Source organism: Paramormyrops kingsleyae, chromosome 1 (assembly GCF_048594095.1).
Source record: "Paramormyrops kingsleyae isolate MSU_618 chromosome 1, PKINGS_0.4, whole genome shotgun sequence".
In the NCBI taxonomy this organism is placed as follows: Eukaryota; Metazoa; Chordata; class Actinopteri; order Osteoglossiformes; family Mormyridae; genus Paramormyrops; species Paramormyrops kingsleyae.
This window is the reverse complement of record NC_132797.1, coordinates 22,511,921-22,656,099: the sequence shown is the minus strand read 5'-3', so window position 1 is coordinate 22,656,099 and position 144,179 is coordinate 22,511,921. Positions and strand designations below refer to the sequence as shown.

General features: G+C 42.9%; 3 protein-coding genes and 5 long non-coding RNA genes across 21 annotated transcripts in view; 3 read left to right on the top strand and 5 right to left on the bottom strand.

The window, feature by feature from the left end:
• lztfl1 (leucine zipper transcription factor-like 1) overlaps nt 1–6,956 on the bottom strand; it is an 18,703-nt gene extending 11,747 nt beyond the window's left edge. Inside the window, exons 1-3 of one of the 5 annotated variants that reach the window (XM_023800170.2) lie at nt 6,914–6,956; nt 5,608–5,732; nt 4,736–4,930 (exon numbers count right to left, since the gene is read on the bottom strand). In XM_023800170.2, the coding sequence (XP_023655938.1) occupies nt 4,736–4,930; nt 5,608–5,732; nt 6,914–6,916 (323 nt within the window). In that variant the 5' untranslated portion in view covers nt 6,917–6,956. Of the gene's footprint in view, nt 1–4,735; nt 4,931–5,607; nt 5,733–6,357; nt 6,447–6,493; nt 6,866–6,913 lie in introns of those variants that run through there. The other 4 variants (XM_023800169.2, XM_023800172.2, XM_023800171.2 and 1 more) reach the window with 4 other exon arrangements.
• Nucleotides 6,957–7,468: 512 nt separating this feature from the next.
• Nucleotides 7,469–17,835, bottom strand: LOC111837822 (uncharacterized). Of its 3 annotated transcripts, none has more exons than XR_011991541.1 (5): nt 13,769–17,835; nt 12,878–13,606; nt 12,430–12,629; nt 11,937–12,078; nt 7,469–11,509 (listed from the first exon to the last, which is right to left on the bottom strand). It is a non-coding gene; the product is annotated as an uncharacterized lncRNA (long non-coding RNA). The 3 variants fall into 3 exon arrangements; XR_011991547.1 differs by having other exon boundaries at nt 12,430–13,092; nt 13,199–13,606; XR_011991535.1 differs by having other exon boundaries at nt 12,430–13,606.
• Nucleotides 17,836–17,846: 11 nt separating this feature from the next.
• LOC140590666 (uncharacterized) lies at nt 17,847–26,725 on the top strand. 3 transcript variants are annotated; one of them, XR_011991513.1, is made up of 7 exons: nt 17,847–17,978; nt 18,205–18,314; nt 18,953–18,993; nt 20,776–20,838; nt 21,039–23,815; nt 24,585–24,673; nt 26,449–26,725. It is a non-coding gene; the product is annotated as an uncharacterized lncRNA (long non-coding RNA). The 3 variants fall into 3 exon arrangements; XR_011991507.1 differs by lacking the exon at nt 26,449–26,725 and having other exon boundaries at nt 21,039–21,152; nt 21,350–23,815; nt 24,585–25,448; XR_011991501.1 differs by lacking the exon at nt 26,449–26,725 and having other exon boundaries at nt 24,585–25,448.
• A 201-nt stretch (nt 26,726–26,926) lies between these two features.
• LOC111853834 (uncharacterized) lies at nt 26,927–33,748 on the top strand. The gene is made up of 5 exons (XR_011991524.1): nt 26,927–29,737; nt 30,419–30,459; nt 32,242–32,304; nt 32,406–32,558; nt 32,738–33,748. It is a non-coding gene; the product is annotated as an uncharacterized lncRNA (long non-coding RNA).
• Nucleotides 33,749–39,650: 5,902 nt separating this feature from the next.
• On the bottom strand, nt 39,651–42,433 carry LOC140590655 (uncharacterized). Its single transcript, XR_011991490.1, has 2 exons — nt 40,823–42,433; nt 39,651–40,539 (listed from the first exon to the last, which is right to left on the bottom strand). It is a non-coding gene; the product is annotated as an uncharacterized lncRNA (long non-coding RNA).
• An 8,092-nt stretch (nt 42,434–50,525) lies between these two features.
• LOC111854638 (uncharacterized) lies at nt 50,526–55,771 on the bottom strand. Its single transcript, XR_002840722.2, has 3 exons — nt 52,718–55,771; nt 52,069–52,351; nt 50,526–50,710 (listed from the first exon to the last, which is right to left on the bottom strand). It is a non-coding gene; the product is annotated as an uncharacterized lncRNA (long non-coding RNA).
• An 11,336-nt stretch (nt 55,772–67,107) lies between these two features.
• Nucleotides 67,108–123,549, bottom strand: LOC111854625 (alpha-2-macroglobulin-like). Of its 4 annotated transcripts, none has more exons than XM_072711756.1 (37): nt 123,438–123,549; nt 122,803–122,902; nt 112,390–112,570; nt 110,990–111,146; nt 110,704–110,756; nt 110,483–110,503; nt 109,030–109,198; nt 108,590–108,674; nt 108,350–108,443; nt 108,099–108,213; nt 106,570–106,691; nt 104,704–104,871; nt 96,376–96,582; nt 94,184–94,247; nt 93,899–94,044; nt 93,655–93,804; nt 86,062–86,169; nt 82,301–82,370; nt 81,967–82,174; nt 80,768–80,993; nt 80,391–80,517; nt 80,010–80,131; nt 79,082–79,133; nt 78,893–78,976; nt 78,514–78,690; nt 77,987–78,068; nt 76,870–77,026; nt 76,121–76,195; nt 71,982–72,144; nt 71,353–71,549; nt 71,004–71,219; nt 70,672–70,790; nt 69,135–69,225; nt 68,953–69,021; nt 68,266–68,371; nt 68,021–68,062; nt 67,108–67,635 (listed from the first exon to the last, which is right to left on the bottom strand). In XM_072711756.1, exons 2-37 carry the CDS (start codon nt 122,865–122,867, stop codon nt 67,607–67,609), a joined length of 4,317 nt encoding a protein of 1,438 aa, XP_072567857.1. In that variant the 5' UTR covers nt 122,868–122,902; nt 123,438–123,549; the 3' UTR covers nt 67,108–67,606. The 4 variants fall into 4 exon arrangements, with proteins under 4 accessions (XP_072567857.1, XP_072567854.1, XP_072567856.1 ...); XM_072711753.1 differs by lacking the exon at nt 123,438–123,549 and adding an exon at nt 122,993–123,084; XM_072711755.1 differs by lacking the exon at nt 123,438–123,549 and adding an exon at nt 122,993–123,083 and having other exon boundaries at nt 81,967–82,141.
• Nucleotides 123,550–144,078: 20,529 nt separating this feature from the next.
• Nucleotides 144,079–144,179, top strand: part of LOC111854628 (dnaJ homolog subfamily C member 13) — a 55,609-nt gene continuing 55,508 nt past the window's right edge. For all 3 annotated transcript variants that reach the window (XM_023832788.2, XM_023832787.2, XM_023832789.2), the window contains exon 1: nt 144,079–144,179. This exon is cut by the window's right edge and continues 79 nt beyond it. The gene's annotated coding sequence lies outside the window, so the exon portion shown is untranslated.

The following is a 144,179-nucleotide window of genomic DNA, read 5'->3' as shown; positions in this document are numbered from 1 at the left end:
CTTGGTTAAGTCGAGGTTTCTGCGTAAACCAGCCCTATATGAGCACCGCCCCTCCAACTACAATTTCTCCGAAGACAGTGCCGGCGTACCTGGATGATCCGTACGACATTAGCACGTGAATTGTGAGGGGTTCTCTCTGTCAATATGTATGAAATGGAGCAATGGCATATAATATGCATACAATGTATTAATTAATAACTGTTAGAAAGTTATTCTGATAACCCAAGGGGTGTGCATTGTTCCCTGTTGTCCACTGATCAAAGCACTCTCCACTAGATGTGCCTGTCTTGTCTAGTTTTTAAAGTTATTAACCCATTCATGTATTGTCCCATTGCACATTATACGGATACATTCGAACATTCAAAAATTAATTTAAATTCGTAGGTAAAGCATTCTGGGAAACAAAGGGGTGTGCAACAGTCGCCATGAGCCCAAAATGCTAAACCACCATGTCATTTCAGCTGACAGGACCTCGATTTGGCACAAATCACGAAATGGTTTGAAGCGCAAAAATAATCAGTGCATCGATGTCTGTGTACTGGACATCATAATTCTGTCATTAAAAACACACCACCTTACTTCCATTAAATGTTATTAAAGCCAGAAAACTGGATATGGAATATGAGGCTAACTTAACCGTGGTGACAGGTTCCTAGTCGTTTTCTCAGTACACATATGCTTCTGCTTTGTCCTGTTGTAAATCATTTGTTTGTTAAACAATGGCTCACCTTCTATGAAGTGTAATATGAACAGACACCTTTTTCTTATTAGCTGTAAAACATAGAAACACGCTATTAAGTGGAGGCTAGACACAACAAATCTTTCATAATGAGAAATATAAATACGTACATAGCCCTACCACTTGACATGATGTTTTTATATTTCATCATGACTTGCTGCCACGTACGCTTTCCACTACTATTGCATTTGAAATCGGATCAGTTACGTTATCGTTGACATTAGGTTTACATTATGAGTAACATTGCAGTAATGGAACTTTAGGGAGCATTACATTACTTAACAGGAAATAATAAGTGACTTCAGAATTGTGTCGCATCTGTGAGCCTCTGTATTTATTAACAGTATTTCAATTCTTTTCAGAAAAAACTTCATAGTCTAATACTCGGTCGTGAGATATTTTATACCACGTTTTATGACCATGAAAATGTACTTATGCATTTACTCGGTCGGCAATACGATGCCAACAAGCCTGCCTGCTTTTGTTGGCTGCAGTGGTATTGGACTTTCTTTACAGCGTTGATTTAAACTTCTCATAACCCTGCATAATTAGCATGCAGTCCTCCTCTGTGAAATATGGAGATCGGGCTATGAGTCAAACGGTGACTTGTGCTGCCGAACGTGCTCCATTGATGTGAATGCGCACAAACTCCAATGCAGTTAACACCGACGTAACAAATCAACTTCTTAACTGGCGTTGTAGTACTGATTAGCACCATTTGAGACAACCTGATTTTTTCAACCCTGCGTTCGCAAATTAACTCCGGGTTAAATCTGATTTGGTTAAACCCCCTTCGTAGTACAGGCCACTGGGCACAAGTTGGCTACCTTGATCCTACTCTTTCATTCAACTCATCCCAAACCAGCTCTGAAGGATTTAGCTCAGGGGACTGCGGTGGCCAAGTCATCTGTCGCAGCATTCCATCTCTTTCCTTGTTCACAAGATAATACTTACTACATGACCTCAAGGTGTACTTAGGCTCATTATCTTGTTGAAAAACAAATAATTTTCAGTAGGTGTGTACAGAATTTTGACTGGTACTATATGTTTATGTGCATGCTTGCTAAATAGATACAAGTAAAAAAGAAAAATAATAATAATTGTGTGAAAATCACAAGCAGAAATGTGTGACACGCTAAGAGTGTTACACACTAAGAGGGTGAGTGCATGAGTTCCATACGTGTGGTTCTGACATGGCACGCTAAGAGTGTTACACACTAAGAGGGTGAGTGCATGAGTTCCATACGTGTGGTTCTGACATGGCACGCTTCAAATGCATGTGTCTCCTGCAAGATTAAACTTGACTGGGCAGTGCTTCATTCTTTACCCAGATAATGACCCAAAACACACGCCACAACTGTGCAAGAACTATCGGGCAAAGAATGAAATCTATCTATTTTCCGCAAAAGTCTTATGGGAAAAATGAAATTGCATGTAGGCATTAGTCTGTGATTAGCAAGATCATCTCTGGCTGTGTTTGTGAGAGGTTTGCATATTCATGTTGACTTCCTCCAAGCATTCTGGTTTGCTCCCACAGCCTAAGAAAGATTAAGTAAACTGGTGACTGACCATAGCAAATGCATATGTATGTGTGTGTGCCCTGTTATGCACTGGCATCCTGTCCAGGGTGACCCCAGCCTCTTGCTCTGTGCATCCTAATATATGTTCCATGGAACCCTGCACTGGATAAGTGGGTACCACAGATGACTGGAGGGATTAGTATAATATTTCGCATGACCAAAGAGATCCAATCCCAAGAGTTAGACTAAGCTTCACTGGAACCAAAAATCTGGAAATGATATAAATGGGACAAATATGTTTAAAGCTGAATAAATATCACAATGAGATAATACTTTTTGATTTTAAAAGTAGCATAAAGTTTTAGTATCATCATGGTGGTGTTGGTTTCCTTTGCACTTAAAGCAAGAGATTGAAATTCGGAATGACTTTGTACTGTAATAACCATCCATCCATCACAGGAAGCCAGTCCATTGAAGGGTACAAACATAATACTCTATGAACTACTTAGAGACAGCAATTCCATGCAAAGGTCCATTTGATGTCACATCTATAACACTGATAAAATGCTACTTATTTCTAACATGTAAATTAATAGATGAATTTTCAGCATTTGTTTATATTCAAACCAAGAGTTTACATGTAAGGATATGCAAATTGACCCATTGATACTAAGTTTGTCCATGCTGAGAGTCACTTTGTTTGGCAATCTAGATGCCACATCCATAATGTTGGAATTGCTCTTATTTGCTAATTGAATGATACTTGTGTGTACCAGTAATATTCCGACCTTATTTCATCTAGATAAAAAACAATAAAACGGCTCAATTTGCCTGACATTCCCCTCGTTTCTGTCTGCGACTATAGGAACCCTGAGAAGCTGAAACATGCTCATACCGTGACCACCAACCAGAACGCAGCTGTGCGGATTCACGTCACACGAGCAGCTCTCTTCCGTTTCTGTCTGCTACTCGTGCAGAGAGGTCGCAGGCACGAAAAGGAGCGCCGAGATGAGAGAAGAAAAAAAACTCCCTCTCTCTAAAAAATGTGAATTCTGTGTTAACAGCAGGCTGTTCTCTTGAGAACGCTGTGGTCTGCCTCTCACCTGGCAGATGAACCTGCAGCCCTCAATCAACATCAGAAGAGGAAGTGGCACTCATGGGAACTGTAACGATCTGCCTGCCGAAGTGGATGGTAACGTCTGGGGCCGCCGCTAACCTGGGTATGAACTCTACAATCACGTGACCGTTCCAAACAACTTAAGGTACTGAAGTCTTTAAAGGCTAATGACATCTAATGACATCACTTACACAAAATACTTTCACTTCTCCATGATCCAAACTACAGACTCCTGCAATTTATGCTACAAAACCAGATAGTGTATCCGAAATCACATTCTTGGCTGCTATGTAGTAGATACAGCATGCGGAAAATAGTACGCGACATGAGCTGTACGTCCATATCATCAGCATAGATGAGACAGTAAGTGAGCGGTACCTGGTTGGCATACCAAACTTTGGGGAAATTACGAAGTGTGCAACCGATGGATGCTATGTTACCCCACGAAGCCATTGGAGCTGTAGCCAGAGACAAAAAAAACGCCGCAGATGTGCAGATATTTTTGTCAAGATGGAGGAGCAAGATCCATCTCTGTACAAATTTAAAGAGAAAACAAGACCCGGTAACCGAAAATACATATTCAAGTCAACTTATTTGTTGAGTGTTTTTAAGAGCTTTTAACTTTCATGGGGGTCATGCTACATTATTGCTAATCATCCAGGTCAGGTCATTTGGAAGCTGGCATCCGCAGTATGTCCAAGTGCATGCATACTGTTCTCATGGATACACACAGTACATACTACAGTAGTAGTTGAGTAGTAGGCTTCTAAATAAATTCAGTATGTACTGTTTAAGTATGAGATTTCGGACGCACCCAGAGTGTCCCTTTGAGACGGAGCTCATCCCAACAAGACAGAACAGCCTAGACAAAATGCCAGTTTATGACTGTGCACATGCTTCCAAGAGAGGCACTATGTCTCAGAAAGACAACACAATAGCTGGAGGAAAGCCCATATATGGAGTATGTTGGGAAGAAATACACATAGAACCTCAACACTAATCAAATACATGGTCAACCTGGATGGGTTGCCAGTCCACCAGATAACGGAGTGACATCAGTATAGCTAATCCAGAGGCTGGCAAACATTTTATACTGTGCACTACCTTAGAAAATAGCAGACTCTCTGCCTATTACCATTATGACCTATGTCATAAAAGGAATTACCTCTGTCTACCACTAGAGGGCGCTCATGTACCATTGTTTGAGAACCACTGACCTAACCCATGTCTTTGGATGGGAGGAAACCAAATACCTGAAGTGATCACATTACTCCAACAAGAGAGCCAGGCCAGGAGTCAACCCTGCAGCTATGGAGGTGTGAGTACTACCCACCAAGCCATCTCTGCACCCTTGCATACCTGTTCTCCAGCTCTGAGATGTCCGTCTGGAGCCTGAGGTAGAACTTCTCTGCCTGCGAGAAGAGCTGACGCAGGAGGAGCACGTTGGTGTGGGCCGTGTTGATGAGCTCCGTCTCCACCTCCCCCCGCACCACCACCCGCAGCCCCTCCAGCATTTCCGTCACCTCGTCTGCCGTGAACGTCTCCTCCACCAGCCTGTCAGGAGAAACACAGGGCAGCAGACACTCAGTGCGGACCCAGTGAGCCCAGTTCTCAAACTCTGGTCCCAATACTGATTACTGCCAATAAACATGACAAAAATAACTAACTCCAGTGCTCATCTTTACAAATGACTTTTTTGTTTTTACATATGTACTTAATGGTTTCTATGCTGTACAGCACTTCAAGGTTCAAGGTGTGCTGCTTAAAAAATGCTTTACAAATAAAATTGACTCCGACTAATTGATATTTTGGTTGTCTTATCATTATTTATATGTCCACATGTTGTTTATTTTTTGCACATTATTATTTGTACGTCTATATTCATTTTTAATCTATTTACTGTCTTTTGCATTTCTGCCATGATTGTATGTATAACTTTATAACTCATGCCACTACCTGCACCAAAAGAAATTCTAAATAAAAAATCAATATCCACCACATTCTCATCTCAGCTGACAAAGATAAAACAATTGTAATTGATTGATTATAGGTGAAGTTCAAGGGATAGTATGTAAAGATAATGGATCATATTACTTTTATGAGCCCAGATATTCTGCTCTAAAGATGCCAAGGTTAATGCAGAAATACCTGATGAACCATCAGTCTTAGGAAGGCTTTATTTAATAGTACAAAAATGCAAAGCTACTTTCAGGTACAAAAGGTGAGCTCACCTGCTCTCTTTGAGGTCCTGAAAGCAAGAGTCTATTGTCTTGAGCCTCAATGCCCTCTTAGAGCGTGCAAATCTCATGTAGTTGATGACTTCATTCTGGTGATGCTCATTAAAGCCAAACTCAGCCTGCATGGCAGAAAAAAACATTATCTGTCAACTTAATATTATTGGTTTTGAGTAGACAGACTATGTTCGTCAGTGACATGTAGCTAAATAATCAACAAAAAATGTCCCCACATTACCTCTCAAGTTAGGCTCTAGGCTACAGCGCCCTTCACTAGGTAATGCTGCAAACTACACCACACAAATTCATTTATTTACTTACCAACGTAGCAAAATACAGCAGAATTTATGTTAAACGATTATTCAAATTCATATGAAAACCATGCACATATTACATGTAATATTTGAATAACATAAACACACGTTTTCAAACTAAAGAATTTATGTGTGGATTTTCCCCGTTGACATTGTACAGCTACGAATAAAAACATAATGAATACAATGCGCTGGTGGGGAAGCCGGAAACAGCATGCAACAGATAAGTGAGAAGGCCTGGGTAGGTGTACATGCATGTCGTATAAGAGCGTTTGTTGTGCCGGCTCCAGATTGAAGGTTTATTAATGCGATTACTGAGCGCCCTCTGCTGCATATCCGTCTTTATCTGCAGCGTTTCTGTACACCACGTAACGTCTTTCGGTTTTAAATATGCATGTATTTACGTTGTGGCCTGCATGTTTGTTTAGCCCACCTCAGCCAAAGTTTTTGCCCACCACAGCTAAACTAACGGCTAAGCAATAATGCGGGCAGGCGCTCAGCTCAGGTACGGTTCCACTTTCCTAAATGGTGTCCGCCCACAATGGCGAATCGTTTCTTGCTGGATATACCTCTAATAGACAACTGGATGGGTACTTTTTGTAAGCTTCTCCCCGCCTTAATTCTCACAGCAGCTCAGAGCGATCTAACGGTGCCCAGATAGCTAGCCAGGCTAGCTACTCACCATTTCTTGATCGCTACTATATAAGATGCAGTGAAATAGATAGTTTCTTACGGCACATTAACTAACTATCGCCGTCGGAGTAGTTGGGCCGAGCCACGATTCCAGGCACAAGCAAAACACAGTTGAAACGATTCAAACAACTAGTTTAATTCCGAAGCGATAGGTGCGCTGGAGCTTGTTTTCTCGAGGTGCTTAGAGACTAAGCTACGTCGTTGCGTTGGCAACCGGCTTCCGTGCAGCTGGTACTCCTGTGTGCGTAGCGGTCTACGTACGCAAAGGCTAAAGGCATATTTAAAGGCGTACGTACCATGCATTCCAGGAAGACCGGCTGAAGGTCCAAGACTGAAGTCATTTGTCGTCATATATACGTCATGAAATTCTTAGTTTTAACTACACCAGATAAGGTAGGTAAGCATATGAATCATACATATCTACCAAAGATAAGAAATAAAAAATAAAAGTATCTAACACTGTAAACTTTACCCCTATATAGCAAAAATATATTTTAAAATATGGACATTTCAATATATTTTTGTCAAGTGTCTGCTCCAGTAAATTAAAAATATAATGCAAAACGTATTTTTAAAAATATATTGTAATATATTGAATAGTACACTATTATTGAATTCCCACTTGTATATTGTAAAATATCAATCACATATCAATATAGATAATTCACATTTATATGGGAACATGTATGCTCATTCATGCGCAATGCATGAACACAATTAAAAGGAATATATTACCATATAGCTACTATATATTACCACAGAGTAATGACAATTGATCAAGAAAAATCTTTAATTCTGTTTTGAAACATACTGAATTTTCCATTTATTTATTTGGTTATAAAATACAGCATCTCAAAACCATGTTGTCAAACTTATTACTGATTTGGCCTTCAGTTGTCAAACTTTAAACATGAGCTAGAGGTCCAAAACACGAAAAGAAAAGGAAAAAAGGCCCCAAAAGAACAGTCCGTTACCCTTGTTTCTTCACTGGATAAAACAAGCCGTAGAACCCGTGAGGACAATGAAGAACAGTCTTATTCGATTTAACTTTGTCCATGCTGCTGTTTTGCTTCACGTGATGCCTCAACTCACAAGTTCTTGTGCTGATTGATTTTACGTCTGATTTTTTTGGAACCTGGATGGTGATGTACAACAGCATCTGTGAAACAGAACGATAACAAATAAATAGACATTCACAAAAGACAGCAGGGATTTTAACAATATCCATAATATCTATATGAAACCTGATATTAATGGATGCTAACACTGAAAAAACATTTTACTGCCATGGGAAGATTTTTGAAGCCAGTCAGTCGGGTTCTAAATCAGGGATAGTTTGGATTTTTGGAAGTGGGGTTGTTAGGGTTAATGCTGGACAATAGGGCAAAATATTTTATCATGATGCTGTTCTTTCATGATTATTGCAATATAATTCATGTAATTATTTCTTTACTTCAGTGCTCCATTTTTGCTTACAGTTCCCATAGCATTGCCCATGAACAGGAACAGGGAAGAGGTGGCAAATTGTGTACAATCAAGAAATATCAAGAATTTTTTTTGCATATTAAGACATTTTCGACAATCCTATGCGTCCATCTTTGTGGGAACAGTTTGGAGAAGGTCCTTTTCTCTTCCAGCATGACTGTGCCCCAGTGTACAAAGCAAGGTCCATAAAGACCTGGTTGGGTGAGTTTCACATCCACAATCAGTGCCTGACCTCACAAATGCTCTTCTGGATGAAATAACAAGAGTGGTGCAGTAGTTAGCATACTCACCTCTAGGACTTGGGTTCAAATCCCTACAAGGATTCCATTTATGTTGAGTTTGCATGTTCTCCCTATGTCATCATGAGGTTTTCTTCAGGTTTCCCCCCTCCCAGTCTAAAAACATACTGACTCTAATTGGAGTAACCAAATTGCCTTTCTTGAATGTAGGACAGGGAGGAAGTGAGACTGACTAGAAAAGGATTATAAACCAATTATGTACTTAGTATACAATCGGCAATTCCTCTAGAAGCTTGAAAAATGATTTACGGGGCTGGGAAAAAGTTTTATCTTTACCTCTAGGGTTTAAGGTCCTCCACACATCAAATAGCTCTAAATCCTTTAAAAAATTGTAAGAGTTTGGTGCTTTTCAGTCTGCCACTTTCAAGAGTCTATAGTCATGGCCAAAAGTATTGAGAATTACACAAGTATTGGATTTCACAAAATTTGCTTTTTCACTGTTTGTATATCTTTTTTGTTTTGGTTTACTGAAGTATAATTACAAGCATTTCAAGTGTCAAAGGTTTTTATTGACAATTAAGTTTATGCAAAGAGTCAATATTTGCAGTGGTGGCCCTTCTTTTTCAAGACTTTTTCAATTCACCCTGGCATGCTGACAATCAACTTCTGGGCCAAATGACTGATGGCAGAATATTCTTGCATAACCAATGCTAGGAGTTTGTTTTGTTCCTCTGGCCACTTAGTTATCACTTTTGCTTTATGGCACGGTGCTCCATCATGCTGGAAAATGTATTGTTAGTCACCAAACTGCTCTTGGATGGTTGGGAGAAGTTGGTCTCAGAGAATGTTTTGATACCATTCTTTATTCATGGCTGTGTTCTTAGGCAAAATTGTGAGTGAGCCCATTCCCTTGGCTGAGAAACAACTCCACACATGAATGGTCTCAGGATGCTTTACTGTTGGCATTACACAGGACTGATGGTAGCGCTCACCTTTTCTACTCAGGACAATATTTTTTCTGGATGCCCCAAACAATTGGAAAGGGGATTCATCAAAGAAAATTACTTTACCCCAGTCCTCAGTGGTCCAATCCCTGTACCTTTTGCAGAATATCAGTCTGTTCCTGATGTTGTTCTTGGACAGAAGTGGCTTCTTCATAAAACCTGAGGCAGCAGACTTTGTGAAAATGAATATTTATGTCATTCTTAAAACTTTTGACCACGGCTGTAGAACACAATTAAAGTTGCCATCAAGAATTACATTATGAAAACGGTAAAGCAGAGAGATCAGCTAGAAGCCTAAAGAAGAAGGATGAGTGAAACATCATGGGGGCAATTCACAACCTATAACAATATGCTACCCCTTTGCCTACCCCTCACCCCTTGCCCCTTGAAATGAAGTGGAAAGGGGTAGGGTTAAAAAATTTCCCCTAAGAAATGGGACACCACTACTACACTGTTATACGTCATCATCCATTGTCACTACCTCCTAACGTTACGTCAGAGGACAGGCGCCGATGTTTATCACAAATTCCAAGATGTCGCCGTCAGCATCGTAGCATGTAAAGATTACTCACTCCCAAAGTTTTTTTGCGCCGTATTTGGACTTTAAAAACAAATGTTCGTTTTCACCTCGAAAACGTATGAGCTAGGGGTGGAGCCGAACCCGAATACGGTATTCGGAAAGGCACAAATAATGTGTTTTTTACGAATACTTATTTCGAACAAATACTTTTAAAAATATTTGTATTCGGGAACAAGAAAAACTTTATATCAAAAAGCTGCGTTTCCTCTTCAGACCGCAGTGCATGCCCGGATGAGTGAGTGAGTTCAGGAGTCGGGGGGGGGTATAAGAGGTGACTGACACAGGCTGCTCCACACAGCAACAGAGAAGGCTCGGCTGAGCGAAAAAAGACTTAATTATCACTATTTTTGTTGAATAGATTTTTGTACCTTAACTGGGTTCCGGAGGCAGTTTATAACTTTCGGGAAGCGGAGTTTGATCGGGAGATTATTCCATTACGCTGCATTATTGACGTCTGCAGTCAGGTGCTCTCATGTTCGCTCTGTTTACGTACTGTAGCTCTGTTAGCTCGGTAATTTACACAATAGGCTGTTGACAGAGTAACGTTAACGTTTGGTTAAAAAGGTTAAAACAATGCTTGTGTAGTTGTGTCGAATTGTATGCACTTGTAGGAGTTATATGGTACGTTTAAGTTACTCTGTCTACTGCATATCCATAATTATTATAATGGATATAATTAAAGAATACTTACACTATAACGTGAATTAGAAGTGCAACGCAAAAAACTGGATTTTTACGCCTATTTTGAATTTTACTCGAATACAAATACAAATACTTTTCCCCCCTCAACAAATACAAATACAGATACAAATACCGGCTGCTTTGCACACCCCTAGTATGAGCCTTCGGGTTTCCTCAGCTGTCCCTATACAGAATATAATTTACAAAAATGTTGTCATGTTGCAATAAGTACGAATAGTGTAAGCACCGTTCATTTACATGTACACATATGGCCGTAAGCAAAACAAAACAACGCGTTACCACATGCAGTCAGTTACCGGGTAACGTTATATGACATAAAAAATATATTTCCTAATATTGTGCAATCAGTGCTATCCGCAAGCAAACTTTAGCGATTTTTTTTCAAACGTTTCTTTACAGAACATCACCGTAAACACAAACACAAGATTGATGGTAATATACATGTAATGAAAAAATGTCATAAAAATCCTTATTAATGGCAAAAATTACTTAACATTTATGGGTCTGCTTGCTCGAGTGGGCAGCCATGTTGTAAATTTCTCTTAGCCCTTCGTTTGAAGTGAGGTCCCGAAAAATCTTCGTTTCGAGGGCTATCTAGCCCTTCCCCTTAACCCTACCCCTCCAATCAAAAGAGAATTGAGACACCCAAACGGAGGGGTAGGGGAAAGTGTAGGGGTAAGGGGTAGAATTGGGATTGGGCCTAAATAAGAGAACATAGCATCCCTCCAAATCTTTATTTTCTCCATCTGATTTAAACGGAAGAGGTTGTCATATGAGAACAGTCACTCCACAGCTGCATGTGTTGAGAGGAGAAGACCTGGCCCACCCAGGTTCTTCATTTAATATGCTCAAGGTCAGACAAATGGGTCTCCTGTAGAATACCTGCAAGGCAATTCTCCGTCTTAAAGGAAATTGTCTTTTGCCTCTTAATCACATGATGATTTATTCCTGTAAAATTAAGACTAACAATGTTTACATTGGACATTGTATATTAACCTGGTCATGAAACATGAAACATGCAAAGTAGTTGGTGTGGGACGCAAAGCAATAAATTGGGCAATGGAAAAAAAAACAAAGCACATGCTCCCCAAAACCCTCACCCCACCCACAACTCTGATATGCAAAGATGGCACATGAAACTGTGAGGAGCCAAACCACCAGTGGGAGGGGAGAAGACTCAACCCAGCAACCAACACCTCACCAGCTGCCTAGTGATGAAATGCAATAAAAATACATCACTTCAATTCATGGATAACAGTCTCTTCGCCTGTCCGTTCACCTGGGGGTGATAAGCAGTTGTGAGACTTACCCTGATGTTCATTTAGGTACACAGAGCCCGGAATGCTTGTGAGGTGAACTGGGGTCCTCATTCTGACATGTCCTCGGGCAAGCTGTCGTAGCGGAATACCCACTTGGAAGAGCAGCTCACCGAGCTCTAGCGAGATGGTAACCTGGAGAGGGGAATGAGATGATACATCTTAAAGAAGCGGTCAACCACAGTTAAGATGGTAGTATTTCCCTGAGAGGGGGGAAGATCTGTTATGAAGTCCACAGCCAAGTGAGACTAGGGTCGTGTGGGAACCAGTAGAGGGTGAAGCAGTCCAGACGGGGGCTGAGTCGGTGATTTATTTTGAGCACAAATGGGGCAAGATAAAACATAGAGGGACGTCTCATGTCTCCAGCTGGGCCACCAGTAGCGTTTTACTACGAGTCGAGTAGTGGCATCCACCCCGGGATGTCCTAAACCCAGGGAGGTGTGGACCCATTGGAGGATTGAGTTTCTCAGCTGGGATGGTACATACGTGTGTCCCGGTGGGCAGTCAGATGGTGGGGCATGTCCCATGTTGTGCTGTTGGAGTTGACGCTCCATTTCCCACTGAATAGGGCCGACGAAGCAGGTGGGAAACAGGATTGGAGTCGGATCTTCGGATACCCTTTGATGAGGAAAGCAATGGGAGAGCGCATCCGCCTTCACGTTCTTTGTTCCAGGGATAAAGGACACCTGAAAATTAAACCGGGTAAAAAACAGAGCCCATCTGGCTTGACGGGGATTAAGATGCTTAGTGGATTGCAGATATTGTAGGTTACGATGGTTCGTGAGCACCTGGAATGGGTGTTTAGCTCCCTCTAGCCAATGTCTCCACTCCTCTAAGGCATCTTTTATGGCTAACAATTCACGATTTCCAACATCATAATTACACTCGGCAGGGGAATGTTTCTTGGACAGAAATGCACAGGGGTGAATTTTACCTGACTTAGCATCTTTCTGTGAAAGCACAGCTCCGATTCCGACTTCGGAGGTGTCCACTTCGATAATGAAGGGCTCTTCTGGATCGTGCTGTCATAATACTGGAGCTGTGCAGAATCTCCCTTTTAATTCGGTGAAGGCATGCGACACTGCCTCGGACCAGATAAGTTTCTTTATTCCTCCTCTAAGAAGGTTAGTTAGAGGCCCTGCTACTGCACTAAAACCCCGAATGAAGCGACGATAGAAATGGGTGAACAAAAGGAATCTCTGAATCTCTTTTACAGTACTAGGTCGAGGACACTCAAGGACAGCCCTGATCTTACCTGGGTCCATAGCCACCTCTCCTGGCCGGATGTGGTAACCCAAAAATTGAATAGACGTACGATGAAACTCACACTTCTCTCCCTTGATGTAAAGGTGGTGATCGGCTAATCATTGAAGAACTTGCTGAATGTGTTCCACGTGTTGAGTGGAACTGTCAGAGTAAATTAGGATGTTGTCTATGTAGGTGATGACAAACCTATTCAGCATGTCATGGAAGATGCTGTTGATGAAAGCCTGGAAGATAGACGGACTGTTAGCCAAACCATATGGCATAACGAGATATTCATACTGACCAGTAGTTAGGAAAGATGTCTTCCATTCATCTCCCTCTCCGATTCGAATGAGATTGTAGGTGCTTCGCAAATCGAGTTTGGAAAAGATTTTGGCTTGTCGAAGCTGCTCCAATGCTGAGGGGATAAGAGGGAGAGGCTCCCGTTTTTTCTTTGCGATTGCATTGAGAGCGCGGTAGTCTATACACGGGCGATCATAGTCTATACACAGACCTCCATCCTTCTTTTCCATGAAGAAAAATCACGCTGCTAAAGGAGAGGTGGAGGGGCGAATAATACCTTGCTCCAGTGCCTCAGAGATGGAGGTCCGCATTGCCTCCTCTTCTGATCGGGACAGGGCATAGAGCCGGCTTCGGGGTAGAGTGGCTCCTTCCAGGAGCTCGATAGCACAGTCAGATGGTCGGTGTGGTGGAAGGCCATAGACTTCCGCTTTACTGAAGACCTTTTGAAAGCGGTGATATTCTTCAGGGATCACTGTGAGGTCCTCCGGAAGTGGCCTTTCTAAGGAGGATACTCGACATGGGAGAGACAGGCAGGAATTGAAAAGGTTCGGGGACCACGTTAGGATTTCTCTGGTTTTCCACCCTATCCTAGGATCATGTTCCCTTAACCAGGGGAACCCTAAAATGATCGGATCCCTCAGAGACGAAATTGACTAAAAATCTAATGGTTTCCTGATGACACATCCCGACTTTCAACGTAACCGGACCTGTGTGAGACGTAACTGGACCGGACATCAGGGAGTTACTGTTACGACAGAACACCCGGGTGAGCTCAGAAGTCTTTTATTGGGACGAGGCAGGATCGGATCCAGAAGACAAGCGGGGTCGAAACCAGAGATCAGTCCGATACAGTTCACCGAAGCCGAAGGAGCGTCCAGAGGGGATGTCTTGAAGCCGGGCGTAGGGGAGTCGGGAAGCCGGGAAATCCGTCCGATGACGTGGACAAGACACACGAGGAGGAACCACGTGGGACGATCAGGGCTGGCCGGGAGGGAGGTGGGGAGGAGAAGGAGGCGCGGGCAAAGGGAGTAGGGAGAATCGGGCGGAACGGAGCTGAAACAGAGACAGGGATTAGGTTCGCTTGGAAGTGTCATAACTAACAATACCTCGCACGGAGCGATCTCCGTGCGGGGTTTAAATAGTCGGGTAGGCGTGACGTCAATTCCCGGGGGTGGTGTCCCTTGTCATGACAGTTACCATCTATGCCTCACACACATAAGGGTTGTTGAAGGGATTCTATCGGGAGTTAGTTTATACAGGCAAATTCTCTATCAGTGAAATTTTCGGCAGCTGCCAAATCCACCAAGGCGGGGCATTGAACCCTGCAGTTCCCCCAAATAAGTTCGCCTGAGACAGTCATCTGGGTCTGGGTCATGGAGAGTTCTTACCCGAGTGTCTTCGAACTGCGTCTCAGTGGTCAGATGGGGCAGTTTCGGAGGATATGTCCCGCCTCCCCGCAATAAACACACAAGCCTTTCTTCATCCGGCATTCGCATTCCTCTGCTGATAGGTGTGTTCGCCCTACGATCATTGGCTCTGGATCCTCTGGACGTGGTGGTAGGGCTGTTAGAGTTTTGACGGGAGGTTGAGACGATGGACGTTGTTCCCAGATGACATTGTCTAGGGTGATGGAAAGCTTCACATACTTGTCAAAGGATCGTGTGGTTCCTCAGCATGCTAGCTCAGCCCATAGCTGTGGTTGTATGGCGCAACGGTAAATGGTCTGGAGGCAGTCGGTAGGCCAACTCAACCCGGCGGCTACAGTGTGGAATTCCAGGGAGAAGTCTAAGGTTGAGCGATTTCCTTGCCGTAGGTCGAAAAGTTGATTGCTCAGATTTCGTCCGACCGCGGGGTGATCAAAGACCTCGCAAAAAGCCTCCTGGAAAGCACAAGAAGATTGTAGGAGAGGACTTTGCTCAGCTCATAGCGCTGTGGCCCATATCAAGGCTCACCCTCCAAGGAGGGATATCACAAAGTGCACGTGATCCTCATCCGACAGGAACTGATCTGAGTGGTGGGTGATGTATAATCCACACTGCATCAAAAAGGCTTGGCAGGAGTCGGGATCACTATCGTAGAGATGAGAAGCGGCTATGGGAACAGCCAACTGGGTAGGTGAACTTGGAAGAGGAACGAGAGAGGCTCGTGCCTGAAGAATTTGACCGACTAGTTCCGTCATAGACTGAACCTGCTCCTGCATGTCCATTGTGTCGGTGAGGTATTCTGTAATAACAGAACACTTGGGAAAGGTCCAAAAGGCCTTTATTGGGGATAACCAAAACAGAGTCCAAGTAACAAGCAGGGTCAGAGCCAAAATGATGTAATTATGATGTCATTGCACTTTTTATTCATCAACATTGAATCCATTGCATGTTATAAACTGTAGAAATCTATAATTGCTTCTTCTTACATTTCAAACTGACATTCCAAAGTGATGAGTGTGGGAGCAGTAACAATGACATTACATTGACAGTACACAAAATCATTACAGGTGTGTTGATACCTATCTCATCAATATTCATTGTGTAGGCCACTGACTTTGAAAAAATAGTGTCACTCCAAAGTTCTAGAACTTTACTAATCAAACCACCTGAAATTTCAGAATGCTTCAATCACATACAGTATGTGTAGTCAACCTATATGTCTATAAGCTCCAGAGCTCAAAAATCTTGGTTAGAAATGTTTCTAACGTGTTTTTCTTTACAATTTCTCAGCACCTCTGAAAATAGGTTTTTGAAAAGTGTATACTTACTGTAAAGTTGATTTAAACAAAAACAGAATGATATTCTAAATGGTCTCAGATTATTGGTGCTGAGATTGTGCTGGATAAAAGCATTTGTAGCACTTTGGAATAAATGTTTTTTTGATACGTGAAGTATTTATTGCCGTCTTGCTGCTAGAATACAGTATATTGATTGATTCCCTTTATTGCTGTTGCAATTCACCATGTCACTAGTCACAAGTACCAGCGAAAAGCAGGCCATCAACCCGACCATACATACACAAACATTATAGGGGGGCAGACAGGTCAGGAAGACAGGGGACTGTAGGAAAACTCAGAGAAACAGATTACGTGAGGAGAGTGGAGGTGAATAAAAAAAAACAGCCCCCAGACTGTACTCCAGTAGGAAGTACAATATAGGAACAGAAAAAAACACCTCAGCAATAAGCACATAGTCACCACAGCTCACAACACTAAGTCGAGACTTGCAACAGGGGAGGGGAATGGGGAGGTGGAGGTAGTCCAGCATAGACAAACAGCCGTCCGTTCCTGCAGCCAATCCGCGCTGTACAAGGACCCGCTCGTTCACGCTGGGGGTAATACTGCATCTGCATTAATACTGTTTATTCAAATATCCATTCATACCAGCCCGGTTACTACTTTGTTGACTGCACTGTATGTTGTTTTGTTCTGTAAATTGCACTTGTGTAGTCTTGTGTTGTTTCGGTCCTTTTGTTCTTTGTGCACCTTGGCCCTGGCGGGAAATGTTTAGTTTCACTGTATACCGTGTATATGGCTGAAATGACAAATAGGCCTACCGTACTTAACTTTCATCTCAGACTACCTCTAAAGTGGCTGAGATGCCTCAGACCCCAGAGGGTTATTCTTGTGTTCCTTTGGGGTTTTAAAAACTGGAAACCACTTACAGTTATCATTTCTGAGTAAAGTTAATCACTGTAAGCAGATGATCATTATAATTAATCGATTTCTTTCTTTTTCTTTATGTCTCAGGCAGATTGCCATCTATTTGTCATTTGTATATTTATTAAATGAATATAAGGTATTGGAACAGACAGTGTCATTATTATCAAAATTTTTATTGACCCTTAAAATACAGTATAGTTGTTTCAAATGCTTCTCACACACAGAAACACAGACAAACAGACAAGCAAGTAAGCCAAGGGAAAAAAGACACATTGCTTTTAATTGGCTTTTGTTTTTCTGCCATGAAAAATCAGTCATTTTAAGATTCTTCAGTATCCTCAGGACACTCATTCATACACCCTGCCCCTCTCATTGTACATTCCAGGTCTCCATCAGATCTATGCAATATAATATTCATAAGTCCACTGAAAATCCACAGGTTATCAACTAACACCGTCAACCTGATGCAGTAGCGGAATTCTTTATCCAAAAAGTTTTAAGGCTCTGGACCTCCAGGCACATTGCTGACCTTGCAACAGTACCAGAGCAACACACACAGCCTTGAATGCTCTCGCTCGATCAGGCCCCCCCATAGCCAGCACCATCACCGACATACACTCCCTTTTGATGTGGTCCAGACAGGCACTCTGGAAAGCAGCAAACGCACTTTCTGACACCTACACCACTCGTTGGAGACTTTTCTTTGTCATGGATGATCTACATACCCACCACTGGAGAATCATGATCCAGCATCGGCATAACGGTCTGCATCTTCACGCCAGTCGCATAGGCTCCACATCGACTGTTGTACCACAAAACCCAGCTGTATTCTTAGGTGCAGGTGAGTGCAGCCATTTCCTGATTTTTCTTATTCTGTTTACTAAATGACATTTCTCTGTCTTAGTTTCTCTCTTCTGCTCTCTTTCTCTATAATACCACATTTTCTTTACTGCTACTTTTAAGCCAAATTGTTTTTGAAAGAAACAGAAGATATATACCCTCTGAGGAAAGTGCTTCCTGTATTTGAATATTCATAAGAGCATGTGACGTTACGTATTTCCTGTAAGGAAGAACAAGTCGAAGCTTCTCGATCAATTCATCTGGATTCATCTGGATCTTCCTGGATTGTCTATGTGACTACGAAAACTAGTCAGAAAGTCTTTCAACGCCTGAGACGGTAATATATTATTTAAAAATAGATTAAATCAAATGTGCTTGTATTTAAGTATTTTTATAAGGATGCCAGAGTGTTTGTACTAATTTTGTTTGTTTAATGGATATTCTGTGCCGTATTCTTGGTAATCACAGGTATTCTAGAATGATCTAGCTTCAGTATTCAAGTTTCAAGCCTATATACTTTTGCTAAATATTTGCTTTTCATTATCTGTCCTAACTTGAGTGTTTTGGCTTATGCCATTAGCATCATACTTACAGACTACGTGGGCGAACTAGTTTGGTTGCGTGCGGTGGAAAAATACACAGTAATGCGGTGTATGAGTGAGGGAGTTGGCGTCCCCCAGTACACTTACCTACGCCATTTCGGACTGTTAAAAGCACAAGTGTTCCTTTTGTGAAGAGGAAAGCCATCATGATGGAAGTGAAATTACACATTGTAAAGAGATCAGAACAAGGGTGTGTTTTGACTTACACCAAAATTAGGGTTACATCACTGTCATAGGAACGGAACTGTGTCGTAACCCGAGGACTCCCCGTATTGACATTTTAAGTTATACTTGTCTGAATGCTTTTAAATATTGTTCTATCTGCATTGTAATTTTCCTTTTCTTAATATAATTTAGACTTTTTTTGTCACAGATAACAACACAATGGTCTCCAATCAGAATTTCCTCAGGGAGGTAAGCCTTTAATTAACATCTGTTAATATGTTTTGGTTGGTGCCACTTTAGCATGTGCTTTACCAGATCAGCCCACATAATAACAATGTGACTTCAACCTCTGCTTTGGCTTTATTCTCAGTGTATCCCTTTATTAAAGAATAAAGTGATTGAAAACGTAACACAATAAAATGCATTCGTCATCGGAACTCATTTAAGCACGAAAGCCGGTAAAGCTCACGCTAAAGGAGCACCCTTTGGTTTGCCTTTCCTGCTGAGAAAACATACACTATATGGACAATAGTATTGGGACAAACCTCTTATTCATCAAATTCAGATGTATCATTCAGACCCATTGCCACAGGTGTATAAAATCAAGCACCTTGGCAAGCTGTCAGGTTTACAAACATTTCTGAAAAAACTGGTCGTTCTGAAGAGCTCAGTGAATTCAAGCATGGTACCGTCATAGGATGCCACCTTTGCAATAAATCAGTTAGTGAAATTTCTTCCCTGTTAGATATTTCGTAGTCAACTGTAATTGGTATTGTTGCAAAGTGGAAGCATTTTGGAGCAACAGTAACTCAGCCACAAAGTGGCCGACTATGTGAAGTAACAGAGTGGGGTCGCTGAGTGCTGAGCTGCATAGTGCATGAAAGTTGCCAAAGCTCTATTGACTCAACTAGAGAGTTCCAAACTTCCTCTGGCATTAACCCCAACACAGAAACTGTGCCTGGGAGCTTCATGGAATGGGCTTCCATGGCCGAGCAGCTGCATGCAAGGCTCAGATCACCAAGTGCAATGCCAAGTGTCAGATGGAGTGGTACAAAGCACACTGCCACTGGACGCTGGAGCAGTGGAAACGTGTTCTGTGGAGTGACAAATCATGCTTCTCTCTCTGGCAGTCTGATGGATAAGTCTGGGTTTGGCGGATGCCAGGAGAACGTTACCTGCCTGACTGCATTATGCCAACTGTAAAGTATGTTGGAGGAGGGATAATGGTATGGGGTTGTTTTTTAGGGATTGGGCTAGGGTCCTTAGTTCCAGTGAAGGGAACTCTTAATGCTTCAGCATACCACAACATTTTAGTCAATTTTATGCTTCCAACTTTGTGAGAACAGTTTGGGAATTGTGCCGCAGTGCACAAAGCAAGGTCTATAACAACATGGTTGGGTGAGTTTGGTGTGGAAGCCCTGACCTCAACCCCACCAACCAACCCAAACCTTTGGGGTGAACTAGAATGGAGATTGTGAGCCAGGCCTCCACATCCAACATCAGTGCCTGACCTCACAAATGCTCTTCTGGATGAATGGGCAAAAATTCCCACAGACACATTTCAAAATCTTGTGGACAGCCTTCCCAGAAGAGTGGCAGCTGTTATAGCAGCAAAGAGGGGACCAACTCCATATTGATGCCTGGGGGTTTCAATAGAATGTCATAAAAGTTCCTGTAGGTGTGATGGCCAGGTGTCCCAGTACTTTGTCCATATAGTGTATGTTGATGAATGAAGAACATGCTGCTAAAAATAATCTGGTTAATGCAAATCATGGTCTGTGAAATGTATATTAAAACTTGCTACTTGCCTAAATTAGAATATCATATGAATAAATAAAGCCTAACACATACATAAGGTAAAATTAATAGCAGATAAATATCTTAAAATAAGTATTTTAAAATAATTATAAATCTATGAATCATTTTATGTAAAGTATATACAGCAAATTTGCATATTATGTAAAAATCCTTAAGTTTTGTAGTTATAGATGAGTTATAGTTGTTTGTCATCATTTCCATTGTAATTTACAGTCTCAACATCGAGGCCGTCTGATGAAGAAAATAAAAAAAAAGAAGAAAGAAGAAAGATCTCAGGTACGAGCACCAATGCACATTTATAAGATTGTTTATCAAGGGGAAATGGCATAGAATAAGTATTTATAAAGAATTATAAATCTATAAATTATTTTATGTAAACTATATACAGCAAATTTGCACATTATGTAAAAACCCTTAAGTTTGGTAGTTAAAAATGAATTATAGTTGTTTGTCATCATTTCCATTATAATTTACAGTCTCAAAATCGAGTCCGTCTGATGAAGAAAATAAATAAAAAGAAGAAAGTAAAAGACCTGGTACGCTTACTGACCGGCTTCACTGACGAGATGGAAGCATATGCAAGATCTCAGGTACGAGCATCGATGCACATTTATAAGACTTTTTATCAAGGGGAAATGGCGTAGAATAAGTATTTATAAAGAATTATAATGAATATCATTTTATGTAACGTAAGTCTGAATTCTTTACCTAGTCATCATTGCTAATAAGTATGTTAGGTATAGGTAACCATGTAGTTGTTTATCATCATTTCCATTTTAATGTACAGTTTCAAAATCGAGTTCAGCTGATGAAGAAAAGGAAAAAGAAGATCAAAGTAACAGGCTTCTCTGACAAGAGGATGCCAGCAAATGACGTTTATTTTATCGAAAAAGGAATTTTGCAGCAGGATTCTGTCAAATTTATGAAGGGTAGAACATACTCCAAACAAAAGGTTGTTCCTTACGTGTGTAATGTGGAAAATTGGCAATTGGAGATGAATTTTGCTTTGCTGGAGCTGAATCCGCGAGACCAAGAGGCTCAGATACTACCTTCTGCTATTCTAAGTACATATGGACCTCCCTCAGAGATGAGAGAGATCGACAGTATAGGTTACTCTGATGGGGGCGGTGTTGATCCAAGTTTCATTACTGAAGAAAGAAAGTGCCTCGTTATATATCCCAATAATCTCCTGTTGTTGAATCGAGAATTGAGGTACAATACTATACCATGTTCCTTTACTAGGCCTTTGGGCTGCATAATCTTTGAGGAAATTTTCCGGTTCGTAAACAGAGCATCACACTCTGCTGGCGCCCATTATTTTGAATCTCACGGAAATATACGCAGGGTGACTGAATATAACGGCTCCACAATCGTAGAGTCTTTGATCAAAGAGAGGATTGAAAAGACACGTGAACTAGCAATAAAATGCAAATATACAGTCTCTGTCACTGAAGAACGTTCTGTGTTAGAGAACTGGCAAGGCTTTCGGCACTGGGCTGCGGTTTGTTGCATTTGTGTTAACGGGCTCCCAGAAGGTACAGGCTTCTTGCTGTTTGATCGTTATATTCTAACAAATGTACATGTCATTATCGGCACTATCAAAGAAGGAATTTTACAGGAGGTTTGCGTCAAATTCATGAGGGGTGGAACATACTCCCCCCCTTTAACCGTAAAACCAAAGGTTGTTGCTTACATGTGCAATGGGGAAACTTGGCAATGTGAGATGGATTTTGCTTTACTGGAGCTGGATCTGCAGGAGCATGAGGTTCAGATACTACCTCCTGCTATTCTAAGTACATATGGACCTCCCTCAGAGACGGGAGGGATCTACATCATTGGTCACCCTGGTGGTGGGGGAAAAAGGATTGATGAAAGTTTCATCATTGATGAAAAGTACCTTGTTAAACATACCAAATATGTACAGGGTACATTATTGCATTATAACACAACTATGCTTCATGGGTCTTCGGGTTCCCCAATCATTGGGGATAATTCACATTTGCTAGGCATGCACACTGGTGGCCACACATTTCCTGATGGAAGCACGATTGAGTTTGGCATTCCCATGAAGTTTATATTGCAGAATTTGCTCCTGCAGATGATAGAACAAAATAAACGTGAACCTCTGTTAAAATTTATCTGTGAAGCAATGAAGGGAGGACACACCATTGTTGTCATTGCCGAATTTATCTGGCATATGTTAGGGAGGCAAGATGTTGAGGGTGTTTTATCAACCGTCAATACTATTGCAAAGATGTGTAGCGGATTCCAAAATCTGTTTACTCTTCTTTATAATATGGGGCAAACAGATTCCCAGAAACTGATGATCTTGCAACAGTATTTTCCGAGTCTCATTCAGATTCACAGGAAGGATGACAGAATGATGGAAGTTGACGAGTAGACTGTGGGAAGGAGCTAAGGAACATGTACTCATCGCAGCTCGTTGACAAACCACGCCAGGGATAAGAACCGCGATTATACTATGAAGCACAATCTTTGTTATGTTATATTTTTTTACATCAGCGCCACACTTGTCCGAATGGACCTGCGCAACTTTTTTTCCCATTGCTGTGGGCAGCCTTTATGATATCACCAACGCTGACTCACTAACGATGACTCTCGAACGATGACTCTTGAACGATGACTCTTGAACGATGATTGTAACTAACCTAACTCACAATAATCATTAAATGACTTTTCTAACTCATATCTCGGGCTCCAGTGTCCTCCTTATTTTCACCCAGCCAGCTCATCATCATTTTATACCTGAACGACTGCCGCCCTATCGGTGTCGGATGCCGGCGGGCGGAGGCTTTAGTTGGAATCCGGTATCCAGCCGTGAGTATATGTATAGTAGCGACAAGCTAGTGAACCAGACCTCCAGAAACAGACAACTGACAGTCGGAAGATAGGGATAGGGAGCAGCGTGGTTCCAAAGTGGAGCCAGTGGGGCAGTTATGAAGGGGTCTGTACAGTTGGCGGGATTTCCTGGAGGGGCATAGCTGTTGAGACGTAAACAGGGCATGTCTGGGGAGGTTCCTGATACTCAGAGCTCTTGGTCTGCTGAACTCCTGATGCTGGTGGTGCTGTATGTGCCATTTTGGTCTACTGTGCTTCTCTATTAATGTGTCTGTGCATGTTTTAACCACCAATGTTCTCTGCCTTTCTTCCCACATGACTGGATGGTGCCAGGGGAGTCTTCAATCTACCACCCCATTAGGGATGAAACGGTTATGTTTCATGGTTAACCACGGTAAATTTTCCAATATTTAGTATAACCGTTTAAGATTTGACCTACCCTTAACCTTGTGGTTGATCAGTGTGCTTTGAAAAGCTTACTATGGTGTGTGGCAGACTGAGGCAGCGCAGCAAGGATGAGAAACGAGGGGACTTGTTTTTAAGTGGAAACATCACTCTTTTATTACGCATTTGAAAGGACTAACCCAGGGATCAAAGAACCACCGAACAGACAGAATGGGGAAACAGAGGGAGGCCTGACGCTGGAGTGAAAGGCACACACACGCTTGGTGGTTTACACAATCGGGCACCCACTACAATCGGAATCCCAGAAAGTATTAACAATAACACAAACAAGATTTCAAGAATAAAGTCATAATTTTCTGCTACGTGTTATTGTAGAGGGGAGATATTAGAATAGTTAGTTTCAGGACTGAAATATAGAAACAAGAACAAACCAGAATCAATGATAGCGGAATACACAGTGTTTGTTTTATTATGAGGATAATGAAGTTCTTTTAAAAAAAAAAAAACATTGGATTGATTTTTTATTTCCTAAATTATCATTATTATTATTTATGTTTAAAGGGTATGATGCAGCTAATTGTATTTGTGGTTTTTAATATAAAATTTGATGGAATGATTTCAGTTTGTATATCAATACTTTTTGAACATTTTCAGCCCATTTTAACAACACCGCGATGATACTGATAACCGTGATAATTTTGGTCACGATAATCATGATATTAAATTTTCATACCGTTTCATCTCTACACCCCACACAGGCCTGCATGGAGAAGTGACTCTTCCATGGACTTCGACATAATTTTATGAGTAGAACTCTTAAGCAGTTGTATGATCTTTTAGGCATTAGGTGAGTCAGAACCACTCCTTACCACCCATAGACTGATGGACTTGTGGAGCGTTTCAATCAAACCCTACTGAATATGCTCCGGAAGTTTGTGGATGACACTGGAAAGGACTGGGATCAGTGGCTTCCTTACCTGTTATTTGCATACCGGGAGGTCCCGCAGGCGTCAACGGGATTCTCACCGTTCGAGCGCATCAGGTATTGGGCCCACTGGATGTTCTGAAGGAGACCTGGGAGGGAGAATCTTCAAGTAAGACAGACATCATCTCCTACGTCCTGAAGATGAGGGAGATGCTGGCGGCTACATCTGCCATGGCACGAGAGAATCTCCAGAAAGCTCAAGATCGCCAGAAGGCGTGGTACAACCAGTCAGCCCGTACGCACTCTTTCCAGTCTGGTGATCGGGTCCTGCTTTTGTTGCCCAGCTCAGACAACAAGCTCTTGGTGAAATGGCAGGGGCCCTACACTGTGGCCCGCAAGATGGGACAGGTGACGTACGAGGTTCATATGCCAGACTATCACAAGAAACACCAGGTCTTCCATGTCAACATGCTGAAGAAGTGGAGTGATAGACCGGAGCCAGAGCCAATCCGCAACCAGAGGTGACAGCGATGCTGATCCGGGCAGTCGAGAAGAAAGAGGAGTATAGTGAGCAGTACTTGTTAGGCCGTGGGGGAGACAGTCAGCTGGACCTGAGTCACTTGCCAGAGAACCGGCAGCAACAACTCTGCAGCATCCTGCCAGCAGGTCTCTTCGTAGAGTGACCAGGATGAGCACGTGGATGATGGGGCGGTGTGGGGGCGGCAGTGAGGGGACATGGGAGAGGGAGGATGCGGGGGCTGGGGAGGGAGGGTTGGGATCTGGGCTTGGGGGAGGGGGGGTCAGGGGCGGGTGTGCTTGGTGGCTCTCGGGGTGTCCCCCTGGTCCCCCAGGTGGGGGTCTTGGGGGGGGCGGGTCTCCCCGGGGCTAGTGGGGCCCCGGCAGGGTGTGCGGGTGGTCCGGGGTCCGGGCTCTGTCCGTGCCTGCGTGGCCGGCCTCCCGGGGGGGGGCGGCGCGCTGCCGCCTGTGGCCGTGGGGTTCCTGCCTCGTGCTCGCCGGTGGGGGGCGCCCGGTGCCTCCTTCCCTGCCTTCCTTGGGTGGGCGCGCAGCCGTCCGGTGGCGGGGGCCCGGGTACCTGGCCGCTGTGGGGCGGCTGGGTCCGTGACCCGTCGGGGCTCTCCCGGCCGTCTGGGGGCCCCAGGGCGGTGTTGTTGTGGCCTCGCACACTCACTGGGAATCATTCCATGTTAACCTGCACACTCATACATACACTCACAACACACAAACATACACACATACACATATGCGTACACACACACACATACACGTACATATGCACACGCACACACATACACACACTTTCATATCAACACACATACACTTAGAATGCACACACACACAGACATGCGCGCACACACACACACAAGAGAGCCTAGGGCTCTCTTCCCCTATTTTATCCCTCTTTCCCCTTGTCTGGGTGTGTGTGTGTGTGAGAGTGTGTGTGAAAGTTGGTGTGTGGCTTCCACTCCCTCCTCTCAGATGCAGATACGGGTACGACGATATTTAGACAGTGTTCCTGGTGGTCTGCTTATGCATATATATTTATTTTCTTTCGTTGGTATTAACGTATTTAATTCCAGAAGCAGATACTGGCACAAGCACATTCCCATGTCATAATGGTACCACTGGTTTCTTTGTGTGTATACTGTTTGAGTGTGTCCCTGGATCTTATCTTTCAGATACAGCAGCTGGTGTGATGATACGGTGTAAAGCAGCAAGATGCAGAAGCTGTCCTCTTATTACTCTTTCCTTTTTGTTCTACTGTTTGTTATGTATTATTTCTCTTCCCTGTCTCTCGCTCTCTCTGACCCCCCTCCTTATTTTATTTTTATTTTTATTATGTATTTATTTTTCTACTTCCTCTGTCTCTCACCCCTTTCTCACTTTCTCTCTCTATCTCTTTCCCACTAACCCCCCCTGTCAGCTCCGGCTTTGTGGCGCATTGACATAAAAATGATTAATAAAGAGTATACCTCAAGTAACAAGAGGAGCTTAAATCCAAAGCTCCACTTGTTAAAATAAAAGTGTTGGCACAATAAGGCACCCAGACTAACATCCTGCTTGCTAAACTGCCGGACACGACAAAGGGAAAAAAAAGAAAAAAAAAAAAAAAAAAAAAAAAAAAAGAGTGACCAGGATGGACGGAGCTGGTGGAGCACCGGATTGTGCTGAAGGATGAGCAGCCGGTGAGACAACCATCCTACAGGGTGCCTGAACGCCTGCTGCCTGTCCTGAAGGAGGAGCTGGATATGATGCTTCAGCTGGGGGTGATTGAGCCATCTTTCAGTGAGTGGAGCAGCTCGATCATCTTGGTCCCCAAGAAGGATGGAAGCCTACGCTTTTGCCTTGACTTCCACTTGACTTCAACACTCAGGCGAAGTTTGACCCATATCCCATGCCAAGGGTCGATGATCTGGTGAAGCGTCTGGGCAAAGCCAAGTTCCTGAGCACACTTAACCTGTGTAAAGGTTATTGGCAGGTGCAACTGGCAGAGGCCAGCAAAGAGCTGACTGCCTTCAGAACACCACTTGGGCACTTTCAGTTCACCGTGCTACCCTTTGGCCTACATGGGGCGCCAGCGACTTTCCAGAGGCTGATGGACAGAGTCCTCAGGGGGACAGAGGGTTTTGCTGTCGCCTACCTTGATGACATTGTCATCTACAGTGCCACCTGGGAGCAGCATTTGGAACATCTGCAGCAAGTCCTCTCCTTGGTGAAGGAGGCAGGCTTCACCATTCACCCAGACAAGTGTGCCTTGGCCAAGGAGGAGACCTCATACCTTGGCTTTGTCCTGGGTCATAGTGTGATCCGCCCTCAGGTGGGGAAAGTGGAAGCCATCATGGCTGCAGAGCGCATAGGCAGCCAGTTGCTGGCAAACTTAAATACCTCAGCTGACCTATCGCTTGTGAGCCGCTAATCCCATTATCTTCACTGTTAATGCTGTTTTATATTACTGGTTTCATAAGTCATGCATGTCATTTACCACTGTTTGCCATAACTTAACCATCGGACAAATTTGTTAGTTGAGATGCAGGGAAAGGCCTACCAGCATTTTAACTTAGCAATGTTTGTGCATTCAGCTTTGGCTAAAATACTAATTTCATATTCATTGTCATTGTTCCTCTCATCTGTGTTATTTCTATCTAGTATCAATAATTGCAAACAAACACACTGGCTGTTAAAATAATTTTTATTTATTGATAAAACTTGTAATTGCATCTCCGAATATTACCACCATTCAAACTTCCGGGTTTACGTGAGAAAACCAAGGGACTGAACCACGTGGGTAAAATAGAGGGGTTTTGTGGGAGGTTGGTGGATGAAGCCATTTAGAAAGGGGTGTTTTAATTGTTATTACCTAAAATAGGGTGACCAGATAATCCATGTCAGGGAGGACACTCTGAGCTAGGACAGGAATTGTAAATTACCATTTCAATTAAACGGACCTGGATTTCACTTGAGCACTGAGTTCTTGCTGTGTGCTGATTGGTCAGTCTCCTATAATCATGCATGTGTCACTAATGTTAATGTGAAACAGCTGGATGAGTCTTTCAGTCAAGGAAATAAACCAGTCAAAGCACAAGAAGAGCTGAACTAATTAGCCGAGCACAGGAGCCTTTCAATTTGAAAGTAGTTTGTAAAACCTGAAGTAGTTCAAAGTGTCCTCCCTGACATGGATTATCTGGTCACCCTACCTAAAATGTATTTTTAGGTGCATATGGGGCATTTGGGTGATCAAAGTTGGTTTTGTGTTATTTGTTTATTTTGTATTTGTTTATTTGATTTACTATTTTGGAATAACAGTGTTGTTGTTTAATTAATTGATTTCTGATTCTTAGTTGTTTTAATGGTTCCTCTGGTGGGCGGGGCTGCAGCTTGCCTTAGGCTGTTTTAGACTCCAAGGCTCCATTAGAGGGGGGTTTTTGGTGATTGAGGTAATGTGTGGTTGCTGGTGTGCAATGGCTAGTTTAAACATGGTCGAGTAGGACTTAAAATAAAGTACAGTTGTTTCAAACGCTTCTCACACACAGATAAACAGACAAGCAAGTAAGCCAAGGGAAAAAAAAACCACATGGCTTTTAACTGGCTTTTGTTTTTCTGCCATGAAAAATCAGTCATTTTAAGATTCTTCAGTATCCTCAGGACACTCATTCATACACCCTGCCCCTCTCATTGTACATTCCAGGTCTCCATCAGATCTATGCAATATAATATTCATAAGTCCACTGAAAATCCACAGGTTATCAACTAACACCGTCAACCTGATGCAGTAGCGGAATTCTTTATCCAAAAAGTTTTAAGGCTCTGGACCTCCAGGCACATTGCTGACCTTGCAACAGTACCAGAGCAACACACACAGCCTTGAATGCTCTCGCTCGATCAGGCCCCCCCATAGCCAGCACCATCACCGACATACACCGCCCTTTTGATGTGGTCCAGACAGGCACTCCGGAAAGCAGCAAACGCACTTTCTGACACCTACAGCATAGACAGCGGCTCCCCACTCGTTGGAGACTTTTCTTTGTCATGGATGATCTACATACCCACCACTGGAGAATCATGATCCAGCATCAGCATAACGGTCTGCATCTTCACGCCAGTCGCATAGGCTCCACATCGACTGTTGTATGACAAAACCCAGCTGTATTCTTAGGTGCAGCCATTTCCTGATTTTTCTTATTCTATTTACTAAATGACATTTCTCTGTCTTAGTTTCTCTCTTCTGCTCTCTTTCTCTATAATACCACATTTTCTTTACTGCTACTTTTAAGCCAAATTGATTTTGAAAGAAATAGAAGTTATATACCCTCTGGGGAAAGTACGTCTTATATATTGAGCATGTGACTTTACGTATTTCCTGTGACGAAAAACAAGTACTGTAGAAGCTTCTCGATCAGCTCATCTGCCATTTTCTGGACTGTCTACGTCACGTCGAAAACCAGTCCAAGTCTTTCAACGCCTGAGACGGTAATATATTATTTAAAAATAGATTAAATCAAATGTGCTTGTATTTAAGTATTTTTATAAGGATGCCAGAGTGTTTGTACTAATTTTGTTTGTTTAATGGATATTCTGTGCCGTATTCTTGGTAATCACAGGAATTTTACAATGATCTAGATTCAGTATTCAAGTTTCTAGCCTATAGTCAGACACTTTTGCTAACTATTTGCTTTTCATTATCTGTCCTAACTTGAGTGTTTTGGCTTATGCCGTTAGCATAATACTTACAGACTACGTAGGCGAACTAGTTTGGTTGCGTGCGGTGGAAAAATACACAGTAATGCGGTGTATGAGTGAGGGAGTTGGCGTCCCCCAGTACACTTACCTATGCCATTTCGGACTGTTAAAAGCACAAGTGTTCCTTTTGTGAAGAGGAAAGCCATCATGATGGAAGTGAAATTACACATTGTAAAGAGATCAGAACAAGGGTGTGTTTTGACTTACACCAAAATTAGGGTTACATCACTGTCATAGGAACGGAACTGTGTTGTAACCCGAGGACCCCCTGTACTGACATTTTAAGTTATACTTGTATCACCATCCCACTAAATGTACCATTGTGAAACATGTCTGAATGCTTTTAAATATTGTTCTATCTGCATTGTAATTTTCCTTTTCTTAATATAATTTAGACTTCTTTTGTCACAGATAACAACACAATGGCCTTCAATCAGAATTTCCACAGGGAGGTAAGCCTTTAATTAACATCTGTTAATATGTTTTGGTTGGTGCCACTTTAGCATGTGCTCTACCAGCTCAGCCCACATAATAACAATGTGACTTCAACCTCTGCTTTGGCTTTATTCTCAGTGTATCCCTTTATTAAAGAATAAAGTGATTGAAAACGTAACACAATAAAATGCATTCGTCATCGGAACTCATTTAAGCACGAAAGCCGGTAAAGCTCACGCTAAAGGAGCACCCTTTGGTTTGCCTTTCCTGCTGAGAAAACATACACTATATGGACAATAGTATTGGGACAAACCTCTTATTCATCAAATTCAGATGTATCATTCAGACCCATTGCCACAGGTGTATAAAATCAAGCACCTTGGCAAGCTGTCAGATTTACAAACATTTCTGAAAAAACTGGTCGTTCTGAAGAGCTCAGTGAATTCAAGCATGATACCGTCATAGGATGCCACCTTTGCAATAAATCAGTTAGTGAAATTTCTTCCCTGTTAGATATTTCGTAGTCAACTGTAATTGGTATTGTTGCAAAGTGGAAGCATTTTGGAGCAACAGTAACTCAGCCACAAAGTGGCAGACCATGTGAAGTAACAGAGTGGGGTTGCTGAGTGCTGAGCTGCATAGTGCATGAAAGTTGCCAAAGCTCTATTGACTCAACTAGAGAGTTCCAAACTTCCTGTGGCATTAACCACAACACAGAAACTGTGCCTGGGAGCTTCATGGAATGGGCTTCCATGGCCGAGCAGCTGCATGCAAGGCTCAGATCACCAAGTGCAATGCCAAGTGTCAGATGGAGTGGTACAAAGCACACTGCCACTGAACTCTGGAGCAGTGGAAACGTGTTCTGTGGAGTGACAAATCATGCTTCCCTCTCTGGCAGTCTGATGGATAAGTCTGGGTTTGGCGGATGCCAGGAGAACGTTACCTGCCTGACTGCATTATGCCAACTGTAAAGTATGTTGGAGGAGGGATAATGGTATGGGGTTGTTTTTTAGGGATTGGGCTAGGGTCCTTAGTTCCAGTGAAGGGAACTCTTAATGCTTCAGCATACCGCAACATTTTAGTCAATTTTATGCTTCCAACTTTGTGAGAACAGTTTGGGAATTGTGCCGCAGTGCACAAAGCAAGGTCTATAACAACATGGTTGGGTGAGTTTGGTGTGGAAGCCCTGACCTCAACCTCACCAACCAACCCAAACCTTTGGGGTGAACTAGAATGGAGATTGTGAGCCAGGCCTCCACATCCAACATCAGTGCCTGACCTCACAAATGCTCTTCTGGATGAATGGGCAAAAATTCCCACAGACACATTTCAAAATCTTGTGGACAGCCTTCCCAGAAGAGTGGCAGCTGTTATAGCAGCAAAGAGGGGACCAACTCCATATTGATGCCTATGGGTTTCAATAGAATGTCATAAAAGTTCCTGTAGGTGTGATGGCCAGGTGTCCCAGTACTTTGTCCATATAGTGTATGTTGATGAATGAAGAACATGCTGCTAAAAATAATCTGGTTAATGCAAATCATGGTCTGTGGAATGTACATTAAAACTTGCTACTTGCCTAAATTAGAATATCATATCAATAAATAAAGCCTAACACATACATAAGGTAAAATTAATAGCAGATAAATATCTTAAAATAAGTATTTTAAAATAATTATAAATCTATGAATAATTTTATGTAAAGTATATACAGCAAATTTGCATATTATGTAAAAATCCTTAAGTTTTGTAGTTATACATGAGTTATAGTTGTTTGTCATCATTTCCATTGTAATTTACAGTCTCAACATCGAGGCCGTCTGATGAAGAAAATTAAAAAAAAGAAGAAAGAAGAAAGATCTCAGGTACGAGCACCAATGCACATTTATAAGATTGTTTATCAAGGGGAAATGACGAAGAATAAGTATTTATAAAGAATTATAATGAATATCATTTTATGTAAAAGTATGCTGAGGAACCAAGTGGCTGGACAAGGCCAAAGGGACTCCCATGTAACACCAGGCTGCAGCAGATGGATGGCCATTTCCGGAGGGTGGGACTGGACCGTGTGTCTGCCTGGGGGGTCACAACCCAGGATCCAGAGAAGTTTCGCCCTGTGGTGGGTGTTGCAACGCACAGCATCAACGCATACTCCCCAACCTGACCTGACCTGACCTATGTACAACAAATTCGCACATTATGTAAAAATGGACACACACAGTCGTGTAAACATATCTTTGTGGGGACCATTCATTCATTTCTATAATTGTTTGCCATCATTTCTGTTGTAATTTACAGCTTCAAAATCAAGTCCAACTGATGGAGAAAAGGAAAAAGAACATCAAAGTAATGGACTTCATTGAGAAGAGGATGAAATCATATGACGTTAATCCTCAGGGTATTTCGAAATATACAGACTTCTTGCTGTTTGATTGTTATAGGCTAAGAAATGTACATTCCATTAAGGATTTTACTATCGAAGGAATTTTACAGCAGGAGGTTTTTACCTTTGAAGACATGAAGCTTGTTGCTGATGTCTGTCTTATGGGTAATTGGAAATACGAGAAGGATTTTGCTTTACTGCCGCTGGATATGCGCACACAATGTGCTAAGATACTTCCTTCTGCTATTTTAAGTAAATATGGACCTCCCTCCAAAATGGGAGGGATCTACAGTATTTGTCATCCTGATGGGGGGGGTGTTGATCCAAGTTCTCGGTTCATAAACAGAGCATCGCACTCTGCTGGCATCCTTTATTATGAATCTCATGGAAATATACTCAGGGTGACTGAATATAACATTTCCACATACTCATTATTAGAATTATTGTTCAAAGAGAGGATTGAAATGAAACGTGAAAGCAAATATACAGTCTCTGTCGCTAAAGAAGATTGGCAAGGCTTTCTGCACCGTGCTGCAGTTTGTTACATTTATGTTAAGGACCACTCGACAGCTACAGGCTTCTTGCTGTTTGATCGTTATATCCTAACAAATGCACATGTCATTAAGAATATTATTAACAAAGGAATTTTAAAGCGGGTGGTTTCTGTCATGTTTACCATTGAAGACATGAAGGGTGGAACATACTTCCTCTCTTTAAACGTAAAACAAAAGGTTGTTGCTTATGTGTGTAATGCGAAAGTTTGGCAATGGGAGATGGATTTTGCTTTACTGGAGCTAGATCTGCAGGAGCATGAGGTTCAGATACTACCTCCTGCTCTTCTAAGTACATATGGACCTCCCTCAGAGATGGGAGGGATCTCCATTTGTGGTCACCCTGGTGGTGGGGGAAAAAGGATTGATGAAAGTTCCATCATTGAAAAAAATTACCTTGTTAAAGATCCCAAATATGTACAGGGTACATTATTGCATTATCACACAACTATGCGTCATGGGTCCTCGGGCTCCCCCATCTTTGGGGATAATTCACATTTGCTAGGCATGCACACTGGTTACCTCAATTTAATTAATGAAAGTGTGACTGAGTTTGGCATTCCCATGAACTTTATATTAGAGAATTTGCTCCTAAAGATGATAAAACAAAATAAAGATGAACCTCTGTTAAAATTTATCCTTGAAGCAATGAAGGGTGAGCATTCAATTGTTGTCATTGCCAAAGTTATCTGGGATAAGTTGAGGGTGTTTTATCAGCTGCCATCACTACTGCAGACGTGTTATGAATTCCAAGAGCTGTGTACCCTTCTTTATAATATGGGGCAAACTGATTTCAAGAAACAGTTGATCTTGCAACATTATTTTCCGAGTTTCATTGAGATTCCCAGGGAGGACAACACAGTGATGGAGGGTGACAGTGGGAAACCAGAGAACCCTCAGCAGAATTATTGAATCCTCTGCCTAGGCCACTGTATCCATCTGTTTCAGGACCACTACGATTGTCCTGGTACTTGTCTTTCCCAACTGCATTTTTTATGATTGAGTTTCTTGATGTTTGTTTTAATAAAGTCAATGAAAAAAACTGACATCTGTTACGTGCCGTAAGTTTCGGGTTCGTGCCGAGTAGGTTCGTCGGACGCCCTGCCCACTCGCCATTCGTCTGCCGCCTCCCAGCTGCGCCGACTTCCGGTTCCGGGAGCTGAAAAGCCGACAGGAAGACACCTCAGGAGCTCTGCTCGTTTTGGTTTTCTGCTATTGGTTTGCTTGTTGGATTTGATTATATGTGTATGACTGGTTTTGGTTTCTGGACTACGACTTTCGCTTCTTCCCTCCCTGGTACTGTTGCTTTGATATGTTTGATTTTCTGTCTTTTTTTAACTCTTGCTTAGCTCCTGACTACTCTCTTGGCCTCGCCCTTTTGGATACTGTGTTTCGGCCTGTGTGTTTTCTGTACATGTCTGTTAGGTGCGTAAGGAGTGACTGCCTTGTTGTTTTTGCGAACGTGGTTTATTGTGTGTTTTGGATAGGAAGTCAGGTGTAGACTTTGTCGTTTTGTTTGTTGGTTTTTCACTTAGAGTTAGCTTAGTTTGGGACGGGTTCGTTAGCTGTTTTGGTTGTTGTTTTGGCCTGGGTCACTCCCGAAGTTTGTTGCACCTTGTGTTTGTAACCGTGTCTGTGAATAAATATAAAAAAATACAAAAAAAGATTGTGTTGTCGCAGTCCTGCGTTGGAAATGTGAACAGATCCTGTACCCAGCCATTGATGAAATGTCCGTGGGCTTCAAGAGATTTATAGTTCTTGAACTGTTCATATGTGTAAGCGCTGATACCATAGACAAGGTAGTTTGTTATATCCAGAGATGAAGTTAGAGGCAACAATGTCGCGTTGGAATTCCATTTTTTTATGTGAGATCATACGGATCTATATTGTTGATTGTTGACAATTTAGCCAAATACCGATCCCTGGCGTCATTCGTAAGTTTTTCTCTGTAAGGAATTTTCTCGTTCTGCTTTTTCTTCTCCATTTTTCATAGTGTTTGCGTCCGCGAATACCTTCAAAATGGCGAATGGGGGCGTGCCAGACAGTGCAGACACGTGACTGACAAAGACCGATTGCTTTATTACATTAACGTTAATAATGCAAATAAAAACTTAATGTGTAATATTAGTATATATTAATGTATAAACATTACAACAAAAATCGGCAACAAGTGATTTAAAAATCTGAAGTCTAATTTCAATCAATTAAAATTTACTTTAAACAGAACCGAAGTACATTAGGAACTCTACATGTCCTACAGTTCATAAAAGGATCCAAAAAATAAAAGTTGTAATTCACTCAAACCTAGTAGACACATTAAGCAATAGTTTAGTGGTTCACACTGAAATTAAATAAATAAATGAAGGACTATCTATTAGGGGTGGCACGGTTCACAAAACCCACGGTTCGGTTTGTATCACGGTTTTAGGGTCACGGTTTTCGGTTCTGTACGGTTCTTGTTATTTTTTCTTTTAATCTTTAACACTCCAGAAATGTACTTCAGCATATGATATATAGCTTAATTATCCACAATTTAGGATACAGTATTTAAAAAGTTATATCATGTAATCATGCATAAACTGAATTTGACTTGACTTACTGTAAAGCACATTATTAAAATTATTTAACATTATTAATCCCAGAACAGTAATAAAATAAGTCTTGCCTTAACATAAATGCTAAAAGAATAGATCGCTTTAATCCCTATTACAGTTGGGTATGGGCACGCGGTCTTATTTAGAAAACATACAAAAAGAGACGCATATAATGTTTAATCATTCGTTTTGTATTTGTCCGGGTTAATTTAATTGGGGATCGTTAAAATGATAGATCACCTATCTTGATTAAGCCTGATTCGGTTCGTTATATATATATATATATATATATATATATATATATATATATATATATATATAATGTGTGTGTGAAAAAAAAATGGTATTAATTATATTGAATGCTCTTGAGTAATCGATCAAATCAGTTTCTGTGTATGTACAAGACATCAATCTGTAATAGTGCAAAATATGTCCAGTTGATATGTCTAGTATGATCATCTGTCAATAGCCTGTAGGTCTGTGTGGTCAGACACTGTGCAATAAACAGAATTTTTAGGAACATGGCAAATGTTCACATTGCAGCATGGAAGCAGGCTCACTATTACAATGCTGACCGGGGAAGCAGAGGCGAGGAGACCTAGGATCGGGGGAATGCGGGGTTTAATGAGCAAAAGGAACACAGACGAGCGGTAAAGCAGAATTACAATATAATGACCGGACTGGAGAAAGAAACGGAAACGCGGACTAAATACAATGGAGTAATGACAAATTTGACAACAATCAGGAACAGCTGGTAAACACGGGGAATCCACACAGGGTTAGCGAGGGGGCGTGGCACACGGAAAGAACGGACGATCGAGGCATGACACTCACTGGAGTGCTTTGTCACAGATAACTTAATTTTCTTTAACAAAGTGCCTAACCGCACATTAAATAAAGTCACACAACAAAGGTGCACAACATTGTTCAGATGGTGTGCTATCGGTTGGCTGAAATTTAAACGTTTTCTTCAGAGACAGGGTGGTAACGCCGAAAACACGAGCTAAACGCAGCAAACGAAAGGCTATCGGAAATTACTTACTTTACCGGAACTACGTCACACCATTCTGTGCATATAGCCTATTCTTTCGCGCGAAAGGGAAACACACTGACGTCACATACGGGGCACGAGGCTACATTGCGCATGTCATGAACCGTCGAACCGTGCGACGCATGCATGCTCCGAACCGAGACAAGCGAACCGAACGGTTCGGTTTTTTTTTATGAACCGTGCCATCCCTACTATCTATATTGCATGTAGGGTATTTCAAGTCTATTATATAGTATTTATTGTTATGGTAACTGTGACGTCTAGATATATTTGGATATAGTCAGGAATGACTGAATGAATTAATGAGACATGCAACTCTGGATGACTAATCTTGCTTTAGTAATCCTAAAAATACCTATAAAGCTGCATACGATAAAAAAGCATGGAGCATTTTGCAACTGTAATCGCATTATATGGTGTTTGGTGGATCACAAACACACAACTGTCCATTGTGTCAACACACACAGAAACACTGAGCAGCAAATCAACATTCACAATTTCTAGAGCAGGGTTATTCAAATCATGGTCTTCGAGGTACGAGCACTGCTGATTTTCCAGCCTTCCTTTACCTGTCAATCAGGTGTGAACTGTGTAGATACTACCTGGTTTAAAGGAATTAGTATAGCAAATATCTTTGTTGTACATTCAGAATTCCCCTGATGGACTTCAATTTTCTAAGTCGTAAAACATTTATTCATCCATCCATCCTTATTCTGCCGCTTATCCAGTGTCGGGTCGCGGGGGGCGCAGTCTAAGCAGGGATGCCCAGACCTCCCTCTCACCAACCACCTCCTCCAGCTCCACCAGGGGAATACCAAGGCGTTCCCAGGCCATCCAAGAGATATAATCTCTCCAGCACATCCTGGGTCTGCCCCTGATGTCCCCGACATCCACGCAATTTTGAAGAGGCATGTCATCAAGAGCTTTCAAGAACTCAGGACCAATCTCATCCACCCCCAGAGCCCTACTGCTGAAGAGTTGTTTGACTACGTCAGTGACCTCAGCCCCAGAGATGGCCAAGTCTGAGTCTTCCAGCTCTACTTCCTCCGAGGAAGGCGTATCAGTGGGATTTAAGAGATCCTCGATATATTCCTTCCACTGCCTGACTATATCTCCAGTTGAGGTAAACAGTTTTCCATCCCTGCTGTAAATAGCATTAGTGAAGCCCTGCTTCCCCCTCCTGAGTCACCTGACAGTTTGCCACAACCTTTTTGACGCCAGTTTCCTTGCTTTAGGGGACTTCAGTCCTGCTTCTAGGAGCCTAATATGAACTATCCTCGCAGTGCACTTCACCTGCACTTGATGTTTCCTATTCCACAGCAGGACCACAGCAGGGGCTGACCCTGACATGTACTGTAGCATATCAAGTCTATAAAGTAAATTAAAGTATAAAAACCTATAAAGTAAATATTGGTAATCAAATAAATTAGTTTTGTCATTCAAAATAGGTCTAATAGGATTTTTTAAATTTCACGTAACGCTGTCCGTGAAATTCTATTTTATAGAGACGCAGCAGTAGCATCAACAGAAAAAATTGAGGAATTTAAAACGTGAATGGCTTAGCTTTTATATTCTTTAGGCTATTAAGCTCACTGATTCCTTTATTTTTAAGCTTGTTTTTGTGTGGAATGCCATTGCCAAACCTGTCCGTTGTTGCCTATATGTTGCTGAAAAATAGATATTTTCTGTTCTGAGTGGCAATGTTGCCTTTGCTCATATTTGTAAATTTGTAAAGTGTAGCAGGATGCAACCCAAGAAATCGCAACAAGTTGATTAACTGCATAGTAATAGTACAGTAGAAGACTGTAGCTGGAGAGGGGAGGACGCTGGCGTGTTTTGTCGCCGCTTCCCTTTTATGCTTTTATGCTTTATGCTTTATGTTTTATGCTTTACGCTCTCCCCTAGGTAGTTTGACTACTACCTAGTTGTTTTATGGTTTGTAATCTACAAACTACAAGCCATTATTTATTGAACTGAACTGGCTCTGTCGAGCTCCATGTAGCCCCCGATCTTCACCGCAGTCGATTCCCGTACCTCGTAAGCCGACTTCCACTCACCATCTGGCGTCTTCAGCATCTGTCTGCCTGACTCTTGGCCACTCGATGACGGGAAAGAAGCTGCTGGGCTGTGGCTACAAGTTTTTCTGCTGCGGGTTTGTCCTGGTCTCCATTACCTTTCTGGCTTTCTCATCCAGTCGCCGGCGGACCTCTTCAGCGGCTGGTGGCATGACGCTCACGTACACCGCCGCACAGCTACTTAGCCTCGATACATACACTCGCCCAGTGTGTATGTCCACCGACCTCGTTACATCCATAGAAGCTCCCGGAGAAAATTCATCTATCATCGTCACTCCAACCACTGTGCTCCATATCCACGCTTCGCTTCAAAAATCCCGGCTCTCTGGTCAGTAACCGGCGCACATTGGCGACGTCATCAGAACACTGTCGCGCTTGATACTAGGGCTGTGTATTGGCAAGGGCCTCACGATACGATACGTATCACGATACATGGGTCACGATACGATATATCGCGATATATTGCGATACAATACATATTGTGATATATTGCAATAGTTTGTATTAGTATATGTGTGTCACATTATATTGACAACTTGATAAAGTAGGCAGACGAATTAAAATTCCAATTCCAATTTATTTTCCATCCATTCCAATTCCAAGTTAGAACGGCACAGTGTGATTGAAGTCCATATTGTTATTAAACACTTAACTTAACACTTAAACATTCAACTAAAATGTATATGCCACTAAAGTTACATATAAATTAAATAAACAATTTATAAAACTAAAATAGTAAGTGGCAAAAAAATTAAAGTGCATCAAGTAAACATAAAACTGGAACAAAATGCTCTAATATGAGGTATTCATTGTCACCAAACTGTTAGACCAAAAACGATCTTTTGCCTCCAAACTATTAGAAACTTAAGTGTCTAAAATATTTTGATAACTAATAAATGATTACATATTAACATTGAATGTAAGTAAATGTACCATTCCTGAGTGACTGTAGAACCATCTGAAGTTAACAACAACAAGCAGGATACAATAGCAGGCCTACTTTAGATTTTTGCTCAGGAACAGAATTTGATCAACATGTTTTGGGCTAAGTGCACTCCTCTGTGCTGTGATTATGTCCCCTGCGGTAGAGAAAACTCTCTCTGAGGAGACACTCGTGCCCGGGATACATAGGTATCTTTTTGCAAGGTGTGACAAGAGTGGATACTCGTTTTGGTGCTGCTTCCACCAGTCCAGTGGATTGGCTCCAGTAAGTGACAGGGGTGCTGCTTCCTTGTATTTTTTCATCTCCTCCTCTGCCAGTTCATGTGTGGTTTTTCTCAGTGAGGGTCTCACTGCACCATATGTTTGTCCAAGTAGATCAGCTAAAGTAAAAGAATCTCTGGGTCTCTTGGATGGGATGTCCTCTTGCACAGGACCTTGAACATCCACCACCTCTGGCACCACATCTGCATTAGTCTCTCTTGCCTCCACTCCAGTCTCTCTCTGCTGGAAAAAAACAACAAAAAACCCCACCAAAATTAGCTTTGATTTTATGGAAATTAAGGAAACAAAAAATAGTCCCAAATAAGAACAGTGACAATTCTAGGTCATTAAGTTTCCATGTAATATATATATATATTTATGTTGTTGTTAACTAATTTATCTTACATTTAAAAATAAATATCTTACATTTTAATATATCATGTTTTTTAATGTGAAAATGTGAACAGATATATATTTTTGCTTGTCTAACTGACAATGAATTCTAATGTTTATTGGCAAAGCTTACCTGGCACCTTGCAGCTTCTGCAATGACTCTCACATAGATGTCCTGGCGTTTGTCATCAGACAGGAAGGGCAAAGCCTTAAATCTGGGATCCATAGCTGAGGCCACATAAAGAATATCTTTCTGCTCATCATCCAAGTATCTCTTGTTTAGATCCAGGCATATAGCAGATTTAATTTCTTTTATCATGGTGGACTCACTGGGGCTCTCTTGTAGATCATGGATCATCTGGGCATGGAGTGGTGCCACAAGTGATAGGGTTGCGGTGCTCTCCTCTGACAAGACAAGCGTAGCTACCTTCATAGGTTTCAGAGCGCTGACAATTTCTTCTGCAGATGTTATGTCCGAATCATTGAGTGTGCAGAGGTCCTTCTCAGTCTTCCTCACTTCACCTGAGAGGAGGGCTGCACAAATGGCTGGCTGCTGCTCCAGAAACCGCTGCAGCATGTCAAAAGCACTATTCCACCTCGTAACTACGTCAGTCATAAGTTTGTGTTCAGGCAGCTGTAGTAGCTTTTGTTTTTGCTGCAGTACGTGGCTGGCTGTAGTGCTGCGTCTAAAAAAACTGGTTATGCGTCTCACTCTTCCAAGTAGACGCGCGACTGATGGGAGCTTCAGTGCACGCTGTGAAGCTAAATTGATGGCATGCGCGAAACATTTTACATGCAACATGCCGGCCAGCTGTGCTGCTACAGTCATGTTTGACGCGTTGTCTGTTACGACGACAGGGTCCTTCCATTTTATGTCCCATTCCTCCAATGCAGTTTTCAGTAACTCTGCAATGTTACTGCCAGTATGGCTCTCATGCATTGCTCGTGTCTGCAAAACATGTGAAACGAGTTCCCACTCATCTGAAATGTAATGTGACGTAATCGTAACGTACGACTCAGTTGCTCTGGAGGTCCATGCATCGCACGTCAGAGCCACTCTTTCTGCCGAGGCAAGCGATGTTTTGACATGTAGCTTTACCTCTTCGTAAATTGTGGGCACTGCTACGTCCGTTATGTGTCTGCGAGTGGGGATCATGTAGCGCGGCTCCATAGTATTCACCATATGCCTGAAGCCGGCATTTTCAACCACACTATACGGCCGCAAATCCTTACAAATGAAATGCACAACTGATTCCGTTATCTTCTTTGCGCGAGCTGAGGTAGACGGAAGTTTGTTAGTGATGTTATCCAGTGTAGTTTGCCTTAAATCAAGAGGTTTCGGCTGAGGTCGCAGTGCCGCTAATTCATCTGCGTGGTGTCTTGTTAAGTGATAACGCAAGTTCGTAGTGTTTCCTGAATATTTTAAGATAGATTTGCAAAGCTTACAAATGACATTTGTTTTGTCTAATTCGGTACTCCCTGGTATCGTATTGAAACCGAAATGCAGCCACACGTCAGCTCTAAAAGCTGGAGGCGTTTTTAAATTGTCCGCCATGCTCACTCATGTCTTGCTTACTTCTGATATCGTACTGCTTAGTGTTTTGTTGATAGCGAGTTAGCGACATCTATTGGAGCGGAGGAGGAGTTTTTTTGGCACAACTTGGATCGATACTTGAGGTTTGACTATCGATACACTATCGTAAAAGAAATTATCACGATAGTTAGATGTATCGATATTTTTGCACAGCCCTACTTGATACATGTAACACGGCGGAGTGTGGGTTTCGCGGAGCGGACTGGACTGTACTGCACCCCCTACAGAGACATGTTGTTCCTCCAATGGTCAAAATTGAACTCTTCAATACACAGTCCATGTCAAAAAAGGCATCCTTTTTACAGGAGCATATCCTTGAAAATGGATTAGATCTCCTGTGCCTTACTGAAACATGGCATGAGCCAGAAGTGTTTTCTACCTTAAATGAATCCTGCCCCCCTGGCTACTCTTACCTTGAGAAGGCACGCAGCACTGGCCGTGGTGGTGGCCTTGCTGCAATACATAGTCAGGACTTGGAGCTATCTTCCATTCCACTACCTGTACTCTCAACATTTGAATGCCTTGCATTCAAATGCAAGCCTCCTTTATCATTAACATTTCTTCTTGTTTATCGCCCTCCTAAACCCAACTCAGCTTTCCTCCTGGAGTTTCAGGACCTTCTCAGCACACTCTGCACAACCTCTGCCAACATTATGATACTCGGTGATTTTAACATTCATGTTGACACCCCCTCCTGCCACTCTGCTGCTGAGTTCCTCCATCTACTCGACTGTTTAAATCTGCAGCAACATGTTGATGCCCCCACTCACTCCAAGGGACACACTCTTGACCTGGTAATATCAAGCTATGTTCCCATTAAAAATTTACAGGTACGTGATCTAGGGCTGTCAGACCACAAAGCCATCTTCATGGAGCTGCCTTTCTCCTACTCATCTCACTGTAAACCGGAGCGGCAAATCAACTTTAGGTCTATTAAAAACATTGACCCTGACGCCCTAGCTCTAGACCTGTAACACATATCCTCTGACCCTACCACTTTTTCCTCAGTTACTGAAACAGTGGATTTTTACAATCATTCTCTGTCCAGCCTCCTAGACCACCATGCCCCCATCAGAACCTGCACGGTGACCTTCTCACGTTCAGCCCCCTGGTACACCAGTGAGCTGCGGAGGATGAAATCTGCTGGACGTATCCTTGAACGGCGCTTCAAGGCTTCTGGACTCACCGTACATATGCAGGCCTATAGGGAACATCAAAAGGCCTATGCCAAATCCCTCAAAGATGCACGGTCCCGGTTTTATTCCAATATCATCAACAACAACCCTAGGAACTCGAGACAGGTTTTTTCCACCATTAATCACCTTCTCCAGCCACAAACGACCTCTCCCTCGGATGCCACTGTGGAAAATTGCAATAACTTCATGAACTTCTTCAGATATAAAATAATAACCATCCGCTCCCTTCTCTCCAGTCCTCCTAGCCCATCAGCCACTTTCACCACTCTATCTGACTCACTGCCGGGACCTTCCAGACCTCTCAGCCACTTCTCCACCGTTACTCTGCAAGAGGTTGAGGCAATCATCACTAAAATGAAACCATCCACTTGCGTGTTGGACCCCCTCCCCACAGTTCTGGTAAAATCCAATCTTGCAATCCTCAACCCCCTCATTACCCAAGTGATAAACCTTTCCCTTCAAGCTGGTCAAGTTCCACCTGCACTCAAAAATGCTGTCATTAGGCCACTTCTTAAAAAACACACACTAGATCCTGATCAATTTTTTAACTACAGACCCATATCTAACCTCCCATTTCTCTCAAAGGTGCTGGAAAAAGTAGTGGCTTCCCAACTTCATAACCATCTTAAACTAAATAGTTTATATGAAACATTTCAGTCTGGTTTCCGTCAAGGCCACAGCACGGAAACAGCGCTGGTTAGAGTGACCAATGACCTGCTCATGACAGCTGATGCTGGTTCCCCATCCCTTCTCATTCTTCTGGATCTGTCCGCTGCTTTTGACACCGTCGACCACAATATCCTATTGCACCGCCTTCATACCACCTTCGGCCTCTCCAACTCCGTCTACGACTGGTTCTCTTCCTTTCTCTCGGGAAGAACTGAGCACGTTGCCCTGGGGAAAGCCAGATCAGATACCCACATTGTCACCTGTGGGGTTCCCCAGGGCTCGGTACTAGTACCAACTCTTTTCACCCTTTATCTGCTCCCTCTTGGTCGTGTTATCAGCACACATGGACTATCATTCCACTGCTACACTGACGACACACAGCTTTACTTAAAAATGGATTTTAACCACCCCAACCACTCTGCACTTTCGCATTCTGCCGCTCTCACCACCTGCCTGGAGGACATAAAGGCGTGGATGAAGCTCAACTTTTTGCAGCTAAACAGCTCCAAAACTGAGGCCATCCTAGTCGGCACTCCACACCAAGTTTCCACTTCCACCATCACTAGTATCTCTTTTTCAGATCAGGACATTCCATTATCTTCAGTTGTCACCAACCTCGGTGTAAAAATGGACCCACATCTCACCTACGATACTCACATCCAACAGCTTTGCAAAACCTCTTTTTACCACCTCAGGAACATCGCGAAACTCCGCCCATTATTCACCCTGGCAGATGCAGAAAAGCTGGTCCACGCCTTTGTCACCTCCAGGCTGGACTATTGCAATGCGCTCCTCATCGGGATCCCTAGCAAGAGCATTCAAAAACTTCAATACGTGCAGAACAGCGCTGCTAGGATCCTGATGAGGGTGCGAAAATTCAACCACATCACTCCTATTCTAAAAACACTTCATTGGCTCCCGGTTTCACTCCGCATTGAGTATAAGGTCTCCCTCCTCACCCACCGATGTCTCCACGGAACTGCCCCTACATACCTCAAAGATCTCCTCACTCCTCAGACATCCGTGCGTTCCCTCCGCTCCTCCTCCACCTACCTACTTAAAACTCAAAGGACAAAACTTTGTAGCACTTTGAGATTTGTTTTAATGAAAAGTGCATTAGAAATAAAATTTATTATTATTATTATTATTATTTCTTTATGATATAAGGTTTCGGTTTAAGGTGACATTTGTTAGGCATGCAGATTATTTGTCCCTCTTTTAAATTGGAGCAAGCGTGAAGCGATTTGACTGGAGCGGGAGGAAATTTTAGTGGAGCGAGGAGCGGTGTTGAGCGGAGCGGCTTAGTTTGAATTAGAGTGGAGGAGCAGGCGGAGCCAACAGCCTCGTGAGCGAGGAGCGGAAATACTCACCGCTCCACTCCGCTCACATGCTCGGGTTTGAACACACTATCATTACTCAAATGTGCGTAGGAATGGTCTTGAGTGTGCGTAGATTCTGTTCTTAGCTAAGAACAAATTCAGATAAGAAAACATTGGTGAATGTCAGAATCTTCGTTAAAAAAAAATGCGTACATGGGGTTTAAGAAGAAATTTGTTTGTAAGAACGGTTGGTGAATGAGGCCCATTGACGATAATGATGACAAAAAATTTTCGTTAACAAAATTAACACTGAGATGGAGTTCTGTTAAAAGGCACAAAAATTGTCATACCTCCTTGACATCACAAATCCATGACATCAGATTAGTGCATGAAGGACATTTGGGTGTAGAAAAGTGCAAAAGACATGCACGGGATGTGTTATACTGGCCAGGCATGCACAAGGACATTGAGGCTTATGTACAACTCTGTGAGACCTGCCAGAAATGCCCATGAACCCGGAAGCTAAGAACCAGACTTCTATCAGCAAAACATCAGATGGAAAGGAGTGCGTTAAGCATACCTGATGAGAGACAGACTGAACTGTACAACAGAACAGCTAAGCCTCTCAGACCACTCGCACAGGAGGATATAGTGCAGGTGAGATGTGATGGGCAGTGGGGGCAGCTGGTTAAAGTGGTCAAAGAGACAACGCCAAAATCATATGAAGTCGTCACAGAGTATGGGAACACAATGAGGCGAAACAGACGACGCTTACTGAAAGTGCCTCAAAAATAAATCAAGGTCATGGAAAGTAACGCGAATGACATGACAATCCCAAATCAGACAGAACAACCAGAAATGGAAGTCAAACAGAAGAGCCCTGAGACAGACGACGACACACAGGGTCAAGGTTCAAAAAGACAAATTGTGAAATCTAAGACTGATTGAAGAAATGTAAGGTGCAATGTAAATATAACTAATGTAAGAAAGCAAAGAAAAAAAATTGTAAGGGTGAATTTTGTGTTTTGTTAAAGTAGTGTCCAAAACATACAGACAGATGTCACAAAATGTCACAAAAGTTCTTAACAGCTTTGTAACTTTTGTATGCCTTTGCGAATGATATAGTTTGCGATAGTAAAATATACAATTATAATTATGCCAAATACATTGAGAGATGTGCTCCGTTGGACATGGGTTAGTCTCATTTAAAAGTCATTTAGTAGCTCTATTGCATAAACTCTCCCCAGACACGGTACAGAATTTCTGTAAGCCTTGTTCTGTTGTTTCTTGAGCCTAGTAGCATATTCATAATAACTTTCTGGTATCATCTTAAGGAGTGAAGGTAATGACTGTATGTCATTTATTGCAGTCATGATTTGTAATCAATGTACTGGGTCACATGGAAAAGCTTGCACAATGTAACATTTGCCAGAGATGGAGATTCGAGTTTGAGAGTTGGATTCCAGTCGCACTCGAGTCTCTCTTAAATTGACTTCCGACTTTACTTGCAACTACAGTACCTCAGAACTCGAAATTAATCCATTCAGAACTCCAGACCGAATCCTAAAAAGGTCGAGTTCTGATCGAATTTCCCCCATAAGAAATAATGGAAAACCAATTAATTGGTTCCCGGCCCCAAAAAATTACACCGAAATATGTTTGTTTTTTTTTAACATTTTTAAACGCAAAATGAACCGGACAAAACAAGAAAAGCATATACTGTACTTGTTACGATCCCCTGTCTAGGGTCAGGGACCGCCAGAAAGGTAGAGGAGAGGGAGATGGGAAGACAAGACAACCAGGGAATAAGGGACACAGGAGGGATCTTTTTTTACGGTTTTTTTATTTTTCACAACACGTTCACAAACAGGAGGTGCAACGAACTTCGGGAGTGACCCACGCCAAAAATAACAATCAAAACAACTAACGAGCACGTCCCAAACTGAGCTAATCCCTAAGTGAAAATAAGCAAACAAAACGACAAACACTAAACCTGGCTCCCTATCCAAAACACACAGTAAACACCACGGTCGCAAAACAAAATGGCAGTCACTCCTTACGCACCAAAAAGACATGTACAAACAACACACAGTCCGAAACACGGTATCCAATGGGGCGAGCAAAAGAATAGTCAGAAGACAGGCGGGAGATCAGAAAACCAGCAAAGAAGTCAAACCAAAGCAAAAGTACCAAGGGGGCGAGCAAGAAATCAAAATCCGAAAACCAAAACAGTCATACACAAGTAACCAACCAAATAAGCAAAACCAATAATCCAGAAATGACCAGAGCTCCTGAGGTGTCTTCCTGTCGGCTTTTCAGCTCCCGGAACCAGGAAGTGACGCGCGACGCATTGGAGGAGCCGTGGGCGGGGTCTGGTCAGCAAGGCGGAGCCAAGATGTATACGGCGAATGATGACAGAGGCGGAGAGGCGGGAGGTCCGGATAGTCGGCAGGGCACCTCCTAGAACTTACGGCACGTAACAGTACTAAACACATCTAAGCCCATTTATCAAAACAGTAAATTTATCAAAAGTAAGAAAATAAATGTATCCAAACAACGTGTAAAGTTAAAAAAAAAAATGTGTCATGCCCCGATCGTCCGCTCCTTCCGTGTGCCACACCCCCTCGTTAACCCCGTGTGGAATCCCCGAGTGATCAGCTTTTTCTGGTTGTCATTAGTCCTCTGTATTTCTTCCGCGATTCAGTTTGTTTCCCCAGTCCGGTCATTGTATTGTCCGTCTGCGTTTTGCCTGCCTTACCTTTAATTAAACCCAGTATTCCTCGATACCTTGACGTCTGCGCCTTTGTCTCTGTTCCGTCCCTGCTGGGCACGACAATATTATTATAATTAAATGTATTAATGGTTTATTATTAGTATTAAAATAATTAATAAGAAATCTTTATTTTTAAATGTATTTTATTATACAATAATAATTACTGTTACTGTCTATCATTGTCTAAATGTATTTTTACTGTCTAAATATATGTATTCAGCTAGTGTAAACGTGCACGATGCTATCACAGCGAATGCGAGGCTGAGACTGAAGTTTTATTTGTTTCCGCTGAGAGACGTGCTGCGTGACTCATTTCCCCGCGTGTACAAGTTATCTTAGGTCGGTGTTCACGGGTTTGACTTCTGAGATTCAGATTGAGTTCTAGGTAATTTTTTTTTTCGAATTGGTTGGTTCGACTTTTAAGAAATTCGAGTTCTAATGGGTTTGAGAACTGAGGTACCACTGTATTTTACCTCAATCAGGTTCCAACATTCTTGTAGAGCAGTTGATAGATCAGCTTTGCAGGAAGGAGCCTTGTCATGTACCTTTTTTTTTTTTCAATTTCCACCATAAATTTTAAATTGGATTGAGATCCCATTTGAATTGTTGGGAATGGACCTAATAGGGCCATTGACAGTCACCAAAAGGGGGTATAAATTAACCTCAAAGCAGGCAGAAGTAGCAGCAGAGTGCATCCTCCGTTGCTTCCATCAGTTTGAGGCTCCAAAAAGAATCCTCACTGATCAAGGGAAAGAATTTGTTAATTCGGGTAGTATACAGTATATATGTAAATAATAGAAAATTACCAACTCATTACATTTCTGTCTTATTTGTTATTTTGCATCACACAGGTAAACTTAGTCAGTTTTTGTCATCATATTGATATTTCCATGTATTTCTGGTATACAGTTTTTTTGCATTGTGTGTCCAGGGACTAACGTGCCTTTCCATATTTTCATTCAAAGTTAAATAATGGTTTGTGTGCCAGACTTGGCATAAGATGAAGCCTGTGCTTCCCTTATCATCCCCAAAACAAATGGCTTAGTGGAAAGAGTGAATCTATCCAAAGGTAAGGAACATGTGTCATGAGTGGTGGCACCAAATTTCAATATTGTGCATCAACATTTATTTAGTCTTTGTAGACGGCATTTACATATTATATATTAACATAAGATCACATATGTTATATTCATATCATATGCTATTATTAATATAATACATTGTTAATATAAATGTAAAATACATAATATTTGTTCTTTAGAGCACTTGAAAGCTTGTTAGGGAAAGACTGGACCCCTAGGATGTGTACTTGGATGCAGTGATGTTTGGGCTTCAAACCAAAACCCAGGTTACCACCAAGTACTCCCCTTATTTTTTAATGTTTTGGAGAGAAGCTCGGTATCCCTCAGAAATGCCACAGGATTACTTGGTTAGTAAATTCTGTCTGTCCGTCCGTCCATCTGTGTGTGTATGTGTGTGTGTGTTTGAGTGCGTTTTCAAATTTGTGTATATCTTACACATTTAGGGCAATCACTCTTCTGTTCACAGGTTGACGGCAGTGTGAAGGCCATCATGGCAGAGGAAGCGGTCTGTGAGAGATGTGATTCCATCAGGGAAATCATGAAGGAAAATGTGAAGAAACGACAGGAGCACTCAAGTTTGGTGCTCCCAAAGCAGACTTTAAAGTTGGGGACCAGGTATGGAGGCAGAACAAAAGAAGTGAACACAGGAAGTATTTGTTCCCACTGACCCAAATGACCAATCAAGTGCCTGGATTTGAAAATCTAGTCTAGAATGTACCGACATGTATGTAAAATGTAGACTTTATTTTTTAGCTAATTATAGTGATCTAACATATATTAGTCTTTTAAAATGAAAATATATATATTTTTTTTTATTAAAAAGTTCAATTAGGGCTTATTTTAACAGAGGGGCAGCATTATCCCTCTGAGGGGGCGACACCCCCTTACACTCCCCCATGGCGCCGGGCCTGATGAGATGTAAGACTTAGCGAGCAACAGGCTTGACTTTAACGGGCTAAACCAGGGAGGAGACGAGAGGATTAGGCAGACAAGGTGGGCAGGACCTGATACTGGGTCAATAAATGGTGCATTTTCCACTGGATTCATGATACCGGGAATATTTACCAGGCTCCCCTTGCAAACACTCTAGTTCCCAGCAGGTCAGTGGGATTAACCACATAAAAACTAGGAATTAGGTTTTTACTCCCAGTCAATAATCAGCTCAATCTCCCTTCTATTTGAATGAAAGTTTCATCCACTTCATTTGATTCCACAATGTTTTATTGTGATAGACAAAATGTTTCTTTACAGTCTATCTTGATCTTCCACTCTCTTCTTTCTTTCTTTCCTTCCTGCACCCTTCTTAGTTCTTTCTCCTCTCCTGTCCTTCCTCATTGCCGTAAGATTCAGGTAACAATTACTGCTAATTCTTGCACTGTCAGTAGTACCTGTGGATCAAAGTGAACTGATATATAATAGTTCTTAAATGGTTTAATTGATAATCACTATGAAGAAAGAAATCATTCATTTTGACTGATTGCTAATCCCTCTGTTGTCATTATTAAACATTCTACCCAAATACCCCCTCCCTAAGTATTTTCTGCAAAAAATAAAATGAAAATAAGATGAAAATACAATCTACACTTTGCCATTTAGCTTTCAAAGTCTATGCACAAAAATCCTGCAAAAATTAAAATTAAATAAGTACCATTTGCATTTCAATTTTCCACTCATGTATGAGTCAGATGTGAAAAATTAAATAAAATATCCTTTTTGTCTTTTCATTGTCCAATTTGTGATTTTTCATTTCCTACTTTGCTTTTTCATTTTCAAGTTCCCCAACATGGAAATATATATGTTAACTAAAGCGGGCAGTGGGCGGAGCTATAGCTCACAACTGCGTTTTTTGCATAGCATATGGCAGGCACGTACGCCACTGTAAGGACACTGAAATGATCCTGGGCTAGATAGGTGTTATAGGCTACCTAGCTGGAAACATGGCAGTATGGGCCATTTGAATTCTAGTGTTTCATTACAATGGCATACCTGTATAAATATGTGTGCTACTTCTTAAAAATTCTATTCGTATTTTATTTCGTATTTTCAAAATGTCTTAAATATAAACTGTATAGCATGTGCCGCTGCGAACAGTCCCCTCTAGGGAACCTTGGAATAACTTAAAACATTAACATCGCTACGAATAAGAAGCTAAATGAATCGGAAGCTGCAAATGAGTAGCTAAGTTAAGCCACGTGTGACTTTGCCATTAGTTTGGGTGACATGGGCGACCGTGCGCAAGGAACACAATGACAACGGAATCCGTAAACGCACTGAGAAAACGCATGGCTCTGCCCAATGACCGCTCCAATTAACATATATTTGCATGTTGGGAACTTGCAAATGAAAAAGCAAAGTAGGAAATGAAAAGTCAAATTGCAAAATTAAAAGACAGAATGGTTATTAAATTTATTTATTTTTATTTTCCAAATGTGACTCGTACGTGAGTGGAAAATTAAAATGCAAATGGTGCTATTTCATTTTAATTTTTGCAGGATTTTTGCGCATACACTTTGAATGAAAACTAAATGGCAAAGTGGAGATTGTATTTTCATTTTATCACTTGCATTTTTGCAGAAAATACCTCCCACACTCCCCATCTTCTGCGATTCAGTAGCTGCGTCGGCGAGCCCCCTTAATTCTTTAGCCAAGGTAATTAACATCTCCCAGCATGCTCAGCGCGAATGTAAATAGCCTTTGTCATTGTAAATGGCTGTACTGTATACCCGGTTGTCGAGTGAGCCCTTACCTGTACATGTGTTTGTGCAGGATCCTTGCCTTATCCTGGCGTTTCTCTGTGGCAACGTGCAAATCCTCACCTTGCGTGCAACATGCAATTTGCAATGGGACCTCTCCACGCTTCCCCGCTCTCTTAATGGTGAGAATATTTGTGCACAACACAGCTTAGTTTCTTTTGTCGTATGGATTCCTCGCGAGGGCTGATCACAAGGAACCCGATATTTAATCATATGCTGCTTCCGTTCTTGTTTGCAGTTCGGGAGTCTGGGTCTGCTGAGTTTGCTGTGGGAGGACTGCACAATAATATGGAAGTAAGGAAACCAAGTGACATGCGATTTCAGCAACTATAAATACATCGTTTAGTTTTTGTTGGTCCATGCTAGCAAGGCTACATATGAATTACAGACGACATATGTGTTTGCTGGTTCACTGAGTTACTTCGCGTTCGCGCCTTATTCACAACCAGTATGATATTTTGCTGTGCTGGTTGTTGTTGACACAGGAATTCACACAATAATATACAAGCACATTAAAAGACATTTATAAGTGTGTCAAACGATAAATCGATCAACGGGGTGATTACTCTGCATTAACGTGATCTGGAATAAGACAAGCCGTCTGGGAGTCCGCGAACACCGGTTTGGGAAACACTGTCTTACATCTTTAATCTGGCATCCAAATGGACACCGGCTGTGCCTCGATCGTTTCCACATCATGCACTTCATCCTCCTCAACAATCAGCTGCTCCTCAGACTCATCATCTGATGAGCCACTGGACCAAAAGAAGGGGAAACACCAGAAGCACATTTTTGCTGAGATACTCTTCCACAAGTGCGAACTGAAAATGAGTTGTGTTTCTGCTCACACCAAACTTTATAAGCTTGAGGTTCTCGAACCACAGTGGCGATTTTTACGTCAGTTTTCACGTGACGTCACATGCGCATAGGACCGCCCACCCGGCGCGCAAAATAAGGCTTTATTACGCTGCCTGCTGCTTATTTTTACCACATTTGTTTAGCCAAAATGCCGGATAGTTGTTATTCAATTAGATGCACTAACCGGCAAGGATACAACCCTAGTTGACCTCTTACAGAACCTCATCCGAGAGACAAAGGAGATTATGGATTCCTTCTGTTTATTAGACGTGCCTCCTCCCATATGGAGGGAAATATAGAATGGCAACCACTGAAGATTAGTAGCAGTTTAAAATACATTGATAATAAACATGCGTTATAGCAAACATTATAATTGTATAATCATATAATCTTTGTTATTAAAGTATATTAATAAAGCTGTTAAACTATGTTAGAATGTTAAGGCAGTGATTCTCAACCCATGGGTCAAGCTCTGAAAGGGTCGTGAGGTAGAGCTGGAAATCTAAGCATTTTAAAAACCAGCAAGCTCCTATTCTGATCAACAATCAGATTTCCTTGCCCCAATCCTTGCATTATCCTATATAAATGGGTCTTGGTTAGTGCAAAACTCAACTAATCAAAGACAAACCACAGATGCTTCATTTAAAATTCACTGGCACATCCAATCAGATGTATGCAATAGGTATTGATTGACGCAAATTGCAGAGTGCCTTGCATGCTCAATCGTAGCGTTACAACTCAGCCAGCATGGTAAAAAGTGGGTTGCGGTGCAATAAAGGTTGAGAACAACTGAATTAAGCCTACATATGTTCACGAGTGAGGGAAGGATGGAGCAGGAGATTGACAGGCGGACTGGTGCAGTGTCAGCAGTGATGTGAGCGCTACATCGGTCTGACATGGTTAAGAAGGAGCTGAGGCAAAAGGCAAAGCTCTCGATTTACCAGTCGATCTACGTTCCTACCCTCACCTATGGTCATGAGCTGCGGGTAATGACCAAAAGAATGAGGTCACGAATACAAGCGGGCGAAATGGGTTTCCTCCGCAGGGTGGCTGGGAGGGACTCAGAGTAGAGCCACTGCTCCTCCACATCGAGAGGAGCCAGATGAGGTGACTTGGGCATCTGATTAGGATGCCTCCTGGACACCTCCCTGGTGAGGTGTTCCAGGCCTGTCCCACTGGGAGGAGGCCCCGGGGAAGATCCAGGACATGCTGGAGAGACTGTGTCTCCCGGCTGGCCTGGGAACGCCTCGGGATTCCTCCAGAGGAGCTGGACGAAGTGGCCAGGGAGAGGGAAGTCTGGGTTTTTCTGCTTAAACTGCTGCCCCCGTGACCTGACCCGGAAAAGTGGTAGATGAGGGATGGATGGATTGATGGATGGGAATAACGGCGTTAAAATCACGGCATTACTGACGCCATTCTTTTCTTTGGAGAGGGGCGAGGGCAGGGGCGAGACAACCGCATAAGTGATCATGATTGGCTAAGATAGAGCAAAATTTCATGGTTATCCAACCAGAGGCAGAGGTGGGCAGGTGTTTACACAAACACACACGCACAGGAGGAACACAGCAATGGCGAGTTCAAAAGTAGCATTTTTACGGTGGAAATACAGACATTAATTTTCCCTTGTTGAAGTTAAAGGGAAGAATGTATACGTTAAATGTACTGTACATTATGTCCTGCGCATAATAAAAGCAAAAAAATCTTAGCCTAACTGCACATTGGATAAATCTACTAGAGCCCGACCGATTTATCGGCAGGCCGATATTATCGGCCGATATTAGGCATTTTCCAAACTATCGGTATCGGCATTTATAATGGCCGATAAATGAATATTTCAAAAATAAAATAAAAACGGACGAAACACCCTTCAACCATGTCATGAGTGTTGGCGTTGTATAGTTTGTCCACCAGAGGGCACTCTACACCGTCCCTGTTGGCAACACTCGTGTATAACGCGCCACACATCCTGCAACCTGCAGATCCAGCCAGAGTCGGGCAGAGAGAACCAGTTATCCGCGAGTGAGATCATCGGTGAAGTGTGTTCATGGTGATTTGGTCACGAGACATACATTGCTTGAATAACAATTAAAAGAACATCCCCATCAGTTCTCTTAACTCAAATAAGCATGACAAAATTCGTGACTATCATGTCCAGTTTTGCTGCTGTTAAATAAGCAGAGAGTGAAGCGGAATTAGCTAGTAATTACGTTACGTTGTTACAGTGTACAGTAGTTGACTGACTGTCCTTTTAACTTTTGACAATGAGACTGAAGTATTTCTTTAATAGCGTGGCAGTTATAGCAGTGAGACGTATCATCTCTCCTTGGCCTGTTATATTGAAAATGTATGTTTTACAATTTGCAGTATGACTTTATCCATTGCTAAATTATGGCTCATCATAGACTAGCTAACCACAAAGCTAGCTAATGCCACTATCAGTGGAAGACCGCTAACGTTAACATTAATGAGCTTGGAAACCACAACGAACTTATTCTGCCTAAATAAAGTAATGATTACTGTATTTATAACTAGCATATCTCTAGTTACAGTCCCTGCATTGTAAAATGTAAATTTGCGAGGAGTGAACATTTAGACATAGAGAAAAAGTATCAAACGTAGCTTGTGCATAAAAGTTCTATTGCTTGTGCTATTCAAAGTTATATTTATGAAGCTTACCAAGTCTTTTAAAACTGGTAACTTTGATTTGGTTGTTGTTGTTTTTGTGTTTTTGTTCAAAGGACTTTACGTTTCATATCTTAAGTTTGTATTTTTATTTTTTATACATTTTATTTATCAGAACTTAATCAAAAATTATATTTTGATGTTCCTCTGTTCTGTTGTGACAATAAAAGAAACAAGTTTCTTTTTAAAATGCATTATCATATTATGTTAGTTAAAACTCATAAATAACTACAAATAACTAATGTTAGGGAAATCTGTTAATGTTTTGTTGCGTGTTTCTGAAATTTAAAAATATATATATATATATCGGCCGATATATCGGAATATCGGTTTTAAAACCAACAAATATTTGTATCAGTATCGGCCTTCAAAATCCTTTATCGGTCGGGCTCTAAAATCTACACAGCATGGAGTGAGGGAAAGCAGCACTGGCATGCAGAAGATTCAAGGGTCATCATACTCATGACAGTATCGCAGCTGAGCTTGACAACATTCACTCATGATGGCATATCCCACAAAATCACATCAACTGTCACGGATAATGGCTCTAATTTCGTCAAGGCCTTCAAAAGGTACCAGCCAGTCGAGGAGGACGACTCTGAGGATGACGAGGATGAGGTGACTTTTACAAACATTAATGATGTCTTGCAAAATAGTGCTGGTGATGAGAATGATGATGATGGTGGTCATGTGATTACTTTGCCGCCACATCAGAGATGTGCATCACACACATTTAACTTTGTTTCATGTACTGATGTTGACAAGTGGTTACTGTCAAGACCAGAAACAAAAGCGATATACATAAGAGCTACCACCAAATGCACAGACTTATGGAATAAGGCAAGTCGTTCAATGGTGGCTACAGAGACCGTGGATGATGTTATTTCAAAGAAGCTGCTAGTCTCTTGCACTACGAGATGGAATTCATTTTATGATGCCCTGGCTCGAATCTGTGACATTCCTATGGTCGAGCTGAACACCATCTCCTCTAAGGTGGGGTTGACAGCCATCACAGAATGGGAACATCAGTTCATCATGGAGTACTGCACTTGAGGCCTTAGACATTCTTCAGGGAGAAGGCAACTGTTTCCATTGCACACTTCTACCCACGCTGGAGACACTAATGTTCAGGACCATGGAACAGAACAGTGGCCTCCAAATCCTAGCTGACCTTCCAGAGGCAGTTGTCACGGTAAGAACTTTAATTTATTTAATTTATATCTTTAACCAATTATGCAACAATTGCACTTTATTAATTTGGATGGATGGGAAATGTATATAGTTTCCTTATTCTGTTATTTACAGATTAAGCTGACTAGAGATGATGGACCTTTTGCTGTATAGGCTTTGTAGGTCCATCATCATACACATTTAAATTAACATACATTATGAAAAACAATTATGTAAAATGACATTATTAAATATGTTCATAATAATGTATAATGCTGTGTGTGTAGACAGACAATAGTATAATCTAAATTCTTATGTATCTTTCAAGGCAATCAAAATAAGATTTTCAGAGGTGTTGGAAAGTGAGGATGCTGTCGGCTGCTGTGACTCTGCCCAAGTTCAAATTACATTGGCTGTGGACACAGGACAGGATGGACAAGGCCAAGGTAAGTCTACTGGCAGACAATCCATCCATCCATCCACATTTTTGACATATTTGAACATTTAAAAAAAATGCAATGCTTAAGTTACTTTCTCTGGTAACTAGTTACTTTTATAATGCTGTAACTCAGTTACTAACTCGGTTACTTTTTGGAAGAAGTAACTAGTAACTCGGGCGCAGGCGAAGCCTCAGGCGGGGCGAGCCTCGGGGGTTGGAGCTGGCGCCCCCTTCTTGGGGAACTTGGGGATCTGGGGAATTCCCTCCTCTGTAGCATGAAGGCGTGGGTTGTGGAGACTGAGGGAAGGGAAATCGAGCCTACCTGGAACTCCGCCTCTGGAACAGGTTGGAGGAGGAAAGGCGTTTCTGGAGCCGGTGCACCAGGATCAGGCTCTTCGGGAGTCAGCTGGCTGGGACCGAAGGCTAGTGACCCAGGCACAATGAACACCGCGGGGTCAAGTACAGTAGGGTATGTCCCTTTAAGGGCCATGGGGAAGCAAGTGGGACTTGTGGATCCCCAAGGGATCTGCCCTTCCGCGTTTCCTCTGTCCTTTCCAACGAGCAGACACAGCAGGGGCGACGGAGAGTTTGTGCTGTCCGGACGGTGGGGGGAGAGGCAGTCCACTCTCCAAGTGAACCTGCTGGATCATGACGTCTGCCACTCTGCTACACAGCCTCTGCAAGTTGGCTCGCACCTCTTCCGTAAGGGGCGAGTCATCGGACGGGGAGATCTGCTCCAGGATCTCCCATGAACGGATAGCAAGGGCTTGCACTGTGGGGTCCTTCTTCACCTAGGGCTGGGTGATCCAGTGTATCGTCTCGTCTATGAGGCTGAGAGATTTGGCCTCTGTCAGGCGAGTTCTCTTAGAAGAGAGTCCAGTCATTCTGTCATGTGGCACAGTGCACAAAGCACAGACAAAGGAGCAGAACGTCAGGAATCAGGGAAAATACGAGGTTTAATAAAAGGGAAGGCAAGTAGATACAGACTGACGCTACAACATTAATGACCGGACTGGGGAAACAAATTGAAACGCGGACTAAATACATTGAACTAATGATAGCAACAGGAAACAGCTGATGAACACGGGGAATCCACACAAAGTTAACGAGGGGTGTGGCACACGAGAGGTTTGGACGAGCGGGGCATGACAGGTCACAGCTAGCAGTGTGAGAAGTGAGCCTTTGGCAGCCATGGCTGTGAGTGACACGCCAGATCTCTGCACCTGCCCGTAACCGGCAGGCCCTTGCGTTCCACTTCCAGGCGCGCCCCATGGCCCGCTGCCTGCCCAACTGCAAGCCCTCGCACATTGAGTCCACTGGCCATAACCTCACCAGCTGCTATGACTTGATGCTCACCGAGAAGATGTACAAGGGCTACCTGGTCAAGATGGGTGGTAAAATCAAGTCGTGGAAGAAGCGCTGGTTTGTCTTTGACTGCATGAGGAGGACCATCTCCTATTATGTGGCTAAAACTCATGAGCTACAGTGGAAAGTCTGCATGCTATAGAACAGGGGTGCCCAACTCCAGTCCTGGAGGGCCAGAGCCCTGCACATTTTTGGGTTTCCCCTCATTTAACACACCTGATTCAACTCCTTGTGCTAATTACCACACAGCTCTTGAGCTGAATCATCTGTGGTGGAACAAGGAAAGAACTAAGCTACACAGGGCTCCAGCCCTCCAGGACTGGAGTTGGGCACCCCTGCTATAGAAAGTCTGCACAGTACTGCCATAATGGCAGGTTTTATTGTGATAAAAAATTAAACCAAGACAAATCATGTTACAATTTATTCCACCTATATTGCAAAATTTTTTAGGGAAAAAAATCATACAAAAACCTGGTTGTGCTATGGCGCTTTTCCACTGCACCAGGTACCGTACTGTACTTTTGGTACTTCAAGATGCAAGTTTTCCACTGGTATTTTGTACTGAATTTGAAAAATGCCTGTAGTAGTGTGTAGGGCTGGGTGATGTGTGATATTAATACCAACATCGCATGTTAAGCACATGCAATTCTTACATTACTAGTAAGCTAGATTTAGATCAGGCTTTTTCTCACTCCAGCCAAGCGACAACGTCGTATGGCCTCCAGGGCATGTTTATACTGTGGCAGCAGGGTCATTTTGCTGCTTCATGTCTGATAAAAGGACGCGTCCACCAGTGAAGAAGAGGGTACTGCGTGGCCGCAGTTCTGCCCTCTTCCCAAGGAAGAACCATTCTGCCTGCAGAGGTGTCCTGGGGGCTACAGCGACAATCACTGGCCGCCCTCATTGATTCAGGAGCTGAAGCCAGTTTCATCAACGCCGCTCTGGTCCAGAAGTGGGGGATTCCCACCACTCCTGTCCAGGCACCTCTGGTGGCTCAATCCCTCAGAAGACAGATGGCAACTGTGACTCGCACCACCATCCCGGTGAGTCTCCGTCTACCGAGTAATCATGTAGAAACGATATCTTTTTATGTCATAGACTCACCCAAGCTCCTTTAGTACTGGGGTATCCTTGGCTACTCGGGCACAATCCTCTGGTAGAAGGGGATCATCGTCGCCTGGAGTCCTTCTTGTCATTCCCAGTGCCGGCGCTCAGCTCTAACTCCGGGGGGTTCCCCTATTCTTGAAGAAGTTCCTGACCTTTCTCAAAGTGCCTTAAAGGGGTTTTCAGTAAGTCCCGAGCCTCGTCCCTTCCACCTCATCGACCGTACGATTGTGCTATTGACCTGCTTCCGGGCACTAGTCCCCCTAGGGGGAGCCTTTACTCTCTTTTGGCACCACAGAGGATGGCCATGGAGGAATATATCCTCCTGAGACCCAAGGAAAAAAGCGTCTTTCAATTTTAGGTTATGTGTCTTTGGAGGAAATAAGACATCTTACAATTTAGATTTTTTCAAATAAATTTTTTTTTAATTTTTTTTTTTATTCCCTCCTCCACCCCCCCTCTGCGGGGGACTGTATCTATTTATTTATTTATTATTATTATTATTTTTTTTTTTATTATTATTTATTTATTTATTATTTTATTTTATATTTTTATTTACTTCCTCAAAAGAAGGAGAGGGAGGGGGGGGACAAAGGAGAAGGAGGGAAGAGAGAGAGAGGGAGAGAGAGGAATGGAAAGAAAACAGAAAAAAAAACAAAAGAAAAAAAAAAAAACCAAGAAAAAAACAAAACAGATAATCTGCTTCCATGTCTGTTGAAAAGAGAAAGACAACATACAACATCTGTACTAATCACAACGACCATCAAACGTTAAATGTTGTTGAACAGCACACACAACCAGCCTTACAACCCATGCCCAGAAACAACAGCCGATCAAGACAGTGTGTGTCCGTGAGCACGTGTCCGTGAGCACCTGTGTGCACACCTGTGTGTCAGCGCGCTGGTGTTCCTAAGGTTTCTCCATGTAATTGTCTAGTAGTGTGTGTGGGGAGCCACAGCCCCGCCCACCCAGGACATGAAGTCGACACGGGGGAGACCCGGGCCCCAGATATCCAGAGGCCCCCCAGGGCACGGGAACCCCAGGAGGACCAACGCAGGGACAATTGCAGCCCCCACCGAGAAAAGGGCAGAGGAGCGCTCCGGAGGGGGGCCATCCGGCAGCCACATCACAGGAGCCCCAGGGGGCCGTGGCGACGAGCACGCAGGCCCCGCCGGCGGCCGGCCACACCAGGGCAGACCGGACCCCGGGCCCAGAGATCCAAGGGCCCCCCCACCCCCCAGCCAGGGCCCCGACAGAGCCGGAAGGGCCAGGCCCCGGCAGGCAACCGCCGAGAGTGAGCCAGCACACACCAGAGCATCCAGCCCCAGACATCGAGAACCACCAACGCATCGGCGGCCGGGGGCCTCATCCACCAGCAGGGAGTGTGGCGGGGGGTAATAGAGCCTGAGATGTTATTTCAGGTGGAGTCTAAGACCCAACCTGACACATACGTATAGACAGACAGGCACACACATACACAAGCATACGTTCCCACCCTCATGCACACATAAACAAATATTCACCCATTCGCCCAACATGAAGACACAGAAATGAACGCCGTACACACACTCACACTCCCCATATATACTCTATACTCCGAGATCTAGGCACCACCGCCCCCAGAGGGGCAATCCGCCACCAGACCTCGGAGATGGATCCCTTTTTTCCTCTGGCATGGGGACAAGAAGACCACCCCGGACCCCACAGCAGCCGAGAAGCCCACCAGCCCAGACCCCGACCGGACGGCCAGCTCCTCCCAGCCCCCGGCCCCAGATGGTGAACAGAGAACGGGGGTGTGAAAAGACCCCATGCTTCCCTCCGCCCGCTCATATGTGGTGTTGGTGCGTGTTGTTCTAAAGTGCTTTAAAACAGGGGAAGGGCATGGTGCTAACCACCCTCTGCCTATCAGCAGCTGGTGTCAGCTCGGCCTCTCCCCAAATTTTTATTTTTAATTTCACAGCATGTCCTCTTTAGTGTACAACAGGAATAAATACGTTTCCTAACATCAGCGAAAAGATAGATGCAAAAATACAATGTCCACTACAATGGACATAAATGAATGGGTGGGGTCTCAGGAGGATATAGGCCAGGCTTTAGCTACTGGCATTATCCGTCCCTCCTCTTCTCTGGCAGGGGCTGGATTTTTCTTTGTTGAGAAGAAGGATGACACTCTTCGCCCTTGCATTGACCATGGGGGTCTGAACGACATAACAATCAAGAACCGTTACCCTTTACCACTGTTGTCCTCCATCATGGATCAGCTACATAGCGCCAGGTTTTTCACCAAGCTAGACCTGAGAAACGCCTATCATCTAGTCAGGATTCGGGAGGGTGATGAGTGGAAGACTGCGTTCAACACACCCACTGGTCATTATGAAGACCTCGTGATGCCTTTTGGGCTTACTAATGCTCCGGCTGTGTTCCGGAATCTGGTCAATGAAATCCTCCGAGACATGCTTAACAGATTAGTTTTTGTATATCTTGATGATATCTTGATCTTTTCTCAGACCAAACAGGACCATGTTCAACATGTCCGCGAGGTTCTCCAGAGGCTCCTGGTGAACAAGTTATTTGTCAAGGCTAAGAAGTGTGAATTTCACAGGCACACAGTCTCCTTTTTGGGCTTTATCCTTGTGGAAGGGTTTGTCCAGATGGACCCCGCTAAGGTAAGGGGGGTCAGCCAGTGGCCCCAACCTGGCTCCTGGAAGGATTTACAACGGTTTTTGGGGTTTGCTAATTTCTGTCGCCGATTTATCAAGTGGTACAGTATGGTTGCTGCTCCATTGACTGCACTCATTTCTTCCAAGCTACCGTTACACTGGACTCCTGAGGCTCAAGTGGCTTTCAATGACCCGCGGACCCCGTTTACTTCGGCACCCCTTCTGCAGCTCCCTGACCCCTCAAGACAGTTCATAGTTGAGGTGGATGCATCTGGGACAGGAGTGGGTGCCATTTTGTCCCAACGTAGTTCCGGGGATAAGATACGTAAGATTCATCCCCGCGCCTATTTTTCCGAAAGTTAATGCCAGCGGAAAGGAATTATGACATCGGGAACCTGGAACTCCTAGCTTTTAAACTGGCCTTGGAGGAGTGGCGGCACTGGTTGGAGGGCACTTCGGAGCCATTTCTGGTTCTGACAGACCACAAGAACCTGGAATATTTGCGCATGGCTAAGCGTCTCAACTCCCGTCAGGTCAGGTGGTCATTGTTCTTTGCCCGTTTTAATTTTGTGTTCTCCTTTAGGCCCGGAGACAAGAACCTCAAGCCGGACGCACACTCTCGTCAGTTTAGGGAGGATGACCTCAAGGATGCTGGTGCTGTTTCATGGGGAATTGAGGAGGCGGCCCAGGCGGTACAGCGGCTTCTGCGCCCCCCGGCAGGGACTCAGCAAACTGTCTCTACATCCCAAAGTTTCTGCACTTCTGAACAATCCTATGGGAGCACTCCTCTCTCCTAGCCTGTCATCCAGGGGTGCATAGGACAAGGGCCCTTCTCGCACAATGTTTCTGGTGGCCTTCGATGCTTTGTGACATCCGTAGAAACATTGCGGCTTCCCCCATTTATGCACAGAGTAAGACCCCCTCTAAGCTCCATGGTCTTCCCATCGATATGGTCTCTGATGGGGGCCCTTCGTTTTGTTGGACCTTTCCCAGTGTCCAAGGTCATTAACCCCTCAGTGGTACGTCTGCCTGCTACCATGTGCCAAGTCCATCCCGGCTTTCATGTGTCATTACTTAGGCCTCATGCGACGAGTCCTCTGGCCTCCCCTGTGCTTCCTCCTCCTCCCCCTCGGTTAGTGGATGGCAGTAAGGTGTTCTTGGTTCACTGGTTGTTAGATGTTCGCTGCAGAGGTCGAGGTCTTCTGTATCTGGTGGACTGACAGGGTTATGGGCCCGAGGAATGTTCCTGGGTCCCAGGTCATTTTATTCTGGACCTGTCTCTGATTGCCGACTTCCACTGTCCCTGTCCTGGAGTCAGATGTAGAGGGGAGGGTACTGTCACGGATTGCTCCAGGGATGCCCCATCGTCACACCGACCACGCCCCTCCAGGGAATCCCACTGACGGGAGACACCTCCTTTGGGGAAGCCATACCTTTCCATTCTGATTTTACGGCTAATTCTTGTTAGGAGCCATTCCTCTTTCAGCTGTTTCGTTTTTTTTTCTGTCACCAGATCTATTTATAGAAGCCGATCACCCTGATATGGTTGCGAGATCTTCATGGTGTGCCCAGAGTTCGAGCATTTCTCCTGTTACCGATTTTCCTGTATACCAACCTCTGCTCCGTATTCCAGACCCCGAGCCTTGCCTGTCCCCTGTTTCACTGCCGACACCGATCGCCTGAACCATGCCCGATTTCCCGACTCCGATCTTCGCCTTCTCCCTCTGGACTCTGTAACCAGTCGCCGAGCTTACAGACTCTGATCTCTGTCTCCGCCCTCTGGACGATCGCCCATCTCTCTGTGCCATGCCATCAGCCACCTTTCCGCCTCTGAGTCTGCTGAGATTTATTGGAAGCCTGATTCTCTGCTGCTTATATTCTAACAGCTCGTCCTGCAATAAAACCGCTTACCTGAACCTGGTCTGCATCAGCATTCATCCTGTGCATCCCTCACAACATGGCATGTTTTGAATAAAGATTCGCTTTTTGTTCTGATGGCACCCCCGCACATTCTGTGCTCAAACTTCTCATAGCTGTGTTGTGCGATGTTTTTATAGTGTTGTAAGATTGCTACTTGTTCTTGCTAGATGTCGTTTAAGTGATCGCCGATCACGATCATTCAGGATTTTTTTCCGGCCACATTTCTTCCTCAAAGACAATGGGTCCCCACTATCCTTCCAGTTTTTAATAATGCGTTGGACAGTTCTTAACCCAATTTTAGTAGTTTCTGCAATCTCCTTATATGTTTTCTCTGCTTGATGCATGCCAATGATTTGACCCTTCTCAAACAGACCAACATCTTTTCCACGACCACGAAATGTGTCTTTCGACATGGTTGTTTAAGAAATGAGAAGCAACTCATTGCACCAGTTGGGGTTAAATAACTTGTTGCCAGCTGAAAGATAATCGCCCATGCAGTAATTATCCAATAGGAGGCTCGTACCTATTTGCTTAGTTAAATCCAGGTGGCGACTTTTTTTTGGCCAGGCAGTATATATGAATTCTCAATTAATTCGAAAAATAAAAACAATGTCTATCTCTTAAATGCAGAAGTTTAGTACAATGACGTTTATTGACAACCTTGGAGACGGTACCGCAGCAGCATGTGCTGGTGATGCATTGGTGTCCTGTCGGCATTGGTGAGCTTCATCCATAAACATAAGCCTCCTTCTGGTTTGCTTTCAGAGCCCGAATCCTGTGCTGACCTTTTTTGTGAAGACACACAACCAGCTCTACTACATGGTGGCTCCATCCTTAGAGGCCATGCGCATCTGGATGGATGTCATAGTAACGGGCGCTGAAGGGTACACACAGTTCATGTCCTGAGAGCACCTCAGACTTTGAGGCTGCAACAGGTCACAGACTCAGCATGGACTTTTCTGAGGGTCTAAAACTCCATTTTAGGAAAAAAATTATTTTTACTTTTGCTTGCAACACTTCTGTAATTTAATTTAATTTCAGAAAATGCAACTTTTTGGACAATTTTGGACATTTGCACAATTTCAGAAATTTCACAAATATGCACAATTTTACTTCATGCTAAACTTGCTCATGCTTATTTTGTACATCTGACATTTTGCACGTTTTTGTCTTGTCCTGTTCTGTTTTGTCTTTACAATATCCTGGAAACTATAATGCGCAGTCACTTTTGAAGCTTCTTATGTCCTCCTGCTGTCCCTGTTTAGTGTACAGAGATTTTTATAGTTCTCATAGGTATTTAAGTTTACGATTCTCCTAAATTTGTATAAGTTTCTTCTAAATGTGTATTTTCTTCTAAATTTGTATTATGTGTAATCTCTGTTTATATTTTTCTATATTTTATATTCTACGCACCATGGGGGGGGGGCTGGGCGAAACGGCATTTCAATACACTGTATACTATGTATATTGTTGTATTGACAATAAATCCCTCTTGAATCTTGAATCTTGGGGGGAAAAAAAGGATTCTTGACAAATTTTGCCTGGGTGAAAACAGTGAGTTCTGAAGTCAAATGTACGCAAGCAGATACAAAAGATGTAATGCAGTCCTTGGGCCAAAAGTTGAACTTTGACCCTTTTCTTGACGCTGAAGCAGCATTGCATTTCTGGCAGTCTATAGGAATTTGTATACCAGGTGTATGAGAATGGTACTTGGCAGTGCTGTAGCTATGTAATTCATGCTTGTGTATGATAGTTTGTACCTTTCATACCATAATGATTGCTCCAAGTATAGTATAGTGGGGGCCATTGTCATGTTCAAGAAACGAATTTGAAATGATTCAAGCTTTATCCTGCATTATCCTGCTGGAAGTAGCCATCAGAGGATGGGTACATGGTGGTCATAAAGGGATGGACATGGTCAGAAACAATGCTCAGGTAGGCCGTGGCATTTACACGATGCCCAATTGGCACTAAGGGACCTAAAGTGTGCCAAGAAAACATCCCCCACACCATTACACTACCACCACCAGCCTGCACAAGGCATGATGGATCCATGTTCTCATTCTGTTTACGCCAAATTCTGACTCTACCATTTTAATGTCTCAACAGAAATCGAGACTCATCAGACCAGGCAACTGTCCAATTTTGGTGAGCTCGTGCAAATTGTAGCCTCTTTTTCCTATTTGTAGTGGAGATGAGTGGTACCCGGTGGGGTCTTCTGCTGTTGTAGCCCATCCGCCTCAAGGTTGTGCGTGTTGTGGCTTCACAAATGCTTTGCTGCATACCTTGGTTGTAACGAGTGGTTATTTCAGTCAAAGTTGCTCTTCTATCAGCTTGAATCAGTCGGCCCATTCTCCTCTGACCTCTAGCATCAACAAGGCATTTTCGCCCACAGGACTGCCGCATACTGGATGTTTTTCCCTTTGCACACCATTCTTTGTAAACCCTAGAAATGGTTGTGCGTGAAAATCCCAGTAACTGAGCAGATTGTGAAATACTCAGACTGGCCCGTCTGGCACCAACAACCATGCCACGCTCAAAATTGCTTAAATCACCTTTCTTTCCCATTCTGACATTCAGTTTGGAGTTCAGGAGATTGTCTTGACCAGGACCACACCCCTAAATGCATTGAAGCAGCTGCCATGTGATTGGTTGATTTGATAATTGCATTAATGAGAAATTGAACAGGTGTTCCTAATAATCCTTTAGGTGAGTGTATATGCAATATAAATCTGTCTTAGCTTTTAAATTTGAATTTAGTACCAACACTGACTGGGCACAGTTAAATGTTGTATCATCTGAACTCCTCTCCACTAGCCTGTGAACACGTCAAATTGGTTTGCTTTATTACTTTATTACACTGAATTACAATTTACATTTACATTTGTGAAAACACAAAGTGAAGGCTGGTTAATCTGCTGAATTAATATGAATAATATCAACTGCCAGAATGTTAAATTGTTTCCCTGAAACACCTACATCTATCGGGGTGGAATATTGGCTGCTAAAACAATATCATTTACTTAACTGTGTTTAAGTATGAAGCCTCAAGGACCATTCAAAAGATGTATTTTTAAAATTGAGAATGTAGTAGCATGAAAATCAATAAAAATAAATCTCTGGTGTGTTAGTATCTATGTTAGCATATAAACTGAGGGGAGACCCAGAGAAAGTGCTGGAAACATCAGAAGAACTCCTGCACAGTTGATCTGCTTGCTTGCTTGGTCACGCATCAAGATCAGGGGGCTGGCCCAGCTCTCCAATCACAAGGCATCATCCCAGGGGGCTGGCCCAGCTCTCCAATCACACGGCACCATCCACCCTACACCTCATTTAAGCCGTGACCTGCAAGAAACCAGAAGCTTTTTCCCCTTTCAGTCTCCTTCCCATTTTGGGGGAAGCTGGCAGCTTAAACATCTTCTGTTCTGTTCTAATCTCATTCTTATCGTGAGAGGCACGGCTGAAGCCGCGATCGACGCCTCCCAAGCTTCTCCTTGGGAAGTGACATGTGCTGTCACTCATTTTCTTCCATTCTCTGTACACGCAGTCACCACACAGTCAGATTTACATGTTTCAGTAGATCTGGGGCTAAATTTCGATGTACCCGCTCCACAGTGGGGGTTCCTGCGTCTGGGTAAGTTCAGCTGGGATGGTGGTAGAATTATTCCCTTTGAACTTTATGGAAAAACCAACCACACTGACGGTTGATTAGTGAAGATCATGTGTGAGAGAGCAAAAGGTACTTACTGTCTGCACAAGGGGAGCTGTACTCACTCACAGCTTCATCACCTGCAGATGAGGGTTAGGGTACATTAGCATTTACAGTATAGCTGCTTTTTAGATGGCAAACGAGGCTAAAAGAACATGAGCCTGATCAGCATTAATCACAGAGTAATTACCAGCTGAAGGTATTCCCATTTTATAACTGTAGGTGTTATTTTCCTTGAGTGCCGTGTTTGTAAAGTTGAAATGCAGGTTTCACTGATTCTTACTTGTCTGGTAGTAGTCGTACACCTTCACCACAGCTGGCTTTCGATTCCGTACAGGTACATCTTCCATTATGGTCAGAGAGTACAAGTTGGACTTCATTTTCTTCAGCTGTACAGATAACAGACAAGGTAACTGGTCTGTATTCTGATTCATATGTTCTGATTGCTGCTGCAAATCCCAAACCTGTGTCTTATTTATCCTTCTTGTGATCCCAATTATTGAAAAATCTTTTTGAGAGAATAAAAGGTGATTGCATGCTGGTCATGATTTTTTTTTCTAACAAAATGTAGCACTGCCTTGGTGATCAAGAGTGGACTTCTCTAGCAGACAACCGTCCCCGTTAGCTTTTTGGGCGAGAAGCTGAGGGGCAATGGGGGGCCGTTACATCAGTAGGCAGAAGGCCCGTTTCCTAATCGGGCCTAAATCAGGAGCTGAATGTCTGACAGCCCCATCAGCACAAGGCTTGACGTGTCACCCTAATTACACTGCTCCCTTTGTTATCCTAAAATATTTCTGTTTTCCATAACCTAACAATTTCCTGTCCAAATACTAACTCATACCCAGCACCACTTAGCTGCAGATGTTTGTGGCAGAGCAGTATGGCTGACAGTGCTTATTTTCAGTGGTACTCGTTACATAGCAGCACAGCCTTAGAGTTACACAGTGCCTACACCTTATTATAGTTTTACCTCATCCACGTAGAGGATAACATGCCCATCATCCTCTTCTACCCGCTTTACATTGGGCTGGCTTAGCATCTGCAAATGAACAACGTTCCTGGTCAACTTTTGATCATTAATCCAAAGACCAGGTAATGTTAACAATCTGTGACAATATTGCTCCTCCTATTCATCTGCATAATGCCACTCACAGCTTCACGGGAAGGCTTGTCCAGTGAATATCCAGACAGGAGCTTCATCTTTATAATCACCATGTTAGTTTCATCCCGCTTCCCATTGTACCTGTCACAGAAGGATGGAACCAGTCAAGTGTTTGGACAACCAAACCATGTGAGAGTGATACTGTCACATCACATGACCCGGTCGCCTGACCTAAAGACAACAGAAAATGTTCTAGGGAAGTCTGACCAGAGAGTGAAGGAAAAGCGGCCAGTGAGTGCTCAGTATATATGTAGGACCTACTTCAGGACAACTGGAAAAGCACCCCAGGAGGCCACCTCATGAAACCAGTATAGAGGAGACAGTAGGGTCAGCCAGTCCCTGGAGCTATTGGGGTTGCTCAAGGGCCCAAAGGTGACATCACTCTGCTGACCCAAGGATTTGACCCGGCAACCTTCCGAGTCACAACCCACAGAGCTAACGCCCCCCCCCCCCAAACAAATTATTATTATTTTTTTTGTTGAATTATTTTTTTGGTATGTAGATAATTCAGTATCTGTTATTTTATAGTTTTGATATTATTTGAATAGTATAAATAAATTGTTCTATGGGTCTTTTTTCCCCAAGGGGATCAATAAAGTATTGATTATTATTGATTATTATTATTATTATTATTTAATATGTGTTATTTTATAGTTTTCATATTTGAGTAGTAGAAATGAATTGTTCTATGGGTAGTTTATGTCTAAACATTTGATTAGCACTATATGTAAAAAAGGAACAAAACTCAAACTCACAACAAAATATTAAAGGATTGCCAAGCTTTGAAAACCCAAGCAATTATATTGTTTCGGCATTTGTTTTACCTTAAAAGCCAATTTGCCTTTCTATTAATTATTCAGTACTACGTCCCTCCGTCCAGCCCTCTCATGTGCCACGCCCACCTCGTTACCCTCGTGTGCATCCCGGTTGTGATCAGCGGTTTTCTGTCATTTCGCCTTGTCTTGTGTATTTCAGTTCGCGTTCAAGTCTGTTTCCCCAGGTCTGTCATTGACGTTTTGTGCTATGTTGCTTGTTCCCTGAATAAACCCCGTGTTTTGGATTCCTGTTTCCCGACTCTGATTCCCCGCTTCTCTGCTCGTCCGACAGCGATCTCAACAGAATGACAGACCTCCCCAAGAAAACGTCTCAGCTCACCGACGCTGAATACAGCAGCCTGGTCAGCGAGGCAATTCATTTGCTGCAGCAGCCTGAGGTACAGGATGATCCTGCAGCTCGCGCCCTGGCCGCTCAGACGGGAGAGATCCTGGCTAGGATCTCCCCAACAAAGGACTCGTTCCTGGCAGAAGAGGTACGGTTAAACCTGCGGCAGCTGAGGAGCGAATTGGCGGACGCAATGATGAAACAGGTAGCCCTGGACAGCGGAATACCCCCTTGTCAGCTGGAGCTACCCCCCACTTCACCGTCTGAGCCCTCCGAAGCTACATTTTCCAGTCAACATAAGAGGAAACGTCAGAGTACATTTCCTTTTGGATGGTGGCATGAAAGCAGATCTGGCACTAAGCTCACCTCACTTCCACAGACACTGTCAAGGGCTTCCTTGAGCTGTCGCATAGCCCATCTGTCTTGGTGGTGATGCTGAAAGCTGAGAAGTCAGCAGGAGCAGGGATGTGGTAATGCAGAGCAATCTGGGCGAGGAAATAACAGGCCAACATGCACATGTTTTGTTAGAAGACCGAAGACACAGAAGCAGGGGAGTTAACATTACCTTAATGAATTAACAAAGGGTTATGCCTGTGATTTGATTTTTTCAGCTAATCAGAAGTCCAGCAAATACAGGAGTTACTTGAAGGGCTATGGGCACAGAAGGGAGCCCAGTGAGGCTACGGACGGGCAGCAACCTGCAGAAACGCGCAGCCTTGGCCTGTCGCTTTGATGCTGTACTCCCCCGGGACTTCCGTGAGCCGGACCTCCTGGTACAGCAACCTGTTGTGCTGATTCACTACAAACTCCTGCTTGTATCCACCAGCCGATGACACAACCACTGTACTTTCACCCTCCGGGCTGAAGATAGTGGCGCTGTACAGTGACAGAGCCTGCAGGGCCACCACTGTGTCCTGGGGGGTGCAGTGTGTGAGACAGAGCAGATTAACAAGCTACACAGATAAGGGTCATTAATAATGTTAATGAAGAGCAAAGGTGCTGAGAGAGGAAGAGAGTGACATGTGACGGCTTGGGGTGTCTCAGCACCTGCGTGGAGGAGAAGCCGCCGTATGGGTTCTGCTGCAGGGTCAGCCAGCGCACGATGCTGGACGCGTAGGAGAGGCCAAAGTCAGGAAGCATGGGGCCAGACAGCAGCGCCAGCAGCACATAGGAGGACGTTTCCACTGCCAGGGAGTCTGTCTTTGTCCCTGACGTATCAGGCAGCTCCCAATGACATGAACCACCTAGTGACATGAACCACCCAGTTACAAAAACCAACTAGTGACATGAACCATCCAGTGACATGGACCACCTAGTGAAATGAACCACCCAGTGACATGGACCACATAGTGAAATGAACCACCCAGTGACATGGACCACCTAGTGAAATGAACCACCCAGTGACATGGACCACCTAGTGAAATGAACCACCCAGTGACATGAACCACCCAGTGACAATGACCACCTAGTGACATGAACTATCCAGTAACATGGACCACCTAGTGAAATGAACCACCCAGTGACAAGGACCACCTAGTGAAATGAACCACCCAGTGACATGAACCACCCAGTGACAATGACCAGCTAGTGACATGAAGTGAGATTTTCATTACCAGTGAACAATCCCGCTGCCGCTTCTGGTACTTAAGACCCGAAGGACTGCAGTGAGAAGGTACCTGTGATCTTCGCCTTCTTGGCTAGATAGCTAATGAACTTGCTCCTCATCTCATGGTCCCCAGCCAGAGTGAAGGTGTATGAGAGCAGGGCAGTGAGGTAGAGGTTCTCCAGCTGGCCAGAGGCGACTCTCAGACAAGACAAGCTCTTCTCCAGCACTGCATTCTGTCTCCGGGAAGCAGAGACACAGCTGATGTATGCTTCTTCCCAGGGAAGCAGTGTTTACAGGGCTGTGACCAGATTAACCACTTCCAATAAAAGGTCCAAACGGTGGCCACAAGCTGTCTGGGGGCTCCAGCCATATTTAGCATTTGGGCAGGTCTCTTTCCATTTGGGCCTCAATATATTTGTCTGGTTACACTTTCAGAGAAATGATGTCATCATGAATCTGGATGAATTGAACTGCATTTATGTAGTCAAGCAGGGCAGTGCAGACTTTTCAAGGAGCGGCTTTTCAATCCCTCAGTTAAATTTGAGTAGCGTTTTGCAAAGTCGCTGATCACTTGTGATCCCAAAATGGAGCAACTTTCTATCATTTGGGCAAAAGAGGCAGGTGCTCAGGCACCCCCGCCCCCCGCATGTCCCATTGGCCTACCAAAACTACCCCCAGCATCATCATGTCATCTTCAGTCTGAATGCTAAGCAATCAGAATCTATTAGATACATGTATATACCGTATATTTCAGACAAACTGAAGCTATACAATACATATATACAGTGCACCATATATTTCAGAAAAGTATCTGGACACTGTAATCTCTTGCTGCTGTTTTTCTTGATTATAAATACAGGTGATTCATAAGGGACTTGGACCCCTTCACTTTTCACATTGTGTTATGCTGCAGCTTTAGGACTGGTTTTACTTCACGCATAAGTGGTCACCATGCAGGGCCGGGCTGCCCGCGACCCTGAATGTTCTTTCTTTTAGCGCAAACACACAAGACAACCACGTATTTTGACGCTAGGCCTGGGGTGGCGCTGTAGAGCAAAGTTACTCTTAAAATCATATTTATGAAGTGTGGAATGGATGTTATAAAATTAAAACTAATACTAAACAAGTACTATGAATACAGATGCTCCTCTACTTGCGAACAAGATACGTTCCCAACAAAATTTGGACATACAGTCCTCTTCGTTCGTATGTCTGAAAGTTCGTAAGTTGAAAGTTCGTAAATAAAGGAGCGTCTGAATTGCTTCCAAAACCAACCGTAATAAAGCATCAAATACTTCTTGTTAATGATTTTACTGCTACTATAATATTGCTATATTCTTTAGCTAGAGTAAGGATTTCTTTATTTTTGGCCTTCTGCTTTAGAAACAGCAGACAACGTTACGTCACAGCACTCTGTAGAAGCCAACAAAGTCCTACAACTTTACTAAAACCTGAAAGTAAATATATAACATCTTTAAAATAAAAACTAATGAAATCACACCAAAAACTAAACTAGATTTCAAATGAAAACAAACAATAATATAAAAATACATTTAATAGCCTAAATGATAATGCTGAAGCAAAACCATGCACGGGCTGCTGCAGTACAAACGTATTTTATTCTAGTCTCTATAATTCTGTAGCAAGGAATTATATAAATGCTGGTGTTTCCCAACTTCCTCAGTCAACCATTCTTCAAATCGGCTACTCATTTTGTTATAATTCTGATCATAGGGGGTAGAAAAGGTTTATATACATTGTATATATGTATATATAATCTTTGGTCCAACTCCTTTCTGACTTTTTGACTTTCTGCTACTTCTCCTCTGGCCAGTGAACGATCGAGGTTCATTTGCGTCACTGAGTGGTGTTGGTGCTGCGGAGCCTCAGTATAGTCTCTGCATTGTAATAATGTTTGAGTAATGTGCAGCCTCGCATGCAACACTCCTACTCGGCATCTAAGGCTGGCCCCATGGCAAAAACTACATCACAATCGCCGTATGCAATGTCACATGCGCGTGAAGTAAAGACCAGCCTTTATGCTAAAATTGTTTAAATTAATTTTTTTCACTCAACACCACATGACAAACCAAAAACAGAATTTCAGAATTTTTTTAAATCTGTTAAAAATAAAAAATTGAAACATCACATTGAAATAAGAATTCAGACCTTTGCTGTGACGCTTGAAATTTAGCTCAGGTGCCTTCCATTTCTACTGATTATTTCTGAGATGTTTTTAACATTTTTAGATACTACCTATGGTTAATTTAATTTATTGGACATGTGAGATCATGTGAGGCTTTTACATTGTCACGAAAAGCCTCAGTATAAGACATAGATGCCCACTTGGAGCTGCCAAAAGGACTCAACCTATGATCTCTGGTCTGATGAAACCAAGATTGAAGTGTTTAAAAGTTCTAAAATCTTATTTTGCTTCATCATTATTGAGTAGTGATTGTAAATTGATGCTGTAAACAAATTAATTTAACAAATAAAATTTGAAAAACATGAATACTTTGTGTATCCACTGTATAACTGGCAGAGCAGCTGGCTGGCCAGGCTACTGTGCTATCTGTTCACATTCATTGGCGAGGCTACTGTGCTATCTGTTCACATTCACTGGCGAGGCTACTGTGCTATCTGTTCACATTCACTGGCGAGGCTACTGTGCTATCTGTTCACATTCACTGGCGAGGCTACTGTGCTATCTGTTCACATTCACTGGCGAGGCTACTGTACTATCTGTTCACATTCACTGGCGAGGCTACTGTGCTATCTGTTCACATTCACTGGCGAGGCTACTGTACTATCTGTTCACATTCACTGGCGAGGCTACTGTGCTATCTGTTCACATTCACTGGCGAGGCTACTGTGCTATCTGTTCACATTCACTGGCGAGGCTACTGTGCTATCTGTTCACATTCACTGGCGAGGCTACTGTGCTATCTGTTCACATTCACTGGCGAGGCTACTGTGCTATCTGTTCACATTCACTGGCGAGGCTACTGTACTATCTGTTCACATTCACTGGCGAGGCTACTGTACTATCTGTTCACATTCACTGGCGAGGCTACTGTGCTATCTGTTCACATTCACTGGCGAGGCTACTGTACTATCTGTTCACATTCACTGGCGAGGCTACTGTGCTATCTGTTCACATTCACTGGCGAGGCTACTGTGCTATCTGTTCACATTCACTGGCGAGGCTACTGTGCTATCTGTTCACATTCACTGGCGAGGCTACTGTGCTATCTGTTCACATTCACTGGCGAGGCTACTGTGCTATCTGTTCACATTCACTGGCGAGGCTACTGTGCTATCTGTTCACATTCACTGGCGAGGCTACTGTGCTATCTGTTCACATTCACTGGCGAGGCTACTGTGCTATCTGTTCACATTCACTGGCGAGGCTACTGTACTATCTGTTCACATTCACTGGCGAGGCTACTGTACTATCTGTTCACATTCACTGGCGAGGCTACTGTGCTATCTGTTCACATTCACTGGCGAGGCTACTGTACTATCTGTTCACATTCACTGGCGAGGCTACTGTGCTTTCTGTTCACATTCACTGGCCAGGCTACTGTGCTTTCTGTAGCCTATAGGCAACATAGGCGGCTGCCTAGGGTACCGGATTCTGAGGGGCCGCCAACTCACCAGCCAATTTCACTTTGCCTCAGACAGGGGGCCCTAGCAGTCATGCTCGCCTAGGTCACCACATTGGGTAGGACTGCCCCTGGGGCAAACAAATGATTCTAGACCTTTTCTCAGAATAAAGTTTACTTTTTTTACCTTTACTTGCATAGAACTGCTCCACAATTATCTATAGTGGTTGTGTGAGTCAGTTATGTTTAATAATACACAAGTGCTGTCCCATAGTTCATCATCACATTATTCAGGAACGTGTTCCGCTAAGCTTGAGAACCATAAAGATGCTGTAATACTTGTCTCTATTTTTAACCGTATGTCCATCCTTTTAAAATTTACAACCTACCCAATATTTTTTGCTAAATGTTTTGCTTGAAAAGTGGGCTTAAGGTATCTATATTCCACACAAATGCAATTTCGTTTGACATTTTATTGTGCAACTCAATAAGATGAGGACAATTTTAACCATGGCTTAAGTGTCCAAATACTTTTTGGGGACTGTATGCTCCATCGACAATCACAAAACCAATAAAGCAATACTGAGGGTGTTAGACCACTCACAGAGGTGTCTCTGTCTATCTCAAGAAGAGCAGCAGTGATGTAGGCAGTCAGGGACACTTCATCGCTGACTCCGCCCTGAAACAGAGTTTATAAAGCTGTGTGCAGGAAGTCACGGTAAACATACTACATACATTCCTGAACTGCAGACATCTGCAGATAATACTGAACCATTAAGCATAATATTCAAGAAAATCAAGAGCAAAGTACTGATACGACAGAAGCTCACCGTGGGAGTATTATGCTGAAAGAAACAGAGTTTATAGAAAACTACAAGAAAATAATTATCCTAAATTCCAACGATTGTTCTCATAATGTGTGAAATAGGACATCAAGACAATTACCTTCATAATGTGTGAAATAGGATGTAGAGTTTGCGTTTTACCTTCATAATATGAAACATAATGTTGAGATTGTGTTTTACCTTCATAATGTGTGAAATTGGACATGAAGATGGTGTTTTACATTCATTATGTGTGAAATAATACCTTGAGATGGTGTTTTACATTCATTATGTGTGAAATTGGAAGGTTGGATGATGCTGTAGCTTCATAATGTGTGAAATAGGATGGTTAGATGACGTTTTACCTTCATAATGTGTGAAATAGGATGGCTAGATGGCGTTTTACCTTCATAATGTGTGAAATAGGATGGCTAGATGGCGTTTCACCTTCATAATGTGTGAAATAGGATGGCTAGATGGCGTTTTACCTTCATAATGTATGAAACAGGATGGCTAGATGGCATTTTACCTTCATTCTGTTGTGGAAGAGCTTCCCCACTGACCTAAAGCAGCCATTATTCTTCTGTTGCCTGTGTAGCCACAGCTTAGCATCGCCGATGTGTCTCGGGTCCACAAAGATGTACGGACTTGCCCCTCCGAAGGACTTGAGTACAAATGCGGTGAGCCTGGGTGATGCACTTTGTTTACTCAGAATCACAGAAGATCCATTTCCTTATGGATGTGGATGTCAAATCATTATCTACCTAGTTTATTTCTATAGTATATTTTTAAACAACCAAAAGTGCATTATGCAGGATCAGTAATTACAGTAATTACCACATGACCTCTGGAAAAAGTTAAGAGACCACAGCACAATATTTTGTTTCACTTATTTCTCAATATATGGGTGTGCGTCCATGAATAATATATATATTTTTGAGACAATACTTATTTTTGCATCCTGGTTCTTCTCTGTTTCTCATTAATGAAGGGCTTCTTCCTTGCTTTATGGGACTTCAGTCCTGCTTCTCGGAGCCTGATATGATCCTGTCCTAGCAGTGCACTTCACACCTGCACTTAATGTTTCCTGTTACTTTTGAAGGTCACTTGATGTCATCCTCTGATTCATGAGAAACTGTCAGAAGTTAATGGTGATTTTGGCATTAAAAAGTTGCTTCTGCCCTATACTTGGCTGGTTTTTGGTTGTTCCCAGTATCTTCTATTTCACCTTGTTCTTAGAAATTTTGAACCAGGAAGCAACCTGCCATGTAGCCCTCTGCCAGCAGAACCAGGATTGAAAAATGCTGAATTGGTCTTTTAATTTTTTCCAGAGCTGTATATAAAGAGTCAGACACTGTACAGATTAACCATAATCCACTGGGCCAAGAGGAATTTGATTCACTTTAAAGAATAATTGATAGTTGGTTGAATGTTGCTCATCGTCATGTCTGGCCAAGCAGAAAGTAGTCAAATTAAAAATGAAAGTGACCATTTAAACCAAATTTCTTTTACAGGGCAGAACATATTCCTGATAATATCAATTCTGCAAGAATTGGCTCTTGGCAAGAATTACTGGAACTTAATGCTATTATATTTCTGTAATACTGCCATTGTTTTGGTTCGAAGCTTTCGGTAGCGAGACTCACCAGGTGTTGCCAGACTGGTCATTCATTCCAAATGCACTGTAAGATCCATCATCGTGTTTGTAATTTAGCTCCCTCTGGTAGCCTGCAGAACAGAAAAGGTAAACTGGGACCATCTAGCGAGGCTCCAGGCACTACTTACAGTACTGTGCAGTAATGCGTTATTGATTAGCCAGTTGTGGTGCTAGTGGTCAAGTCAAGAGACACACTGGTGTACTGGATGGTCACTGCAAATACTGTTGTAAATTGAAATGGGTAAGCTGAAATGCTTTCCCATACATCATTTTATCGTTTTACACCAAAATGAAGATCAATTATACGTAATTTCCTTTGATTGCCTTAGACTGTTGCACAGTACAATACCACGCTGTGCCACAAACTGCAGGTTCAATCAGTTAAAAAACACTTTAAATGCTTTTTCCAAAAAATAGTCCAAAAATAGAGACTTTAGTTCTGCGATTTGCTCTGGAAACAAGAGCTTGACCACAATGGAAACTTTCAGCTTGGATTCCTATGGTCTCCACACTCACCAGTCTCCAGGAAGCGGACGGCCTTTTCCTGGATATCTTTGGTCAGCTGCTTGGTACTCTCCAGATATTTTAGGATGTAGATGTTGGGAGCAAAGAGCACCATGTTTTGCTCCCCACAGCCAAAAGGCATGGCTAGCAGACGGTCGAGGTTCTGCATGGCCCGGCCCATCAAGTCACCTGGCCAAAGCATAGAGCTGCTCACAACCTGGTCATCTCATCAAGAGCCAATCAGGAACCAGTATCTGACTTAATGATCCAGCTGTGAAGGGTTGCCAGGTCGGTTGATAACAGAAGACTACATCTGACACTCAGAAAAGTGTGGTTAAGAAACTAAAAGTTAATTTTTTTAAGTAAAAATAATTAACATAAAAAATCTCACCCAACACAGAAAGGAAGGCCTTGACAGAGCCCTCAACATGTACTTCTGGAAGTTTCACAGACACATCTTTCTCCACTGGACCATCTGGAAGAGCGAGCACAGAGATCCACCATAAAAAGACAGTCAAGTGATATGATAATGGCCTGAAGCACAATCTGCTCTGCGGTTATGAGAAAAAGGGCCCCTCACCTGCAGGGCACAGCAGTGCATTATGGGTAATGGTCTCCTTGGTTCCTTCTGCCTGAACAAAGAGGAAAGCTGTCATGCTAAATTCCCCATCAGATGACAATAAATGAAAAAAGATTTGTCTATATTATAAATAAGTTACTTATCAAGCCTAGAAGTAACACGAGGACAAGACACGTTCTCATTTGTTAATGAGGGTTAATCCATCTGTTTTCTTATCATATTCAGGGTCGCAGGGAACAAGGCAGGGAACAACCAAGGATGAGGTGCCAACCCATCACAGGGCACACACACACATGCACACCTATGGGCACAAGGCAGGGAACAACCAAGGATGAGGTGCCAACCCATCACAGGGCACACTCACACATGCACACCTATGGGCACAAGGCAGGGAACAACCCAGGATGGGGTGCCAACCCATCACAGGGCACACTCACACATGCACACCTATGGGCACAAGGCAGGGAACAACCCAGGATGAGGTGCCAACCCATCACAGGGCACACACACACATAAACACTTATGGTCACAAGGCAGGGAACAACCCAGGATGGGGTGCCAACCCATCACAGGGCACAATCACATACCATTCACTCACCCACGCATGCCTACGGGTTTGGTAACTCCAATTAACCTCAGCATGTTTCTGAATTATGTTGGGAAAGTGGAGTACCCGGAGGAAACCTCACGATGACACAGGGAGAACATCCAAATTCCACACACATGGAACCATGGCAGAGCTTCAAACCCTGGAGCCTGGGGAGTGAGGTCTCAGTGCTAACCACTGCACCACCGTGCCACCTAATGAAGACTATTCAAGGCCTTAAAATTCTATATTCTGTACATGATGGTAGCAGCGTCAGCAAAGTAAATCGTAGAGAGCAGAGGTCAGAGTCCAGGTCTGACATCATGGAAGCAGCATGCCAACCTCCACCAGCAGCTTCCTGATGACCGTGTCTGTACGCCCCCTCTCGGGCACGGTCACCACCTCGTTTCCACAAAGCTCCTGTGTCCTCAGGGCCTCTGCACTCACTGCAATGGTCACCTCACCTGGTGGAGAGAGTCGGCGGAAGGCACATTCACTTGTCATCCTGTTCTCCGAATAACTGTTTGGATTTCATTTTTTTAAAGTGAATAGTCAGTCAGTCAGGGGCTCAGCCATGCTGACAGGTGGGTTATCAATGAAAGCTTCCATTAAACTGGGATCTCCTATGAGCAAATGATTTGTGCAGACTGTGGTGCAGATTGCAGCAGAGCATGCAGTCAGCAGTGTGTCCTCCACATGATGGACATAGAGACGGATAGAGACCTAGAGCAGCAGGTTTCAGGATCCACCTAAAGGTCCTTGCCTCTTCTTCACACACACAGTGCTTGTACTTGCACCCTTCGCAGGCTTGGGCCGTGAATTCATCCGACTCCGCCAGGCTCACCTGAACCTAAACGTCAAGACACACAGTTTACTATCGGCAGCTGTGACAGCAGTAGGGATTACACCCCTGTGTGCATCTCACTTGTGAATGCGAGAGAGTTGGTGCGAGAATTACTAACACTCTAAAATAAGAGTGGGAAAAGAGAGGGAAGCTCTGAACATCATATAACAAAGGTTCTTTTTTATTACCCATTTATACGCTTATACGCTGCTCTTCGTCCTTCTTGCCCAAAAGAGGCCATGCTGGGTGCACTCACCATGATACATCTGGGGAGGTAGCTGAACACGGAGGCTTTCAGGGTGAACACCTCACCCCGGACGACAGAGTAAGGCAACGTCAGGCTCACGAAGAAGGGCTGGTAGGCAGTGAGCTGGGCGCTGGGGGCCAGGCCAAAGCCCACTGGGGAGGTGCAGAAAGCCCCCGCCACCCATTTGGTGATGGTGTCTGGAATGGTGTGCGTCACATTCACGGAGCCCGAGTCTCTGTGTAGGGAGGGGGAGGCACCTCTCACACAGGTGCACTACAGTCTGACACAGAACTGACATGGAGGATCCAGCCAAACAAACTGCACCCAAATGTAAATTCCAAGCAAGGCCCTGTTGCAGAAATGTTCTTGTTCCCCATCCTCCTTCTCTGGAGTTCACACAAGGGGGCTGTATGTACTAATCTGGTTAGGGCTGAGTGCTGAGCGGAAGGTTGCCAGTTTGAATCCCATGGCTGGTACAGTCAAACCTCAGATTGCGAGTAACTTGGTTTGCGAGTGTTTTGCAAGACAAGGAAAAAATTTTAATAAATTTGAACTTGATAAATGAGCGAGGTCTTGCAATACGAGTATTATGTATACGCTTTGTCTGCCAAGCGTCACGTAATTACAGCTGAGCCGATGGTTCTTCTCTCTCTCTCTCTCTTTCTTGCTGCGGGATTGTGGGTAATCGATATTTTTTGGGTTGTGGAACGAATGATCTGAGTTTCTATTATTTCTAATGGGAAAATTTGCTTTGATATACAAGTGCTTTGGATTACGAGTACGTTTCTGGAACGGATTATGCTCACAATCCGAGGTTTTACTGTACTGTGATTTCACATTTAGGCCCCTAAACCCAACTGCTCCAGGAACTTGCTGACACAGCTGAATGCCGCTTCAGATAAATTCAGATAAATTCTCCTGAAGTAATGTACCATAAATCGTCCATTCTGTGGCTTTGCCTGCAGTGTACAAAGCCATTGAAAAGCCATTGAAAGGCTCTGTTTATGGTTCTGTCTATATGCAGGTACACTTGTGTTATTTTATCAATTAGGGTTTACGTATGCTTGTTTTCTGAACATTTATAATACAAATGTCATTGTAGGTTGACTTATAGTGTGAAATGTACAGCTGCATAAACACTTCAGATAAACAGCCTGGTAGGTGGTAGAATGATGAGATATTCCCAACCCATCCCCGGCGGGGCGTACCCAACTGGCACCAGGTCCCAGATCCACGTCTCTGGGAAGTAGGTGCGGACGGTCTGCACCGGCGATTCTACTGCGAAACCCTCAATGTCATCAGCATCCCAGGCAAGCGAGTCGGGGGAGCCAAGCGGACCGGGTTGGCCAACCAAGCCGACCATGCCCTTCTCCCCAAGATGTTCTGATGATACAAGGTACACTTTATGGTGGATGCCTGACAGGAGGTAATGGGGTAATAAAATACAAAAGCTTTCAATTTATAAACTGTGGAAGAGATGAACCACTATTACAACAGGAAAACATTTTTCCCAAAATTTAATTAAAACTTTAGAAATATTACCAGGTTGATACAATACACACGGCCCAGGAGTCCTCACGCTGTAACTTGTTATGACTTTTACTCCAATTTCCTAAAAAAAAAAATACCAAGATGAAGGTAATGGGGATTGGCTGTACGGCGGCTCGGTTGGGGGCAGCCCACACCCCTGGGGGTGCCCAGCAGCTGCTCTGGGTCCTGGTGGTTCCTCCAGGTGCCTCCTCCGGCTTTATCCCTTGGCCCAAAAACACACACTGTTCCCATTAAGTGTGCATCCACATGTCCGACGGTGGACCAGGATCCCGTCCACAGTGTTACGTAAACCCGAGTGTAGCCCACCTCAGCTCTCACTACTAATAGTGATTGCTAGAGCATACAAGTACCTATACTACTAAGTGTTTACTTCCTGGACCAGCACATCAAAAGTTTAGATTCGCCACTGGAGAAAGGAGCATCAAAATTTGCATTGAGCGGAAGAGCAAGAACGCAGACAAACTACAGGTAAATTTTACATATGTTGTATTAACAGAAAAAAAAACAAACAAAAGAAATAAACAAAATGTCCTTCAATGCATGAAATATACATATATCTACCAAACTGATAACATCACAGTTCTTATCTCCAATTAGGTTGGCTCGCCACAACCACTGGGATCTACCTCCACCTCTAAAGAACTGAAGTGATCACAGCGGAAGAGTGCATGTGCAAACTTTGTGCTTCACAGAAGACAGGAAACCATACAAAAGAAAAGACCCGGCCTGTATAGGCCAAAACGTGGTTACAACACTATTCTCAACAACTGAATATACACTCACCTAAAGGATTATTAGGAACACCATACTAATACGGTGTTTGACCCCCTTTCGCCTTCAGAACTGCCTTAATTCTACGTGGCATTGATTCAACAAGGTGCTGAAAGCATTCTTTAGAAATGTTGGCCCATATTGATAGGATAGCATCTTGCAGTTGATGGAGATTTATGGGATGCACATCCAGGGCACGAAGCTCCCGTTCCACCACATCCCAAAGATGCTCTATTGGGTTGAGATCTGGTGACTGTGGGGGCCATTTTAGTACAGTGAACTCATTGTCATGTTCAAGAAACCAATTTGAAATGATTCAAGCTTTGTAACATGGTGTATTATTCTGCTGGAAGTAGCCATCAGAGGATGGGTACATGGTGGTCATAAAGGGATGGACATGGTCAGAAACAATGCTCAGGTAGGCCGTGGCATTTAAACGATGCCCAATTGGCACTAAGGGGCCTAAAGTGTGCCAAGGAAACATCCCCCACACCATTACACCACCACCACCAGCCTGCACAGTGGTAACAAGGCATGATGGATCCATGTTCTCATTCTGTTTACGCCAAATTCTGACTCTACCATTTGAATGTCTCAACAGAAATCGAGACTCATCAGACCAGGCAACATTTTTCCAGTCTTCAACTGTCCAATTTTGGTGAGCTCGTGCAAATTGTAGCCTCTTTTTCCTATTTGTAGTGGAGATGAGTGGTACCCGGTGGGGTCTTCTGCTGTTGTAGCCCATCCGCCTCAAGGTTGTGCGTGTTGTGGCTTCACAAATGCTTTGCTGCATACCTCGGTTGTAACGAGTGGTTATTTCAGTCAAAGTTGCACTTCTATCAGCTTGAATCAGTCGGCCCATTCTCCTCTGACCTCTAGCATCAACAAGGCATTTTCGCCCACAGGACTGCCGCATACTGGATGTTTTTCCCTTTGCACACCATTCTTTGTAAACCCTAGAAATGGTTGTGCGTGAAAATCCCAGTAACTGAGCAGATTGTGAAATACTCAGACCGGCCCGTCTGGCACCAACAACCATGCCACACGCAAAATTGCTTAAATCACCTTTCTTTCCCATTCTGACATTCAGTTTGGAGTTCAGGAGATTGTCTTGACCAGGACCACACCCCTAAATGCATTGAAGCAACTGCCATGTGATTGGTTGATTAGATAGTTGCATTAATGAGAAATTGAACAGGTGTTCCTAATAATCCTTTAGGTGAGTGTATATACACCTAAAGGATTATTAGGAACACCTGTTCAATTTCTGATGAGTCTCGATTTCTGTTGAGACATTCAAATGGTAGAGTCAGAATTTGGCGTAAACAGAATGAGAACATGGATCCATCATGCCTTGTTACCACTGTGCAGGCTGGTGGTGGTGGTGTAACGGTGTGGGGGATGTTTCCTTGGCACACTTTAGGCCCCTTAGTGCCAATTGGGCATCGTTTAAATGCCACGGCCTACCTGAGCATTGTTTCTGACCATGTCCATCCCTTTATGACCACCATGTACCCATCCTCTGATGGCTACTTCCAGCAGGGTAATGCACCATGTCACAAAGCTCGAATCATTTCAAATTGGTTTCTTGAATATGACACTGAGTTCACTGTACTAAAATGGCCCCCACAGTCACCAGATCTCAACCCAATAGAGCATCTTTGGGATGTGGTGGAACAGGAGCTTTGTGCCCTGGATCTGCATCCCACAAATCTCCATCAACTGCAAGATGCTATCCTATCAATATGGGCCAACATTTCTAAAGAATGCTTTCAGCACCTTGTTGAATCAATGCCACGTAGAATTAAGGCAGTTCTGAAGGTGAAAGGGGGTCAAACACCGTATTAGTATGGTGTTCCTAATAATCCTTTAGGTGAGTGTATATATACACACATATATACATATATAAGATTCTTGTTTACGTTTTTAATCTCTAAAAACATGAAGTGAATGAACCACATAGAAGGTTTTATCCTGCCTTAGAACTGTTTAGATTTAACCATTTAATTATACGACAAGGCACACCTAATGCAAATATGCAGCATGCTACTCAAAGGATGCATTTCATCTTGTATGAATCCTTACTAATACCGCTAAAAGAAAAGAATTGGCTAAGGTACGGCCACGGGTGCTCTTGACCCTGTAGCTGATTTCGGACTGCGTTCGCTACTGAATCATGTTCTTCTTCCATTTTCTTCCACTGATTGAATGTTATAATTTCTCTAATTTCCAAGTCAAGGTGCTGTGCATTGTGGTGATTGATGCGATATGATGTCACTTCCAAAGGACCAATGAACATATCTGACTAATTTCATAGAATGTGAAAACGAATCTCATTGGCACAATGAATAACATTTTAATTAAACTGGGATTCAGCGCAATTCAATTGGTTTGTTAGCAAGGGAAAATAGAATGAAGTGATCTCCAAAAATGAGTATTTTAAAATGATTTACTTTTTGAATGTAAATAAAATTTTAAGGAGTAAAAAGTACTTTTTTTTCTTTAAAAATGTAATATGCTCCATTTTCTTTAAAAATGGAGCATATGAACTCCATATCACCTACGTCTCTATCACAGTCGGGAAAAGCACATTAGTCATTTTCCCCTTTTTTTTTATAAAATGAAAAGCCCTTTCATGAGAATGTGAATACATATTTGTGTGTGTGTTTATTCTTTATTTATTATTTTCATCCTATCCAACTCATTCATGTCATAAGAAACAATATGAATTTATCTATTTAGTTATATTAAGAGTTCTATCTGTGTCATATGAGCTATATGAGTATAATTATTTATTTAACATATATCCCATAGTCAACTAGACTAATGAATGGGACACAGTAACCAGGGTTACACGAGACACACATTAATTACCTCATATCTCTTAAAGAGCAATAAGGCTTACAGAGTTAAATATCCTCGGTTCTGTGATGGACATCTGACTACAAATGGGGCTGGCAGAGGAGCCGAGACGGACTCACCTTGAAGACGCTGTATATATCATTGTGGCAAGCCTGGAAGCTGCTCACTTCATCCTTCAGGCGCGGGTCGTATCCCGAAAGCCTCTGCAGCGGCAGCTTACTGTACATCTGGTGAGGGAAGGCGATTACAGATCTTTTAATGTTTTTATCAAGGCATACAGAATTTTTATTTACCAGCACGGATATGCTGCTGTAACAGTAATTGTTTGACGTGGGTGTCCTGAATCTGGAGTGGTTGACATGAGCTGATTGGGATGCATCTGAAACCAGGTTTTGGTGACTGAGCAGCTGTGCTTACAGAGGTATTAAACAAACTGGGCAGAAATTATTTTTTAACAAGTAGGAGCAACATCTTTCAGCTGTTTTTTTCTGTGGGTAAGTTTTTAAAATGAAAAGATTTAGTGCAACATTTGTTACGTGGTGAATTAGGGTTACAAAAAAATCAAACTCTTAACGGCGTATCTATGCTGGGGGAGTGTTAATAGCTCAAAAAGTCAGAGCAAATGGGCAATAAGTGGGTCTTGATGTTGATGTGCAAGCGAAGAGGTGAAAATAGAGATACTGTCGGTGCGACAAACGCAGGCTACTTAATAACGCTGTTATGTGTGAGGCACCCCAAGTTAAGGAACAGCACATAAAAAACAGGTATGACGAACGGATGCTTCGGGGGGCCGGGGGTCTTCATGGAGTCAAGAGGCTCATTTATAAAGGCTTTGTATAAAGAAAATAGCTGTGAAACATTCCTACTCATTTATGCAAAAATTTTGGGATTTACAAATGAATAAACAAAACATGCACACTTCCGAATGGCCCAGAGCAGTCATACGAAGGTTTTGGAGGAAACAGGAAAAATGCATCACTGAGAGTTTAGATAGAAATGAGCATGTAAGTTGCATTTCCTGTTAATTTTAGCACTCTGTGAAAAGTACGTTAATGAATGCAGACATGGACAGTATAGGGGGTGTCACCTGCCCAATAATCAAATCCAGCCAATACTGACCCCACCCCCCCAGAATTTACGTCCATGGTGGCAACCTCACCTCCCCAATATTGAACCAAATATTCAACTCCTGAATACAGAGACATCTTTATTAAATATGATATACAACTGACATTCAGAATTCGTTTTATTATTTTTTTTAATTAATGAGTTTGTCCAACTTTGGAGAATTTTAGGGGGTTGCATAAACACGGACATCTCGCCGGCTTCGAATGCAGTGACTCCCCATAACAGAAAACGCAGATCCGACTGTGCAATAAAGTCTTGTACGACAGTCTTTTACGACCTGGGACCTATCGAGCAGTAACCCATCCCCATCCAGTCTTCCCGAGTGCGCATGCATGTGCATGCGTGCGATCATGCAGCCGGCACGCATAGGCCCAATCCCAAACTATACCCTCGACACTCCGCCTTCATTTCGAGTCACACTCCCGCCGAGTCACCCTCACAACACGCCCTATGCACTTTAAACTGAAGGAAACTGTCACAAGAAAGATTTGAGACAGACTTGCCCTCGCAGCGCGTTTTTACAGTCTTCTTTACCGGAAAGAGGAAATGCATTACGTAGTGATTTGACGAAATGGATCCATCAAGAAGCTGTATTGTATTTTCTTTAATGACATATCAGTTATTTTAAAAAAGCACAAAGTTTATCTAATGCGAGAAGACGACGGCTACATCGTCTTATTGCACTGAGCAATTTTAAGTATGTACACATATCATATTGACGATTGTACAATTTCTACCATGCGTGTAAACTTAATTAGTTTAATTAAGCAGATTATCGTCGCTACATCGCTGGCTGTCGGAATGGTGCCCGATAAATGGTGTGGGTTATATTGACAACTGGCGGATGTTTTGGGGTAGGCCTGGGCTTTTGAAGAGGGACGGTATTCACCCCTCGCGGGCTGGTGCTGACCTCTTGTCTAAAAGCATAGCTCATAGTCTCCAGACAAATCGCTGACTAACTAGAGCCAAGCCCAGGCGGCAGGCAAACCGGCTTAACCGACCGCCTGCTAGTCGCCTAGAGTCGTCACCTAGGGTTCATTTTATTGAGACTGTGTCTGTTCCCCGCGTTTTTAATCATGGAAGCCGATTCCACCGTAGTGTGTGCCATAATAACTTAATAAAAATTACAATGAATCCGTTACTAGAAAACAGCTGTGATGCAGGGCTTAAACTTAAACTTGGACTTATGAATGTAAGATCACTGGCTCCTAAGGCACTATTAATAAATGAAATAATTACTGATTTTAGTCTTGGTGCCATATGCCTCACGGAGACCTGGCATAAACCAAATGAATTCATGGCACTGAATGAATCTACTCCAGCTGAATACAGTTACAAGCATAACCCTCGACCAAATCGCAAAGGTGGTGGTGTTGCTGCAATTTTTCAATCCAGCCTAGGAGTGACTGAGAAATGTGGTCTTAGTTTCAGCACATTTGAAACTCTTGTTCTTAGTCTTGCTGGCTCATCTCTTTCTTGCTCTTCACCCCAAATCACCATTGTTATTGTTTATAGACCACCTGGGCCGTACAGTAATTTTCTTAAGGAGTTCGCTGATTTTTTAACTAACCTGGTGGTCAGTACTGACAAAGCTGTTATTGTGGGTGATTTTAACATTCATATGGAGAAAGATAGTGATCCTTTAAAAATAGCGTTTACAGCTATTCTTGACTCTCTAGGTGTATGTCAGAATGTAGTCGGGCCTACTCATGCCTGTAACCATACCCTTGATTTGATTATTAGTCATGGCATCTTGGTGGAACATGTATCTATTATGCCTCAGAGTCCCCTTCTCTCTGATCATTACTTGTTAACGTTTGAAATCCAGTATAGCCTCCCGTTGACCGCAGCTCCAAAGTACAGAATCAGACGTTCCATTGCCTCACTAACTACAACAACATTTATGAAACAACTTCCACAGTCCTTCAGCCTTACATCTGAAGCATCGTGTATAAATTAACTTGAACAGGCGACTGCAAACATGGATAAATCCCTTCGTAGCACACTAGATCTTGTAGCTCCACTTAAGAAAATAAAGCATAGAGATAAGAAACCTGCCCCCTGGTACTCTGATCATACACGTGAACTCAAACAGGCATCACGCAAGCTAGAGCGCAAATGGCGCTCAACTAAACTAGAAGTTTTCAAATCTGCATGGAAAGAGAGCCTGTCTAAATACAGACAAGCACTAGTGTCTGCTAGGTCTGTGTATCTCTCCAGATTAATAGACGGGAACAAAAACAATTCAAAATTCCTATTTGAATCCGTGGCTAGGTTAACACAGAATTCTCCATTAAACTCGCAAGTCCCACAATCTCTTAAGAGTAATGACTTTATTACATTCTTTAATGATAAAATAACTAAGATTAGACAGACCATCCAGTGCACATCCTTAGCTACCTATGACTGCCAGACTCCTGCTAGTCTTATGCCTATCAATAATGAGACTTTTGAATCTTTCATTCCTATAAAACACCCAGAACTCCTGAGCTTAATTTCCTCCTGTAAATCCTCTACAAGCCTCATAGACCCAATACCTACAAAATTTTTCAAGGAAATCGCACCACAGATTAGCAATACCCTGTTAAATGTGTTAAACTCTTCTCTTAAGCTTGGATATGTTCCTAAACCTTTTAAATTGGCTGTTATTAGACCCATTCTAAAGAAACCAAATCTTGACCCTAGTGTTTTAGGAAACTATAGACCAATCTCAAATCTTCCTTTCATTTCAAAGATCATGGAAAAGGTTGTAGTTCGTCAGTTGTCTACTTTCCTACAAAAAAATAATAATAATGAATTGTATCAGTCTGGCTTTAGACCAAACCATAGCACAGAAACTGCTCTAGTCAAAGTAATGAATGATTTACTTATGGCTTCTGACCGTGGCTTGATATCGCTGTTGGTATTACTGGATTTAACTGCAGCATTTGATACTGTGGACCATAATATCCTCTTGGACCGGTTAGAAGGTGTAGTTGGCATTACAGGGACAGCACTCTCTTGGTTCCGCTCATATTTAACTGATCGCTATCAGTATGCACATGTGAACAACGAATCATCCAAGGCCACCAAAGTCACATACGGTGTCCCACAGGGATCAGTACTGGGCCCACTACTGTTTACACTATACATGCTACCGCTTGGTAACATTATTAGAAAACATGGTGTTGGTTTTCATTGTTATGCAGATGATACACAGTTATATATATCTGTTAACCCTGATGATACATCACTCCTATCTCGGTTAGAAGATTGTCTGTTAGATATTCGGTGCTGGATGGCAAAAAATTTTCTAATGTTAAACACAGAAAAAACAGAAGTACTGGTGATTGGTCCCAAGGCTGCAAGAAATAAGTTTCACCACCTCAGCATTAGTGGCCTTCCTACACAACCTAACACAGTGGTTAGAAATCTTGGTCTTCTAGTAGATTCAGATCTATGTTTTGATGCTCACATAAGAAGTATTACTAGAACTGCGTTTTATCATCTACGAAACATAGCCAAGCTTCGTAAGATGCTCTCACTTCGTGATGCAGAAAAATTAATATATGCCTTCGTAACTACCAGACTAGACTACTGTAATGCCCTCCTTTCTGGTTGCCCGTCTGGTTCCTTAAATAAACTTCAGCTGGTACAAAATGCGGCAGCCAGAGTTCTCACAAACACTAAAAAATTTGATCACATCACACCAGTCTTATCCTCCCTTCATTGGTTACCAGTTAAGTCTCGGATTGACTATAAAATACTGCTGTTAACCTATAAAGCACTGAATGGCCTTGCACCAGACTACCTTAATAATCTGCTGACCACATACAATCCCCCACGCTTGCTTCGATCTCAAGGTGCGGGATATCTGTTAGTACCTAGGGTAGAAAGATCTACGGCAGGCTGCAGAGCTTTCTCCTATAGAGCTCCTCAGCAGTGGAACGGTCTTCCACCGGATGTGCGGGTTTCAGGCTCACTTTCAATATTCAAGTCTAGACTAAAAACACACCTATTTAGTTTAGCTTATAGGGACACTAGTTCTAGCTCTAGCTAGCTTCTCACTCCCAGTTAAACCTATAGTGTGAGGTGTAGAGCTGGGTGGGGATCGGTGCCATTGGCTTTGGATAAACTGAATTGACAGTGCTGTCACTCTAGCTTCACAATTGCTTGTGGGATTGGAGTGCTGACATTTCAGGGACTCCCCATGCCTGCATTCCCACCTGCCTCTCCCTCCTACTTATGCTGCCATAGCCATATCTGCCGGAGCATTGCACTTCATATTGCACTCATCTAACTTTTAGCACTGCCTATAGTCTCCCTTACTTTGACTAATTGCATTTATTTCCACCACCTTCTCCTGGGTGGTGCTACCTGGAGCTTTCAATCTATCAAGATGTCCAGCACACCCTGCAACATGTGACGTCGCCACTGCCAATGACGACCGTGCATCCAGCTCGCCGTTCTGCCAGTGTCATCTTCCTTGTATGACCCGCTCCCTGCCTTCTGGCTGCCTGGCGATTGGAGGAAGTGTTGGCACCGGCTTGTCATCTCCCCCCTGCTCCCCGTTTGTGTTTCAGACTAAACTGTATTTGACTCTCTCTGCCGGCCCCTGGAGGATGGGCTCCCCCTTTGAGTCTGGTCCCTCCCAAGGTTTCTTCCTTCTAGGGAGTTTTTCCTTGCCACTGTCGCCTATGGCTTACTCACTGGGGGCTTTGGGTGGGGATGCTGTAAAGCGCTTTGGGACAATGTAATGTTGTGATAATGCGCTATACAAAAATAAATTTGTTGTTGTTGTTGTAGTTTACACGCATAAAACATTACGCATTACTTCTGTACCAAATACCAGATCCAGATCTGTAGAGGAAAAAACAGGCAAATATGAAACATAAATTGTTATTGCTGGTGTGATGTTGATCGAGTTTGCGTACGAATGTTTCTTCGCGTGGTTTCTAGTTTTAAAAGTACACAAAATCTCTCGTAATCGGATCACGATAAAATCTATCTGTACTGACCAGCTATAAATAACTGCTTTCCTAATTTTTTTTCTGCAGCGATGAATTATAACATGTAACATAGACTTTCTATATGTATTTCACAGTGCTGTTAGAATCCAATTATTAAATTATCGCGCTGTTCTGTTTCCTGTGCGCTAGGAATTGTGGGATATGGAAGTGGTAGTGGAATCGCGCGAGCCACCATGGTTGCTGACTCGCTAAAGGAGGGCATAATCGACCACTCCCCCTTAGCCCTTGCTGCTTTGAGACACACTTCAACATGGCGACGGGTCTCGGGAACGCGCAAACGAAGGCGGAGTGGTGAGGCGGAGTGTGTAGGGACCAGTTTGGGATTGGGCCATAGAGTGGCACATATGCGCTGTCGTGAGGTAAATGGTACGTACGCGCTGTCGTGAGGTAAATGGTACGTACGCGCTGTCGTGAAGTAAATGGTACGTACATGTCGTGAGGTAAATGGTACGTAAGCGCTGTCGTGAAGTAAATGGTACATACACGCTGTCGTGAGATAAATGGTACATACGCGCTGTCGTGAGATAAATGGTACATACACGCTGTCGTGGAGCTGACAATGCATAAGGGCGGCTAAGCTGAGCTCCCAGCGAATGCTCAGATATGAATGCATTACTTAACACTATTATTATAATGACAGAATTAGCTGGCAAGTGTCTATCACGCCAACTCGGTAAACAAACAAATAAACTTTATACCTTTGGCTTCCAATTAACAAGTTTATATCTTTTCTGTGGCAAGGAATAAAATTTCATTTTTCATATTTTTTAAAAATACCAATTGTACAACAGATGGTAATACAACTACTTTATCTATTTCTATTTATCTGTATTTGTTGTAAACAGTTCAAAAATGCAGTTATTGACCAAAGTGATAAACAGCCATTTGTACTCAAAACTTATGAAGCTTTAGAATTAAAAAAGTAGCTAGTGTTTTTGCTAAAATTAGTAAGTTTCCTTTATAAGTGCAGTACATACATATAAAACATACCTTGATAATATTATACTGCTAAAGCAATGTTTCTTGTAAGGACAGAATTGCTGGCTAATTTTACATTACTACCTACAGTACATTCCAATTTGGTTGGTTTGTAAACAAACAAAACAAATCCTGATCTATATTATGGATCATGATTCAAACCAAAAATATTGTAATATGACACTTTGGCCATAACAGATATTATATGATAAATTATATGATAATAACAATCATTCTGCTCGTATAACTGTATAATGTGTGTTATTAATGTACATTGAAGCTGTTAAGGTATGTTAGGATGTTTAGGTATATTAACAAGCTGCTTATGAATGTATTGTGAATGCATTATGGATGCATTATGTAAAGCATCACACTCTTGTATTACTAATTATATAGCTTCATGATTATAGCTCTGTAGGCGTGACCCATTCATACTCTATGTGGCCTAGTAATTAGAGTAATTGTCTAATTTAGCCACACCCTCTGCTGACACAGTTGTATAATTAAATACACAGTCAGAGAGATGTTGGACAAGCTGGTATCACTCATTATAGGTAGATTCCTTGAGTGTCTGTCTATGACAGATAGATTACCCACCCAGTCCACAGTCAGCTCCTGCTCTGGTGCCATCAGCAGCATGCTCTGGTCTATGGCCCTCAAGGAACACAGCGACCCCGGGTGAGCCGTCAGCTCCAGCGACGTCTCCTCCCCAGGGATCTCCTGGAGGGAGGGGAACTTGAGGGACACCTGGAGAACAGTAACGGTAAACAGCGCTGATAACAGAAACCAGGGTCTTCACTGAGGCCTCTTGTTTGAAGATAATCTGTCCTGCTCCGGTTACCTTGTTATTCAGGCATTTCTGGATGGGAACGCTGTAGCTGTCTGCCACGATCTCCTGAGTGGGCAGCAGCGTGTAAATCACCAGCTGGGCATAGGGAGCCCAGGATCTTATGTGCCTCAGTGGGACAGTAAGCTCACCAGTGTTCACTAGAACAATAAACGGCCATGGGAACCCATGTGGATGAACACAGAGATATACAGTATATGTTATTTACAGGAAGTCACATCATTACTTTTCCAAACATTACAGGAATTAAAAAGTAACTTAAGGGTCTAAATGAATCACCTTCTGCTTCCTTCACTGCTATTTCCAGCTGTCCATTCTGCACAAAGTGGCCTCTGGAAAATACCTGATCACATGGGGAGGGACAGAGAAGGAACAAAGAGCCCAGATGGGTATGGAGACACTGATTGCTCCGAGAGGCTGTGGACTGAGCCAGTCTTTGGCCTGTGTTCTGTCTTACATTGTCTTACATCACATCCTAACTTACAGCCATGGAAAAAATTAAGAAAGTACTCTGTATTTATAACACATCTGCATTTTTTAAGTCCTGGCTTAACCGTGGTTCTGCTGGCAGAAGAATACGCTGAGCAGCAGGTTGTACACAAGAATAGGGTTAAGCAGGAGACACTAGGAACAACCAGAAACCAGCCAGGGAGAGGGCAGAAGCAACTTTCTAATGCCAAAAATGACCGTCAACCTTTCTGGCAGTGCCTCATAAATCAGAGGATGACATCAAGTGACCTTCAAAAAGAATGGGAAACATTAAGTGCAGGTGTAAAGTGCACTGCTAGGACAGTTCAAATCAGGCTCCAAAAAGCAGGACTGAAGTCCCATAAAGTAAGGAAGAAGCCCTTCATTAATGAGAAACAGGGAAGGACCAGGCTGTAGTTTTCAAAAAAACAATATGTATGTATTACTCACATAAGCACTGTCATGCCCCTCTCATCCGATCCTCCCGTGTGCCACGCCCCTTCATCTACCTCGTGTGGATTCCCCGTGTTCACCAGCTGTTTCCTGTTGCTGTCATTAGTTCAATGTATTTAGTCTGCATTTCAGTTTGTTTCCCCAGTCCGCTCATTAACGTCATTGTGTTGTTTTTCCTGTTCTCCGTTCTCCGTTCTCAATTTCCCGATCTCGAGTCCTGCCCCTGCTTCCCCGGTCCCGGTTCGGCAGATCGTCACGCACACACCCATAAATTGAGAATTTTTTTCCATGGCTGTATATCGTACTTTACCATTAGGCAAGGTAGGCAACCGCCTAGGATGCCCAAAATATAGGGGCCCGATGAAAACATAAATTCTTGAAGTTACATTTAAGGGTATAACATAATGTGATCATTTAAATTATAGCAACATGTCTGTTATTTGCGTTTTTAGTGGCATTCTTCTGGACAGACAAGATTGCTGAAGAAAACAGAGAATAGATACAAAGTTAACATTATGGGCCCTACTTTCGAGAAATTATCACGCTCAGCGCAGGTTTACTCAATGTAAACAAGATTAGATCACAGATTTATACAGAATGAAAATTTCAACGGCAGTTCATGACTGAAAGCAGGTTGCTTACAACCTGAAATATTTGGGGGGCTGCCGGTGTGAGCATAATGATTGCTTTCTGTGATAACCATCCAACAAGGGTTTTGAAGAACTGCAAAATCTGGGATCATCAGCAATAACATCTGGAACAGTCGTGAGTCCATGTACGAAGAACACCCACCAGGTATTTGTTCGTCAAAAGCGCAATCGTTTTCCACTGCCTAAAGATCGCAGCGTACCTGCAGTGCACCTGACTTCATCTTCATCAAGAGCGACACACACGGGCACTCAGGTACATTTGCTATTTACACAATGTGGGCACTGGATGGAAAAATGACAGTTGTGTCAGGCTCATGCAAGCATAAACACCTGCGTCATGCCCAGTGCCGCTTTGCGATGACGTGAAGTAGGGCCCTACATCACCCATCACTTGTAGACAAATTGTGAACAGAGAGAACACAGTCCAATGAGTGTATGCAAAAATTCAAGACAAACCTTAGCAAAATATGGACATAGCTACAGTTCTTAAATTCGCCGACGCGATACCCCCCTCCTCCCTAATCGGTGAATTTTTCCAAAAGCACCCTCTTCCCCACCATAATCAGTAAATGTTACCACTAACACAGAGTGCCTTTATTGCCATACTATTGATGTTCCATTGTTTTTAACTCCATCTCCTTTCTCTTTTGGCTCCAAAAAAGAACTCAAATGGCCACTTAGGGGGACACTGCCCATGTCAGCTTAGGGCCCTCTGACAAGTTAGTCCTCCCCTGATATTACACAAAGCTAGCTCTCTTTCGTGTAGCTGTACTGTAGTACGGTGCACTGAAGTTCAGCATAAATACCTGCCTGAGCAGCTGCTCCACAGCCTGTCCTGTAATTGTTAGTGGATATAGGGTCTCTGGCCAAAAGCCTCTCAGTAATCGTCTACAGACTCACCAAGTAGTAAACGTACAGTGACTCCTGGCCCTTCTGCAGTGCTGCGCCCTGGATGATGTACTTTGCCCAGACAAGTCCTTCCTGATCACATGGAAGCTTCCCCTGGACCGACATGATCTTCAGATAGCTGTTGCTCTTTGAAAAAAATGCCATGACGATCTTCTTATGAACTCTGCAACTCTGTGACGTGCATGTTTGGTGATAGGCCTGATTGAGAGAAGGACATAAGCATTCAGCACTGGAAAGATGGTCACAGCATCTTATATTTATGCAATAACATACGAGAAGTAGTGTGGTTGTATTCCAATATATCACAGCTGAGATTCAGTTGTAGATAATCACAGCCGTGATATACTGGAGTACAACCACACGACTTCAAGCATCTTTCTGCTGTCCCACCAAGCAGCAGACGTCCATGGGATGTTGTTTTATGGGCTAAATTGCCCCTTATGACCTTTATTTGGACCAGAAAACAGTTATTGAAAACTGAGCTCAGTTTAGTCTGTCTATTTTGGTCCACATTTAGCCCAAGACGAGAGTCTCATTCGTACCACATATAGCCTTAATACAGCCATGAAAATTGCAGCAAGTGGGGAATCATCACGGTGAGTGTTGTGTTGTGTAAACTTCATCCAAATCCTGTATGTTATTGAATATAATCAACTTTATAATAAAGAGGAATAATGTCGAAAGGCACAGTGTGCAACGTCACTCCAGGAACTAGCGGCCATCTGTGTGCTTTACGGTCTTATTTTGGTGAATCGTACATTTTTTTGTAATCCCTCACTTCTGCTGATTAACTCCTCCACGTTTGACATCTTTCAGTATAAATCAAGTTTATGAGAACGCTTTTCTGCAGCATCACAGTGCCCATTGTGCTCGCACACGCACACACGACGAGTGTGACTGTGATTGGTCACTCAAAAATTCCATTTTCCACTAAAATTTTGCCATTTTTAGTTTTTGGATTGCAGTCACAGATTTTTATAACACTGAGTTTCCTCTTGCAATGACTAGGGCTGTGTATTGGCAAGGGCCTCACGATACGATACGTATCACGATACATGGGTCACGATACGATATATCGCGATATATTGCGATACAATACATATTGTGATATATTGCAATAGTTTGTATTAGTATATGTGTGTCACATTATATTGACAACTTGATAAAGTAGGCAGACGAATTAAAATTCCAATTCCAATTTATTTTCCATCCATTCCAATTCCAAGTTAGAACGGCACAGTGTGATTGAAGTCCATATTGTTATTAAACACTTAACTTAACACTTAAACATTCAACTAAAATGTATATGCCACTAAAGTTACATATAAATTAAATAAACAATTTATAAAACTAAAATAGTAAGTGGCAAAAAAATTAAAGTGCATCAAGTAAACATAAAACTGGAACAAAATGCTCTAATATGAGGTATTCATTGTCACCAAACTGTTAGACCAAAAACGATCTTTTGCCTCCAAACTATTAGAAACTTAAGTGTCTAAAATATTTTGATAACTAATAAATGATTACATATTAACATTGAATGTAAGTAAATGTACCATTCCTGAGTGACTGTAGAACCATCTGAAGTTAACAACAACAAGCAGGATACAATAGCAGGCCTACTTTAGATTTTTGCTCAGGAACAGAATTTGATCAACATGTTTTGGGCTAAGTGCACTCCTCTGTGCTGTGATTATGTCCCCTGCGGTAGAGAAAACTCTCTCTGAGGAGACACTCGTGCCCGGGATACATAGGTATCTTTTTGCAAGGTGTGACAAGAGTGGATACTCGTTTTGGTGCTGCTTCCACCAGTCCAGTGGATTGGCTCCAGTAAGTGACAGGGGTGCTGCTTCCTTGTATTTTTTCATCTCCTCCTCTGCCAGTTCATGTGTGGTTTTTCTCAGTGAGGGTCTCACTGCACCATATGTTTGTCCAAGTAGATCAGCTAAAGTAAAAGAATCTCTGGGTCTCTTGGATGGGATGTCCTCTTGCACAGGACCTTGAACATCCACCACCTCTGGCACCACATCTGCATTAGTCTCTCTTGCCTCCACTCCAGTCTCTCTCTGCTGGAAAAAAACAACAAAAAACCCCACCAAAATTAGCTTTGATTTTATGGAAATTAAGGAAACAAAAAATAGTCCCAAATAAGAACAGTGACAATTCTAGGTCATTAAGTTTCCATGTAATATATATATATTTATGTTGTTGTTAACTAATTTATCTTACATTTAAAAATAAATATCTTACATTTTAATATATCATGTTTTTTAATGTGAAAATGTGAACAGATATATATTTTTGCTTGTCTAACTGACAATGAATTCTAATGTTTATTGGCAAAGCTTACCTGGCACCTTGCAGCTTCTGCAATGGCTCTCACATAGATGTCCTGGCGTTTGTCATCAGACAGGAAGGGCAAAGCCTTAAATCTGGGATCCATAGCTGAGGCCACATAAAGAATATCTTTCTGCTCATCATCCAAGTATCTCTTGTTTAGATCCAGGCATATAGCAGATTTAATTTCTTTTATCATGGTGGACTCACTGGGGCTCTCTTGTAGATCATGGATCATCTGGGCATGGAGTGGTGCCACAAGTGATAGGGTTGCGGTGCTCTCCTCTGACAAGACAAGCGTAGCTACCTTCATAGGTTTCAGAGCGCTGACAATTTCTTCTGCAGATGTTATGTCCGAATCATTGAGTGTGCAGAGGTCCTTCTCAGTCTTCCTCACTTCACCTGAGAGGAGGGCTGCACAAATGGCTGGCTGCTGCTCCAGAAACCGCTGCAGCATGTCAAAAGCACTATTCCACCTCGTAACTACGTCAGTCATAAGTTTGTGTTCAGGCAGCTGTAGTAGCTTTTGTTTTTGCTGCAGTACGTGGCTGGCTGTAGTGCTGCGTCTAAAAAAACTGGTTATGCGTCTCACTCTTCCAAGTAGACGCGCGACTGATGGGAGCTTCAGTGCACGCTGTGAAGCTAAATTGATGGCATGCGTGAAACATTTTACATGCAACATGCCGGCCAGCTGTGCTGCTACAGTCATGTTTGACGCGTTGTCTGTTACGACGACAGGGTCCTTCCATTTTATGTCCCATTCCTCCAATGCAGTTTTCAGTAACTCTGCAATGTTACTGCCAGTATGGCTCTCATGCATTGCTCGTGTCTGCAAAACATGTGAAACGAGTTCCCACTCATCTGAAATGTAATGTGACGTAATCGTAACGTACGACTCAGTTGCTCTGGAGGTCCATGCATCGCACGTCAGAGCCACTCTTTCTGCCGAGGCAAGCGATGTTTTGACATGTAGCTTTACCTCTTCGTAAATTGTGGGCACTGCTACGTCCGTTATGTGTCTGCGAGTGGGGATCATGTAGCGCGGCTCCATAGTATTCACCATATGCCTGAAGCCGGCATTTTCAACCACACTATACGGCCGCAAATCCTTACAAATGAAATGCACAACTGATTCCGTTATCTTCTTTGCGCGAGCTGAGGTAGACGGAAGTTTGTTAGTGATGTTATCCAGTGTAGTTTGCCTTAAATCAAGAGGTTTCGGCTGAGGTCGCAGTGCCGCTAATTCATCTGCGTGGTGTCTTGTTAAGTGATAACGCAAGTTCGTAGTGTTTCCTGAATATTTTAAGATAGATTTGCAAAGCTTACAAATGACATTTGTTTTGTCTAATTCGGTACTCCCTGGTATCGTATTGAAACCGAAATGCAGCCACACGTCAGCTCTAAAAGCTGGAGGCGTTTTTAAATTGTCCGCCATGCTCACTCATGTCTTGCTTACTTCTGATATCGTACTGCTTAGTGTTTTGTTGATAGCGAGTTAGCGACATCTATTGGAGCGGAGGAGGAGTTTTTTTGGCACAACTTGGATCGATACTTGAGGTTTGACTATCGATACACTATCGTAAAAGAAATTATCACGATAGTTAGATGTATCGATATTTTTGCACAGCCCTAGCAATGACCGAAAAAAATTGTCCCCACAACGTCAAAATAAGTTTTCATCACATTGTTTGGACATTTGGTCCTCACAATGTAATATAAACGTGATCCACACATACACATAGTAGTCTTAGGCAGTTGCATTTAGCATTAGAACATGTAAATTAACAGTAACACAATAGAAAATAAACCAGAATTTCATCTGTTCCCCAAAAACTTTATGAACACAGTTTGTGGTGCTCTAATGACCAGCCAAGTGACATTCCAGTCTATTCTCCTTATCGGGTAAGTTACTTATACCTGTTTGTATGACTATATGAACACAGTTTGTGGTGCCCTAATGACCAACCAAGTGACATTCCAGTCTATTCTCCTTATCGGGTAAGTTACTTATACCTGTTTGTATGACTATATGAACACAGTTTGTGGTGCCCTAATGACCAACCAAGTGACATTCCAGTCTATTCTCCTTATCAAGTAAGTTACTTATACCTGTTTGTATGACCATATGAACACAGTTTGTGGTGCTCTAATGACCAGCCAAGTGACATTCCAGTCTATTCTCCTATTCAGGTAAGTTACTTATACCTGTTTGTATGACTATATGAACACAGTTTGTGGTGCCCTAATGACCAACCAAGTGACATTCCAGTCTATTCTCCTTATCGGGTAAGTTACTTATACCTATTTGTATGACCATATGAACACAGTTTGTGGTGCTCTAATGACCAGCCAAGTGACATTCCAGTCTATTCTCCTATTCAGGTAAGTTACTTATACCTGTTTGTATGACTATATGAACACAGTTTGTGGTGCCCTAATGACCAACCAAGTGACATTCCAGTCTATTCTCCTTATCGGGTAAGTTACTTATACCTGTTTGTATGACCATATGAACACAGTTTGTGGTGCCCTAATGACCAACCAAGTGACATTCCAGTCTATTCTCCTTATCGGGTAAGTTACTTATACCTGTTTGTATGACTATATGAACACAGTTTGTGGTGCCCTAATGACCAACCAAGTGACATTCCAGTCTATTCTCCTTATCAGGTAAGTTACTTTCTTCATTAGTATAACTGAATTATATATATAAAAAGCTGCCAGCATGACAAAGTCTCTCTGCGTACTAGTAAAAAGACTTGGTTCTGTTTCAGTTAACTTCTTAATTTATTTGTTTGTTTGGTTATTTAATTCTAAATTATTTTTTATTTGAATTCTTTGTGTTTAAAATGTGATTTTAACATCTTTTGTTTAAATGTATACCTTCGTAAAGCAGCTGAATTGCCTTGCTTTTCTGAATTGTGCTATATAAATAAACTTGGCTTGCCTTGCCTTTGTACTTATAGCAAACAAATGTCACAGGCCACATGTGTCACGTTCAGCTCCCGTCCAGCCCGTCTCTCCTGTCTTGCCCGTCCAGCCCGGCTCTCCTGTCCTCCCAACACGGACCCAAGTCCCCGAGGAGGTCCCGGACAGTCGGACCCCCGCTCCTTCCTCCCCTGAGGAAAAGGAGCTTGAGTGGGACTCCTCGGGGACCCTCTTCAGGATTCCCTCACCCTTGCCTCAGCGAGGCCGACACCCCCCAGGACCCCGCCTGTTAGTTTCCCGTAAGGGACGGGGACACAGGCGTCGGGCCCGGGTCCCGCCCACCCTGCCCCCTGGCTCGCCCGTTCGGCCCCTGGCTGTGGCTCGGTGGCTGCCTGCGGGTCCTCCGGCTCGGGGTCGGCGGTCTCCGCCGGGTGCCCCCCTGGTTCCTCGGTGCCGGTCCTCGGCGTCGCGTCCGGCTCGTTGTCGGTCGCCTCCGGGCTCCCCTGCTTCGGCGGGGCGTCGGACGGCGCCTTCGCCGGCTCCGGCTGTGCCGTCGCCTGCCGTGGCTTCCCCCTCCTGCCTGCCTTCACCACTTTTCCCTCCTGCTCCCTCCGTGTCCCCTCCGTCTCTCCCTCGTCCCGTTCCCTTGGCCCCTGTGTGGTCCCCTCCTGCTCCCTCCTCCCTCTCGCCTGCGGCCCCTCCGGCCGCTGCCCGTCGCCCGCCTGGGCCCCCTCGGGCTCCCCTTTGCCCCCCTTCCGTTCCTGTCTGGTCTCCCCTGTCGCCCCTGTCGTCTCGTCCGTCGCCTCCCCTCGGGCGTGCCCGGTGTGCGCGCCTTTGGGGGGGGGTTATGTCACGTTCAGCTCCGAACGATCCTCGTGTGTGCCACGCCCCCTCATTACCTCATGTCGTCTCCTGATTGTTCCCACCTATGTCTAGTTAATTCCAACCTGTCCTGGGTATATCAGTCCGCGTCTCCCACTATCCCCCAGATCCGTCATTGTATTGTGATGTATTGTTTCGTGCTCGTCTTATGTACTGGAATAAACCCAGATTACCCGTCAGTCCGGCTCCTTTCGACTACTTCCCCGCTCGCTTGCCAGCGCGTACGGAACCGAACGTGACAACATGCTTATATGACTTAAATAATACCCATTTCTTTTTCATTTAGTTTTCATGTTGCTCTGCTCTTATTCTATAAACAGAAAACCATATATATACACAATAACCACTGGTAACAGTTTCTATGAAGCTCCCCTCTATAGTGCATTATAGACACATTAGTAATGCATTATAAGGCATCTATAATGCCTAAAAAGTACTAAAAATTCCATTACAGCATCTTCTATTGAATCATGAAACTTCATAACTCCATCATCATAACTGCTCACAATCAAACCAATTTTACATAAAAGATCATAGAGCCTTATAAATACCTTACTGCATTTTGTTATTAAAAACCATGTAGACTGTGGTTAATTGTAGTGTTCCATAATGCATGTGCAGTACCAGTCCAAAGTTTGGACGCCCAGCTTCCTACAAAGAAGGGTGATTGTGTCGCATGGCATGACCTGGTCACCTGACCTAAACAAGCAGAGATGGTTTTGGAGGAATTTGACCAGAGTGTGATGGAAAAGCGGCCAATGAGTGCTCAGCATATGTAGAATCTCCTCTAGGACAGCTGGAAAAGCATCCAAGGACACCAGGAAACTGAGGAGACAGTAGGGTCAGCCAGTCCCTGGAGCAATTGTGGTTAAGGGCCTTGCTCAAGGGCCCAATGGTGACTCTGCTGATCCAGGGATTTGTAAAATGCAGAAAATAGTATAAATAAACCTTTCTATGGGTATGGGTGTCCAAACATTTGCCTGGTATATATATTATATTTTTATATATGACAATTTATTGTCTACCTCAAGTAAAGTAAGGGTTCATTCATATATATATATATATATATATATATATATACACACACACACACACACACACACACACACACACACACCACACACACACACACACACACACACACACAGTGGTACCTCAGAACTCGAATTTAATGCCTTCTTCACAGACTGGACGATTAACCAAATAAAGCAGTGCAACATTACAGTAACTAACAATAAATAAACCACTAACTTACGTGTACTATTAGAGCATTTATGTCATTTATTTAAACTTTATTTTACCAGGTAAATTAACTGAAGACCAGTTCTCACTGTTTTACGTGATATTCGGGAGAAATAGCAGATTACGATCGGAACTGCCTGGGATACAAACGTCATGTGTGTAACTAAACTCTTCAGCCAATAAGGGCAAAGGTGTGTCGTCATGAAGGCGGTTCCAGTTTGTGCAGCCGGGAGAGATCGCAATGCATCTAACCGTAATGCATTGCGTCAGGATCAGAATGCGTTGATTTAAGCCAGCGCTGTAAGCAAGTCGAACGCACCCAATGACCGGACTGGGGAAACAAACTGAAACGCGGACTTAATACAGAGGACTAATGACAACAACCAGAAACAGCTAATCACATGGAGATCCCACACGAGGTTAACGAGGAGGCGTGGCACACAGAAGGAGCGGACAATCGGGGCAGGACAGGGGTAATGTTGGGATAAGATCTTTATCGTTTTGGAAGCCATTAAGAAAAAAATGCTCTTCTTGTTTTATCCTGTTCATTTTGTGGTTAAATGCTAAAAAAAAAAAACATATTTAGGTGTAATTTTGGGGGGCCGGGAACCAATTAATTGATTTTCCATTATTTCTTATGGGAAAAATTCGATCAGAACTCAAACTTTTTAGGATTCGATCCGGAGTCCGGAACGGATTAAGTTCGAGAACCGAGGTACCACTGTATATATATAATGTGTTTAACCAGTCATAATAATGCTTTGTAATGCATTATGAAAGTGTCTGTAATGCATTATAATTGAGAGATTCGTAGAAAGTATTAGCTAAGCAATTCATCTTACCACCTTAAGAGGTGCCCCCAATGGTGCCCCCTGGTGGCAGTATATGCACTCCATGCATTAGAAGGCAGGAGCAGGAACAGATTCTCACCTGGAGATAGACAAAGTCTTGCGTCCAGAGGGAAGTGTTCATTGAGAAAAGGGCAACGCCTTCGCTGTTTGTGCTCTGCGTCCAAGTGTCAGATGTCGCACCATAATTCACTTGAAGGTTAACAAGCTCATTGGCCACAGGGGAAGAGTTCTCTCTGATTGCTTTCACCTGACAACAAAAGACCGTAGAAGCTATTACTTAATGTCAGAAAAACACACAATTTAGCTTAAAACTTCCATGACACAAGAATCTGAATAATCCTGTTGAAAATTGATATTTAAATCCAGTTTTCTGAGTCATAACTGTTAAAAATGTGATTATACTACTGCAATTTGATTCACCATTCAGCATGATACTGTACATCAACACTTTTTACATTATTTTTGTATTTAATTTTATTTGTGTTTTATAAGTTTTGAGAGAAAGTGTTGTCCCATCGTTGTCCCCCTCCTTGGGTTCCGTGTTCCCTTTATTGGTGCCCCTGTGTGTGTTGGCGTTCCCTGCGGTGTGTCAGTTGGTGTCCTGGTTGTTGTCCTTGTAGATCCTGTACCCCCATTCCTATACCAACTAAGTAGCTGAAAGATGGATGGATGGATTATAGATGATGGATGATATGATAGACCCTGTCAATTCTTGTTTATGAATCATCAAAAAAGTGCCATAAAACTGAAATAAACTGCACTTGATTAGTTATTCTTATATTAAAATGAAGTATGAAATTGACAGACATATGTGCGGCATCAGGAGTGATGTGGACGCTGCATCGGTCTGTCATGGTAAAGAAGGAGCTGAGCCAAAAGGCGAAGCTCTCAATTTACCAGTTGATCTACGTTTCTACCCTCACCTATGGTCATGAGCTGTGGGTAGTGACCGGCCGAAATGAGTTTCCTCCACAGGGTGACTGGGCTCTCCCTTAGAGATAAGGTGAGTAGCTCGGTCATTTGGGAGGGAGAGGAGCCAAATGAGGCGGCTCAGGCATCTGGTCAGGATGCCTCCTGGACGCCTCCCTGGTGAGGTGTTCTGGGCATGTCCCACTGGGAGGAGGCCCCGAGGAAGACCCAGAACACGCTGGGGAGACTATGTCTCTCGGCTGGCCTGGGAATGCCTCGGAATCCCCTCCCGGAGGAGCTGGACGAAGTGACCGGGGAAAGGGAAGTCTGGGCTTCCCTGCTTAGACTGCTGCCCCCGCGACCTGACCAGGAAAAGCGGTAGGAGATGGATGGATGGATGGATGGATGGATGGATGGAGAATAAAGGCAGCACATGTACCATCTAATGACTAGGAGAATAAAGGCAGCACATGCACCATCTAATGACTGGGAGAATAAAGGCAGCACATGCACCAGCTAATGACTAGGAGAATAAAGGCAGCACATGTACCATCTAATGACTGGGAGAATAAAGGCAGCACATGTACCATCTAATGACTGGGAGAATAAAGGCAGCACATGTACCATCTAATGACTGGGAGAATAAAGGCAGCACATGCACCAGCTAATGACTAGGAGAATAAAGGCAGCACATGTACCATCTAATGACTGGGAGAATAAAGGCAGCACATGCACCATCTAATGACTAGGAGAATAAAGGCAGCACATGCACCATCTAATGACTAGGAGAATAAAGGCAGCACATGTACCATCTAATGACTAGGAGAATAAAGGCAGCACATGCACCATCTAATGACTAGGAGAATAAAGGCAGCACATGTACCATCTAATGACTGGGAGAATAAAGGCAGCACATGTACCATCTAATGACTGGGAGAATAAAGGCAGCACATGCACCATCTAATGACTGGGAGAACAAATCTAATGACTTGTATAGATAGACAATGTGAGACAAACAGGACACAAGGACTCTTACTTTGACTTCATACAGGATTCCTCGTCTGAAACTGGGCGGCTCCTCCTCAAACAAGACAGTAACCATGTCAGTGCTGCGGGACAAGAAGACCTGCGACTGGGCCTCCCCCGTCAGGATCACTCCTAAGCCAGTCACCAAAAAAAAATCAGCAGGGCCTGTGCACAATGAACAGAAGCTGTTCTGCAGTTGCTTTGTTCTTAATCATGACCATGCAGATAAGGGCATAACTTTGGCTGGAACATTGTGGGGGTTGAAGTCTCCACCAATTACAGGAGAAAAATTATTATTGGGAGGGTCGTATTAGCTGGTTTTGATTTATTGGGGGTAATTTACGCCCATGGGTAATTTATTGGGGGTAATTTACGCCCATGCATGCAGAACCAAAACAGCAGGTACTGACTATGTGGGCTTTGTGTCAGCTCACTTGCAGGAGGGCCCTGAGTCAGACATTGTCACAAGTGTCTATGCTGTACAGCATGGGCGTCGTTAGGCCTATTTAGGGTGGGCTTCAGCCCCCCCAAAGTGATCCCAAGCCCCCCCTAAAAATATAGTAATTATCATACTATTTTAAAATTATATATCCATACATTTCATACAAGATATCACTGAGCGCAGGAAGAAACTTAACAAATAGAAGCAAGACTATTATTAAAAATAATACTGTAAGTCTAGCTATCGTTATTTAATTAAAATTATGTACTGGCTGTTTAAGCTGCTATAGGTAGAAGCCGGCATTAGGACCCAGGCGGAAGCTACATGTCGCTGCTTGTTAGCGAGCAGCAACGTTCAACAGAAAGAAGCGGCCAGATAATTTCATTGTCAGAGATTGTGAGTTGGTGTCAATAACTGTTAATTGCTTAACTTTACTTAAGTTTCCGTCAGTGAAAGGAAAGTGACGTTGTTGGAATAAACCCAGATTAATGCTGCTGTCATAATTAGTTATTGTGATCAAAAACTTAATGATAAGGTTCCCTGTTTTTGCTGTTGTACAACAGCAAAAACAGGGACACTGAAGTTCAGTTTATATACCAGATGGATATACGAAGGTATTTTGAAAGATTGAGGGAGAAGCAGGAGAGCGGCAGGGGAGCTGATGCTGAGGGAGCTGATGCATGATTAAGACTGGTGGAGCTTTACAGGTAAAATTATTTGTTTTGTTGTTGTCGTTTTATTCAGGGTGGAGCCTTCTAGATTAATGAGATAATAAAATTAAAGAAGCCTGTTTAGGTTTGGTGAAAATTTTTCAGCCCTCTATATGCGCTAATTCCTTCCTACAACCCTGGGGGCTAAGCCCCCCTTGTCTTTCAATCCTAGTGACGTCCCTGCTGTACAGTATATATTCATTCAAATAATTACCATTTATGACACTTGTCAAGTGTTTTCTAAATAAAACCATGAAATCTACTGAGGAATGAGTGTGATTTGCAATAACTGATTTAATGCTTCCGGAAGTGTGAATGTGCGTGGGTTAGCAATAAGTATATGCTTATTTTTAATGGATTTATATATTATATAAAAGCATCACTCACCTGTCCCAGACTCCTGTAACTCACTCTCGACAAACAGATGCTGGATGTATCCACCTTCTCCTTTTCTCAGAGCAGCCAAGTCCAGTGTTTGGGAGGCACATCCCGCCCTGTCAGTCTAGATCAGACAAGCAGCTGTCAGTGCAATAATGAGACGGCAGGAATGGCAAAGGCTTTGACTTTTCATTTCCGCGCAGTTTACAGCATTTAAGTTTTACGTTACAGGACCACTTGGGTCAAATATGGCTTCTTACTGTCTTGATGTATGTCATGCATGTATTCAATCTCCAGCCCTGCAGACACACTTTTGCCTTCACTGATCCTAGGATGGGCTTTCCATAGGTGTATCTACAAAAAAGTATGTCATGATTTACCGTTTTAAGGAATTAGAATCCATATTAGAGACAGACCAATGCAATGCCATTACAACAGAACATAAGATGACGTTAAGCTACTCCAGTGATCCCTAGTGAGAAGAATTTGCTAAGACTTACTTTCCACAAACTTTCAGCACTGGCTGAATATCTTGAACATACAAAACCTCAGGAAGATGCACTTTTACCTCAAACTTGGGTAGAACTACATAAAAAAAACACAAGACCTGTTGTTTTCAGGAGAGAGGCAGAAACATCCACTTTCAGCAGCAAATGTTTGTGAAAAAAAACAGGTAATTTTTTAAAAACAGCTTGGGTTATACAAGTAGATAATACTTAAATTACATGATTAGATAGATAGAGAGATAGATAGATAGATAGATAGATAGATAGATGATAGATAGATAGATAGATAGATAGATAGATAGATAGATAGATAGATAGATAGATAGATAGATAGATAGATAGATAGATAGATAGATAGATAGATAGATATTGTGTTATCATTAAAAAATAGGAAAGGCCATTGGCATGGTTAGCAAGTGTGAAGGTGTCCTGACCATACTCTTGCACTTCAAAGGACTGGGAGGCTTGTCTGCCTGCTTCATTCCAGGCGGTGATGACGTATCTGCCCTGAGGCGACTCAGCACTCAGGCGATAGGACAAGTCCAGAATCCCGCTGGCAGCTGACTGGTTTAACCACTGAGCAATACGATTGTGGTTGGGATCCTGCAAATACACCAAATACAGGCAGAGGAAGACAGAAATTACAATTTTAAGGACCTTTTAGCTTTGAATATGTAAATAACTATATGGACAGATCACCACCAAATTGAAGAAAACATCATGGTGAATTGTCACTAGGCAACCATGACTCACTAGTCCTCCAGAATTTCCCATAAGTGTTTAACTGGCTAGAGATAGGGTAATGGGTATAGTGAGATTATCCATCAGGTAAATAGCATTTTACCACACACACACACACACACACACACACATTCATACTATAGAGGCAATTTGGCAACATAGTCATGGTAATTAGGAAACTACCACATCTTCACCCCTACCGTGACCAAAATGAAAGGTGTTATGCAAACCATAATGACACTTTTGATCACAGTGGGGAAATTCACTTTTCATCTATCCCATCTTGCTCTCCATGGCACACAGACATGTACATAGGCAAGACCAAGCCTGGCAGTAAAAAGCAGCCACCTGCAGCGGCACCCATGGAGCTGGGGGTTAAGGGCCTTGCTCAAGGTCTGCCAGACATGTGACTGTTCTGCTGAGGCTGGGCTCAAATTCACAGCCTTCTGGTTATGGGCACAGAGGCTCAGCCCACTGAGACACATGCTTCCCACGACTGGAGCAAACATAGACTGAGTAATCAGGCTACCACAAGGTAGACTGCTCCAGAAATCAAGCCACCGATCATCTTCTGGTTCCTGATCTCCTATCTTCTGGTTCCTGACTGGCTCTAATCAAAATGCCCTTTCCCATTGCAGGAACTTTTTTTCAGGAACTTGGAAATGATATACTGACTTATTATATACCAGTATATTTTTATCTAATATCACTGATACTGAGCAAAATGACTTGCTCATGCTCCATTCTTTTGGGAATGTAGTATAGTTTCCTCACTTATGAAAATTTGACCTACAATTATGAAGCTTAACCTACAAGCTTTTTCCACCTCCCATATTTAGCATCAAGACCACAGTTCCTGTTGTGCGTTGGGAAAGGTGGGAAAGCGATACAGGAAAATGCCCGAATACGGTTTATTGTCTTTAATCTATGTAAAAAGGCTGGTATGACATATAAGTTAGGAGATGAAGGTTGAGAAGCGTAACAACATCTCCTGCACCAGAGAACATTATGTGGAAATAAACTCCATCCTCCCAAACTGAGCGCCGCACCTCTGGTCTGGTTCATTGCTTTTATGGGTGAAACAACAGAAACTAACATTATGAATAATTTTAGGGAAAGTAAAATATATTAGAAAAAGTTCCCTACCTTCAACTCCACAGTTTGGTACTGTTAAGAAAAAAAAATATTGAATCAGGGCACAATGTTAACAAGCAAGGCGAAATACCACAGTCAGAGGGTCAGACCGGCTTTTTGGCACTTTCCCGGTAATTATGAACAAAATAATCCTATTGGCCAGTTTTTTAAAAATCCATATTTTTCTCCTATGGCCATTTGGTGTTACTCCACATCAGTATATAACAGCTCACCTTCTGGTTCAGAGGCAAAAAACTGAAATCCATTGTTGCAATTCGGAACATGACTATGGAAAACAGAACAGATGTTATTGTTATGGACTGAGATTTTCAAAGCAAGGATGGATGGTTCCATACATAGAAGACTAAAAAAAAGTCAAATATAGAATAAACAGTATAAACTTCATAGGGTAAATAAATTAATGTGTATGGGAATATTAAATATCTGAAAACTTGTTTTACATAAAGTTTATTTTCTACTACAGAAAGCCATGGAGAATTAACTGAAAAGCAAAAAGACCTTCCTGTCCAGGCTTATAAATCGGTTTGTCAGTCTGCATGATGGGGAGGCTGCCAGACGGAATGATAAAGATCTTGGTATTTTCTGTTACATGCTCAGTGGGCCCCTTGAAAGTGGCACGTAAGGTGGCTACTCTGGGGGAGGACACAGCAGGAACCTGAACAGGGGAACGAGAAGAACATGAGAAGCACAGGCGAGGGGCACAGCCATTATTATCTTAGACATCCTGGGCCATTGAAATTTACCTAACATGGATTATTAGACAATATATAAGGTCTTTTTACTATTACTTTTTAATAAACAGTAGAGTAGTTCAGTGTGCAGCACTACTGGAGCAAATGCACTGCAGCGGGGCACACCACATAATTCTGTTTTGGTATACTATGATTTGGTATACTTCAGTGCGATATGCACTGCAGCGGGGCACACCACATAATACTGTTTTGGTATACTATGATTTGGTATACTTCAGTACGATATGCACCGTAGCGGGGCACACCACATAATACTGTTTTGGTATACTATGATTTGGTATATTTCAGTGCGATATACACCGTAGCGGGGCACACCACATAATACTGTTTTGGTATACTATGATTTGGTATACTTCAGTGCGATATGCACCGTAGCGGGGCACACCACATAATTCTGTTTTGGTATACTATGGCTTGGTATGCTCCGGTGGGTTATGCACTGAAGTGACGATTGAAGAAAGGAACAGTTGGGTCCCACCAGGACTTTTGGTTTCCTCACACAGCCCGAAGACACTCATTTATATGTAGCAACGTCTCCAAATTGCTTACAGTACGTAACCATGCACGTGTGTGTGCCAAGGATAGGCATGCCCTCCAAACAGAAAGGATAAACAGCTTCATTTACTGTATAGCATTGGTGTCAAACTGCAGCCCTGGGGGCCGCAGCCCTGTGTAGCTTAGTTCTTTCCCTGTTCCACCACAAATGATTCAGCTCAACAGCAGAACAGCTTCTTTTAATGCTAGAATTTCAGTTTCTATTTATTACTACATGAAAGGAATGTTTTACTTAAAACTACTGGTTATTTCTAATGTGATGTATATTTTTTTGTAAAAAAAACAATGAATAAAGTAATGATTTTTGTTATAATCCAATAAATATGCAGTATTGTTACTGAATTAAGCAAGCATCTAAGGACTTTCTGTGAGAACTGTTTGTATCAAATGAACTAAAACTTCACTATGAGGTGTCATTGAAAATGGCTTAATATCTGATTTTAATCACAAACTAGGGAACAGTAGATTTTCTACTAAATTATTAACACTTTTACGTGGACAAATTGAACACACAATAAACCCCAAAATCTAATTTTTACTTAGTTTTACTGACTTGTTCTTGCACGGATGACTATGTAAAGAAAGCCTAACCTGGAAAGGCACACAGCGGACGAATGGGTGAGCTACCACCTCTTCCATTAAGACGACAGTGACTTCACCCTCCATGAGCAGTGAGATGTTGAACGTCACCGGCATCTGAGACTCCAGGTGGACGCATACTGTCTCTGTGCTTCCACTCACGGCTTGCGAGGTGACAGTCACCAGGTAGTCCCTAATGGGAAAATCAATTAATTGTGGCAAAAGAAAGTCCCACTTAGACAGACTGAGACATGCCTAGAAGGCTTCTGCTTTCCACCCCCGCTTGTCATATGCAGGGCTGTGAGCCCATCCAAAGTCCACACCCAGAGCCGGAGCTCAGGCCCGAAGCCGAACCACAGCCTGGCCTGCGGCCCCAGGCAGCGATTCCTAAAGACTTCAGAGGCATGAATGGACAAGTCACTGTGGACGAGCTCAGGCAGCTGCTGCAGTGCAGGAGAGAGGCAAGCAACAACCTTAACATACATCACACGACCCAGTCAGCACAAGTACGTCGGCGCTACGTCGCTGATACGTTTTTTGAAGGTCGGTATTTAGTAGCTTTTCAGTCGTGTGCACATTGGCACTACGTAGCGCCTCCGTAACAGCTACATCCAGGCGATGTAATCGCGACGTTTTTCCGTCTCAACAGCCATGAAAACGCGACGTCTAGGCGAAACTCCGCGATGATTCCGCAACCCTTTTTATTATCCTACCATTTCCCGACCCTCTTACTATCCTACGTGATGATTCCCTGACCCTATTATCCTACGATTGCCAATAATTATTTCAACGTTTGCTTTAGTGTTGAACACATATCGATACTAATATATTTTATTTATAATATATATATAAAAAATACAATGGTAACATGAAATGCACACACAAAATATAAAATGCACGTTACAAAAAAAAAAAAAAAAACAGAAAAATAAAAATACTGAAAGAAAAGAACTATCGGACACGCTTGGTCAGCCTGTCACGAGCCACTCTTTGATGGTTTTTTCAGCTTCAGCCTCATTTGGACTAGACACCAGTGGGTTTCGTAATGCAGACTCTAAAAACAGAACAGACACAATTCACTTACATTAGACCTTATTAAATGGTAAATGTCAATCATGAACAGGTGAGTTTATTGTTATTCCTTTACGTTGTGATTGTTCACTTTTTATCTGCAGTCTGAAAATAGCAACTTTGGGCATTAAAACCAATGAAAACTATGGGAAAGAATTATGTAACGTGCATGGGGAGGTTAAATCCATATTGTGTTTAAACCTTTAGGATAATAACTTTATCCTGAAAGGTCAAATTTTACCTTTGCTTAAACATTGGTTTTACTTACGGATAATCACATCTATGATGTTTGTATTCCTCATCGGTGTTTTTGTTTTCTTTAGTGTTTGACCCAAGCCAGTGATATTTCGGAAACCTGGGGGGTATTCCAGAAAGCAGGTTATGTGACATACCCGGGTAAGTTTAAGGGTAAGTTAGTGGATAACTTCAACTTTCGGTTCCAAAAACGGGGGTAATTTTCTGGGTATGTACGTAACCATAGCAGCTTACTCTCTGAAGATAACCTGCTACTGAGCAGGTTATGTTCCAGGGTCAATTTGTTGCAGAAGGTTACTGAGCATGGCGTGCCCTTTTGATGACGATCCTGTGGACATGGAGGCACAAAATATACAAGGTTTTTTTCGCCGGGAGACAGTTATAAGACCGCGTATTGATGTCTTTTTATTTCCTAATGATTATTTGAAAAAGCGTTATCAGTTTTCGAAAGAATCGTTCATTTACTTAATATTTTTTTTTTTTTTATGTACACTGTGTTTTTTTTTGCTGCTAAATTGTGGTACTTGTACTCTGCTCCTATTTATATATTTATATATACATCTTTTTATATATATTTATTACACACTCTGCCAGGCTGATGTCGAGCAAAATAATGCAACGCAATTTCGTTCTGTTGTGCACTAACCCGTGTATCTCTGAATGACAATAAAGTAACTATTCTATTCTATTCTATCTCTTGAAACCGCATATTGCAAATGTCACAAACCCAAACGGCGGGTCTGCGCTTAGCATAGAAAACATTCTGTGCATAGCACTTCGGTTTTTTGCGTCAGGGCATTTTTTGTACAATATGGGCGACGCAGAGCATGTGGGAAAGGCAGCTGTGTGTAGAGCCGTTCGCACAGTATGTCTGGTACTTAACGCTTCTTACACACGTTTGTACAGTGCCCTGTCCATAAAGCTCTGCGTGTTATTAAAGAGGAATTCCACAGAGTGGTATAGGTTTGTCCTTTGTAGTAAAATCTATGACGCATATTTAATATGTAGTCATACTATTTATATCTATACATGTATTCATCCTGCACACACACACACACTTGATACTTCCATATATGACTTTCTATTTCAGGGTTTCCAAATGTAATTTGGAATACATGTAATACATGTATAGTGACAATAAAAGGCATTCATTCATTCATTCATAATTGGGTGCATTGATGGCACCTACATTCCTATTAAAGCTACTTCAATAAATGAGGGAGACTATGTTAATAGGAAATCTATTCATAGTATCAATGTGCAAGTAACTTGATTTTGTATCCTTAATTTTTTGCCTTGTTAATCATCAAACTCATTACTTTTTCCCACTAACTATAGGTAATATGTGAGGCAACCCACATCATTACTAATGTTGAGGCAAAATGGCCAGGATCTGTGCATGATGCCAGAATTTTCCACGAATCATCATTATGGCAGACATTTCAGCAGGGTATGTTTTGCTTTATACAATGTGTTTTTTTCTTTTTACTATATTTGTATTGTACACTTGAATCATTATAAAGGGACAGAGTCAGCTCCTCAGATGGGGTGGTGGGCCCCCGCCAGTTAGACAGGCTTCAGCCTTTTTTCTATTAGCTACATGACAGAAAGAATATACTAAATCGTGTTTAATAAATAGTTCAGTGATCGTGTAATCAAATATTACCTTTTTGCAGAATGTTTTTGTGTTTCATTTTGACTTGGCTCGAAGTTATTCTGGCTCCAGAAGGATTACACCTTATTAAATAAGAAACCATATATTCCTAGTCGATACACATTGTTATTTTAACCTAAAGAAATGAATGGAAGGAAAAGTAAATGCTTTCATAGTGATTTAACAGTCAAAAGGATGCGGAAGGGGTGTTTAATTATTTTGCATTATAATAAAAGGGGAGGCGATGTCAAATTTGCAATTTAATACACTCACGCATTTACTCTGTCCGTAATTTTTTGCCAAACCAACTCTCTTTAGCCGATGCAGCCGTATTGCTTTTCTTCATTATTATTGGCTTGAATTCCTCATATGCGTGCATTAAAACTTCCAACTCCGCCTCTGTGAAGTATGCCGCTCTCTTTTTTTCACTTTGATTTTCCATTCTGACTCGTGAAATCGGCGATCAATTGAAAACGTCTTTATGTATGCACGGTGCACGCGCATTAACTCTGGGTAACCAATAGGAGGTTGATTGAACTTACTCTTCTCAGGTGTTTTGGAACCAACATACTCATGGTATGCGGGTTTGGGGTATATCAACCCAGAGGTTATGATTTACCAAATGGTAAGTTAACCAAGCTTTCTGGAATACCCCCCTGGAGGTGACAACAGATGTTTGGTCATACAAAATTTATTACATACTTTTGGGTAGTGTGTGTGTGTGATATATAATATGATATAAGTATCTATTATATTTCTTAGTATCCATGTATTAGCTATGTATAAGGTAGTTTTCAAAAACCATAATCATACCAGTTTGTTCATAAAGTCAACATTTCGCAACTGCATTTCGATATTCTTCAGCTCCTCAATGTCTTGCAGTGGAAGTCCACCATCCTCTGCACACTGAAAAAATAGATTCTTATAGAAAGACCTGTAAAAAGTATTTAAAAAATCTCTGTAATTGAGTTAATAGTAATTCACTTAGAAATATAATTGGTATGAAATGTAAACTAAAAATCCACCTTGAAACTTTATTATTTAGACAAGGAAAAAAATAAACATTTCCAAAATCAATCTAAAATAAATAATTAAAATAGATCATAAATCAATTTTGTACAGTACACTTGCCATTGTTAATGGTGTGTCTGCAGGACTGTTACCCCAAAAGGGAGGTCTTTGGGTAACAATCTCTGTCAGGTGTTGGACCTGGTTCTGCAACTCCCAACATTTGCAGAAGGATCCTCTCTGTTGCTGTAAGGTCAACAATAGAGAATACAGCATTAAGTATTTAGACATACATCAAGACAGATGTAGATGTAGATTTGTTTTCAACTTACGTGTGCATTAACTTAGTATAAGTTGCCCTTTGGGTAACGAAGTTCTCGAAGGAACATCTGTAAGAACAAGACTAAAAAATTACTCTAAAACCCTAAATGATCACAATTACTATCTTGTATTATATTGAAAATTGAAAAGCACAATTGTGATAATTTTCAGTATGCACATGTATTTTGAGAGTGATCTTACGCCATAGTAATACAACTCAAATTAATAGTAACATACAAACACATCACACAAAAGGTCGAGCATGGTAACGTTAGCATAGCCATAGATGTTAAAATGGTTTAAGTGCGATAAAAAGTTTGTAACAATAAATAATCAAATCTGAAACTATTTAAGAAAGAAATTATTTTCAACTTACCTTTCCAACCAAGCGTACGCGATGGAATATACTTTTCTTTTTTTCTTGTCTTTTAAAGCTGATTTAACAGGGAACAAAATATCTTTTAAAACCACGTTTCTCAACCACGGATGAGCCACGAAGGCTACAGTCTACAGATTGGGCCGCGAATTTAAAATCGAGACTGGCTATTGGTCCGTATAGGGCCGGCAGCACCACGTCTAAATCTAACCATGATGCATTGCGTCAGGACCAGAATGCATTGCTTTAAGCCAGCCCTGTAAGCCCAAGGCACAGTGTGTGTATTGTGGATTAACACTTTCAAACGAAGCTCAAAACTAAAACCAACAAAACTCAATCAGCATATCGAAACAAAGCACCCAAAACTTATTGGAAAACCACTGGAGTACATTCAGCGAAAACATGATGGACTACAACTGCAGAAGCAGACCATTGTCTCCCTAACAACACACACTTATTTAATAACAGTTGCATGTATAGCCATCTGACATTGCCAAGTCTTCACCCACAGTGAGACATCTCTCAATAGATCTCCACACAAGTGCGCACTCTTATTTAAAATACTGCCATATAAACAGGATATTGTAGAAATTGGAAATAAAAACTCAGACAATTTCTCACAAACTGTGACGCACGTCACTCTCTTTTATTAACTCGCAGCAGAAGACGCGCCTAAAGCAAAAAAGAGAAAAGGCAGTATCTTACCCGGAACATCCCATCACGTGAAGATGAGCACCGATTCTAATGGGTCAATCACAACCCGGGTTAAGATACAGATAACCAATTACAGATTAGGTATCAAGCCTTCATGAACAACATAGACTTGATAGTATGGTGAATTATGCTCAATAACTATAATGTGAAGTCGCCACACACGTCCCCCCAGAATTCACCGTAGCAGAAAAAGCAAACGTGGAGGAGGACGGACAGGCCGGCCACGGCGGCTCCGTTGAACGGGGCAAGGGGCTGAAACAGGGCCCGTGGGAATGACTGGTCCCCTGTGGCGGCATGCGGCCGGAGCAGGGGTTGGCAGCGGGCCCGGTGGCCGCCCCCGGCGGGGGGGTCGGGCCAGGTCAACAGGCTTGCTCAGGTCCAAGTGAGCCGGCTTAAGGCGGTCAACAGAGAGGCGTTCCGGGGTCCCGCCCACATCGACAAGGAAGTGTTTGTCGCCAGCCTCTATGACACGAAAAGGGCCCTCGTAAGGAGGTTGAAGGGGGCCCCGGTGGGCGTCGCGTCGGACATAAACATATTCCACCGATCGCAGACCTGCAGGCACGTGAGATAGAGGAGAACCATGGTGAGAAACGGGCCAAGGAGCGAAATGGGCAGCTTTGTCTAACAACAGGGTGCGCTGCTGCTTGGCGGACCAGGGAGCCGTGCTATCGGGGATAAATTCCCCTGGGACCCGTAAAGGTTGCCCATAAACCAGTTCAGCCGAGGAGGATTGGAAATCAGCCTTAGGGGCTGTTCTGAGGCCCAGCATGACCCACGGGAGCCTATCCACCCAGTTGCCATCCTTGAGGCTGGCCCGGAGAGCAGCCTTCATGGAGCGATGGAAACGCTCACACAGCCCGTTGGACTGAGGGTGATAAGCAGTAGTACGGTGGAGCTTCACACCCAAACCGTCTGCTACAGCAGACCAGAGCTCAGAAGTGAACTGTGAGCCACGGTCAGAGGAGAGGTTGGATGGGGTGCCGAAACGGGCAACCCAGGACCCGATGAAGGCGCGAGCAACCTCCGTGGATGTAGGAGCTGAAAGTGGAACAGCCTCGGGCCAGCGAGTAGTTCTATCCACCATGGTGAGAAGGTAAGTGAACCCGTGGGAGGGAGGTAAGGGGCCCACCAAGTCGAGGTGGACATGATCGAACCTCCTTTCCGGGACTTGGAAATGCGCAAGGGGAGCCTTGGTGTGACGGTGGACCTTAGCACGCTGGCAATCCACGCAGGCAGCAGCCCAACTCCTGACATCTTTTTTAAGCCCGTGCCAGACGAACTTGGCTGTCACAAGCCTCTGAGAGGGCTTTGTGCCGGGGTGGGAGAGGCTATGGACAGCGTCAAAAACCCGTCGCCTCCACTCAGCAGGAACCACAGGACGGGGGCACCCTGTGGAGATGTCGCAAAGGAGTGTAGTGCCGGCGGCATCAAAAACCACGCCCTTCAACTGCAGACCAGTGCTCGCTGTCTTGAGGGCCTGCACACCCTCATCAGTACCTTGGTCAGCAGCCATAGCCTTGTAGTCGAGGCCCAAATGGACGGCACCCACTAGAGACCGGGATAGACAGTCAGCCACGATGTTGGCCTTACCCGCGACATGCCGTATGTCCGTAGTGAATTCCGATATAGGAAAGCTGTCGCTGTTGATGTGCAGACCAAGGCTCAGCTACCTTGGCCATGGCAAAAGTCAGGGGTTTATGGTCCACAAAAACGACGAAATGGCGGCCTTCCAAAAGGGAACGGAAATGCCAGACAGCAAGGTAGAGACCGAGTAGCTCCCGGTCAAAAGTGCTGTATTTGCGTTCACTGGGACGCAGCTGACGGCTGAAGAAGGCGAGCGGCTGCCAGGCACCATCCACCCACTGTTCGTGTACGGCGCCGACGGCGTAGTCAGAGGCGTCTGTGGTAAGGGCAATTAAAGCGTCGGGGGATGGGTGCGCCAGCATTGTTGCATGAGCCAGCGCGGCTTTAGTGGCCTCGAAAGCCTCAGCCCTCTCAGTGGGCCAGTCCACTGATGTCTTGTGGCTCTTGCCACGTAGTGCCTCATACAGTGGTTGCATGAGCTTGGCCGCACAAATACGCTGCACTTAAAGCCCACTTGCTGGACACTTTTGAACTTTCCGACGCAGAGAGAGCCAGCCGGCTTTTTTCACTTCAGGGCTTAGGTGATGGCAAGCCGTCTGAGCTAATGGATAAAATGCTTAATCTCATGGGTGAGCACAGACCGGATTTTCTTTTCGTTCACTTGTTTTTACGTCAGCTACCGGCTCCGGTACGAGCGACTTTAGCAAACACCTCCATTACTGACTGCCGTGCACTGGCTGCAGAGGCTGATAAGTTCTTCCTCGCCGGCCGTGGCGTTTCCCGTTCCCCGGAAGGCACATGGAGAACGGCACCGCTTAGCTTTGGGTCCAAATTTGGCATGGTAAAAACATAACCCAGGGTCTCGTCGCCTTGCGGGTACCGCCGCTGCAACAGTGATGTCGGCCACTGGTGGCGCAAGCGGTGGAGCCGGAAGGAACGAAGCCATGAAGTGCTGTTGACCAGCGAGGAAGAACTTATCAGCCTCTGCAGCCAGTGCACGGCAGTCAGTAATGGAGGTGTTCGCTAAAGTCGCTCGTACCGGAGCCGGTAGCTGACGTAAAAACAAGTGAACGAAAAGAAAATCCGGTCTGTGCTCACCCATGAGATTAAGCATTTTATCCATTAGCTCAGACGGCTTGCCATCACCTAAGCCCTGAAGTGAAAAAAGCCGGCTGGCTCTCTCTGCGTCGGAAAGTTCAAAAGTGTCCAGCAAGTGGGCTTTAAGTGCAGCGTATTTGTTGTATGCTGGCGGGTGTTTAAGTAAGCTCACCACTCGGGATGCCGTGGAGCTGTTCAGTGCCGATACGACATAATAATATTTAGTGTCGTCCGCGGTGATCTCTCGCAGTGCGAATTGCGCTTCTGTCTGGGCGAACCATGCTGAGGCTGACGATTCCCAGAACTCGGGCAGCTTGAGAGAAACGGCGTTCGTGGTCATGGTCGTTCGGGGGAGTCTCTAGATACGTCTAGCAGAAAAACGTCGGGGTCACCAGTGTAGAAATTGGAAATAAAAACTCGGACAATTTCTCACAAACTGTGACGCACGTCACTCTCTTTTATTAACTCGCAGCAGAAGACGCGCCTACAGCAAAAAGAGAAAAGGCAGTGGGTGTGTCCGAAATCGCGCACTTGCGCACTTTTAGTGCGCGATTTTAGGGCGTAGTGCGTTCACACTGACAACTAAGCCAAAATTAAGTGCACTGAAAGTACCCGGATGGTGCACTGAAAACGGCCAGAAAACGCAGTGCAGAACGATGGACACTACTCGCACTAAACGGACGCCATTTTGACTACGTAGCGGAAGGGGAGGGACTTTCGGCAAGTTTAAATAATGGCGGACAACACAGACACGCAAGCTCATTCGGAGGCAACTGCGTCATATAAATGTAACATTAATAAAATTATTTTACTGATGTATACTTCGGTGTGTAGCCTGTCACTCTCTGACGACAGTTATAGATAATTTTGAGTTTGCGATTATATCGGCTTAGAAGAGTTCGCACACGTAAATGTTAGCAGTTTTTTAGCCGGTTAGGCGGTCGTAGATAAGTTATATACACGCAAATAAAACCACAAGGAAATTCATTGTAAATAAAACACGGCAAATATTTTGGGGCGCTGGAGAATCGCGATCAAATGCTAGTCCGTCACTTCCGGTAAGTGCAAAACGTTAGTGTTCCATTTATGATAGCACTTACCCATGGTAGTGTGCACTACGCCCTACATCTCAGTGCACTGAGGCAAGTGCGCGATTTCGGACACACCCAGTATCTTACCCGGAACATCCCATCACGTGAAGATGAGCACCGATTCTAATGGGTCAATCACAACCCGGGTTAAGGTACAGATAACCAATTACAGATTAGGTATCAAGCCTTCATGAACAACATAGACTTGATAGTATGGTGAATTATGCTCAATAACTATAATGTGAAGTCGCCACAATATCAAATAAACATTATCGATAATAAAAAGAAACAATGTGTCCAGTATATAAAATAGCCATGTAAATCATACCATACCCTATAATATGACAAGTAATATTACTACATTAAATGATATTATTATAGTAATATTACTACTTCCAGAGGCAAACAAACCCTTTTCTAAACAAGATCCGGCGTGACGCGTAGTTTTCCCTACCAAAAAGCGACCTTCGACTTAAAAGCGAGCAAAGCTTTTCAACACCGCGACGATCCGACGTTTTCGCAAATAAAACGCGATGCTTCGTAATGGAACGCGATCCAATTGCGACCATCCGCCGTTTTTGCGACGTATTGCCTACGTACTTGTGCTGACAGGGGAGGAGCACCATTTAGAGCGACATTTAGGGAGATTTACATATTTCAGAAGACATTTTAGGGTTGGCACTTTCAACATGAAGAGGTGAAGGAACTCTCGGTTGTTTTTGTCGTCAGGGAGGTGGGAGGGGGGCTATCGAGGGTATTAAATTGTATTTCGGTCCGGATAAAACACTGTACATATAGCATCCTGATTACTTTACCACTCCATTTAACATCTGTATTTCACAGATTGAAGGAAATTAGAAGCTTTATAGATCAATCTGCAGCAGTCTACTGTAACTAAAACTTCACCTTAATGTTAAGCGTATATAACAGGCATATACTTCAACAAGCAATTAATACAGGTCTGTATTTAAGATACCGCAAAAACGTGATTTCTGTAGAAACAAAAAAGTCAAAATCAGATCAAAATACTTTAGCACGTTATTTTTTAGTTCTTATTGGGCTGCATATAAAATTTCTAATTTTAAACAAGGAAAGATGGTATGATTATTTTCTAAAATATACTGGGTCGTTGCAAATCCATAAGTGCCTGTTTGACACATGGACCACTTACGAGTTACTTTAGGAAAACAGTACTAGGTTTCTCAGAATCACACAACAAAAAAAAAAGAAATTCGTTTAATTAGGTTACTCACAATACATTTGCGCCACCTGTGCCTGCAGCCTGCAGCAGGAAGAAAATAAGCAGCAGCTCGAACATAGTTGGGTCCAGGCTCAAGTTCGTGAAACGTTTCCCTATCCAAACGCGATACAGGAGAATATATTTAAATTCCCTTTGCACTTAACGGGAATCGTTACGTCATTTATTTATGCAGGATAGACTACCAGTAAATGGGATGGGTTGCATAACAAGTAGCTCGTTGGTTTTCTTTCACAGGGGTGTCAACAAGATCTGATTCCAGGTTACATAGCCCCCACGAACCCCGCCCCCCCGCGCTGGATTCTTGGCACCGGCAAATGATGTGCAATGAAACCTGTTCAGAGATTTTAAAATGAATTTATGCAGGGGCGTCTACAACTTTTACAGTCGCCACAACATCCCCTGGCGTCGGTGGTGATACCAACCTTTTTACAAAAGGCAATAACCGTCGCCTACCCGCGACAAATTATATTGCCAGACTTTGTCGCTATATTTAGCGAGTTTTTAGACCTCTCTGGCGACTCGTTTTCAAAAAAGCGACTAGCGACAAATCTAGCTACTTTTTCTAGTGTTTTTGGAGACTTTTGGAGACTCTGACGTGGAAGCACGTATCGTTCTTACTCTCCTCACCGAGCAGCGGGTGCTGCCGTGGGCTCCCCTCCCGTCCCAAAGCATTCACAGGCGGACAGTCCACACGCAGCAGCCCCGCCCAGCTGCAGTCAGAGCAGGAGATGTTCACCTTTCCGCGTCCAGACTGCAAATGAATTGCGCATGCGCGAAGCCACCACTGGCTGATCCTGTCCTGGCTTATTACCAAAAACTCCGCCAAGTATGACAGTTTTTAAGAATAAGTAATTCCGCCAGAGTGTCTCTTTGGGGTCACTTTTGCCGGTCCCAAGCCCGGATATAGGAAGAGGGTTGGAATTATGATATAAAAAAACAAGAATCGACAGAAGACAGTTCATTTGTAGTTCTAAACGTATTTAGGGTGTTTTTTAACCACCTTTTGTCTCTCCCACGACATTATTCCTCTCTCCTACAGCGTCCATTATAATTACATGCACATTATGCAAATTAGGCGATGGCGTCATTTAGCGACTTATAGCGACTTTTGGGACAACCAATATAGCGACATTCCTTGCTGAGGAGTTGGCAACAGTGTGCACAGGAGAGACACAGCAATGGCGAGTTCTAAAGTAGCGTTTTTACAGTGGAAATACAGACATTACGTTTCCCTTGTTGAAGTTAAAGGGAAGAATGTATACATTAAATGTACATTATGTCCTGGAACTAAGTCTTTATCCACGTCGGTAACGAGCAATTCAAATCTGATGAGGCACCTCTCTTCCTCTCACGCTTCATCAAAACTAGTGTCCAAGAATGTGGATGTTGATAGCAGCCCAAACCCAAGTGCGGCTAACAAAGGAGGAGATGGAGCCACGCTGTCATGCCCCGATTGTCCGCTCCTCTCGTGTGCCATGCCCCCTCATTAACCCCATGTGGATTCCCCGTGTTCATCAGCTGTTTCCGGTTACCGTCATTAGTTCAGTGTATTTAGTCCGCATTTCAGTTTGTTTCCCTAGTCCGGTCATTGTAATGTCAGCCCGTGTTTTGCTTGCTCCTTGTGTTGCCGCTCCTATTAAACCCTGTGTTTGCCCCGACTCTTGGCTTCCTGCGCCTTTCCTACGCTCCGTGCGCCGCCAAGCGTGACACATGCCATCAAAGCCCTAAAACCTTGATTTGGAGGGATATCCCAATACCACACAAAAACTTGTGCGACACAGGCTGAACTAAACAGGCTGATAGCCATGGAGGTTGTTGACAACATGTTGCCATTATTAACAGTTGAATCGGATTCTTTCAGAGCTCTCATTGCCAAAATATCTGCAAGAGCAGGGGTAAGCCCGCCATGCAGAAAGACATTTTCCAAATACATAGACGCTGAGTATGCTAAAATGAATGTCGAGCTCAAAAAGACATTTGAAGAGTTAGAATATGTCTCTACTACAGCCGACATTTGGACTGCGCATAATAAAAGCAAAAAAATCTTAGCCTAACTGCATATTGGATAAATCCACACAGCATGGAGCGAGGGAAAGCAGCACTGACATGCAGAAGATTCAAGGGTCGTCATACTCATGACAGTATCGCAGCTGAGCTTGACAACATTCACTCATGATGGCATATCCCACAAAATCACAACTGTCATGGATAATGGCTGTAATTTCATCAAGGCCTTCAAAAGGTACTAGTCAGCCGAGGAGGACGACTCTGAGGATGACGAGGATGAGGTGACTTTTACAAACATTAATTATATCTTGCAAAACAGTGCTGGTGATGAGAATGATGATGATGGTGGTCATGTGATTACTTTGCCGCCACATCAGATATGTGCACCACCCACATTAAACCTTGTTTCATGTACTGATGTTGACAAGTGGTTACTATCAAGACCAGAAACAAAAGTGATGTACATAAGAGCTCCCATTAAAATGATATTTCAACTTTACGATGGGTAAATGTTATTCACTTTCAGTGCATTATTCAATAAATTTCACAAGATATTCAATAAAATTTTCATAAATTGGGCTTAGTATTAATGATTTTGCCCGTCAGCTAATGTAAGTGTTCTAAGCATGTTGAAGGTAAGCTATAGGTCAGGCTATGATGAAGGTTAGGTGTTGTCAGGTCCGGTGTTCTGTCATAACATCCTACCTATCAAGACGTGCTATCGAGCCTTTCTGCACATGTGCAGTTCCACCGTCTTGAGATTAGGGTTAGGTTTTAGGGGTTAGGGTTAAGGTAAGGGTTTTGGGGGTTAGGGTTAGGGTAAGAATTAGGGTTAGGGCTATCGATTAGCACTATATTTGGATAAAGTAGGACGTTTTGTCAGAACACCGGTGCACGAGCGGGGAGCATGGAAGCAGATCCGGGAGACGAGATTCCAAAAACGGGGTTTTATTAACAGATCGGGGAGCAGCACAGGACAAACGTTAATGACAGATCTGGGGATACAGACTCAAACGTGGACTTAAATACACAGGATAAATCAAACTGACAGAAAACAGCTGGTCACATTCGGGGTAGCACACACGAGGATCGTACGAGCAGGTCATGACAGGTATACTTTATTAAAATGCATTTTTGCCTTACGATAGGTTTGTCGGAACGCAAACCCATTGTAACACCGGGAGAGGCTGCATTCATTAGCTATTTATGAAGCTTGTGACTTCATATCACTGCTCCTGACTAAGACATACTTTCTGTAAGGGAAAACAATAAATTAGAAACTTCTCAACTCAACTCACCAGCCAAACTGATCAAACTTCCTCGACTATGCGTCATTGACTGGACTACATACCTATGTGTCATTGAAACTCATTCAACAGAAAATCAGACATGCCTGAGAAGGTAATATTGTATTTAGAAATTCAAATGTTTATGTACTTGTATTTATAAGGATACCAGTGTTTGTACTAATTTTATTTGTGTTGTATTTAGGGTGACCACCTAATCCATGTCAGGATGGACACTATGAGCTACAACAGGATTTGTGAACTACCATTTCATATATTTCAATTAAAAGGACCAGGATTTCACTTAAGCACTGGGTTCTTGCCGTATGCTGATTGGTCAGTCTCCTATAATCATGCATATGTGTCAGTAATGTTAATGCGAAACAGCTGGATGAGTCTTTCAATCTAGGAACTAACCAAACATTTTAGCAGAGCACAGAACCCTTTCAGCTTTAAAGTAGTTCGTAAAAACTGAAGTAGCTCATAGTGTCCCTCCTGACATGGATTAGGTGGTCACCCTAGTTGTATTCTTGGTAATCACAGGGATTCTAGAATGATCTAGGTTCAGTATTTAGGTTTCTAGCCTATATTCAGACACTTTTGCCAACTATTTGCTTTTCATCTATCTAAACTGAGAAACTTTCCATCTAAAAAACTTTCCATCTATAAAAGAGTCTCCTGTGCCACCTGTATTTGAATAAAGACACTCCTCGGGTTACGATGGTCGGCACTTTGTGATATGATATTTCAACTTTATGATGGGTAATGTTTTTCACTTTCAGTGCATTATTCAATAAATTTCATGAGATATTCAATACAATTTTTATAAATTGGGCTTCGTATTAATGATTTTGCCCAACTGTCAGCTAATGTAAGTGTTCTAAGCATGTTTAAGCTAAGCTATAGGTCAGGCTATGATGTTTGTTATGTTAGGTGTACTTTATTTAAATGCATTTTCGCCTTACAATATTTTTGCCTTCCGTTTGTTGGAACGTAACCCCATTGTAACACAGGGAGAGCCTGTATTCATTAGATATTTATGGAGCATGTGACTTTACGTCACTGCTCCTGACGAAGACATACTTTCTGTAAGGGAAAACAATAAATTAGAAACTTCTCAACTCAACTCACCAGCCAAACTGGTCAAAATTCCTGGACTATGCGTCATTGGCTGGACTATATATCTACGTGTCATCAAAACTCATTCAACAGAACACCTCAGAAGGTAATATTGTGTTTAAAAATTCAAATGTGTTGTTATTTATGTACCTGTATTTATAAGGATACCAGTGTTTGTACTCATTTTTTTGTGTTGTATTCTTGGTAATCACAGGGATTCTAGAATGATCTAATTTCAAAATTCAGGTTTCTAGCCTATATTCAGACACTTTTGCTAACTATTTGCTTTTCATTATCTGTCTTAACTGAGAAACGTCCTATCTATAAAAGATTACAATCGTATTTCTAATATTCCACTGAGTTAGGTAATATGCAAGAAGTTAATAATTTCACCTCCTCTAACAGACTTTTAGACCTCATTTCATCAGAGGAGAAAGTTTGTCGGTTAATTTTGTTCTAACACTTTTATATCCACCGAGCACAAAAATTGCCATTCCTAAGTTTGTCTAAGGCAAATCTGCTCTTAACTTAATTCATGAGATGTTTTCATCTTCACTTTCATATTTGTCTTATTATTCAAGACAAGTCATTTATGGACAATGTGAATTTTACCTATATCCCTATCTCACTAAATACATCATTGTGAAATATGTCTGAATGTTTTTAAATATTGGTCTATTTGAATTGTAATTTTCTTAATATAGCTTAGGCTTCTTCTAACCTCCAATCAGACTTTCAGTAGGGGAGGAAAGTCTTTAACTTTCATTAATATGTTTTGGTTGGTGCCACTTTAGCATGTGCTCTACCAGCTCAGCCCACATAATAACAATGTGACTTCAACCTCTGCTTTGGCTTTATTCTCAGTGTATCCCTTTATTAAAGAATAAAGTGATTGAAAACGTAACACAATAAAATGCATTTGTCATCGGAACTCATTTAAGCAGGAAAGCCGGTAAAGCTCACGCTAAAGGAGCACCCTTTGGTTCGCCTTTCCTGCTGAGAAAACATACACTATATCAGGGGTCATCAACTATATTTGTCAGAGGGTCAGAGTTTTACCAGACAGTCTCCTTGGGGGCCGGACCCCCAAGAAGAAAATCAAATAAAAATCTAATTTTGGCTTAACATTATGTTTAATGTTTATACTTTTTCCATTTCATTACAAAACTGAAGGCATTTGATTCAGGCTCCCATACCTATACCACAGTCAACCACTAGGAGTGATAGATATTTTGCCTCAACTCAATTAGGCTAAGTCAACTTTATTTATAGAGCACTTGAAAAACAAACACGGAGGAAGTGACAGGAAAGGGTCTCTTAACAGAGGTAAAATGGCAATTCTTTTTGATCCTCACAATTTTGGAATCCAGTCGCGGGCCGGATTGAATGGCTCAGCGGGCCGCCAGTTGATGATCAGTGGACTATATGGACAATAGTATCGGGACAAACCTTTTAATCATTGAATTCGGGTGTTTCATTCAGACCTATTACCACAGGTGTAACAGTTTGGGGAAAGCCCTTACCTATTCCAGCATGACTGTGCCCCAGTGCACAAAGCAAGGTCCATGAAGACATGGTGGGGTGTGTTTTCGGTGTGGAAGAACTTGACTGGCCAACACAGAACCCATAATTTCTGTGTGCATTATGTCGAATTTTCATCTGTAACACTAAATTCTTTACAATTTATACTTGATAATTAGTTTGGTAGTCATACGTAACCATATAGTTGTTTCTTACCTTCTCCATTGTTATTTACAGGTGGATCTTTTAATAGAAATGTCAAGAAGTTCCATTATTGAAGAAAGTCTCGCTATATATTCCAGTTATCGCCAGTTGATGAATCGAGAAATTAGGTATATACCATGTTTCTTTAATAGGCCTTTGGGCTCCCTTATCTTTGAGGAAATTTTCCAGTTCATAAACAGAGCATCGCACTCTGCTGGCATCCTTTATTATGAATCTCATGGAAATATACGCAGGGTGACTGAATATAACATTTCCACATACTCATTATTAGAATTTTTGTTCAAAGAGAGGATTGAAATGAAACGTGAAAGCAAATATACAGTCTCTCTCACTAAAGAAGATTGGCAAGGCTTTCTGCACCGTGCTGCAGTTTGTTACATTTATGTTAAGGACCACTCGACAGCTACAGGCTTCTTGCTGTTTGATCGTTATATACTCACAAATGCACATGTCATTAAGGATATTATTAACAAAGGAAATTTACAGGTTTCTGTCATGTTTACCTTTGAAGACATGAAGGGTGGAACATACTTCATGTCTTCAAAGGTAAAACCAGAAATTGTTGCTGGCGGGTTCGATCATAATTGGCAACAAGGCCTGGATTTTGCTTTACTGGAGCTGGATCTGCAGGAGCATGAGGTTCAGATACTACCTCCTGCTATTCTAAGTACATTTGGACCTCCCTCGGGGATGGAAGAGATCTACATTATTGGACATCCTGGTGGCGGGGGAAAAACGATTGAGCTATGTGACATTACTGAAGATCCCATGTATTTAGAGGGTAGAATATTCAGGTATAAAACAAATTTCACAGAAGGGTCCTCGGGCTCCCCAATCTTTGGGGATAGTTTACAGTTGCTAGGCATGCACACTGGTGGCGACAAACTCAGTGACGGAAGCGCAATTGGGTTCGGCATTCCCATGACGATTATATTAGAGAATTTGCTCCTGCAGTTGATAGAACAAAATAAACATGAACCTCTGTTAAAATTTATCCTTGAAGCAGGGAAGGGTGAACATACCATTGGGCTCATTGCCAAAATCTGGCATATGTTAGGGAGGCAAGATGTTGAGGGTGTTTTACCAACTTCCATCACTATTCCATCACTTCATCTCCCTCCTACTTATGCTGCCATAGCCATATCTGCCGGAGCATTGCAATTCATATTGCACTCATCTAACTTTTAGCACTGCCTATAGTCTCCCCTACTTTGACTAATTGCATTTATTTCCCCTATTTCTCCTGGGGGGTGCTGCCTGGAGCCCTCAATCTATCAAGATGTCCAGCACACCCTGCAACATGTGACGTCGCCACTACCAATGACGTCCGTGCAACCAGGTCGCCGTTCTGCCTGTGTCATCTTCCTTGTATGACCCGCTCCCTGCCTTCTGGCTGCCTGAAGATTGGAGGGAGCGGTGGCACCGGCTTGTCATCTCCTCCCTGCTCCCCGTTTGTGTTTCAGATTTAACTGTATTTGACTCTCCCTGCCGGCCCCTGGAGGATGGGCTCCCCCTTTGAGTCTGGTCCCTCCCAAGGTTTCTTCCTTCTCGGGAGTTTTTCCTTGCCACTGTCGCCTATGGCTTACTCACTGGGGGCTTTGGGTGGGGATGCTGTAAAGCGCTTTGGGACAATGTAATGTTGTGATAATGCGCTATACAAAAATAAATTTGTTGTTGTTGTTATTGCGAAGATGTGTAGTGGATTCTAAAATCTGTTTACCCTTCTTTATAACGCGGGTCAAACAGATTTCCAGAAACCGATGATGTCATGCCCTGCTCGTCCGATCCTCACGTCTGTCACGCTCGCTCGCTATCTCATACGGAATCCCCGTGTCACCAGCTGTTTCTCATTGTTAATTAGTCCAGTGTATTTAAGTCCGCTTTCGAGTATTTTTCCCCAGTCCGTTCATTGACGTCGTGTTGCTGTTTGAGCTAGTCTGTCTTCACATTTGATTAAACCCTGAGTTCACCTGATTTCGTGAGTCTCGCTCCTGCTTCCCCGGAGAGACCGAGGATGGGAAGACTGTCTGTCTTCCTTGGGTCCATATCAGTCTCCACTGTCTCCCTTTTTGAGTGTCGGAAGGAGCCCCCTCCGATTTTCGACCCAGCGGTGTTCACGTCACCAACATTCCTCGCCTCTTCTCTGCCTGCGCCCGCAGTTCGTCTGCCCGCTGCTTCGCAACATTTTGGAATGACGGCGCCCGAAGCCTGTGCAATCGTTCGTGAGCCTGAATCCTGCGCAATCGCTCGTGAGCCCGAAGCCTGTGACGACTCGAGAAGCCTGACCAGGGCAACTTTTCCCCCCAAGTGGAATCCCTAATGATATCGCTAACCGAATAATCATTAAATGACTATAGGGATGTGACTAAAAATTTCAAAATGAATAAAATGTCCTTTTCTTTATATCATTGGAAAGAGCTTGAAGAGAAATAAGAAAGTTATTGAATTTTAAAAACAGTAATATTGCTCGCAATATCTGTCAAGAATTACCATTAAAACAAAAGAAAATCTTCCTATTTTAAAATGGCATACAAAAGAATGTATAAAATGCATTAACATTACATAAAAAGAAAATGCACACACAAATTGTCCAGCACCTATAAATAAATATTATGAAAACAAAGGCAGACTCATTTAACTGCTTGTAACTTTCTTATTTCAACACAAACACGCAATGCACTGCAGCCCCATGCTCGGGTAATAGGCCTATCACGGATTTGGAAAAAATCCAGGTAGCGCGATCTCGGGGATACGCGCATACATACTGTCTAACTCGTATCTCAGGCTCTAGTGTCCTCCTTGGTTTCACCCAGCCAGCTCATCTATAGCCAGTCTTCTTATCCCCCTCTGATACCATGTTTTCATTCCGAAAACAAAACTGCTTAGATCAGAGCCTGGGATGTAACACCGGTACAGTGATCCCCTGCCTGTCGCGGAAGATACGTTCCAGACCCATCAGCGATAGGTGAAAATCTGCGATATAGAAAGACCATATAAATAAACTTCTTTTAATAGATATAGTTTAAAGCAGGGGTCTCCAACTCCAGTTCTGGAGAGCTACTATCCAGTCGGTTTTCTGTCCCACTTGGCTTCTGATGAGCCACACCTGCTCCTGGTATTTACTTGAGAACAGGTGTGGCTCATCAGAAGCCGGGTATGATGGAAAACCTACTGGATGGTAGCTCTCCAGGACTGGAGTTGGTGACCCCTGGTTTAAAGTCTTAAAATACCCCTCCCACATGTAAGTTTACATGTAAACTTATTAAAACACATTTTGTAAACACATGGTATGTGGATGGCAGGCTAGGGATTTGAGTTACATAAAATGTAAGAACTGCTTCGGGGAAAAATTCGCGATATAGATGGGGATCACTGTAGTATCATTCCGGTACCAATAAAGCCATCATTTTATACCTGAACGACTGCCGCCCTATTGGTGTCAGATGCCGGCGGGCGGAGGCTTTAGTTGGAATCCGGTATCCAGCCATGGGTAGGCCTATATGTAGTAGCGACGAGCTAGTGAACCAGACTTCCAGAAACAGACAACTGTCAGTCGGAAGATAGGAAACACCTGCGAGCAGCGTGGTTCCAAAGTTGTTGAGATGTAAACAGGGCATTTCTGGGGAGGTTCCTGATACTCAGAGCTCTTGGTCTGCTGAACTCCTGCTGCTGGTGGTGCTGTATGTACCGTTTGATCTACTGTGCTTCTCTATTAATGTGTCTGTGCATGTTTTAACCACCAATGTTCTCTGCCTTTCTTCCCACATGACTGGATGGTGCCCGGGGAGGACACCGTCTGAGCTGGAGTACTGGTTCAGTCCCATGGAAGGGTGACATCGTGGATGCAACTTACGAACTGTAACATTGTGGATGCAGTCGTCCATCTACCACCCCACTAGGGATGAAACGGTTACCAGTTTCATGGTAAACCACGGTAAATTTTCCAATAGTTAGTATAACCGTTTATAATTTTAACTACCATTAACTCTGTCATTGATCAGCATGCTTTGAAAAGCTTGTTTTTAAGTGGAAACATCACTCTTTTATTACGCATCTGAAAGGACTAACACAGGGATCAAACAACCACCGAGTACACATAATGGGGAAACAGAGGGAGGTCAGACGCTGGACTGTAAGGCACACACACACTGGGTGGTTTACACAAACACTAGAGACACGCATGGACTGGACAGGGTTCATGCAAGACACAGGCAAGGGCACCCACGACAATAACACAAACAAGACTTCAAGAATTAAGTCACTATTTTGGGTTACGTGTTATTGTAGAGGGGAGATATTGGAATAGTTAGTTTTAGGACTGAAATATAGAAACAAGAACAAACCAGAATCAATGATAGCGGAATACACAGTGTTTGTTTTATTATGAGGATAATGAAGTTCTTTTTTTTTTTATTGGCCACATTATTTTTATGTTTAAAGTGTATAATGCAGCTAATTATATTGTGGTTTTAATATAAAACTGGATGAAATGATTTCAGTTTGTATATCCATACTTTTTGAACATTTACAGGCAAGGGCACCCTCGACAATCGGGAACAAGTATTCACAATAACACAAACAGCAGCTAATTACAATTTTCCCAGCATGCTACTGAACTGTTATTGGGCTCTGCTATGTGGAGCCATCTTGCTGGCGCAACATTATATTAAATACTGTGTAGTATTAACCAAGTTAGCAACAGTTTCTCAGACACAGGTGCGTAGGCGCACCATGCAATGTGGGTTTGTTTTGTGTTGAAAACATGCTGGAAGACAGTGACAGCACTCTGGAAATTTTTCAGCTGTCTAGAGGGCTAGGTCAGAGATGTGGTTCTATGTTGGCTTTTATAAGACTGCAGAAGGAAAACTGATTGAAGATGGCCACCCTGTCTTCAGAACATACAGATAGAAAATATCTGCAAAGGGGGGCAACATGTCTAATCTTATTAGTCATTTTCGTTACCACCACTCTCTAAATTATAGCAAATGCAAGGTAAGTTAAATTTTAGCTCATTGCATGATGTGGGGACTTCGGAATGAGGAAGAATATTTGTCTGTCTAACTTGACAATAGCTTATCAAGAATGCCTAGTGGCTGAGTCATGGCAACTGGACTTCTTTCTTGTAAGGTAGAAACGTTTCTACCTTACAAGAATGAAATCCAGTTGCCATGACTAATCCACCAGAGAGTTTCACTTGGATGACTGAGAATCTTCACAGACTTATCAATAATGTAAACTGAATCATTCAGTGTTATCTGATCTGGTAAAAACATTGCAGTGGTGTAACGGAGCTGGCAATTTTTACCTATATGCCATTAAGAATGAATTCTGTGGAAATTTGAATTTGCATATTCTTGCAATGAGGCACTGTTTATACCAGTTACTTTCCTTTATCTGTATGGATTTTCCTATAACGGAGTTTTAGGGCCACACAGGAAAAAAAATAATGAGATTTCAAGAATAAAGTCATAATTTTGGGCTATGTGTTATTGTAGAGGGGAGATATTGAAATAGTCAGTTTAAGGACGGTAATATAGAAAACAGAACACACCAGAATCAATGATAGCGAAATACAGTGTTTGTTTTATTATGAGTATAATGAAGTTACCCCAAAAAAAGCTGCAGCTGTGTGAGACCAGCCTGCTCTGCAGACTGAGACGGAACTGCACTGCATCCTGGGGCTGGCATCTTATTATTCTCGACAAATCTTGACGGACTTCAGTAGCACAGCAAATCACAGCACTGTCATATATAGAAGGGAAGTGGTTTTGCATGGACAGATGCCTGCATCGTGGCTTTCAGCCAGCTCCGTGTGGCACTCACTGATGCTCGCGTGCTAGCATACCCAGACCCCCACCCTGAATCATCCTGGATATGGATAGCAACAAGGGGCTAGGAAGGGTGACATTGTGGATGCGACTTACAAAGTGTAACATCAAGCATGCAGCCTTCAACACCCCACACAGGCCGGCATTGATGGACTTTGGCTTTGACCGTGACCACAGTTGCTTTTAGAAAGCAAGCCATCGCTTTCTTTTTCCTATAATGTTAGTGCCCAGGGGGGGTTGGGCAGCCAGGTGACCTTGGACCCCCAGAGGTTTTTTTTCTCCTTATGTGGGAGTTTTTGGTTCCTCTCCTCCGTTGTCATCTGGCTTTCTTTCATTAAATTTCATTGAATTGAATTGAACTCCTTATGTAACTGGATTTTAGATTTTCTCATTAGTAGACTGCAGACTGTGAGGATGGGATACAACACCTCTAAAACAATTATCCTGAACACTGGAACTCCATAGGTCTGTGTATTCAGTCCATTACTCTATTCTCGACAAAGGACGAAGTGGCCTACAGGAGAGGTGGGCAGACTGGTGTCATGGTGTGAGGACAACAACCTCACCCTCAACACAGACAAGACAAAGGAGATGATAGTGGACATGAGGAAGAGGAGGAGGCCTCATCATCAGCCACTGTTCACCTGGGAGCTTGAAGTGGAGAGTGTACCTGGGCGTCTACATCAATGAGGACCTCACCTGGTCACTGAACACCACACAGCTGGTCAAGAAGGCTCAACAGCGGCTGTACTTCCTGAGGAGGCTGAGGAAGTTTGGTATGTCAACCAAGATCCTCAGCAACTTCTACAGCTGCATTGTGGAGAGCACATTGACCAGCTGCATCACCGCGTGGTACAGCAGCACTGTAAACGCCTGCAGAAAGTGGTGAAGACTGCGGAGAAGATCATCAGGACTCCACTGCCCTCTTTGCAGAGCATCTACCACCGCAGAGTCCAGAGGAGAGCTGACTCCATCCTCAAAGACCCCATACTCCCCCAACACGGACTGTTCACACTTCTGCCCTCAGGACGGAGGTACAGAAGTGTGAAATCTAGAACCTCCCGACTCAACAACTCCTCCTTCCCCACTGCCATTAGACTCCTTAACAGCCAACAGGAGTATGAATAATGGACTTCATACTACCATACTACCATACTATGCCATACTACCTCATACTGTAATTTTTGCACATTAAACTCTTTTGCACATTAAACTTCAAAGTATTTATTTACTATTTTTTCTATTATATTGTACCTCTGCATTTCTGTGTGGACAGCAAAGTAAGAATTTCATTGCACAGAGAAATGCACTTTTCTACTGTACATATGACAATAAACGCTTTGAATCTTGAATCCACAACTGCACTACCAGGCACAAGGTAAATACAATTGTGAAATTTGCCAACAACATGACAGTGGTGAGTCTGATCCACGGCAATGATCAGTTACATGATCAGATGATACAGCAACAGAAACTTCTAGTGAACCAGCAAAACAAAAAAGTCATTGACTTAAGGATGCGTCCCATAAAACCACCTTCATGAAAGGGACAGCTGTTGAGAGGGTCAGGAACTTCAGGCTCTCATGGTCCCTCCAGATTTCCTCCCTCTTCAAATATATATAACGTAAAAGGGTTTCACTATGTCCACCAGCAAACTCATTTTTTGTCTGTGCCACACCTGTTCCTTGTTTAACCTTACCTCTCGTTACAGCCCTCGTGTGGATGATCCCAGGTGCCTCTCGTCTGCTCCCTCATCTGTGGTGTATATAGTGCCTCCTCGTCCTGAGTTCCCCAGTCCGGTCATTGTAATGTTATGTTGCTGACTGTATGTACCCCTCCGTTTACCCTGCACTCCCTGCCTAGTTTTGACCCCTTGTGGTCCGTTTCCTTTGCCTCGCCCATTGTGTTTCGTTTAAATAAAGCCCCTTGGTTATCCCCAATGCTTCCCGCATCGTGACAGTTTCTGCCTATGACAAAGCAAAGTGACACAGAATATGCAACACACCAGAGTAAACGTAAAACAGCAAACTTAATAAATGAGAACTTTATTTTTTCTGCCTGTCAGCTTGCCATTCAATATGCAAAACCAACTCCAAGTACAGAATACAATAGAGTCCCGGTATCTGTGGTGGATACATTCCAAGACTTGTTGCGGACAGTAGCAAACACCATATAACTTGTTTTGTGTACATAAGATAAATTTTAATTTAATTACAATATGACATCAGCAACAATAGTTTGCAAGAAGAATCTAAACTTTCAAATGATGTATAGCAGTAAGCACTTTGTTCCATGATTTTTAACACACGATGCTGCAAACTTGACTTAAGAGGTGCCAAGCCTGGCTACAGACCCTCCCAGTTACAAGGGTTCACATGCTCTGCTGTACATGCAGAGAAAGAGAGGAGGCACAGTGTCTCCACACACCTGCGGCCGGGCCTGTGCCATGGAGAGCTTTGAAGAGGAGATGAGCGAGGATGTGCATGCCACTGCTGATCCCAGGCCTGTTTCTGCTGTGGGGAGCCGGGACACATCACCTGCAACTGCCCTTCTCCAACACCACACCGTCTCCCCGAATAGCAACCGGGAAACGTTGGGCGGGTGGCACTATAAGGGGAGACATCCACAATACACTCCAGTCCAACCCTTGCAGCCGTACCTTAAGTGGCTCGGCTTGGCAAGGCCTGTAGGTTGGCACTACCCCATCTTGTTTGGCTAACCAATACCTCATCTAGTTAACAAATCAAGTTAATTATTTGATAGAGATGATAGAGAAATTTAATGAATACGTAGAATGACGGAGGTGCCCCCGAGGAGAGGTTTAGGAACCAAAGCACAGTCTACTGTATCTAGCAATCCAGCAAGACATCAGGAACTTTTTGGAGAACAGGTGAAATTCTTGTTTATTTTTTGTATTCCTGTTAATTTGCACATGTTAGATTTAGTTTCATTTTGACTTTGTGACCAAGCTTGTACAATCTTTTTAAGAGTGATTGTAACATCACTATGAGGATGTACTTTGAATATTTTCAACAGATTACTGTAGTACGTAGCACAGTAGGTTAGACCTCTGTGATTGTGATCAGAAGGTTACTGGTTCAAATCCCATGGGTGGTGGAGTGATGCTATTATTGGGTCCCTAAGCAAAGCCTGTTGCTCCAGGGATTGTCTGACCTGACTTTCCTGATTATACTTTATATTGGCTAAAAAGGGCCTGATAAATTCAACTCCGGATCTCCTGCCTACTTACATCTCTTTCTTCAGTTTGAAATTAAATGCTTGGGTTTAAACTGGCAATGAGAGAGATTCTCCTCCAGTGGGACTGCATCCCCACTTTAGGCTGTAGAAAACCTGAACGCTGGGTAGACAGATGCATTTTAGTGCCCTCTAAATCTGATCCAGCTTTTCCTGCGTTATTTAGTGAAATTGCTCAGACTTGCTCAATAAGAAACCTTTCTCCAATTCAGTACAGGACGTCCAGTTCTTCTAGGTTACAGCAGTTTCATGGCAAACCACCATTGTCCTATATAGCAATGATGTATGGGAGGTAAATCAAATCAAAAGATCCCTGGGGGAAACAGAGATCTGGAAGAAGGCTTGAAAGTCACAGAACATAAGTGGTACAGATCTGTAATATGTTAGAGTGGGAACATGCAGTTCCAGTCCTCCAGGAGTGCAGACCCTGCTGACCTTTGTGAAATCATGGCGCTTAATACAATTACTGAAGTGATTGTCATCTCCCAATGGTAGCTTTATTAAATGTAATTGTAGTTTTTGAATATTTTCTGAATACTAGCGTGTGTGGTTTTGCAGTTTTAGTGGGGTACTCAAATACACAAGAAATCTCACATGTGTATTTTAAATCTTCCTGCTTTTTTAATCTCTACACTACTGTTTATTTAAATTTTTATTCTGTTTTGCACTTCTCTGTAGCTTAGTTTTTAATGTTTTTTTACCTGTATTCTTGTGTGCTTCATTTTTCCTGTAAAGCACATCGAATGACCTCTATATATCTTAATGTACTATATAAATAAACTTGTCTTGCCTTGCTTTGAGGTGAAATGAATGTTGTCTAATGAGATGTTGTCTAGATAAACGGGTTCTGTAAGACCACAGGCCTGAACCTTGTGATGGTTTCCCTGTGAAGATGCTGAATCTCAGTACGACTTCCTAAGTTCCTAACCCAATGTGACCAACCATTGATGCTCTCCTCTTCCTCTGTCCTGCGTTCCACCGGCAACGTTTCCCCTGTATCTCCAGTCAGGGTGAGTGAGGCTACACCTCCAGCTGCTCTATAGCGATGCTCCATAATGTGTCGGTTTTATGTTCGCATTTCAGTCATTGCATTTGTCGCGTATGTTCACGAGCTTCATTAAAAGTGGATGCCTGTAAAGGAATTGAGCAATTCATGGACAGAAGGCAGCAGAATTTCACTGTGACAGAAAGTGCCCCTTTAACTGGCTTGTATCCTGCAGTCAATACATATTATAACTCCTATGTAATTGGCTGAGATATGGATGCAGGCTACGACCATGTTTTAATGTTCCATATCTTAACCTTAGAAATACTCAGTTTGAGCATTTAGGTTTTGAATAAAAATTTGTTTTCAAAATGTGCAGTGATTGATTTTGGGATTTTGGAAGTAGGAAAATATTTCTACAAATCGCTAAATGTTATTACATAGCCATGGCTTTGTTTTCACTGTGCCCTGTACAAGATAAGCAGTTTAGAAAATACATGGATGGGTGGGTGGATGGATGGGTGGATGGGCTTTGTTTATCTAATTCTTTTCTAAGCTCACTGTTCAGCACTCAAGCGTTGCTGGAGGAGCCTCTCTGTTAGATCACTAATAGGCTACATTATACAATATGCTTCCCATTTCCAATGTATTATATATAATTATTTTGTGGTTAGACAGCCCTGCATCAGGTTATATACAGTAACTATCGTTTTTTTGAAGTTTAAATCTCACCGGTTCCAGTGATGCTTCAGGAAGTCATGCTTGCTGATGGAGAATCACCTACTTTTCCCCCCATTATCCTAAATTTCTGCATGATTCATAGGTGACTTAAGGCTTTTCCCTCAAGGGGTGCAAGGAGAACCAGCCTGACCATTGTCATTCATTCCGATAAGTACATTTGTAAAAAATACTCAGTGACAAAAGACGTTAAGCACCCAGACAGACTGGTGGAAATTAAATGAATCAGCACAGGGTGAAAGGTCATGTGACTGTATCACAATGATTATAATATCAGATCATACAGACAACAGAGTTGGCAGTATGGGCACACTTCTGGTCCCATGTCAGTAGGGTGTGGCACCCCCCCGGGTCTGGATACATGCAGCGATACGGTGCAGAAGGGAGTCGTACAGCCATTGTATCCTCTCCTGCAGCAAGTCGGCCCAAAGGTGTTGTAACTGACCCTCAAGATCCTGCAGACTGGCACTGATCCCACACATTTTCGATTGAGAAAAGATCGGGGGACCTGGCTGGCCACGGGAGAACCTCAACATGCAAGCAGTCCATAGACACACGCGCTGTGTGGACGGGCGTTATTGTCTTGTTGAAAGACTGTTCCAGGGTGCTGTCTCAGGAGGGGTAAGACATGCAGACGCAGGATGTCTCTGACGTAGCGCTGTGCCATCAGGGTCCTCCGAATCGCTACTAGAGATGACCTGAAGTCATACCCTATGGCTCCCCACATCATGATGTCCTACCCTATGGCTCTCCACACCATGATGCCAGGAGTAACTCCAGTGTGTCTCTCCACAACATTGGCAGGATTGGTCCTCTCTCCTCGGCACCACCATACACACACACAATGGTCATCAGTGGTAATGCAGAACCAAGATTCATCGCTGAACATGGTACGACGGCACTCGTCATCAGTTCATGCCTCAGTATATGCAAACATAGCCGTCTCTGGGCTGGTGTTAATGGCAGCCTGCGCATGAGACGGTGAACCCGTAGTCCAGCTGATGCCAGTCATTGAGACACAGTGCAGGATGACATGGGGTGTTGTAGAGAGTCCAGTACCTGTGTCCATATGGCAGGTGCAGATGTCATGGGGTTCTGTAATGCTTGGTGCAGTATATGACAGTCCTCCCTTGGTGTGGTCTGTCTTGGGCAACCGTTACCTTCACGACATGTGTGGGTGCCCTCACGTGCCCATTGGTTCCAATATCGGGCAGCTGTGACATCTGCATGCCCCACAGGCCAGGCAGTTGCATGATACGGCCACCCAGCCTCATGCAAACCCACAATGCAACCCCTATCAAACTCTGACAAGTGCTAGTAATGCTGTCTAATGCGTATATAAGGCATCCTCTGTGTCTGGTGACTAGATGTGCCAGCTCCTTCCAAATCGAATCAGTTACATACCCATCGCTGGTCTGCACGTGTACCAAATTAGTACATCCAAATCGGACCATTTCTTCTGGGTGATTAATTTTTCTTTGTCACTGAGTGTATATTAAATACACTTCAAAATATTATTATTACATATTGATATGACTAAAACAAGCAACATTTTCAAATATAACTTTATAATATAATTTAATTTAAATGAACTTAAGTTCATGTAGAATTTTCATCTGCCCAGTAGAGGGTGCAGTTACACCCCCGGTAAAATCACATACGGCAAAGTAAATCAATCGGATGATCACTGCCAATTAGTCTACTGTTCTACAGGTCTAATGTGAGTATGGCGTTAAAGTGTGATACAGAAACTTACATGCCTGATAAAAGTATCATTTTACTTAACTTTTTAGCAGTGACAGAAAATATTACTGGACGCTGTTTTACGCTGTTACATGACCGTCAACACTACCCACTCCCACAAAACATACGTTTTCGCAATGTACCGTAGTGACAAAAAAAAAAGCAGTGACAGAAAATATTACTGGACGCTGTTTTACGCTGTTACATGACCGTCAACACTACCCACTCCCACAAAACATACGTTTTCGCAACAAAAAAAAACAAAAAAAAAGCTTCTGCAAAGAATGACACAATAACCAGTAGATGGCAGCCTTGTGCCAATCAGTGAAAATACACCCCATAAAGTTAAATTAGACCGCAATTAGCGTGGAGAATTGCAGCTATAAACCTTTCCTCCCTATTCTGCGATTGCAGGTTTTCAGGAGGTCAGTCTAAATACTTTTATGGACAATACTTACTGTCTCAGACTTTGCCTTAGACGATAATCATTAACGCAATTTCAAGTGTCCTCATTGCTTTTTCAAAGCCAACAGACATGTTCTTCTGCGACTACGATCAGTGTTTGAAAGACATCCACATAACAAAATCAAACAGATCAAAATTTACCATACCTATATGTCTAATGTGTTGGCCAGTCTTTTCATTGCTAGCCTTGATAAATACAGTAATATACAATAAGCTCCCATTGTTCATGCTGTTTAAAAAACATTGGCTAGACAATAGCATGGCAGGTCTACATTTCAGGGATTTTTAATTGTTTAGCAAATTAATCAGCATTAATCAACCAATGTATTTCATAACCATATATCCAATAGAGGGACTAGGTGTCAATCAATCAATTCATTCCTGATACGATATCTTCTTGCACTTAATAATACTAATAACAACAACAATTAAATAATAATAATAATAATAATAATAATAATAATAATAATAATAATAAGAAGAAGAAGAAGAAGAAGAAGAAGAAGAAAATCATCCTGAATTTTAAACAATAGTATTATATTTATTTAAAGTATCCTCGTGCCCATAGCTTCTGGGATAGGCTCTGGACCTCCCATGACCCAGTAGGATATGCGGTTTGGAAAATGGATGGATGGCTTTCTCCAACAGTGGGTCATACCTCTTGAGCAATTTGTTTAATAAATAAATATCCACCATGCATCTAAACAAAATTAATTCTCTGTGATCCTAAATATGTAACAATAAGAGGCTAATGCAGTGCAACTTGTAGCACTTCAGGCCAAAGAGCTCATGGGTAATTTGAATATTGATAAAATTCTTCTTTGGTTCCAAGCTAAACAGGCCCATACAAGTGTAATCGTTTAGCGGGTGGGACCTGTACCTTTTTTTACTGGGAGTCCAGCAATGAGCAAAATAGACAAGACAGTCAGACAGAAAGGTACCCACAGGACTAACACACAAACATAGATAGAACTGGGGCTGGGAACATAATGCATAACCCTGAAGGGGTGAGGTGACAATGATAACCACTGATCTCTTGGGGCACCCATGGGTGACACGCATTTTAGATAATACTGAAGTAAAAGAAGTCCTTAGCAAAGCACATGCTCATATAATACCTAGGGTATAATCCTTCTGAATCTTATTAGCTTTAGCAAAGGATGGATCTATCATTTCTATCCATACATGTACATTTCTCCTGACTATAAGAGTGATTAAATATTGACAGTGGACCTGTAAAATGGAGGAAATGTTGGGGGTCTTAAATATAGCTGTCATTTTAAAATTGGAGGATCAAGAGGAAAATCATCATCATTATCAGGGTTGTTGATGACCAGCCGCACATGCTGTGGCCTGCATCATATATTTCACAATGTGACTGACCACCTCCAACAGTGAGGTCTTCCTCTCGCTAACTTAGCTTTTGTTACAGTTCTGACAGCACTGGCTAAGCTCTTTGTGTGTGCACCACTCAGTTTCTACAACCATAATTCCTGTTGAAGGCTGGACAATGGGCTCACAACCTGCTCAGACAACCATGCTCAATGTCGCAATAGCTTCATTTTATACAAGATCCACCCTGACAAGCACTGCTTCACCAGCACTGGGTAGATTTTAAGAACACAAAAATCAGCTGTACACCCCCATCCTAATTCACCCAAATTAAGAAGGTATCAGAATGAGCCGTTAGGACAGCATACATTTTCATATGGGCATTCCTAATGCTAATGAATAGCACGTTTAACTGCAGTTTCTGGGGTTAAGATTCATGTTTTGATACTGCAGAAGTGGCAAAAGTGGCACATTACAAGGAAACCTAGCCGGTTTTAATGCCTGCGGCTCTGCAAGTCCCACTTCCCCATAATATCGTTAGGCTACTATTTTCAGGTTTTTGACATAGCTGCCATTCAAAAGCTGTCATGTTGGCTGCACCCGACAGACCTGCAGCATGTGCACGTTTGGACCGTACTGCTGCGGCGGGTGGGAGCGACGGGTCCGACGTTCAGACTGTAGGCGCGAGCCAGGGGCTGAACGGCCCGCCCATCGCGTCTCCAATCAGCTGACTAACTCATGACAGGCCCCGCCCGGGCTGGCGCGCATGCGCGCTGCGTACGCCTGCAGCAGAAGGAAGATGGCGGCGTCCTGCTCGTGAAGGCAGCGCACGATCGACTGAGCCACGGCGCCGGACGGGGAAATT

What these genes read in the sequence shown, in the direction of transcription:
- LOC111854625 (XM_072711753.1), bottom strand. Translation starts at nt 123,014, where the DNA reads ATGCAACCCATCCCATTTACTG. An exon ending in CAAGAAGGCGAAGATCACAG is followed by an intron (nt 71,550 to 71,981) that starts GTACCTTCTCAC and finishes TCATGTCACTAG; the next exon opens with GTGGTTCATGTCATTGGGAG. An exon ending in GCGGCTTCTCCTCCACGCAG is followed by an intron (nt 71,220 to 71,352) that starts GTGCTGAGACAC and finishes TGCACCCCCCAG; the next exon opens with GACACAGTGGTGGCCCTGCA.